At 44.8% G+C, this 142,105-nt stretch overlaps 4 protein-coding genes across 14 annotated transcripts in view; 2 read left to right on the top strand and 2 right to left on the bottom strand.

Moving 5' to 3' along the window:
- Positions 1 to 4,016, bottom strand: part of DOLK (dolichol kinase) — a 6,701-nt gene extending 2,685 nt beyond the window's left edge. The window contains exons 1-3 of one of the 6 annotated variants that reach the window (XM_088665255.1): positions 3,942 to 4,016; positions 2,015 to 2,170; positions 1,335 to 1,405 (exon numbers count right to left, since the gene is read on the bottom strand). The gene's annotated coding sequence lies outside the window, so the exon portion shown is untranslated. The remainder of the gene's footprint in view (positions 1 to 1,334; positions 1,406 to 2,014; positions 2,171 to 3,941) is intronic. The other 5 variants (XM_088665254.1, XM_088665257.1, XM_088665256.1 and 2 more) reach the window with 5 other exon arrangements.
- A 25-nt stretch (positions 4,017 to 4,041) lies between these two features.
- Positions 4,042 to 51,703, top strand: NUP188 (nucleoporin 188). The gene is made up of 44 exons (XM_035113024.3): positions 4,042 to 4,299; positions 10,028 to 10,082; positions 11,169 to 11,242; positions 12,206 to 12,290; positions 12,604 to 12,684; positions 13,565 to 13,609; positions 14,575 to 14,667; positions 14,764 to 14,883; positions 15,194 to 15,405; positions 17,453 to 17,567; positions 17,895 to 18,092; positions 19,243 to 19,332; positions 19,492 to 19,557; positions 20,284 to 20,403; positions 20,711 to 20,837; positions 22,756 to 22,911; positions 23,509 to 23,635; positions 23,793 to 23,880; positions 23,986 to 24,062; positions 24,861 to 24,975; positions 25,287 to 25,407; positions 25,843 to 25,909; positions 26,737 to 26,865; positions 27,667 to 27,800; positions 28,303 to 28,409; positions 29,703 to 29,909; positions 31,181 to 31,350; positions 31,526 to 31,595; positions 32,069 to 32,136; positions 33,002 to 33,197; positions 33,539 to 33,613; positions 35,167 to 35,252; positions 36,174 to 36,319; positions 36,933 to 37,114; positions 37,750 to 37,950; positions 39,062 to 39,154; positions 40,730 to 40,888; positions 42,080 to 42,217; positions 44,129 to 44,203; positions 45,393 to 45,602; positions 47,182 to 47,313; positions 48,066 to 48,139; positions 48,496 to 48,625; positions 49,131 to 51,703. The coding sequence occupies exons 1-44, from the start codon at positions 4,232 to 4,234 to the stop codon at positions 49,299 to 49,301; spliced, it is 5,253 nt and encodes a 1,750-aa protein (XP_034968915.2). The 5' UTR covers positions 4,042 to 4,231; the 3' UTR covers positions 49,302 to 51,703.
- Positions 51,704 to 57,682: 5,979 nt separating this feature from the next.
- On the bottom strand, positions 57,683 to 111,402 carry SH3GLB2 (SH3 domain containing GRB2 like, endophilin B2). 4 transcript variants are annotated; one of them, XM_035113033.3, is made up of 11 exons: positions 111,018 to 111,402; positions 87,075 to 87,216; positions 85,961 to 86,089; positions 83,164 to 83,297; positions 82,028 to 82,120; positions 74,615 to 74,677; positions 69,333 to 69,356; positions 64,896 to 64,985; positions 62,727 to 62,827; positions 60,105 to 60,378; positions 57,683 to 59,149 (listed from the first exon to the last, which is right to left on the bottom strand). In XM_035113033.3, the coding sequence occupies exons 1-11, from the start codon at positions 111,078 to 111,080 to the stop codon at positions 59,042 to 59,044; spliced, it is 1,221 nt and encodes a 406-aa protein (XP_034968924.1). In that variant the 5' UTR covers positions 111,081 to 111,402; the 3' UTR covers positions 57,683 to 59,041. The 4 variants fall into 4 exon arrangements, with proteins under 4 accessions (XP_034968924.1, XP_034968925.1, XP_034968928.1 ...); XM_035113034.3 differs by lacking the exon at positions 69,333 to 69,356 and having other exon boundaries at positions 111,018 to 111,315; XM_035113037.3 differs by lacking the exon at positions 74,615 to 74,677 and having other exon boundaries at positions 111,018 to 111,311.
- A 2,981-nt stretch (positions 111,403 to 114,383) lies between these two features.
- On the top strand, positions 114,384 to 136,153 carry MIGA2 (mitoguardin 2). 3 transcript variants are annotated; one of them, XM_088665252.1, is made up of 17 exons: positions 114,450 to 114,519; positions 115,627 to 115,702; positions 118,948 to 119,172; positions 120,274 to 120,484; positions 121,259 to 121,371; positions 121,822 to 121,939; positions 122,343 to 122,476; positions 123,235 to 123,349; positions 124,489 to 124,595; positions 125,608 to 125,723; positions 126,559 to 126,631; positions 127,415 to 127,501; positions 128,930 to 129,028; positions 129,391 to 129,525; positions 130,989 to 131,042; positions 131,899 to 132,015; positions 132,720 to 136,153. In XM_088665252.1, exons 3-17 carry the CDS (start codon positions 119,077 to 119,079, stop codon positions 132,918 to 132,920), a joined length of 1,776 nt encoding a protein of 591 aa, XP_088521378.1. In that variant the 5' UTR covers positions 114,450 to 114,519; positions 115,627 to 115,702; positions 118,948 to 119,076; the 3' UTR covers positions 132,921 to 136,153. The 3 variants fall into 3 exon arrangements, with proteins under 3 accessions (XP_034968932.1, XP_034968930.1, XP_088521378.1); XM_035113041.3 differs by lacking the exon at positions 115,627 to 115,702 and having other exon boundaries at positions 114,384 to 114,519; XM_035113039.3 differs by lacking the exon at positions 115,627 to 115,702 and having other exon boundaries at positions 114,384 to 114,519; positions 123,232 to 123,349.
- The last annotated feature ends 5,952 nt before the right edge of the window (positions 136,154 to 142,105 follow it).

Genomic DNA, 142,105 nt, shown 5'->3' with positions numbered 1-142,105 from the left:
GAAGGGACCCCAAGGGTCATCTAGTTCAAACCCCTGCAATGCAGGAATCACGGTGCAAGAACCCTTGACACATAGCCATCCAATTTCTGTTTAAAAACCTCAAATGAAGGAGAGCCCACCACCTTCCGAGGGAGTTTGTTCCAATATTGAACAGCTCCTATCAACAGAAAGTTCTTTCTAATGTTTAGTTCTTATAATTTGTATCCAACTGGTTCAGGCCCTACCCTCTGGAGCAGCAGAAAAGAAGTTTGCTCTATCTTCCATATAACAGCTCTTTGGATAACTTGAATATGGCTACCAAATCACCTCTCAGTCTTCTCTTAAGCAACCTAAATATACCCATCTCCCTCAACCGTTTCTCTTAAAGTTTGTGTGGAGGACAACAGGGAGGAGGAACAGGATCCTGGCAAGGTGTGACTGGGACCCACCAAGGCAAGCTGGGGATGGGAAAGGAGAGATTGGAGTTGCACAGGATGACGGGATGGCAAGGGGTCAGGGTGCAGGGACCAGAAGAGCTTCTGTCTCCATGAACAAGGCAGGCTCTGAAGCATAGTGAGCAATGGGAGGTATGCTCTGGGAGGCTGAGGCAGGCAAGGCTCCACAGCCCAGGTGGAGCTCTTTAGCCTCACAACCCAGGTGGGGTGGGGGAAGATGTGTGATTCCTCAGCTGAAGTAGGCTCAGAACAGGTGAGGGTCACATGGCTTGTCAAGCCTAGATGCTGCAATCAGGATTCAAGATATAAAAGGGAAGCAGAGATGAGGGGCTGCATATGCTCAACTGCCTATGTTGCTGGACCTTGGCTTAGATGCTCCAGGACTTCCAATGGACTGTGTTCCCTGACTGCTGGACTCTGGACTTAACATACTGTATATGACAGTGGGACTTGCTGCCAGATATGCTGGGGATTCAGGACAGCTTGGTTCCCAGACCCTTGATCATCTTGGTTGCATTCCGCTGCACATGTTCCAGTTTGTCAATATCATTCTTAAACTAGGGTGCCCAGAGTTGGCCACTGTACTCCAGATGGTGTTTGACTAAGGCAGAATAGAGAGGCCCTAGGACTTCCCTTGATCTGAATGGGTCTGCTCTGAGCTCTGAGTAGGAATACCACTGGATACAACCCACTGTGGTTTGGTTGTTTAAGATATAGAGAATTCTGCCTCAGTGTGAGGATGGAGTAAATCTTCCTTCTGTTTCTACTGAAATCCATCTCCCTGGTTTTTTTTTTTTTGGGGGGGAGCCTCTTATCTTGCTTAATTTCATTTATATGCAAACGACCTATATTCTGATGGTGTGGCTATTTAAAGCATAAACAATAAATTGATATACTTACATGAATCCATGGCACATCCACATCATAAATGTGTGTTGCATCCAACTAAGTTCTATTTAAGAGTACACCTACTGGAATTAAGGCACCTGATCAAGTCATGTCCAATCTTCTGCCCAAGCTGGTTTTGCATGGTGGCTCCATACTCTCTGCAGCAAATGCTATGATTATGTTTCCCACATAACACATGCAAGGAGTGTTGGCTACACCCACAAACCATCAAACACTTAAGCTAGAGTGGTCCAACTTTTCATGCCAAGTAGGCTGCAAGAGTACTTTGACACGGAACCCGTTGCGCAGAAGGGCAGGAAGTGAGTGAGGCAAAAATCTGACAATCCTCTAGCCCTCATGTTGCCTTCCCAAAGCAGGCTAGGTGAGGCACAGATGTAAGACTCTGGCAGGGTCCTGGAGCCCTCCCATCTTCCCAATGATGGGAAAGTGCAAACTAGGCTTTCGGGAAGAAGGCAGGAAGCTTCTAGGACCCTGTCAGAGCTGGGTAAGGAGGCGCCACGTAAGGCAGTGCAAGGGCTGTGGGGTGGGACGCCAAATGTTGTGGGCCACCAAAAAAGGGATCAAGGACCACATGTGGCCCTTGAGCCACATGTTGGACCACCCTGACTTAAGCACACGCATTTAGCAACCCTAGAACCATCAGTTGCATTTTCCAATACTATGTTTCTTACCTATCACATTCGGTCAGTGCGATATAATGGAGAAAGCTGTTGAGCTTGGGTGTTGGAGGACCAGCCTCAAATCCCTGCTCAGTCATAAAGGTCATGAAGCAGGGTACATGTACTTGGACAGGTCACTCACAGCTTAATCTACCTCACAGGGCAATTCTAACAATAAAATGAGATAAAGTTAGAGAATTACATATCCTGAGCACCTGAAATCTAAGCACACAACCACCCTACACTAGGCATGCAGAACTTTCTGCAAACAAGCTCTAATTTAGTTTTTGAAGGTTCCCCACCCCAAGCCATGGCTACTTGCCCCACAACAAATGTCTCACATGTAACCACAAAGGAACTTGTGTACTTGCACTCCTGCTCACTCCTTGGCAAGCAGGACTTGGTGCTAAATGATCCACTGTTTAGCACAGAAAATCCCCATTGGATCTTCCTTTGAAGGCCTGTCTCAAGTTCAAGCAGGACTGCAGAGTAAGAAAGGGAAGAATCAGGAGCACATACCTAGTTCTTTCCTTTGAAGTTGTGTCACCTGATGTCACAGTGGCATCAAATGGTTGACAGGTAGGCAGTTCTACCAACCTGAAAAGTGGCCCACCTGTAGGGTGGAATGAGGATCTAGCCCACCAGTCAAATCCTGTCCTCGAACCCTGCTCTCTACCATAGAATTACGGTAAGTAGTGTTCATTCCCAATAATTCACTCAAAAACAGTCATGCAATCCATTTAAATTAATCACAGACTTACACATATCTACCCCTCCTACAACCGTAATGAAGCAGCGGCCACAGTGAGATACAAAAGGCACCCACTATCTGCACTTTTCAGAAACAATTGCAGGCATGTTTGTTCTGGCAGGCTTTCCCAGCTGGAAAAATGGGTCTTTAGTGTGAGTGTCCGCTTGTTAGAAATTTAGTTTTGTTCTATAAGTATTTGCTGTTTTTAGTTACCTTATTGCCTTGAGATGGCGGTTTAGAATGAGATTAAAAAATCAGTGGCAATACTGGTACCTGTCATGACCCATTTTCACATTTCTACTTTCACACCCAAATGTCACCCTTATTTCCTATGCCTCCTCAATATGCAGTAAAATAACAAACAGCAGCAACAATAAGAATATACCTCTCTATCTATCCCCTTTCCCCACAAAGCCCCTTAAGAATATTATCCCATTTTAAAATTTGCACCAACATTCTTTATAGCGCCAGAGAAAACTACTCAGCCTACCTCACAAGGTTACTGTGAGGGCAGAACGACTCTAATTACTGGTGTGCTCCCAATTTACTGAGAGGGAGGAAGGCTACTTTGTTCTTCTTTTAATGATACATGAAAGGTGTTTGTATTTATGTTTCTAAAGATGCCATTAGGTGCTTGGAGACTTTTGCACAGCATGTAAGTAACACTTCTGATGGATTCTGTACTTGACCTCCTTTGTAGCCTATTGTTTTATTTTGAAATCTTTAAGATAATAGCTTGGTTTCCTGCTAATTATGTTGCTTTCAATGTATACTTTATATCTGACTTCCTTCAGTAATGTTTTATTCTAGATTGCTCTCTTCTATGTTTAATGTATTGTAAGTCACTTTGAGATCCCCCTTAAAAATATAAAGCGGAAATTAAATGAATATTAATAAAGAACAGTAATAAACGAATAGCAAATAACGAACGACCATGAACTCCAGGGTAGCGTCAGGTTGCCTCACTGCGCGATCGGTTACCTTTCTGCATTCAGCACCCTACGCTGTGCTAACTTGGCTCTGGCAAATACATTTAATTTATCAAATCTAAATATATAAATAATATTAATAAGCCAAGTAAAGAAATGCATTAAAATATTTATACCCAGCTGCTTTTTCTCCCGCACCCACCATAAATTTTAAAATATATATTTTTAATGAAAGCAACCTCAACAGGCCTCTACAAACCTTTCATTGCCTCACCCAGCAGATCCCTGTTCGGTAATAAACTCACCCTACTGGGCGCCGCCATCTTGTCGACGTGCTACGCACAACGCGTCACGTCGCCTCCCTCACCCTGCGCCCCACACGCTTCCTCCTCCCTCCCACCACTGTGGCAAGAAGATGCAAGAGAGATAGAGAGAACGGCCTTGTGTCACGTGACTCGCGGACAGCGGGAAAGAGGCGCTCTAGCCGTTCGCTCTACCCTCTTCTGTCTCCCTTCCTAGCTCAAGGATTGGCTGATTTTGGGAGGGAGAATGTCAAGTGGGAAAGGGGGTGGGGCACGGAAAAAAGGCAAGATGGCGACTGGAGGGCTGTGCGCGAGGTAAGGGAAGCCGCGCGTTGCGAGGAGCGACTGACCGCTTGGGTGAGGGCGAGGGGAGAAAAAGATCGCGCAGTTGCCTCGAAATGAAATAAAATGATTTTATTTTAAATTGTGGCTGAATCAGCCCGAGAAGGGAGATTGTTGGGCCAGAACTTAACCCTACTCCCTTTGAATGAATGCATGTGGTTGGTTTTAGTCGCAATTAGAAGCTAGTTGGATTCATGCTAAGAAAGTTGAGGTCATTTCAATCTGTTTACGTATTCTAACTTTTGTTTGTTTCAAAGCACAGTTGTTGATTTTTCTTGATTTTCTTGTTTTATCTTTTTGTAAACTGCTTTGAGGTTTTTTTCTTTTAAAGAACCAAGCAGTGTATAAATCTCGTGAAATTAAATCAGGCACCCCCAAACTTCGGTCCTCCAGATTTTTGGACTACAATTCCCATCATCCCTGACCCCTGTTCCTGTTAGCTAGGGATCATGGGAGTTGTAGGCCAAAACATCTGGAGGGCCGCAGTTTGGGGATGCCTGAATTAAATAAATGAATAGGAAGCTGTCTTCTCATGAGCCAGCCCATTGGCCTTGCTCGGTGTTGCTCACACTGACCAGAAGTAGTGGCTCTTTGGGGTTCTTTTCAGGGGATGTTGAAAGTGGTACATGGAGATGCTGTTTGGGACTGAACCTGGGAAACTTATGCATCCCAAGCAGATGCTCCAGTCAGTGAGCTATGGCCTTTCCTTGGAAGACACACCACTTCCTTTTACTGAGTTGCACCTTTGGTCCATCTAGCTCAGTTTTTTCCACACTGGCTGGCACCAGCCACTCTCCAGGTTTTCGGACAGGGTTTTCCCACCAACCTTACCTGGAAATGCTGCTGGGGATTGAACTTGGGACCTAAGATGCTCTGCCACTGAGCTATACGCATTCTCCTAAATGTAAAAGAAGGTTCTAGACCTCATGGTCTTGAATAAAGTGCTCAGTTAAACAGGGGGCAGGGGAAACTACCTTATACCAAGTCAGGCCATTGGCCCTTCTAGCTCAGTATTGCCTACACCAGGGGTCAGCAAACTTTTCCAGCAGGGGGTCAGTCCACTGTCCCTCAGACATTGTGGGGGGGCAGGACTATATCTTTTTCTTTTCTTTTTTTTTATAAAAAATGAACGAACCCAGAGATATAAAAGGACACATTCTACTCATGTAAAAACATGCTGATTCCTGGACCGTCCACGGGCCGGATTTAGAATGCGTTTGGGCCGCATCTGGCCCCTGGGCCTTAGTTTGGGGTCCCTGCCTACACAAACTGGCAGCCACTCTCCAGCGTATCAGGCAGGGGACCTTCCCAGCCCTACCTGGAGATGCTGCTAGGGATTAAACCTGGGCCTTTCTGTGTGCAGACAGAAACTGTAAGCACTGAGCTATGTCTCAATCTTTAAAATCTAAGTAAGGTACTGAGTTAAAGGCTGATTTAAATAGGATCTTAGGAAGCTGTTTCTTGGTCTCTCTGGGCTTCAACTGCAATACATTTTCTTCTCCGGGTGCACAGGAATGGGAAGTTCATATTGGCAATGTACATAGGTTCTGTGTTTGTAGAAATAACTGTACTTGGGGCAGTGTTAGAAACTCAATTTTTCCCAACATCAGGGTCTTTTCCAGGGAGTCTTCTCTTCTCATGAGGTGGCCAAAGTATTGGAGCCTCAGCTTCAGGATCTGTCCTTCCAGTGAGCACTCAGGGCTGATTTCTTTCAGAATGGATAGGTTTGATCTTCTTGCAGTCCATGGGACTCTCAAGAGCCTCCTCCAGCACCATAATTCAAAAGCATCAATTCTTCGGCGATCAGCCTTCTTGATGGTCCAGCTCTCACTTCCATACATCACTACTGTGCCTGTACAACTTACTTTATCCCTTATACACCTAGCAGATTGCTGCAGTCTGCGAGAGTTTCTCCTACAAGTTCTAAAGATCTGAGAAGCCCACTCTGCAGTAACTCATAGTGTGACACTTTTCCACTTTCCAAAACCAACTGGAGGCATTTTTCTGTTTCCACTTGCTTTCCTAGCTGTATAAATGGGTCTTCACTACTGGGAAAACCATAGCTTTAACTATACTATACTAAAGGTACTATACGGATCTTTGTCGGCAAGGTGATGTCTCTGCCTTTTAAGATGCTGTCTAGGTTTGTCATTGCTTTTCTCCCAAGAAGCAGGCGTCTTTTAATTTCGTGACTGCTGTCACCATCTGCAGTAATCAAGGAGCCCAAGAAAGTAAAATCTCTCACTGCCTCCATTTCTTCCCCTTCTATTTGGGACCAGTGGCCATGATCTTGGTTTTTTTGATGTTGAGCTTCAGACCATATTTTGCGCTCTCCTCTTTCACCCTCATTAAAAGGTTCTTTAATTCCTCCTCACTTTCTGCCATCAAGGTTGTGTCATCTGCATATCTGAGGTTGTTGATATTTCTTCCGGCAATCTTAATTCCGGCTTGGGATTCATCTAGTCCAGCCTTTCGCATGATGAATTCTGCATATAAGTTAAATAAGCAGGGAGACAATATACAACCTTGTCGTACTCCTTTCCCAATTTTGAACCAATCAGTTGTTCCATATCCAGTTCTAACTGTAGCTTCTTGTCCCACATAGAGATTTCTCAGGAGACAGATGAGGTGATCAGGCACTCCCATTTCTTTAAGAACTTGCCATAGTTTGCTGTGGTCGACACAGTCAAAGGCTTTTGCATAGTCAATGAAGCAGAAGTAGACATTTTTCTGGAACTCTCTAGCTTTCTCCATAATCCAGCGCATGTTTGCTATTTGGTCTCTGGTTCCTCTGCCCCTTCGAAATCCAGCTTGCACTTCTGGGAGTTCTCGGTCCACATACTGCCTAAGCCTGCCTTGTAGAATTTTAAGCATAACCTTGCTAGCGTGTGAAATGAGCGCAGTTGTGCGATAGTTGGAGCATTCTTCGGCACTGCCCTTCTTTGGGATTGGGATGTAGACTGATCTTCTCCAATCCTCTGGCCATTGCTGAGTTTTCCAAACTTGCTGGCATATTGGATGTAGAAAATATAGGCAGTGAAATATTTCTCTGAATTTAAGCTACAATGTAAATGGTAATAATATTCTAAGGTGCTCAGAATAAATTAATGTACCAGTATGCTTAAATAGAAGCCCTACCCCAACAATTGCAGATTTCTGCTGTAGCCTTGTAGTAGAGCTTTTAACATGTATCTCTTGCTTTGTAGGAGAGATAACAGGAAAAGAGAGTTGTCCTTTTGACTCATATGCATTTTCTGGCTGCTAAAGTGAAGCGAGTTAGAACTAAGTTCTACTTCTCCACTGGGCCTGCCTTTTTCCAGCAGAGTTGGGCTTGGTTGGAGCCAGACTTACGGTACTCATAAAAATGCATTAAGAGGCTGTTGCGGACTGCATAGCTTTTAATGATGCAGAATTGTATGGCATTGGTTTGATGTGCATAACAACAATTATATCCATGTATCCTTTTTAATTGTTGTTGGATCAAGGTGGGCAAAATGGTGTGTAGGTAGATATATGTGTTTTACTGAGAGTCGTGAAACTCCATTTATTTGCTGCTTGTTGTTGCATTTTTGTTATCATGATTTCCCTCCCTGGAGCTCCAATGCTCAATGGAAGGCTGTTGCTATGGGACATATTAGAAGACCAATTTGGTTTATGGATTTAGCACAAGTAATACATAGTATATTATTGTCATGTAAAGCAGTGTTGCATACAAATGTAGCACAATATTTTATTTAATACACACACATATATACTGATATTTAAAATTTTTTATTTATTCAAATGAATTCTGGTTGTCCACTATTGCTGAGGCTCAGCCCCATTTATGTTTGTGGTGTCCAGTTAACAGTTGATAATGTGATATTAAAATGTGTCACTGATGTGAATTGTGTTTCTAAGAAAACGGTTTCTAAGAAAAAGGATTACTGTAATTTGTAAAATGTGCGACTGAATTGTAAAATATATTACAATATACACAATTCATTTTTTGCTTCGCTGTCTTGAGGGGAAAATGGTGACTAGACATGTTGTTGTTGCACTTTTAGCCTAGGTTTAAGGGGCCATTTGGCTTACTTATCTGAGTATCTAACATTGATTCACACCTGGTTTTGAAATGGAATCAGCCTTGGTTGCCCTGATGGATGACCTTTATTGTGAGAGGGACAGGGAGAGTGTGATCCTGTTGCATCTTGATCTCTCAACAACTTTTGATATCATTGACCATGGTATCCTCCTCAACTGATTTAGTGAGATGGGCATTGTGGAGTCACTGCATTACAGTGGTTCTGTTTGTATCTTCAAGGTGATGACCAGAAAGTAGCACTGGGTTAGTGCTCCTTGGCCCATGGCACTTGTGCTATTGTGTTCCACATACTGCAGTGTGGTTTCACCAGTATGCAGGGATGATATGCAGCTCTACCTCTCCTTAACATCTGAATCAGGAAAGACTGTGAAAGCTTTGAACCTGTGTCTGGATGCAGTGGTGGACTGGATGAGGGCCAGTTAAACTGTGTTTGAATCCTGGGAAGACTCAGGCTCTTTGGGTGGCTGGTTCCCAAGTTCGGAAAGTTGGCAAGTTACCTGCTCTGGATAGGGTTGTACTCCCTCTGAAGGAGCAAGTGCGTAGTTTGGGAGTACAGTACTCCTGGTTGCATCTTTGCCACTTGAAGCCTTTTAAAACTTCAAAGCCAAGTTGAGTGTATCTGGGTCAAAATTAAGGGAGAGAAAAATAACAGTGATCTCATTGTGGGAGTTTACTATAGATCCCCAAGCCAAACTGAGGACACAGATGATGCCTTCCTGGAACTGATGGCCAAACATTCGAAAGGAAGTGAGATAGTAGTAATACTATATGTCAAGCCATATGTCAAGAATGCTTTGATGGTGTTTCCTGCTTGGCAGGGGGTTGGACTGGATGGCCCTTGTGGTCTCTTCCAACTCTATGATTCTAAGCCCAAGTATCCTTTGTGGCTAGGAGTGCCTTTTATCAGCTTCATCTGGTTTGCCAACCACAACCATTCCTGGACAGGGATAGCTTGGCCATGATAGCTCATGCATTGGTAACCTTGAGGTTGAATTACTGTAGGGCAGTGGTGTCTGAACTTTTTTCAAAGAGGGCCAGATTTGATGAAGTGAAGGGTCATGAGGGCTGACCAAAATTGTTGACATTTTTTTAGGGTTGAATTTGTTGAGGTGTTTTTTTTTAGGATTTTACCCCAGGAAATAAACTGCCACAGGGGCTGGATTAAACTGACCAGCAGGCTGGATTAGGCCCCCTAAACGGACTTTGGACGTGCCTGCTGTAGGGTGTTGTACAATTTGTGGGGCTGCCCTTTGGTCTGGTTTGGAAGCTCCAGTTGGAGAGTCCTGTGGAATACCTTGCCAATAGAGATTTAGCAGACACCTTCTGTGCCAGCTTTTAAATGCCTGCTGAAAGCTTTTCTACTCTACCAAGCCTATGCAGACAATAGCCTACAATGGTCTATTGATGTTTTTTAATTTCTTTTTGCTTTTAACTTGTTTTTAACTTTTTATGATGTTACTGTTGCTTTAATGATGTAAACAGCTGTAATATATGTTTATGATATGGCAGTATATAAATCTTGTATATATAAGTAAATGGGTACATTACAATAAAAAAGACATAAAAGAAGCAAAACAGATACAGTTCTTTCTCTTTCAAAATACATTATTTTTCTAGAAGCAGCAGAGAACTGTGGACCATTCTGTTGGGCAGATCAGCTCTGAGAGAACCAGTAAGTAGAGGATGGGTTTTCCACCTTTTTTTGTTGGGGATGCTTTTCTGGGATGTCTGCCATCATCATTGTGTAGCCTCTGACTATACCTTAAACATGTATACAGAGGTGATTTTTCCATATAATTCACTTCCCATGTAATATTTGTTCTTCCTAATGCTGCACGTTTGTGTAGAATGGTTTCTGGTGTAGACAGGCTATCTCGCCTGGAATAATAATAATAATAATAATAATAATATTTATACCCCGCCCACCTGGCTGGGTTTCCCCAGCCACTCTGGACGGCTCCCAACAGAATTAAAAGCACAATAAAATATCAAACATTAAAAACTTCCCTAAACAGGGCTGCCTTCAGATGTCTTTTAAAAATGGGATAGCTGCTTATTTCATTGACATCGGATGGGAGGGCGTTCCACAAGGAGAGCACCACTACCGAGAAGGCCCTCTGCCTGGTTCCCTGTAAGCTCACATCTCGCAGTGTGGGAACCGCCAGAAGGCCCTCGGAGCTGGACCTCAGTGTGGACAGTGTGAATGGTGGACATGCTCCTTCAGGTATACTGGGCTGAGGCCGTTTAGTAGAGTAGCCTGCTTCCCTTATTCCCCAACCCCTAAGGAAGGAGTCCCTGATTGTGAGCTGAACATGCCCAGATTCTGTCTTCTTCCACCTGAAGGCAAAACACAAACAAGTTCCTTTTCTTTTTATTATAATTTTATCTTTTTTAAAAAGAAGAATCCAAACTGTAAATCAGGGATCCCCTGCAGAAATTCTGGACTACAACCCATCAGTTTAGCCCAATGGTCAGGGATGATTCTGTTATGTATACACTAATTTGAATGCTAGGTTTGGGGGGGGGGGTGCCACCATGGTGCCTTCCAGATATTGTGGACTATAACTCACATAGTCCCACCCACCATGGCTGATAATCAGGAATGATTCTGTTCTGCTTATGCAGGAATCTAAACCGTAGGTGATTATGATTTGTTGCTCTTGTCAGGCTTTGTACATGATGGTGTAAATGAGCACGTTCCTTTTTAAGTTTCAAGCATGGAGAATGATGTATTTGCTATTATTTTGGTCTTTTCTAGGCTCAGATTGAGGAAGAGTTGAATAAACACTGGCGGAGGCTGCTCGAAGGACTTTCTTACTACAAGCCACCCAGGTACAGTAATTTATTCATTATTATTTATCAAGGCTTGTATCCAGCTCAGTTTCACCCAGAGTAGATCCACTAAAATGAAAACCCGAAATAAAAGCATATCTGACACATTTACAAGCTATTAAAAATGAGTCAAACCTACTAATTGGCTTTGTAGGTGCTATATTGTCAAAGATCTGCTATTGGAACAGATCATAGAAATGTAAAGTTGTAAGGGACCACGAGGGTCATCTAGTCCAACCCCCTGCAGTGCTGATGGCAGAATCAGACTCTTCTAAAATAAATCTTTAATTGAAAATTTTCAGCGGGAACAGAAAATAACTAAATCAAATAGGAGCGTCAAAGTTATGAAATAGAGCCATGTTCTTTACCACACACACTGGAGGCTTTTTGAGAATCCTTTTGGCTTTCATTTCATTCAGTGTGTGGAAAGATGGGGTGCTGGAAGATGATGTGCTGATTATTTTACAAAAATACTTGTGGAGGATTGGTGATGTGATAGCTTAAATGTCACCTATGGCAGCTAAATGGAACTTCCAAGTTCAGAGGCAGTCTAGCACAGAACTTCAGTTGCTAGGGAGGCAACAGCATGGAATAGCTCAGCTGTGACCACCAAAAGTCCATAGAAATTAGGGTTTCTGATTGGCTACAATTGGAAGTGGCATGCCGGGCTAAATGTGTGCTTGGCTAGAAGTGGTAGAACTTCTCTTATGGTCTTAATTTCAAATGAGTCAGATGAAGTTTCTATACCTTGTTTCAAGGGCTTGAGCTAGTAGGGTAACATTTCCACTGCCTAGTTGATGGAGCTTAGTCCCTGTAAGTCCTTCGGAGGGGAGAAAATAGTTTATAACAATACAGCTGTTATAAAGATGTCTAAATTACATGCTTGTTTTGCTTTATGAACAAAAAGCTTTTGTGACTTCTCTTTGCTACAAGTTAACTTTTTAATAATAATAAAATCTGCAGTGCAAGTTCAGCCGAGAAAGTGAAAGCTGACAAAAATGTGGCTGCTCCGCTGAAGGAGTTGGGTCTGAGAACCAGCAAGTTCTTGGTGAGTAGATGTAACAGGCAGCTCTGTTGCTTCCTTTGTTCTTCCCTGATAAACTTTCCTCTGGAGGGAGGAATGCAAGAGAGAGAGTTATCACCATCTAATTCCCTAATTGAATGGCAGTAGTTTCTGGCGGGGTTTGAGATTTGATCAGATGACTCAGCATAATTTGGAAGCACAATACTTCATAGAAGCCTTGAGAGCTAGCTGGGGCAAATTTAATTTGCTGTACTCCTTTAAAAACATTGTCCAAAGGAGGTGTATTGAATGCACCCACCCCTTACTGGAAAGTGGCTGAATATGTGTGTTACTCCAGGGTCTGGATGAAGAGCAAAGTGTGCAGCTGTTACAGTGTTTTCTTCAAGAAGATTATAGGGGGACCAGAGACTCCTTAAAGGTTGGTAATTTTCAACTGTGCGGGGATCTATCTTCAGTGTTTATGTTGACATATGTAGGTACAGATGGCTCTGTGTAGCTGGGAATCTGCTAATCCCTTTCTTTGATGCTGCAAAGTTAGGTAAGGCCTAACTTCTTGGCTACATTAGCCATGCTAGCAATCTCCTTAAAGTGAATTTCATTAAGTCTGCAATGCTTTCCCAACTTGAGGGCCCTCCAGACATTTTGGACTACAACTCCCATCAGCCTCTGCATCATATGGCTGTGGTGTTTGGGGCTGATGGGAGTTATAGTCCAAAACTCTTGGAGGGCCCTGGTCTGCTGTGCACACTGCCTTCAGGCAACAGTGATGGCCACCAACTTTAAAATAGGATTAGAAATAGCAATGAAGGAGATGTGGCAAGTTGCCATTGATGGCTTTGATGATGACTATGCCCTTGCTTCCATGGTCAGAGGCACTAATGCTTCTGTATACCAGTTGCTGAAAACTGCACGTTGGAAGAGTGCTCTTGCACTTGGGTCCTGCTTGTGGGTTTCCCATTGGGGCATCTGGTTGGCCACTGTGAATACAGGATGCTGTTGGGCCAAAGGCCTGATCCAGCAGGGCTCTTATTATATTCTTTTGTGTTCTGAAAATAGGTCCCACTGTAACAGTAAGCTAGTTCTTACGGTAGTAACATTTTAAAATCACTAATCAACATTTTTAAGTGAGCAAAGTTTGAAGCTTGAGATCTGGAGGATGGTGGGGTGGGGAATGATAACCAAAATCCCTTGCAGTGCTTCCAATATACATGAGATTTTGTTGCATGCCGCAAGCTATTTTATGATGCTTTTAATGGTTATCAGTTACTTTATGTTACTTTTATTATGTTTCTGCATAGGCTGTTCTGGACGACGAAAGGCAGAGTCAGGCTTTGATACTGAAGGTCAGTAACGACGCTGCAATCTTATTTTTGATGGCCATTTCTACACACTGCTTTTCTGCAGATACATGTGGAATCTGCTGGTGGTCCTTGCAACTTGAGGAGCTGTGGTGGTGATGACCACAATGGATGTGGATTTGCTGGCACTTGTGACAGTTGCAAAACTGCCTCCCTCCCACCTTATCATCCAGATGTGTAGCATGTTAATTGACTGTCTTTGGGGCAGTCATAAAGCCATTTCTCTTCAGAATAGGTATCAAAATAAGGGAGTCTTCTAAAAAAAATAAATCTCCCCACCAGCACTAAGTAAATATTTTAATGGATAAACATGTCGGGTGTGTGGGTGGGTGTGTGATTTTAAAATGCCACAGTCTTAAGGGACAAAATCAGAAGAAAGACCTTAAGATTTTCAGTGGAAGGTCCCTTTGAGTTGAAAAAATTGATGACATTCTGGGACCTTTAATAGAAAGGTTGGGGAATATTTTAGCGACAGCAACTCCTATCAGACCCAAGCAGGTTGGCCATACAGTCATGGATGATGGGAACTGGAGTCCAACAAATCTGGAAAGCCACAGCTTCCAGAGCCCTGCTTTATAACCTGGAACACCATAAAGTTTTGGGGTTAAGGGAAAGAATTTACTACAGTGGTACCTCTGGCTACGAACTTAATCATTCCAGAGGTCCGTTCTGAACTTGAAACCGTTCTTAACCTGAGGTACCACTTTAGCTAATGGGGCCTCCTGCTGCCGCCGCACGATTTCTGTTCTCATCCTGAGGTCAAGTTCTTAACCCAAGGTACTACTTCCAGGTTAGTGAAGTTTGTAACCTGAAGTGTATGTAAACTGAGGTGTCTGTAACCTGAGGTACCACTGTATTTAGTAGAAAATTAATAGAAGGATGTAGGGGAGGTCACCTAAAATCAAAATGCAGCTACTAGTGATAACGGGTGGTGACATATATTTCCACAGCTTGCTGACTATTACTATGAAGAGCGGATCTGTATCCTGCGCTGTGTCCTCCAGCTTCTCACATATTTCCAGGATGAGAGACACCCTTACATGGTATTGGGCTTTTATTTTTTGGTTTCCCCCACAATAGCATTAAATTAAATCTGTCCCTGGTGGTGATCTTAACCAAATTATTTTGCTTTATAAAAGGCCCAGTATTCTCATTGTGTGGAAAAACTGGATAAGGAGCTGGTTCCTAATTACCGGAAGCAGTTTGAGGAGCTGTACCAATCCGAAGCACCCACATGGGAGACCCATGGAAGCCTAATGGTATTTTGTTCGTTCCAGATTTTTGTATTTCTGACTTTCATTATTTGAATGTTTTAAAATAGTGGTTTATAACTTTTTTTGCTGATAATTGCATTATTTTGTAAATCATTTTAAAGGGTTGTTTTCTGGTTTTAGAACCAAGCAGTACTGTATAGAAATTTTCAGAAATAAATGAATAAATTAGCGCCAGTCAGCCTGACCAAAATCCACATGGAATTGAGTTGATTAAAAGCTATATTTTCTCTCTTTCCCCACTCTAACCCCCACATTGTGTTTGCATGTAATTGTAATACGTATCCTGCTTATTCAGACCGAGCGGCAGGTGTCTCGCTGGTTCATGCAGTGCCTCCGGGAGCAGTCAATGCTGCTGGAAGTCATTTTCCTCTACTATGCCTACTTCGAGATGGCAGCAGAAGAGCTGTTGACTTTCACCAAAATGTTCAAAGATCAGGGGTTTGGCTCCCGGCAGACCAACAGGCACCTAGTGGATGAAAGCATGGATCATCTCGTGGAGCGCATTGGGTGAGTGGGGGGGGGCTCTCAAAAAGGCTGTTGCAGCCCCAAGCGTGTTCCAAATTGTTGGAAGATTTAGGGTAGGCAAAAGAAAATTCTTCCTTACACAACACATTGTTTAACTATGGAACTTGCTTCCGCAGGAGGCAGGAATGGCCACCAACCTGGCTTTAAAAAGGGAATTGCACAAATTCATAGAGGAGGGGGATATCAATGGCTACTAGTCATGATGGCTATGCTTGCAGTTAGAGGCAGCAATGTTTCTGAATATCAGTTGCTGGAAGCCACAGGAGGGAAGAGTGCCATTGGGCTTAGATCTTGCTTGTGGCTTCCCTACAGGTTGGCTCCTGTAAGAACAGGATCCTGGACTAGATGGGGGCCATTAGCCTGATTCAGCATGCCCTTCTATTCTTATTTATTCATTGCATTTACCGGTATATACTGCCTTTCTGCCTAGGTACCCAAGCAGTTTAGTTTTAAAGCACTAAGACAAATGATATAATCTTGGGCAGGTGATATAGAAACATGGCACGCCACACCAACAGGTTGAAGAATAGTTTCTAACCATGGGCTGTGAGGCTGCTGAATGGAAGACAGCAACATTGCAGCTGACGTTAGGGGTTGGTAGTACGGCAACACAGAGAGTGACAAGGACTAAGAGATTGGGGGGGGGCCTCATTTAATCTCACTGTAAACAAGTGGTACAGTGACAATAAAGTATTTGTAAAACAATATGTAAAGGTTTTTTTGGGCGGGGGCAGTCCAACTGGAGCAGACCCTGATGTTGTCTGGGCCTGCCTCCCTCACACTCCTCTTCCTTTTTCTTAATATCTTCACAACCTGCTTCTCCGATGACATTGTTTTACGTCCAAAGGTGTATTAGGGTGGTGCGGTAGTACACAGATGTATGTGAAAAACATCCATGCATCTATTTTGCCACATCTGGGTAGATGTGTTGGGAACATGTAGGGAGAACGTGCAGGCAAAGCATATAATTCTTTGTGTTTTTACATGTCCTTTTTAAACCACTGTGGGCAAAAGGACCTGCTTTGCTCTTGGCATTACAGTGCCACATCTAGTTTGGCCATTCACCCCAGCCACTCTGGGCGGCTTCCAACAAAACATTAAAATACAGAAATCCATCAAACATTAAAAGCTTCCCTAAACAGGGCTGCCTTAAGATGTCTTCTAAAGGTCTGGTAATTGTTGTTCTCTTTGACATCTGGTGGGAGGGCGTTCCACAGGGCGGGTGCCACTACCGAGAAGGCCCTCTGCCTGGTACCCTGTAACTTGTCTTCTTGCAGCGAGGGAACCGCCAGAAAGCCCTCAGCACTGGACCTCAGTGTCCAGGCAGAATGGTGGGGGTGAAGATGCTCTTTCAGGTATACTGGACCGAGGCCGTTTAGGGCTTTAAAGGTCAGCACCAACACTTTGAATTGTGCTTGGAAACGTACTGGGAGCCAATGTAGGTCTTTCAGGACCGATGTTATGTGGTCTCGGCGCCCGCTCCAAGTCACCAGTCTAGCTGCCGCATTCTGGATTAATTGTAGGTCACCTTCAAAGGCAGCCCTACATAGAGCGCATTGCAGTAGTTCAAGCGAGAGATAACTAGAGCATGCACCACTCTGGCGAGACAGTCTGCAGGCAGGTAGGGTCTCAGCTTGCGTACCAGATGGAGCTGATAGACAGCTACCCTGGACACAGAATTGACCTGCGCCTCCATGGGCAGCTGTGAGTCCAAAATGACTCCCAGGCTGCGTACCTGGTCCTTCAGGGGCACAGTTGCCCCATTCAGGACCAGGGAGTCCTCCACACCTGCCCGCCTCCAGTCCCCGACAAACAGTAATGACTTTGCTGTCTGTTTTTGCTCGCCAGCCATCAAAGCTGCTCTGATTTTTTCTTTTTTACACCACATCTCTCAAAAAATATGGTTGAAAAAATAAAGAAATAATTGCACGTGATCTCCTGAATATTTCTTCTTCCAGTTCTAACTTCTTTGATCCACCCCATCCCTCACCTATATCTTTTTCTTGCCACCTTACTCCCTGTCTTCCAGGTACTTCAGTGCTCTCATTTTAGTGGAAGGCATGGAAATCGACTCTCTGCATGAGCGTGTGTTGGATGACAGGAAAGAGGAGCATAAATTCTCTGGCACCGGGCAGATCCGCCAAGTAAGCCCATTGCAAGTCCTGCGTGTTCAGTGGTGAAACCTACAAAAGAATAGTCAGGAGAGCCAGTGGGGTGTAGTAGTTAGGGTATTGGACTAGGACCTGGGAGAACAGAGTCCAAATCTCCACTAGGCTATGAAGGTCATCTTGGGCCAGTCACTGTCTCTCAGCCTAACCCATCTCACAGGAGGATAAAATGGGAAGAAAGATATCTATGTACACCACCTTGTGCTTCTTAGAGGAAAGGTGGGATATAAATGCAATAAAAAAATGAATGCTTATATGTCCAAGATTCCCTGAGTAAGAGCTTGATTCTTTTGTTCCGAGTAGGAGGTGGACTGTTTGCTGTTAACTCTGGGGGATGTCACACATCATGCCCCGGTTCTCTTGGCCTGGGCTTTGCTGCGCCACATGCTGAGCCCCGAAGAGTCTCCTAGCACGATCAGAAGGATGGGCAGCACAGCTATTCAGCTGAATGTATTTCAGTACCTCACCAAGCTTCTCCGATCGATAAGCAGCGAGGGAAATGTGAGTCCCATGTCTTTTGCAATCTCATGGAAGCCTCTTGAGCAGAGGTGGGTGGAACCTCCAGCCTCTGCGGGCCAATCGTGGCCCACCCAAGGGTCCAGTTTGACCCGAGACACTTTCCCCATAACTATGCCAGCAGTCAAACAGGTGACAAGCTGGAACTTGTGCATAGATGGGCAACAAAGATGATTAAGGGTTGGAAATCAAGCCTGATAAGGAACGGTTGAGGGAGCTGGGTATTTTTAGCCTGGAAAAGAGGAGACTTGAAAGGAGAAATGATAGCCATCTTGGAAGGGCTATCACATGAAGGATGGAGCAAGCTTTTCTCATGCTCTGGAGGGTAGGATTCCAACCAATGGATTCAAGTTACAAGAAAGATTCCACCTAAATAAAAGGAAGAACTTTCTGACAATAAGAGCTGTTTGACAATGGAACGAATTCCCTCAGGAGTGTGGACTCTCCCTCATTGAAGGTTTTTAAGCAGAGGTTGGATGGTTGGATGCTGTAGTTGAGATTCCTGCATTGCAGGGGGTTATACTAGATGACCATTGTTGTGCCAGGCAACAACATTCCTTTTCAACCAGGCCTTTTGCTTTTAACTATGGCTTTTTAAAATATGGGTGGAATGTACTTATGTCATTCTCCACACCTTCCCCCCAGTTTTAATGTATGTACAGTGGAACCCTGGGTTCCGGACGTAATGCGTGAGTGAGGCACGGCCACCACCCACAGCGTTCATAACCTGAAGCACTGTGTCTGCGCACACGCGTGATGCAATTTGGTGTATCTGCGCATGCGCAAAGCGCAATTTAGCACTTCTGTGCATGTGTGAGTGGTGAAACCCAGAAGTAACCGTTTCCGGTACTTCTGGGTTTCCCGCTGTCCTTAACCTGAAAATGCATAACCAGAACCATCTGTAACCGGAGGTACCACTGTATTATTATTCTTTTTCGTTGTGGCAAAAAAGCAGCTAATAAATTAAATAACTAAATAAATGTATTCATTTTTATGCTTGCAGAGTTTGGGCTTGTTACTTTGGGTTGTGTGATCATAATAGATGTCTCATTAAATTCTGTACTCAACTTCTATAGCTTCTGAATGAGTCTTTGTTCACGCCATATCCTTTCCTCCCACTCTCTTTGCTCTGCAGTGCATCGCCAGCACAGCCTGCATGTGCATTTATGGCCTGCTCTCCTTTGTCCTGACCTCCTTGGAGTTGCACACATTGGGCAATCAGCAGGTAGGAGGCCAAAGGCTTAAGACGGAAGTTGATGGTTCCAAGTTTGGTGTAGTCTGGTTTAAACAGTCTTGAACCTGGTTTACGGTTCTTGAGGTTTATGGTGGAAGAACCAGAAACAAGTGATTTGTAATGTGGTGTGTGGTTTTCTCGTTTCTAAAGGACATAATAGATACAGCGTGTGAAGTTCTGGCTTCTTCTAGCATTCCTCCACTGTTCTGGAAAACAGTAAGTTAGCTGCATTTGGCCTGCATTTCCTTTCATTGTACTGTATTCCTTTGACCAAAGGAATATGGGGAAACCAGCTTTTGGGCTTTGGACCTCTGCTTGCTGTTTTGAGCAATAGGCTGCTTGTGTTGCTGTTCTTTGCATTGTGGCCTTCAGAAAACTATTGGTGATGGGCACTATTATAGTTGTGATGGGCAGATTGTGTTCTTTACTTCATTCTGATTAGCAGCAGTAGATTCCAAGGCTGGGGAGTAGGAAGGTGGCCAGTTGCAGTGCTGGCCAGCCTGGGGCTCTGCATCCATGTGGACACTGAGGCTGGCAGACAGAGAAACCAGCAGAGCTGGGGAGCTGCTGCTGCAGTCTGTTTGGTCTTTCCCTCCTTTGATGGCCTGGGTTGCCCATCCATTGCCTTTTGTCATGCTGTAGTTTGCACTGTGGCCAGGGGAACTGCCACATGGCAACACACTTTCATTTTTATTACATAGTCTGTTATAAACTTTTCTATCCCAACCTTCTATTGCTCATGCACCATCTCCAAACTTGTCCGCCATGTTCATCACCCCATCTCTAAACTTCCAGTGGCCAGGATGTGGAGCACGCTAGTGCTCTAAAGCTAGGAACTTCTAATGCCCAAGCTGATCTGATGTTACCATAGCAGCTCACGAAAATGCCTTTGATCAGCATCAGTTTGTAATGAACATTCTGTGCATGTCTTTCTCACACCAGGAGCCAAGTGCAGGTCTGGGCATTATTTTGGACAGTGTCTGCGGGATGTTCCCCCACCTTCTCTCTCCTCTTCTGCAGTTACTCACAGCCCTTGTGTCTGATAAATCTACAGCAAAAAAGGTACATTTGGAGGCCAATAAATCCTAGAGTGCTTTTAATTACCACTGTCTGGAACCAGTGCAGTTGCTAGAATGTGGAAATTATACTGGAGAGACTGGTTTAAAAATCTATATACAGTCACAGGGTGGAGCTTGGGCTTTTTAAGTCAATCTTTCAAGAGGTAGTTGTGATGATAAAAATAAGATGGGGCATGCACGCTACCTTAGATAAAAGAGTGGGGTGATTATGTGAAAGATATATCAGGCTTCCAACTCCTTCCCACAATGAAGGAGTCTCTGCCTTTGTCCCCCCACCTCTCTGCTTAAAGGTCTATAGCTTCTTGGATAAGATGTCCTTCTACATAGAGGTCTACAAGCACAAGCCTCCCGATGTAGTCTCTCATGAAGATGGTACCCTGTGGCGAAGGCAGGCGCCGAAGCTGCTCTATCCCCTTGGTAAGAAAGAAGGCAGGGCTCTTTGCCCCAAGGTTGTCCCAACTCCTTGTTTGTCCTCTCTAATTATTACTATTCTTAGACTCATATCCCACCTTTCTTCCAAGGAGCTCAAGGTGGTGTACGTAGTTCTCCCTGCTCCATTTTATCCTCACAAGAGCCCTGTGAGTTAGGTTAGGCTGAGAGGCAATGATTGGCCCAAGGTCACCCAGTGAGCTTCATGGCTGAGCAAGGGGATTTGAACACTTGTCTCCCAGTACCTGTCAAGCACCATGGGAAGCAGAAGTTGGGACCATTTGGGATCCTACAGTTTTATGTTCTGCTAGGGCGGCCGGCAGCAAATGCCAAAGGCCACCTTCTGGACCCTAATTGCCAGGTTGAAACTGTAACACTATCTAATAGCCCAAAAGACTTCCATGATAACTAAATGCTACTGCAAAGATCCAAAACAATGGAGGGGCATATGTGTGGCCAAAAAAGTGAAAACTTTAGGAGAGTAATGGGACAATAAAGAGGCAGGGCAGGAGTGGGGAAATGTTTTCAGACTGAGGGCCACATTCTTTTCCAGGAGCCACATGCCAGTGGTGGTGGGGCAAAGGCAGAAGTTGGCAGAGCAGAGAATGTGCATCTTACCAGTAGGCTAGTTTCTACACAGTCGGGTGGGAAGCAGGAACAGGAGTGGCCTGGTGAGCTTGAGGTAGAGGATGGAATATGAATGATAGCTGTGAGAGATGATGGTATTAATGTGTCAAAACTTTGCTTCCTTAACAATAGAGCCAATAACAAGAAGCTTCTGTGACATTTTCTGGTGATTGTGTTTTGATTGACTTGGTGGTGGTGGGACATAATAAATATTATTATATATATTATATAATAAATATTTCCACTATCATCATTCCCTTGGCACATAAGTTTGGTGCCAAGTTTGGTAGTTTCTATTTTACACCTATCAAAAGAATGTGTAAGTTAAATGTTGGTTTGTTAGTTGTTCTGTATATACTACTTGCACTTACCCTGTTTCTCATATTTTAAGACATACCCATAAAATAAGCCATAGCAGGATTTTTAAGCATTCAAGGAATATAAGCCATACCCCGAAAATAAGACATAGTGATAGGTGCAGCAGCAATGCCGGCCGCGGCAGGAGGAGAAGGAAAAAAATAAGACATCCCTTGAAAATAAGCCATATTGTGTTTTTTTGAGGAAAAAATAAATATAAGACATGTCTTATAATATGAGAAACACGGTAGCTTGGGTGAAACCAAATGATCCTGTGATATTTTTCCTTGTATCTGGCTTATTTTTGTCGTCTTTTGTTCTAATGTAATGCCACAGATAATGAAATTATTAACCAGGCAGGTGTCTTCACTTTGTTCTTTTTGGCACCTGCTAACCCCCCCCTTTTTTTAGACAAGCCTAACCAGATATCTAGAAAGTCAATGCAAGTATTAATCTATTGTTAACCTATTGCCTAGTTTAACTTAATGGAAGTTCTAAAGTGAGAGAGTGGATTGGTTGTCTTATTCTGCAGCTGATTCATGCTATCCTGTATATGTGCCCTGAGATGGATCCTCACAGCAGGTAAAGTTTTTAAGCAACGGCTGGATGGCTGTCTTATCCTGGATGCTTTAGTTGAGATTCCTGCATTTCAGGAATGACCCTGAAGGTCCCCTCCAACTCTATCCAATTTTATGATTATTGTTGATTCTTCTTATTGATAACTTTTTATCTTTTGTAAACTGCTTTTAGAGCTTTTTTATACAATCAAGCCGTGTATGAATTTTATGAAACAAATAATTCTGGAATGTTTTTTTTGTTCATGCATAATTGCTAAATACAAATGTCTGTAATTTAAAAAAAATCAACTTGCACGAAGGTTTTGACTTTGTTTTCCTCCCTGTCCCCTTTCCCCGCTTTTTAGGGCTGGGCCAGACAAACCTACGGATACCTCAAGGAACAGTGGGCCAGGTGATGCTGGATGACCAGGCCTATTTGGTACGATGGGAGTACTCCTACAGCAGCTGGACGCTGTTCACTTGTGAGATTGAGATGCTGTTGCATGTAGTGTCGACTGCTGGTGAGTCTCTCCCAGAAATTTGGAAAAGCAGCGTGGGGACTCTGTAAAATATGTTGTGAGGTGTACTGCTAACTCAGTGGCAGAGCAGCAGCCTTGCATGCAGAAGGTCCCAGGCTCAATCCCCAATGGCATCTCCAGGTAGGACTAGAGCAGGTAGTGCTGGGAGACACTCCCTGCCTGAAACTCTGAAATGCTGCTGCCCGTTAGTGTCTACAGTACTAAGCAAAATAGAACCCAATGGTCTGACTCAGTAGAAGGCAGCTTTCTATGCTCCGGTTTAATTCAGTCCTTTATTCAGAACTATGAGGACCAGAGCTCGGTGACATTTGTCTGAAGAAGGTCCCAAGTTCAATCCCTGATGTCTCCATGTAGGCGTGCCTGAAACCACTACTGAGAGCCACTGCTGCCAGTCAGTGTAAACAATAGTAAGCTAGATGGACACTGGTCTCACACAGTATTAGGCGTCTTTCTTTCTGTGTTCCTATGATGAGTAAAACAAAAACCTATCAGCTCACTAGTAGCCCCTGCTTCTTAATGTTCCTTGCTTTTTTACCTTGTTTGGGTGTCTCACACTAAATGCATTCCCTTTTTTTCCAGATGTCATTCAGCACTGCCAGAGGGTTAAGCCGATCATTGATCTAGTTCACAAAGTCATTAGCACTGATGTGTCAATCGCCGATTGTCTCCTGCCCATTACTTCACGGATCTACATGCTGTTACAAAGGTAAAGGCAGCCTGCGTGGTCATTCTGCTTAAGCCTCTCCAAGCGAGATAGAGATAAAACTCCCAAGTACTTAAGCTGGTGATGGAACCACGAGATGGTATCATCCTTTTGAGTGTTTTAGAAAAGCTTTGTGTTTTTATTTTTGCCTCTTTTTCAGGCTGACTACTGTTATTTCTCCCCCGGTTGATGTTATTGCTTCCTGCGTCAACTGTTTGACCGTCCTAGCCTCTCGGATGCCTGCAAAGGTAAAGGGGCCCTCTCTGGCTTTGCTTCTGTTGGAGTTGTCCCCAACAGGTGTAATGAACAGATGTAATGAACAGATAAATATACTTTTTGCTCTCCCTTTTCAGGTTTGGATGGATCTTCATCACACAGGCTTTTTACCATTTGTTGCCAATCCGGTCTCTAGTATGAGTCACATGATCAGGTAATTTGACTGACACCCATGGAACATTGAATCCACTGACTTCATTGTACAAAACCCAGGATGGCCATCGTATTTATTGTTACTTAAACACTTACAAACCATTTATTTTTAAACATTTTCTAAGCAACGTACAACATCATAAACTGTAGCATTATAACAATAAACATATGGCATTATAACAAAAACACAACATAAAGCCAGTGAAACAGTAGTAGAATCATAGAATCTTAGAAATGGAAGGGACCCATCTAGTCCAATGAAAACAGATATGGCCAAGTGGCATAATTTTATTGACTGTGGTTGATAATGTGGTTTATTACCAAATATGATTTATGGTTTGACAGTGTTTGAATGTGTAGTAATAAGCATTTAAGTGATTGAAGTTTATGTTACTTTCTTTCTGCTCCCTAATTGGATCCCTGACATTTCCAGGTAAGGCTGGGGGAGAGACCCTGCCTGAAACCTCAAGAGAGCTGCTGCCAGTCAGTGTTGATAATGCTGACCTAGATGGATCAGTGGTCTGATTCTGTCGAATGCAGTTTCCTATGTTCCTGACTGGCAGTGACTCTTCAGGGTTTTAGAAAGTTTTGCCCACTTTTACCCTTCACCATACAAATGAAAGTGCTTTGCCAACAAGAGTACCCTCTCCATCTTGGTATAAGGCAGCTGCCTATATTCTTACGTGTCGTCGACAATTGCACACTCCTGCAGTTTCCTCAGTCACGGATTGGAGTGCACAGTGTCTCACACTTCCCTCACTTTCTTCCCCTGTTGCTTGTTTGCCCTCTTTTCTCACAGTGCAGAAGGAATGAATGCTGGAGGCTATGGCAGTCTGCTGATGAGTATTGAGCAGCCGCAGGGCGAATACGGTGTGACGACCTCCTTCCTGAATTTAGTCATGACACTCGTACGGGTAAGTGCTTTTGGGGAGAAGGAATGCTTCCTGCATCATGCAGTGGGAAACATTTATTACTTTTTTAGACTGGTGTTTTATTGGTTTAAGGTTGTTTCTTTTTACTGTATGCTGCTTAGTGTTTGTAAAAAAAAATTGCAAGCTGTTTCTGAATGCTTTTGAATAAATAAATAAAAACAGCAAGGAATGTTCAGGCTTTTCTGCTTTTTTATTTTGGGGTTTTTTTTTGGAATCGGGTAATAACAAAGAAAGCTTACGGTCTATTCGTTCCTTTGATTTTGGTATTGGGTTTCTTGACTGCTTTTCCTTAGGGGCAGCTTGGCAACACCCAAAGCCAAGGTCTGGTGCCGTGCATCGTGTTTGTCCTGAAGGAGATGCTCCCCAACTACCACAAATGGCGCTACAACTCCCATGGAGTGAGAGAGAAAATTGGTAAGCACAATGTCTGTGGGTGGATGGAGCTAAGGATTTGGGGTATCCCCCTCCCAACTTACAGCATTTGTGACCTGCTTTTCAGCCAAAAAGGCTCCCAGAAGTGGATTACAATTGATTGAAACAAGACACCACCTGCCCTCAATCTTGCCATACAAAGGATTTGCATTTTTATAAAGAGAAACGAAAAGACATAGAGCCAACAAGTGTAACAACTGTTCAGAACAAGTTACCTTGGACCTTACAATAACTGAAAAAGGGGAAGGGTTGGCGTCGGGATACAGGTGGAGACCATTTTAAGCACAGCCAACTGACATGCAATCTGGCGTGCAGGTCGTTTTGGATGCAGAAGAGAGGTGGGGCAGAACTGACAGTTTAAGTCCACTCCCCACCCCAGTCCTGACAATGGTTTCCCTCTCCGTCTTGGTTTTTCAGGTTGCCTTATCCTGCAGCTGATCCATGCTATCTTAAATCTGTCCCCTGAGATGGAAACTCAGAGCAGGTAAATTTAAGGTTTTTAAGCAGAGGTTATATGACCATCTGCCATGGATGCTTTAGTTGAGATGACCCTTAGGGTCCCTTCCAACTCTGTATTTCCAGCATCTCTGGTGGAGAGAGGGGTCTTTCCCATCACTTGCTAACTCCAGTGAAGCCAGCATGGTGTTCTCCAGCTGTTGTTAGACTCCAGCTCCCATCAGCACTAGCCAGCATGGCCAGTCATCAGGGATGGTGTTATTTGTAGTCCAGCAACATCTGGAGGGCCCCATGTTGGCTGTTGGCTAGGACCTTCTGTATGCAAAGCATGTTTTCTCCCTACAGATTCTGTTTCCCCAACCCTAATAATAATAATAATTCACAGCCCAATGCACACTTAATTTTCAGAATGGGAGTACTTGTTGTTGCTCCTTACAACATTTTCATAATAAATATATCTTAAACTTACGATAAAAGCGGAACAAATGAAACCTAGGAAACTGCCTTATACTGAGTTGGTTCATCTAATTCAATATTGTCTACATTGACCTGCAGCGGCTCTCCAGGCCTACCTGGAGATACCAGGGATTGAACTTGGGACCTTTTGAATGCCAAGCGGATGCTCTACCACTCAGCTACTGCCCTATCCCTCAGAATGGGATGAGTTTTAAAATTCCTTCCTCCCAAAGGAGCCCAGCACATGACAACCCGGCATAAGAGTTGAGCTGCTAGTACTCATGGCTATGGAGACGTCAGCTTTCTGTTTGCTTTTTTTTAAATAGTGCTGGTTGTATTAGGGGTTGAGTGTGAGGACTTTCACATTGATTTGAGATCCGTGTTCTTGCCTTTTTCCAGCGGTGCCCCTAGCCTGCAGTCCCTCTGCATCTTCAGCCTGGCCAACACGGAAGCAGGACAGGCTGTCATAAATATCATGGGCATTGGTGTGGACACCATTGATATGGTGATGGCGACACAGTCCAGCAGGTGAGTACTTTGTCGCCCGCCCCCCTCTCAGCTCCCCAGCGGCATTCTTTTGTAAGGAATAGCAGACAAAATATTGACATGTTGCGTTGTGGTAAATAAAACAATATGAATAAATGCAGTGGTTCAATAATTCCAGCAGCCAGTAAGCCAACGGAAGTAAACATGGCAAAGTAGAAGTTAAAAATAGTACAGTAAATAAACCACCAAATCCCAGGTGAATAGGTTACCCTGTTGGAGGCAGGGTATACCAATTGCTGGGAATCACAAGTGGGGAGAATGTTGCTGTTGTGCTCAGGTTCTGTTTGCAAGCTTCCAATTGAGACCTCTGGGTGGCCACTGTGAGAACAGGATGCTGGAGTAAATGGGCCACTGGCCTGAACCAGCAGGACTCCTCTTACGTTCTCTTTCTCCCCGGTCAGAGGTTGTTTGCGTCTGAATACTGGTTGGTGGGAATCACAAGTGAAGAAAGTTGCAGTTACCCTTGGTTCCTGCTCATGGCTTCCAAAGAGACATCTTGTTGGCTTCTGTGCAAACAGGGTGCTGAGCTAGATAGACCATAGGTCTGATCTAGCAGACTCTACAACCTTAGTTAGGCACCAGGAACACAAGGGATGCATGGGGTGGTGTAGGTCTTGAACAAAGGCCCTGATGGGAACTCTGCCAGTTGTGTGTGTCTACTTGCACTGTGATCTTACAACCCTAAAAGGAGTGTGGGGGCAGCGGTTATTAATGTGACCAGAGTGCTCTGAAAAAGTGCTGTGGAAATGATGGGTTCTAATGCAATTCTCGCTGACAATGCAGTGATGAGTCTCATGGCCAGGGCCAGCTGCTCATCCAGACAGTGAAACTGGCGTTCTCTGTCACCAATAACGTCATCCGGTTGAAGCCGCCGTCCAATGTGGTGTCTCCTCTGGAACATTCCCTTACGCAGCACGGTGGGTACCTCCTTTTATATGTTCTGCAGCCAGGAATGTGGCACACTAGTTTTATGCCTAGACAACCTGTGTGTAGTTTTCTTGTTTCCTTTTAATTACATGTTTACGTGAGGGGAGGGGGAGGGAGGAAAAAGGAAAATAAAACCACCTCATCAGCTTACATTAACAATTGTTATAGCCCTTGAATTTTTAACATTTAACAATTACAATTTCTAATCTACTGTATTTTTTCTTCGCATTTTTGTTTTAAAAATAGCACCTTTTAAGAAAAAAATTCAGTGGCTATCAGTACATCCATCTTAATTTAAACATATTAATTGATATGTGTCATTCAAATAGGTACCTACAACCTGTGTGTGGTTTACAAAATTTGCATTTTGAGAAAGGGATGTGGGTTTTTGACTGAAGCTGCTTTTTCCTTACACTTCCTTTGTAAGGAAATATTTTCCTAAGAGATTCATGAATCTTCTTTGTGATTTTTTAAAAACTCTGCTCTTGCCAGGTGCCCACAGGAACAACCTGATTGCTATCTTGGCCAAATATATCTACCACAAACACGACCCTGCCTTGCCACGCCTCGCCATCCAGCTTCTGAAGCGGCTTGCCACAGTAAGTCTTTTACTGTTTTCTACCCATTAGAGGGCTTTTGTGGTTTTCCGATGATGATGATATTTGTTAGTCGCATTTCTTACAAGGTCATTTAAAGCAACTTCATTTCCCCATCCTTAAAAATAGGACCTGTGTGGTTGGGGGAGACCAGTAGTCACTAATTGTTCTGTCTCCAGTGTCAGAGGCAGCAATGCTTCTGAACACTGGTTGCTGGGAACCACAGGAAGGGAGTATGTTGCTGTTGTGATCAGGTCCTGATTGCAAGCTTCTCATCTGGTTGGCCTGACCTATCAGCTCTTACGTTCTTATGCCCACCCCCTACAGTAAGCAGGACTTCCCAGGATTTCTGAAACGTCCCAAAGGGGTCACCACTGCTTAGTACACAGAAAGAGCCCTGCTGAATTAGGCCAGTGACCCCTCACTGCTCTCACAGTGGCCAACAAGAGGCCTCCATGGGAAGCCCTTAAGCAGGAACCAAGCACAAGAGCAACATTCTCCCCTCCTGTGGTTTCCAGTGATGGGTATTCAGAAGTAATGATGCTTCCGACTGTGGTGGCTGAGCATAGCTGTTGTGGCTAGTAACATGTTATAAAGCTTCAATGGATTGGGTTTGGCAAATCTGAGACATTCTTCCTCTCTATCCTGTTACAGCATCCAAAGTCAATCTCTCTTGAACAAGCTAAAGAATAGTGAATGCCTAAGCATTTTTTAATAGGGATGCGGGTGGCGCTGTGGGTTAAACCAATGAGCTTGCTAATTGGCTTGCTGATCAGAAGGTCGGCGGTTCGAATCCCCGCAGCGGGGTGAGCTCCCGTTGCTTGCTCCCAGCTCCTACCAACCTAGCAGTTTGAAAGCACATCAAAGTGCAAGTAATAAATAGGTATCGCTACAGTGGGAAGGTAAATGGCATTTCTGTGTGCTGCTCTGGTTCGCCAGAAGCGGCTTTGCATTGCTGGCCACATGACCTGGAAACTGTATGCCTGCTCCCTAGCGCAAGATGAGCGCCACAACCCCAGAGTCGGTCATGACTGGACCTAATGGTCTAGGGCAGTCATAGGCAACCTTGGCTCTCCAGATGTTTTGGAACTACAACTCCCATGATCCCTGCCCACTGGCCCTGTTAGCTAGGGATCATGGGACTTATAGTTCCAAAACATCTGGAGAGCCAAGGTTGCCTATGCCTGGTCTAGGGGAACCTTTACCTTTAAGCATTTTTGAAAAGCATTGCAATACTTTTTAAAAATTGGATTGGATTTTGACAACTTTAGTAGAGTTTTATTTCATTTATTTCAGGTTGCTCCAATGTCTGTCTATGCCTGCCTTGGGAATGACGCTGCTGCCATCCGTGATGCCTTCCTGACACGCCTGCAGAGCAGAATTGAGGACATGCGAATCAAAGTCATGATTCTCGAGTTCCTCACCGTTGCTGTGGAAACGCAGCCTGGCCTCATTGAGCTGTTCCTCAATCTGGAAGTAAAGGATGGGACTGATGGATCAAAGGTAGACTGTGCATTTGTGTGTGTGTATGAGAGAGAGAGAGAGAGAGAGAGAGAGAGAGAGAGAGAGAGAGAGAGAGAGAGAGAGAAGGCAAGAGAGAGCACACAATAATTTTCCATTTTTGTGACCTAGAACCGTCACCTTAGTCATCTTCCTTTTGCTTGAATGATAAAGCCCACATATTTTGATCTGCTTTAATATTTGCATGCTGCTTTCCCATTCACAGCATTGAGTTCAAAGAAGCTCGAGAGAATAGCAGAGCATTAAAAATTAGAACCTCCATACAGTTCAGTGTGCAAACTCACAATAATTCAAAGAGTATTGTGATAATTCAAAGATCAGAAGTTGCAGGTGAGCATCAGCCCTGAAGCCAGTTGACATAACCTCTCTGTGAAAGGGACGTTCTTCACTCACCACAGCAGCCACAATCCTAGGCTTTCCACAAAAGAGATCTGGCTTCACTCAGCACTCGATAGAACACCTGCACACAAAACCTTTACAAAAACTTCCACAGTTGCTGGCTACTAGTTTGTTTATAGGTTAAGGCACAAGGTGAGAAAGGTTGCAGTGTTTGGGACTTTTTAGTTTAGAGGCGATATTATGTAAGCTTATAGACGGAGAAAGTGGATAGAGAGAGGTTTTCCTCCCTTTCTCATAATGCTAGAATGTGTAGTCTTGCATTGAAGCTGGAGTTCTTCATGCAGCACATAGTTAACAATGGAACTCGCTCCCACAGAATGGTCACCAACCTAAATGACTTTGGGTTGGACAAATTCATAGAGGAGGATAGGGCTGTCAATGGCTACTAGCCATGATGGCTATGCTCTGCCTCCACATTCTGAAGCAGCTATGCTTCTGAATATCAGTTGTTGGAAAGCACAGGAGGATCTTGCAGGTTCCCCATAATGACCATCTGGTTGGCCACTGTGAGAAGAGGATGTTGGGCCAGATGGGGTCATAGCCTGATACAGCAGACTCTTATAGATTTCCTCTCTGCTGCAGAAGGGGCAGAATTCAGTATTCTCTTTTCTCTCCCAGTGACCTGACCACAATTTATGGTCGCCACGCAGATCACCACACTCCTGCCACCCTGCTGTTGTAGCTTCTGTGAACTAAAGCATGTCCTTAAAAGTTTTTCCAAGACAGGAGTGCCTGGCGTGCTATGGTCCATGGGGTCACGAAGAGTCGGACACGACTAAACGACTAAACAACAACAAAAGTTTTTCTCCTCTCCCACTGCCACTCTTTTTGCATTTTGTTTTTCTCTGGTATAGGAATTCAACTTAGGAGAGTGGAGCTGCCTTCACGTAGTTCTGGAGCTGATAGACACCAAACAGCAGGAGCGATACTGGTGTCCCCCGCTTCTCCAGCGAGCTGCCATTGCCTTCCTTCATGCCCTCTGGCAGGACCGCCGGGATAGTGCTATGTTAGTCCTCCGCACCAAGTAAGTGATACATTTTCTAGTCTCATGTTGCAACCCGTCTGGGAGCGGGCACAAAGTAGAGCACTTTAATCACAAACACAAACACAGCTATCCTTCTATCCTTGGGAATGTTTTGAAGTAGGCAAAAAAATGTGAACAATGCCTGATTTTGTCTTTTTTTCTGCAATTTTTTTAGGCCAAAGTTTTGGGGAAATTTAACTAACCCACTCTTTGGAACCCTTCCTCCGCCCTCCGAAACGTCTGAGGTGAGTTGCTTCCATAGTAAGTAGCACTAGTTTGTGTACCTGGATGTTTCCTGCTACCATATTTTGGGAGTTACAGCCTTTAATTGCTGTTCCCTCTAGGTAAGATATGCAGGATAGATAACATTTTTAAAAGAGTAAAGTAAAATTTGATAGATTTCCAAGTTCCAACATCCCCTGTTTACGTTATCCACCCCATCAGTGTCCTTGATGGGACAGAAGACATGAAATACTCCTAGGTAAATTTGTTTCTGTCCTTTTGTTTCTGTATGAGCCATCAGCCTGATAGGTCTCAAATCAAAGCAAAACAAATCAAAATTTATTGGTCAACCAAATACAGAATATAGAAATGAAGAAAAAGAACAAGCAAACAGATTTTAGCAAGCAAGCAAAGTTAATAACAGCATAATAAAATACATATGATACATAAAACATGCATGCATACATTCCACATAACTCCCTTTCCCTCTCTGTAGCTCAGCATCTTGGACACCTGTGCCTTGATCATGAAAATCATTTGTCTGGAGATCTACTATGTAGTCAAGTAAGTATCATTCAGAGCATTTCCTAAAAGCCGGCGACCTGCCTCTGCCAGCTCAGTACAGATGTAATAGGAAATTATGGGTTGTATCCAGTGCAGCACTAAGTTGAAATCACTTAGTGGTGCATACTTATTCCACTGGTGAAAAACATTTTGCATCAGCAGAATGTTGTGCAAGAGAGTTGTAAAGCGTTTGTTGCACAATAGATGGCACAATCTGTTGTAGAGCATGTTACTGCCAGCACAGTTGACTTTTTGGCGCAGTGTTCCCAAGTGGCGTTGCCAGTCCTGTGCTTTGCAACGCACTCTGTGCTCCTCCTTTCCACCAAAATTCAAGGTTGAAAGGAACAAGGCAGGGAGGCTTGCAAAGAAATTGAATGGAAACTGCTCCTCTCCTTGAACAAGGCTTGCTCTGACCACCCATCAGAGGATGGGCAGTTGGGAGAAATCCTTGCTCCACCAAAGGAACAGCCTGGTGAGCTGTGTTTGGCCCATGGGCCATAGGTTCCCCATCCCTTACTTACAGCTTCTTGTAGAATGGCACATGTTTATTTTTGTATACCTTGCTTTTCGTTATCTGATATATCTGCTGTAGCTTTGATGCGAATTCATCGAGGTGACCTATTCCAGCCTGGTGCTGTCGAATTGTTTTGGATTGCATCTCCCTTCAGCCCCATCCAGCTCGGCTCTATGATGTTGGGGCTAATGGGAATTGTAGTCCAAAACATTTGAGGTCAAAGCTGCTTTAGCAGGAGGGGACACACTTCTACTTTTCTGCAAAACCAAGAATAACCAGGAGCAAGAATCACAGCTCTCAATTTCTCATTTGCCCAAGAATCACAGCTCTCAATTTCTCATTTGCCCCCAGGGGTTCTTTGGACCAATCGCTGAAAGACACACTGAAAAAGTTTTCCACGGAGAAGCGCTTTGCTTACTGGTCAGGCTATGTGCAGTCCCTGGCGTTCCACATGGCAGAGACGAAGGACAGCGGCTGCACCTCTATGTCAGAGTATCAGATGCTGATCTCCGCATGGCGGATGATGCTGATTGTTTCTTCTAGCCACGTAAGGAGGTTTTGTCTCTTTGCCTGTCCATAAAATGTTACAGTATAGAGGGGAGGTAGGACTGAATCACATTGCATCCCACATAGGTTAGTTGGGCCAGTTAACAGATTTGTAAAAAAAACAACAACAACTATTACTTGAGAGAAAGAAGGAAGTTGCATCAGATTCTGCTCTAGTAATCTCAGATTTTACAGTTCTCTGGTACTGCAGCTGCTGATTGCTCAACAAACATGCATCTTGCACATAAAGGGACTTTTTTGATGTTGTTGTTTGCGGAGAAGAAATGGGGGCGGGGAATGATTCTGTTGCAAATTTTTAATGATGGGCTTTGATCCTCTCAGGCCGACATCATGCACTTGACTGACTCCGAAGTCCAGCAGCTGTTCCTGGAGGTCCTGAGTGGGACTGAGGCTTTGGTGAGTGTTGTTATCATCGTTGTGTTTATTATCAATTTATTAATTGCCTTCTGAACCACTGTCTCAAGGCGATTTATGCATAAGATAAAACAGTTAAAACCACCAAAGCAGCAAATGCATTTTAAAACAAGACTAAAGCACTAACAAATGGGCACTTGTGGTGAAGACCCATTTATACAGCTAGGAAAGCAAGTGGAAACAGAAAAAATGCCTCCAGTTGGTTTTGCAAAGTGGAAAAGTGTCACACTATGAGTTACTGCAGAGTGGGCTTCTCAGATCTTTAGAACTTGTAGGAGAAACTCTCGCAGACTGCAGCAATCTGCTAGGTGTATAAGGGATAAAGTAAGTTGTACAGGCACAGTAGTGATGTATGGAAGTGAGAGCTGGACCATAAAGAAGGCTGATTGCCAAAGAATTGATGCTTTTGAATTATGGTGCTGGAGGAGACTCTTGAGAGTCCCATGGACTGCAAGAAGATCAAACCTATCCATTCTGAAGGAAATCAGCCCTGAGTGCTCACTGGAAGGACAGATCGTGAAGCTGAGGCTCCAATACTTTGGCCACCTCATGAGAAGAGAAGACTCCCTAGAAAAGACCCTAATGTTGGGAAAGATTGAGGGCACAAGGAGAAGGGGACGACAGATGACAAGATGGTTGGACAGTGTTCTCGAAGCTACGAACATGAGTTTGACCAAGCTGTGGGAGGCAGTGCAAGACAGGAGTGCCTGGCGTGCTCTGGTCCATGGGGTCACGAAGAGTCGGACACGACTAAACAACTAAACAACAACAACAGCAGGCACTTACATGTTAGTATTAACATGTTAAACATGATCCTTGGTAGCAGATTGGCAGGCAGTGATGGGTTCTAAGGGTGCCATTGAACTAGATCTTACTTGGAGTAGGCCTATTTCAGTTAATGAACATGATCCTTTTAACAGGTCTACTCTGAGTAATAGTTGAATAGCATCCTTGGTCTTCTACAGCTTGAAGTCATAGAGTTTGTTCAGCTGCTTTAAGTGAAGAAGAATGTATAAAAACAATATTCTGTATCTGTGAAGGGAAAACTATAGTTCCCAGGGTTCTTTCACAGAGGGAGCCATGTGGATGAAACACACTTCAAATTTATGGTGTGTCTGTAGCCTGTGTTTCTTCATTTCACTAGAGCATGATCAATGAGAAAAGTTTGTCCTGGTGAGCATTGCAGGATGCAAGAACAGTTGTCCTGCCAACTTAAAGGTGCCCACAAAACGTAGGACCATTTATGTAGCAGTCTGGATCTTGGATCACGCTCCTTTGAGATGTCCACCTGGCTTTCCCTCTGCCCTGAAGCAACTTAAAACATTTCCCTTTCTGTTTTTGGAAATAGAATCAAACATGCTTTTTTTCCTTCCCCCCTCCCCCTGTGCTGTCGGTTTATTGACTTGTATCACATTTTTATTTTGTGGTTTTGGGGCTTGATGGTTGTCTATTCATGTTGCTTTCTCCTTTGGAAATGTTGTTTAGGGAGGTGATGTTAAAATCTTGTTACTCAGAATAAATAAATATTTCTGCAGTTGCTGGTTCCCACCTCGGTGTGTTGTCTACAGCTGGGGTCCATGCTGTGCACCCTCCTCTTAATCCTGCTGAGACAGTGGAAGAGGTAGGTCTCTTGGGGGAAAGGATGCAGTAGCTTAGTGGCAGAACACCTTCTTCTCATTCAGGAGGTCCTAGGTTCAGTTCCAAGCATATCCAGGTGGTGGGTTAAGAAGGACTCCTTGCTGGTACTCTGGAGAGTTACTGTTAAGAAATTGATCCATAATTGTAAGAGTTCGACTTTTAGTGTGGCAGTACCTACACTTTTGAACTCCCTATTGACCCCAGGAAGGCACATTCCCTGTACTCTTTTCAGCCTCTATTTAAAACAAGCCTATCCAGGTGTGCTTTAATTTCGGGTTTTCTACTACTATTTTAAAATAATTTTACGTTTTTACTTTCCTATTTGGTATTTTTTTTATTGATCATTTAGTATTTCTTGTAAACTGCTTAGAGGTTTTACTGCAGTCAAGCAGTATATTTATTATTTTTATTATTATTTCATTCAATCAAATAATTCTTAAAATCTCTGAAGGGAGTGGAAATGTAATAAGCAATCCCAACCCTGTCTACTCAACCCTATTTTATTCAGGGGACTTTGCTCTCAGTTAAGGGGCACCATAAACTTTTTTCCTGTGCTTTATGGTCTCTAAAAGTCCTAACCCAGTTTTGAAGATGGCCAACACAAAAAGCAGGTGTGAACTATAGTGAACCACTGTTTAATGCAGAATTGTTCGTTGATGGGGGACACTGGAAAGCGAAGTGGTTTTACCCTGCTCTCCGTGGTCTGCTGCTGGCAGATGATTAAGAGCAGGCAAGTGCTGGGTGCTCTATGCTGAGGATTGTTGCTCTCTTCTAAAACAAACTCACCCAGTGAGGTTGTGAATCATGCAGAGCAGACGACAGGCTGACATGTGTATAATTTTATGCATCTTAATAGCTTTTCTTCCATTTCGCGCCCCTCCCCCCCCCCAATCCCTGTTGTCAGCGAGTTGGGCTCTGTGGATAAAATCGTCAATTCCTTGACGAAGATTCTGGATGGAGTGCTGCAGGCAGACCAGCAGATGATGGAAAAGACAAAGGCCAAAGTGTTCTCTGCTCTCATCACAGTCCTGCAAATGAAGCAGATGAATGGTGGGGAGCTTTATATGGACAACTTACGCGGGCATCACTCTTGCTGCTTAGCGTAATGCCTTGAGCAGAGTTGCTTGTGTTGTGTTATGTTGTTGTTTGTTTATATGCCGCTTATCTCCCCAAAGAGCCCACCTTCCCACCCCCTCGGCAAATCGCACAGAACAATACACAGATGCAAAATTCACATGCCATACAACTTATTTAGGCAGCAGTTCCTCCTTGTAAGGGTCCCAAGTAGGGATGTAGGGCAAGGCAGGTAGAAAATCTGGTGCCCTTTGACGGTTCCAGTGTTTGCATGGGAAAGAATGTGGTTCCTGAACCCAAGCATTCCTGAAGTGGTTTGGGAACAAACCATGGGACTGTAGCTTTGGACGCAGTGCCAGCCCAATACATTATCACAGTTGAGGGGCAGATTCCAGCTAGGCACATGCATTTGAGGAAGGAATAGAGCAGAGCTGGTGAGGGGGTATGGTCTAGGGAGAATCCTGAGGGCCACATTCATCCCCTGGGAGTGATTTCCCACCTCAAAGTAAGGTTTTTGTCCAACATTAGGCTGCTCTATATGTTTTTCCTTGTGCTCCATATCAAATTCCTGTGTGCATGTGTGTTATAGTGAGTGAGATTCCTGAGTATTCCCAGCTGGTGTTGAGCGTGTGTGAAACACTCCAGGAGGAATCCATTGCCCTTTTTGACCAGACTCGGCATTGCCTGACTTCTGGGGACTCAACAGATGACAAAGACAGCATGGAGACAGACGATGCCTCCCGGCATAAGCAGAAAGACCAGCGAGATGGGGCAAGTGGCTTCTAATATCTTTTATTAGTCTTGGGGAAAGACTGATAGGGGATGGCATCTCCAAGTGGGGCTTAGCTGCCCCTTTTTGCTCGAAGGCAGGAAATCCTGAAACTTCAAATAAAGTTGTTAATCCTCTCTCCCTTGAGGCCTCAGTTCATTTCCTGCCTTCATTCGGAGTGGACCACTTGATTCAGCTGTCCTGCATAGCAAGAAGACAGTGATTTAAACCAAAGTTGCTTGGAGCCAAGCTGAATACATAATTTCATGGCAGAATGGGTCTACTATGATTAAAACTTGGTTGGATTCAACCCTTGGTCTTCCAGGTCTAGCCTGATGCTAACCACTGCATGCCACACTGATGTGTAAAAGACGTAAATCCTTTTTAAAAATATATTTTTCATAAAAGTATTTATACACTGCATTAATTTGTATATGATGTACAGTATGTATATATGAGGTGCACTAATATGTATATGATTAAAACAACATATAAAACAATCACAAACTTAAAAACAACTGTTTGCTACGGTAGTAGCAGTTATCCTAAGTGGCTTGTTTTCTAACAGTCAGTATCCTTCCTTCCCCACCTGGGTGCCCATGTGTTCTTCGCTCCCTGCTCTGCCTCCTCCCAGCAGGTGTGTGTGCTGGGGCTTCACCTGGCGAAGGAGCTTTGTGAAGTGGATGAGGATGGGGATTGTTGGCTGCAAGTTACCCGGAAGATCCCACTGCTCCCAACTCTCTTCACCACCCTGGAGATAAGCTTAAGAGTGAAGCAGAACCTGCACTTCACAGAAGCCTCGTTGCACCTGCTTTTGACCTTGGCCAGGACCCAGCAGGTGAGAAGAGGCAAAAGCTTTATGTTCCTTCCACACAGTTTTAGCTAGCTAGTATTCAGCTATATGGCTGAGCCCCCTTTCCCCCAAATGCTTGTGGCTGTATGATCCCTGGGGCACAGGTGGGGAACATGTGCCCCCCAGCTGTTGCTGGGCACCATCATAACTAATAGTTATGAGGTGATGGGAGTTGTGGCCCAAGCAACAGGTTCTGTCACTCCTGCTGCTGCGGAAGGTGTTGGTCTGGTTTTGCCGTTCGCCCCCAGCATCTAATATTCAGTGGCATGCTGCCTCTAAGCATGGAGATTCTGAGGATTCTCTGAATCAGCAAACACGTTGCATAGTTTAAAGTACTGGGAAGAATGACTCAAAGTGGCAAAGGTAGGTCTCAAATGACATGTGGAGGAGAATGTGCATGTAACACAATCACATGGTTAGATTTCAGGGAAGATTGGCACAGTGGGGATTTGTATCAGGTGGGCTTGCCAGAGTGAAAGAAATATACAGACATACTGTTGTAGGAAGTAACCCCAAGGGTAAAACCCTCTGCAGTGCAGGAGTCACAGCTAAAGAACCCCTGACACTAGCCATTCAACCGCTGTTCAAACTTCTCCAGATACTTAATTTTCATTACAACCCCCTAAGCTGCATACCAGCTCAGAGCTGAGCTCATTGTTTCATCCTCTGCTTGTCTTGTGGGTGGGCTGTTGGATACTGATACTGGAGGGCCTGAAAGATGAGCAGGTAGAATGTTTTCCATTGTAAACACCAGAAGAAATCTCAGGGTCTTGTCAGAGAGAGATCTGTGGTGGCTTCAGTTTAGCTCCACCACCTGGAGAGAGAGGCTGGCGATACCACTTCTCAAGAATACAAATTCATGGAGAAGGGGAGCGCAATCAATGGCTACTAGCCACGATGCCTATGCCTTGCCTTCACAATTGGAGGCAGCAGTACTTCTGATCACCAGTTGCTGGAATCTGCCATGTTAGGTGGGAAATGCTATTGTGCTTGGGTCCTGTGAGAACAGGATGCCACTGTGAGAACAGGATGCTGGACTAGATGACCCCCCCCCTTTGGCCTCATCCAGCAAGGCTCTTCTTATGTTCTCTTGCAGGGGGCAGCAGCTGTGGCTGGAGCTGGTGTCATGCAGAGCATTTGCTTGCCTCTTTTGAGTGTGTACCATTTGAGCAGTGATGGAGCTGGTCAGGTGAGTGACTTCTCCTCCTTCCTTTTCCATTGTGGGTGACCCACTTTGTCAGAACTTTGCTTTGCTGCCATGGTGAAGCAAGGGTTTACTTTAAGTATATCACTGTAATTATCTGCTGCCGTTACTTATGTAACTCCATTGGTGCATGTGGCACTTTATAAAGGTGTTTTTAATATAGGTAAAGCTAAAGGGACCACTGTCCATTAGGTCCAGTCATGGCTGACTCTGGGGTTGCCGCGCTCATCTCGCATTATTGGCTTCCAGGTCATGAAGCCAGCATGACAAAGCCACTTCTGGCGAACCAGAGCAGCGCACGGAAATGCCGTTTACCTTTCCGCTTGGAGTCTTACCTATTTATCTACTTGCACTTTGACGTGCTTTCGAACTGCTAGGTTGGCAGGAGCTGGGACCGAGCAACGGGAGTTCATCCCATCGCAGGGATTCGAACCGTTGACCTTCTGATCAGCATGCCCTAGGCTCTGTGGTTTAACCCATACATACCACCAATTTACATAATATAGTGTGGTGTACAGCAGCATATATAGTAAAGTATAAAAGGGAGGTGGGGGTTGTCAGGGAGGTTTAGAGGGTGGTGACAAGGGAAAAGGCCTCTTCCATTGTGGCTCCCTGTCTCTTTCCAATAAGACCCTCCTGGCTCCTTCACTGACATCTTTTTGATGACACATTAAGACTTATCTCCCCACCCCCCCGGGCTTTTGATAGACTTATAAGATGTTGCTTTGTTCTGTCAAAGCTTCCTTTGGTTGTTAGGGGGTTATTTGCAGTTTTATGTGGCATAATGTTTTTATATTGTTTTTAAATGTGTTGTATGTTGCTTGGAGACATTCTGGTAACGAACAACTTGAGAAGTATAATAAATCATATTGTCACTATTAAAATGACTGGCTGATCAGAAAATGCAAGCATTTGTATAGGCTTGCCTTCATAAAAAGGGCTTTCAAGAGACACCTGTAAGTCAGAAGCAAGGTGCCCGCTGAATCTACCCTGGAAGAGCATTCTGCAGCAGGGGACTGACCACAATAAATGCCTAGTGGAGGCCAGTTAGGCCTCTGTAACATGAGAGACAACTAACAGCACTCCTCTGGATGATCTCAGTGATCAGACTGAGATACATGGGCTTGAGCATTTTTTAGTATAAGAGCACTGGTCTCTGACCTGAGGAGCTTTCAATCTAAATTTTACCATAAGGATAGAGGAGAGAAGTTGGGAGGGGGGAGGCGGAATATCCAGCTGTAAACAGGATCTATCCATGTTGACATCCCTGGAGAAACCCAATTCTATCAGAAAGCAACTGGCACATTCTCAGAGACATCTGTATAGCAATGATTTGTCTACAGTGGTACCTTGGTTTACAAACACAATTGGTTCCGGAAGTCTGTACTTAACCTGCAGCATACTTAACCTGAAGCGAACTTTCCCATTGAAAGTAATGGAAAGTGGATTAATCCGTTCCAGACAGGTCCATGGAGTACTTAAACTGAAAATACTCAAACCGAGGCGTACTTAAACCGAGGTATGACTGTATTTGAGTGGTGTGGTCCTTGTGTGATGCAGGTGCCGGCATCATTGCGGAAATCTCTGGATGCCCCTTCCTGGCCAGGAGTCTATCGCCTTTCCATCTCCTTGATGGAGCGCCTTCTGAAGACGTTGCGGTACAACTTCCTGACTGAAGCTTTGGACTTTGTGGGCGTCCATCAAGAGAGGATCCTTCAGGTTTGTTGGGAAAGTGTGTTTGTCATTAAGTTCAACTCTTCCATATGTGTCTTAATTGTTTCCCTCACTAATGATTGGTGGGTTTTTTTTCCCATACAGGTATATTTCTATCAAGCTTAGAATCCAATATTTCATTAAAATCTCCTATCACCACTTCATCATAAATACACTCATTAAGGCGTCAGAAACATTTGTAAATCATAGTGGGGGGAATCTGAATTAGGTCCATAAACATTAAGCATGGCTATTAAAGTCTTTGCTATTTTAGCACATAAAATTAAATAACACCCATTTACATCATCTGTTTTAAGTCATTTTTACGCTCTGCCAGATCTTGTTGAATCGGCTTTAAGACTTGTCTCTTTCAACAAATTAGTATGAGGATCCTCCTCTGCCATTTCCCCTGGCTCAGCAGATAGTGGCGCAGTTAGAATTAAGTCCAGCGTTGATCGTTTAGACCTAGTTGTCATCGCAACAGGTCATTAAAAGCAAAGTAATATGTAATGAGAACTTTTCTTCAGCTGATAATCAAAGTATTTGTCAACACAGTCTGATAATTCAGAAGTTTGAAAGCATTTTTATCAGGAAAGAGCTGAGAGCCTTGTCTCACAGCATCATCCTACACCAGAAGTCATCATCATTTCATTTTTGATGATGGCTTCCCATGGTCCATCGTGAAGCTACTTACAGTATATTGTAATAAGAACATATTTAAAACAATATATGAAATAGATTTTTAAAGCTGCATATATAAAAATTGTGTGAGTGTATGATACACACCAAGAGTTTAAAATCACAACAGCATTTGATTTTTCTTTCTTTCAGCATTTGAAAGATCAATTCAGATGCAATTCACATACCAACTTCAATAAAAATCTCCACCTAGAAGTCTTGTTGAAAGATGGGCATCTTTAGCAGGTGCCAAAATGACAATAGAGAAGGTCCCGGTCTGTTATTAGGTGCTGCCACACTGACATGCAGAACAGACATCTTGGCCAGCTTTTCCCTTTTCAGAAAGAAAGTGGGGTGGGAGATGGCCAGGATGTCTTGGTAGATTGATGAGAGATGGTAGGGATGCTTCAGTATTCTTGTAGCCATGGCACACTGATTATCAGAGTGCACTGAAAGACAGAGAGAAAAAGAGGAAATTTCTGCTCTTTAAGGTCTTGTCCCCCCCACCCCCTTTTCCAGTGCCTGACTGCAGTCCGGACTGTACAGAATTTGGCCTGCCTTGAAGAAGCAGATCATACGGTTGGGTTCATTCTTCAGCTCTCTAACTTCCTGAAGGAGTGGCACTTCCACCTGCCCCAGCTTCTAAGAGACGTGCAGGTAGGGAGAACTAGTTGTCTGCATGTCCCTGTCCTATTAAATTCTGCTTGCATATTGGCTTTACTGTGTTTACACATGATTAAACACTTTTGCAGAACTTTGTCCTTGTGCTTAAAGCAGTATGAATCTTCAAATGTCACCCTTACCCCATGTCACCTTCACACCTATTGTTGATCAGAGCAAAATTCATTACCCTTAAGCATGAAACCGAAGCCTAAAGCCAAATTGATTTCTCTTAATGAGAGAGCCCTACTAGGAAATGGCTATTGGGCCCAGATAGTAAAGAGGAGGTTTTAGAGGATGGGCAGAATTCACTTTTAAGTTGTTGTTGTTAAATTGCCAGCCCCCTTCACCATGAAGTGCATTTTATTGTTCTCTTTTGGTGATATTTAGTAGTATTTAGCTCTCTGCAATGCACCGTGATCGCTCCTAGCAAACCTCTGTAGAAAAGGAGGGATCTGTTCTCTGTCTGTGTTTATAGTAAAGTTTGCTGCCTTTACAGTAATTTTGGTGATGAACGTTCCTGAGCAGGAGGGATATTTTTGTAGTGTACATTCTACAACGTCCCAAGAGGTGGGCGCTTAGTGACACCCCTCTTTCTCTGTCCTGTAAAGGGGCTTGGGTCTCATGACACTCTTGTCATGGTGGAGTCTCCTGTCAGAGGATAGTATCTTTTTGCTTCCCATAGTGGTTTGGTTGGGGATTTTGCGAGCAAAAGAGCTCATGCTCTTTTGGAAGTCCCCAGACACCACAAACAATCCATCTTGCTTTCCCCGAGTGTCATGAGTGCTGTCTTCAGCAATGCACAGTCAGTGTGCCATGACTGTTATGGCATTGCCTGCAGATTCAGCCACCTCCGGACAAGATGCTCGCCGAGGAGGGGTCTGGTAAAACTCCAATGGCCCCTCCTCTGATTGTGCCTAGCACTTTGAGTCAGGAGCTCCCCATTCACACACCCATTCTGCAGGTGGGGTGAGCAGTACTACTTCCTTTGTCAGATTGGGGTCCCCCCCTCTCATTGGTACACTTGCATTTACAAAGAGGTAAAGAACTCCCTCCGTCATAGTAAACACAGAAAGGAGAGCTCCTATTCATAGGAAGCCTGTAAGGGAAAGAGTTGGCATCATCCAGGATGCATAAAAGAGGATCTCACAGAGCTCCATCAAATAGCAGTTCTGTGAGGTCTCCTTATCTCCCTGTTTTAGGGGCTCTTCTCCAGTCATCATGGAGCCAGCTAAGGGGGCAGGTGGTCCTGCTAATGCTTTAGCCCATGGACAGTGGTCCTCTGTAGGGAAGACCTGTTGGGGTGGAGGGTGAACTTTCTGAGGAAGAAATGTTGGTGGTTCAGTCTTAACCCAGATTGTTGGCTTCTGAGGTTTTTAGCCTTTCCTGGCAAAAGGGCCAAGGTTGTTAATAGCTTACTGAGAATGAAGTCCCATTTTGTGTTGCATCACACCAAGCCCACACCATTCAAGTCATGGTTGGATAGAAGGCCTTGTCCTCTGCTTATTGTGGGGGGGGGGGAGATAAATAAAAAAGCATTATACTTTTCCTACCTTGGTCCTGAATCGGTTGAAGTATCATTGGTATGGAAGGGTGTTTAATCCTGCCTTTCCTGCTCTTTCCCTGCACAAGGGTTTCTGCTCCATTTTCTATCCTGGTTAAAGGCTGTTTACACCCAGGAGTTTAGGTGGTCTTCCCCCTTCTAATTTGGTCTGCTTTGGCAAGGGAAGATATTCTACATCCAGATGAAAAATAGAGGTTAAGAGGTGACTCCTTCAAGATAGCAGGCTGAAATTTGAACTTGGGCTCTTTGAGGTGGTCCATCCTCTATCCTCCTGATGGGACACTGGCTTTATTTTCCATTTATCAGGAGATTTGTTATAAGAGACATTTTCTTGAACATTTCAGGTGAACCTGTGTTACCTGTGCCAGGCCTGCACTTCACTTCTGCACAGTCGGAAAATGCTGCAACACTACATACAGGTAAGGGGCCGAGGTGGCTGGTTCTCACTAGGCTTGGCCTGTGCCGCTTCAGACAGCAAGTGGAGACTCCCAGGATTGAACAAGAGGCCAATGTTCTGATCTGGACCTGGAAATAATTTGAATTGCTCTTGAATGACCACATGTGGGCAACCATTGTTGTTCCATGACTGCCTATTACTACAGTGGTACCTCTGATTACAAACTTAATTTGTTCCAGAGGCCCGTTCTTAACCTGAAACTGCAGAGTCTGTAATCCAAAGTGTTTGTAACCCAAGGTACCACTGTATTGTTACTGATGTGTGTGTGTTGGGCGGGCAGTAATTTTACAGAAAGTGGAAGATAAGTTCCAGGAATAGGAAACCTTTGGTCCAGGGGCAAAAACGGCCCAGCAGGCTGCCTCATTTAGCCCCTGAGGTCATTTCCCATAAACCATGACCACCTGCCTTGCTAGTGGATGTCATAGAATCATAGTTGGACCCTGTGTGAGAGGCAGAGAAGGGAAGATCTCCCAGGGTGGGAGGCGAATGGAAATATCTCAGGTGTGAGCTGGAAGGGTCCACCACTTTTTGTGTGAGACTAGGGTTGAAAGCTTTAATTTAGATTAGTTTCTTTTATCTTATTGGATTATGATAAAGCTTCAATAACCTTATTAAAAAAGAAGAAAAAACTCCCCCCCCCCCGCCCCAAGACTACAACTCCCATAAACCCCAGCAAGCATAGTCAATAGCCAGGGATTATGGGAAGTGTGGTGCAAAAAGCCTGGAGTGCACCAGATTGTGAAAGACAGCTTTAAATAGTAGTTTTTCAACTTTTTAAAAAAGCCCATAATTTCATTCTTTTTTTGTAAACTGCATTGAGGTGTGCTCCCCCCCTTTTACAATCGAACAATATACAAATTTTATGAAATGGAAGTAAATGAGTGAAATTTCAGTGCTTCCAGTTCTTTTCATACTTTGTGTGAGGGGCTAGTAATTCAAAGGGGGGCAAGTACACATACCAGGATTCCAACTAGCTGCCAGATAGACCTGAATATGAGCAAAGCAAAAGTTCCTTTTGGAAAAGCCTCCCCAGTAGTGGTGATAGTTTTCCTGGTGTGTGCGTGTGTGCGCGCGCCTGTGTATGTGTATGTATATGTAGTCTGCGCTCTTGTCCCATGTCCCTCCCTTCACTTGCTTGGACTTCTTTTCAGACCAAGAATGGAGAGCCCCTCCCGTCTGCCATCCTGCCTCATGTCCAGCGCCCCCCACAGACCTCTGCCAAACCTCCCAGTCCGGAGACAGAGGCTGCTGAGCAGAAGGCTCTGCGTGCTGTGCAGTACAGCCTCCTTAAAATCCTCAGCAAGTCCCTCGCTGCCCTGCGCCACTTCACTCCGGATGTCTGCCAAATCCTTCTTGATCAGGTATAATAAGCCAGGCTCTCAAGGGGAAGAGTCCAGAATTCTGCGGTGGTGCCCCTGGCATGGACCTCCCCTAGCACCCAGGAAGTGCGCCCATTCCCTGCCCTCTTGGTGCTGGCAATGATTACCTTTTATATCCCTTGAAAAGTGTGTAAAGCTGAAGGAGGAAATTGGAAGAGCGACACTCTGTCCAATTTCCTCTTTCAAGCTCTATGGTGCCACAATTGCAGATAAGTGCCACTTAGACCCAGATTTGTTGGGAAAATGAAATGTGTGTCTAGATCAGGCATCCCCAAACTTCTGCCCTCCAGATGTTTTGGACTACAATTCCCTTCTTCCCCGACCACTGGTCCTGTTACCTAGGGATCATGGGAGTGGTAGGCTAAAACATCTGGAGGGCCGCAGTTTGGGGATGCCTGGTCTAGATGTTCTTTATTTCTCTCTGGGGTGGGGGTTGCTAATAAGGGGAAGGGGAGAGGAGAAGTGATTAGGGTGTGTGTGTGTGGCACTCACTTATAAATCCAAATACATGCCCATGGGTGAGAACTAAGCCTCTGTCATAAGTGAGACTTCAGATGTGACCAATGAATGTTTCCCTCTAGTTTCTGCATAATGGCTTGGGACCCAAGTGGCTTGAAGTGCACCTTCATTATCAACCATCTCATGGCCTACAATTGGGTCCCTTTTGGTGGTGCTGCCACTGGAGGTTGTCCAGTTGGCTTTGAGCTGTGACAGGGCCTTCTTGAGAGTGGTTCCCTGTGTGTGGAATGCCCTCCCTAGGGAGGTGTGTCTCTCTACCTCTGTATTAACTATTAGGGGGGATTTACCAGATGCGGGTGGCGCTGTGGGTTAAACCACTGAGCCTAGGGCTCGCCGATCAGAAGATTGGCGGTTCGAATCCCTGCAATGGGGTGAGCTCCCGTTGCTCGGTCCCAGCTCCTGCCAACCTAGCAGTTTGAAAGCACCTCAAAGTGCAAGTAGATAAATAGGTACCGCTACAGCGGGAAGGTAAATGGCATTTCCGTGCGCTGCTCTGTTCGCCAGAAGCGGCGACCTCGGCCAATAACGCGAGATGAGCGCCGCAACCCCAGAGCCGGTCACGACTGGACCTAATGGTCAGGGTTCTCTTTACCTTTACCTTTACCAGACATTAGGTGGCCATGAAATTATTATAACCTGGAATTATTAGCTGTGAGAGTAGGTGATAGTTTGTTTTTCTGAAATTTTAAAAACTGCTTTTAAAAGTTTCATTTTCATTTTGTTATTATTGACATATTTACTAACCTGGGCTTCTTTGGGAGAAAGGTCTGGATATAAAATGATCAATAAATAGATAGATCAAGTGACTCCTGATGGTATTGGTGAAATCTAGATTTAGCTGGTCTTTGCATCTGGCTTGCAGTCCTCTGACTGTTGCTGAACTAAAACTTCCGTCAGCCTCAGCAAGCAATGCCTGAGATGGTGGGAGTTGTAGTTCAGCCACACCCGGAGGGACAGAGGTTCAATCACACCTGCTATACAGCCTCAATAAAAGACTGATTTTGACTTCCATTTGGTTTTGACCCTGCTTCTTCTGTTGTAGTCACTGGACCTCGCCGAGTACGACATCCTTTTCATGCTGAGCTTCACCACTCCAGCTTTTGATTCTGAAGTGCCCCCCTCCTTTGGGACCCTCCTGGCCACAGTCAATGTGGCCCTGAACATGCTGGGAGAAGTAAGGATCAGGGGAGCGCACAGCTGTTTTTTTTCTAAAAGGGAACTGGGACGGGATGTGCTTGAGTTTAGGATGTCCTAGGATGTCCTAGGAGTTTAAAAAAGTTGTGTGTGAATCATAGAATTGTAGAGTTGGAAGAGACCCCTAAGGGGGCATCTAGTCCAATCCCCTGCAGTGCAGAAATCCTGCCCACAGCTGTCCCTGGGTGGGATCAAACCACCATCCTTCTGGTTAACAGCCAGATGCACTGACCCATTGCGTCACAGAGACCAATAGTGAGAGGTGAGAGATTGTGGTCAAGGGATGTCTCAGTGGATGTTTTGAGGTGGCTGGTGGGGATTGAACTTGGGACCTCGCACATGCAAAGCAATCTCTTAAGCTACATCCCTTCCCCGGGAGGCTATCCTGAGACACATGGCTCTGCCCAGGCAAATCAGAGCAAAATTATCCCTTCCTTGGGGACAGTCCCTTGCTTTGTGGCAGCAGGGATTTTCCGGAGTTGCTCCTCCATTCACTGTCCGATCAGCAATTTTGTCTATACATTGTGTGCTGTTCCTTCCTCAGGGTGGAAAGGAATCAAAGCTACATTTCCTTTATTGGGAAGAGGCTCCCTAAAAATTGCTCTAAAAAAATGAAAGCTGAATTCTGCATTCAGTGCTGAATTCTGTGCTTGCATGGGGTTGCAGAATACACTGGGCCTGGCTGAATGTCTAGCTTTTGAATATAACACAGCTTTTCCCTTCTCCCCAAAGCTGGATAAGATGAAGGAGCCTTTCACTATGGCTGCAGGGCTGGCCACCCAGCAGGAGGGGAACAAGACCCTCAAGTAAGTACCTAAGTTCCTTTTACTGCCCTATGGAACAGGAAACAGGGTGGCTCTCCTCCCTCCCAGCAATACCGTACACTTTAAGCTTGATTTGCTCTGTAGATCCTAGGTTCATGTTTTAACTTTTTGCAATTGTCAGTTAACCAGTGGGACACGAGAGGAGATACCTACTTTTGCAGCTGTTGTTGGACAGGCCCAGTCAGTGAAAATGTCCCTTGCCCTACCCGAGTGTTGAATCTGTGCTCAGGTTTACCTAGGGTTGAAACGGTACCTCTAGCTTCCAGGCTTACCACTGAGTTCCATCTGGTCTTTTATTTGTCAGCTGGCTTGACACTACCTCTTCCCTCCTCCTCCAGGTCTCTTCTGATGTTTACAATGGAAAACTGTTTCTACCTGCTCATCTCTCAGGCTCTCCGGTACCTGAAGGATCCAGCAGTCCACCCACGAGACAAGCAGCGGATGAAACAGGAGCTCAGCTCTGAGCTGGTAAGTAGTTTAGATGCTTGTATTATACCCCAAGAGTTACAATTAAATAACATTGGATATGTTTGAACAGAGGTTTGAATGGCCAGCTGTTGGGGATTCTTTATCTGTGACTCCTGCATTGCAGGGGGTTGGACTAGATGACTCTTGTGGTTTGTTTTGTATGATTATGTAAAAAGCCAAAACACTACCAATGTGTCAATGTCTGCGGTTGTTAATGTCCATGCATAGAGTGAATTAATGCACATCTTTGAAATTCCATGTGGGTTGCCTCCCGTGCTAGAGTAGATCTGCTTAAATTAATGGCTAATACATTAGTCCAGTTTACCCATTTCAATTTTACTTTGCATAAAACGTAAGTTCTACAACCCTGTACACCTGTCCCAACTGATCTCCAGGTAAATGTCAGTCTTTGAAATAGTAGAAGAAAGTAGAAGGTAGGGTTGTGTCCTGGATTGAAATAAAGTCTGAAGGAAGGACTCTAACTCTCCCTATCTCTTATTTCCAGAGCACGCTTCTTTCCAGCTTGTCCCGTTATTTCCGCCGGGGTGGCCCCAGTTCTGCTTCTGTGAATATTCTCCCCTCTTCACAAGGGAAGTCTTCCTCAAAGCTAGGCCCCGAGGGGCAGGAGCCGCTCTTCCAGCTCGTCCAGGCCTTTGTTAGGCACATGCAGAGATAAGACCCCGTGTGCCATTTTGAAATCCCCTGTGAGTTCATTTCCATCAGCTTTTGGATGTAGCCCCCCCCCCATCTGCCTTGCCTCAGCCAGGCAAAGGAAACTGAGATGCCTTCACCAGAAGAGCACAACATCTAGAGGATGTGGAGTGGTCTGCAAACAGTGCCTCGTTCATACAAAACGAGCCTTGTGTGTCAGGTAAACCTGATGTGACTTTATAAGTATTGTTGAACTGATTCCTTTTCATAGCGCTTCTACAACTTGGGGAAGAAAAGCGGATGGAGAGAAAAAGGTGGCTTGGAATCTCTCCCCCCCCCCACCGCTACCCTGGATTGGACATTAATTAAATGTTGCCTCTTCTCTGGTGATGCACAGGCCAAATGATTGATTTTTGCCTAGAGATCATCTTTCAAGTGCTTTTTTTTTAAACTTACTGGACTAGTCAGAAAGCAAAGACAAGATGTTTTTAAAGGTGACCACCTTCTCCTCCTGTACCAGTATGAATATTGAAGTTAGAATTCCACTGCTTTGTTATCTCACATTTTTGTACCGCCTATTTCCTGTTTATACTGATTAAAAAGTGTATTTCTAAGTGGTTGTGAAATTCTAAATTTCTCGAGTCCACTTGGTGTCAGGCTGCTGGTTATTATTATTATTATTATTATTATTATTATTATTATTATTATTTCAACCCTGCAGGGCAAAGTAATTCATAGTAAAAACAGAAGATTCATCAAGCAGTGTGGGGTTAAGCCTGCTACAGAGCACTTCATACCCTGCATCCTTAAATGTCACAGCTGGGAGCGAGCTGATGCATTAAATTTGCATGACAAATGAGTAGAGTAGGTAGCTCTGGTTTCTGCAGGGTTTTGCAGTGGCCATATTCACATATAACTCTGAGATATGCTTCCATTTTCCAGCTGACTTTCCTCATAACCCTGGGACTTGGTGGGTATCTGGCACGGATCTGTGGCTTGAGTAGTAACAACAAACCATGGTTACTTTGTGCTGGGTTTGTAGCTCAGTATTTTGTGTGAAGCAAGCCCTTGACTGCATGCTGTATAACATTTAAGGAACACCCCACTTATGCACTGGGCAGATTATAGTGAAGGAGGGGGCTGTATATTTTTTTTAAATAAGGGTGGTCAGGAGACATTTGTTTTCCTTCTACCAGCCCCAAGTGAAAACAGAGGCTTTATTTAGTCCAGCGGACTTAAGACTTAAGAACATAAGAAGAGTCCTGCTGGATCAGGCCAACAGGTGGCCCATTCAGTCCCACATCCTGTCCTCAGTGGTCAGCCAGATGCCCCAACGAGAAACCCACTAATACAGTTTGAGCACAAAAGCAGTCTTCCCTCTTCTGGCTCCCAGCAACTGATATTCAAAAGCATTTACTGCCTCTAATAATGGAGGCAGAGCTCAGCTGTCATGGTTAAAAAGATAAAGGGACCCCTGGCCGTTAGGTCCAGTCGCGGACGACTCTAGGGTTGCGGCACTCATTTCACTTTATTGGCCGAGGGAGCCGGTGTACAGCTTCCAGGTCATGTGGCCAGCATGACTAAGCTGCTTCTGGCGAACCAGAGCAGCGCATTGGAAACGCCGTTTACCTTCCCACCAGAGTGGTACCTATTTATCTACTTGCACTTTGATGTGCTTTCAAACTGCTAGGTTGGCAGGAGCTGGGACTGAGCAACGGGAGCTCACCCCATTGCGGGGATTCGAAGCGGCGACCTTCCGATCGGCAAGCCCTAGGCTCAGTGGTTTAGACCACAGCGCCACCCGCCATCGTGGTTAGTAGCTTTCAATAGCCCTCACCTCTATGAATTTGTGATGGAGAAAAACCTCATGTTTTGATGATTCCATTTTCTTTTGAGCCTATGGCTAAACTGAAAAGGGGCTGTGCCTACATTTTACAGTACAGAACGAGTTGCTTTCAGGTACAGTATATAGCGAATGTTCGTTCCAGAACACTGAAAACAAGAAACACTTAGAATCTGTGGTGACCGCTGAATGCATGAAAAGAAAATCAGCCAGGTATGGCAGTTGTGCTCAATCTTGAAATGTTTTGTAGATAGATGAAAGAGGATATTGGGAGACATTTAATGAATAGGGAAACCCGCAAAATCTTAATAAAGAAAAACGCTGAAAAATGATTACAGTATATGTTATCACATGATACAGTGAGGTCTGATCTGAGAAGCAAAACTATTTTGATTGGTTCAGGATGATGACACTAGGTTGCAACTGCAAAGAGTGTTGTGATTTTTTGGTGAATTGAAATCACTTGTGTAATCTGGAAGTGTGTATGAAACATTGCTTTGGATGTGTTTTTTGGCAGTAGCAGCCTTATTTTTGAGGCTGTCCCTATATGCATTTGTATTTCAATAAAGGACTATTCACTTGGAGCCAGCATCCTTGTCTTTCGGGTTTCTGCAAGGGATACCTTGCAGTCTTTTGTTTAGTCGTTTAGTCCTGTCCGACTCTTCGTGACCCCATGGACCATAGCACGCCAGGCACTCCTGTCTTCCACTGCCTCCCGCAGTTTGGTCAAACTCATGTTCGTAGCTTCGAGAACACTGTCCAACCATCTCATCCTCTGTCGTCCCCTTCTCCTAGTGCCCTCCATCTTTCCCAACATCAAGGTCTTTTCCAAGGATTCTTCTCTTCTCATGAGGTGGCCAAAGTATTGGAGCCTCAGCTTCACGATCTGTCCTTCCAGTGAGCACTCAGGGCTGATTTCCTTCAGAATGGATAGGTTTGATCTTCTTGCAGTCCATGGGACTCTCAAGAGTCTCCTCCAGCACCATAATTCAAAAGCATCAATTCTTTGGCAATCAGCCTTCTTTATGGTCCAGCTCTCACTTCCATACATCACTACTGGGAAAACCATAGCTTTAACTATAAGGACCTTTGTAGGCAAGGTGATGTCTCTGCTTTTTAAGATGCTGTCTAGATTTGTCATTGCTTTTCTCCCAAGAATCAGGCGTCTTTTAATTTCGTGACTGCTGTCACCATCTGCAGTGATCAAGGAGCCCAAGAAAGTAAAATCTCTCACTGCCTCCATTTCTTCCCCTTCTATTTGCCAGGAGGTGATGGGACCAGTGGCCATGATCTTGGTTTTTTTTTATGTTGAGCTTCAGACCATATCTTGCGCTCTCCTCTTTCACCCTCATTAAAAGGTTCTTTAATTCCTCCTCACTTTCTGCCATCAAGGTTGTGTCATCTGCATATCTGAGGTTGTTGATATTTCTTCCGGCAATCTTAATTCCGGTTTGGGATTCATCTAGTCCAGCCTTTCGCATGATGAATTCTGCATATAAGTTAAATAAGCAGGGAGACAATATACAACCTTGTCGTACTCCTTTCCCAATTTTGAACCAATCAGTTGTTCCATATCTAGTTCTAACTGTAGCTTCTTGTCCCACATAGAGATTTCTCAGGAGACAGATGAGGTGATCAGGCACTCCCATTTCTTTAAGAACTTGCCATAGTTTGCTGTGGTCGACACAGTCAAAGGCTTTTGCATAGTCAATGAAGCAGAAGTAGACGTTTTTCTGGAACTCTCTAGCTTTCTCCATAATCCAGCGCATGTTTGCTATTTGGTCTCTGGTTCCTCTGCCCCTTCGAAATCCAGCTTGCACTTCTGGGAGTTCTCGGTCCACATACTGCCTGAGCCTGCTTTGAAGAGTTTTAAGCATAACCTTGCTAGCGTGTGAAATGAGGGCAATTGTGCGGTAGTTGGAGCATTCTTTGGCACTGCCCTTCTTTGGAATTGGGATGTAGACTGATCTTCTCCAATCCTCTGGCCATTGCTGAGTTTTCCAAACTTGCTGGCATATTGGGTGTAGCACCTTAACAGCATCATCTTTTAAAATTTATAAATAGTTCAGCTGGAATATCATCACTTCCACTGGCCTTGTTATTAGCAATGCTTTCTAAGGCCCATTTGACTTCACTCTCCAAGATGTCTGGCTCAAGGTCAGCAACCACACTACCTGAGGTGTACGAGACCTCCATATCTTTCTGGTATCATTCCTCTGTGTATTCTTGCTACCTCTTCTTGATGTCTTCTGCTTCTGTTAGGTCCTTACCACTTTTGTCCTTGATTATGGTAATCTTTGTACGAAATGTTCCTTTCATATCTCCAATTTTCTTGAACAGATCTCTGGTTTTCCCCATTCTATTGTTTTCCTCTATTTCTTTGCATTGCTCATTTAAGAAGACCCTCTTGTCTCTCCTTGCTATTTTTTGGAAATCTGCATTCAGTTTCCTGTATCTTTCCCTATCTCCCTTGCATTTTGCTTGCCTCCTCTCCTCCGCTATTTGTAAGGCCTCGTTGGACAGCCATTTTGCTTTCTTGCATTTCCTTTTCCTTGGGATGGTTTTCGTTGCTGCCTCCTGTATAATGTTACGAGCCTCCATCCATAGTTCTTCAGGCATTCTGTCCACCAAATCTAAATCCTTAAACCTGTTCCTCACTTCCACTGTGTATTCATAAGGGATTTGATTTAGATTGTATCTTACTGGCCCAGTGGTTTTTCCTACTTTCTTCAGTTTAAGCTGGAATTTTGCTATAAGAAGCTGATGATCTGAGTTACAGTCAGCTCCAGGTCTTGTTTTTGCTGACTGTATAGAGCTTCTCCATCTTTGGCTGCAGAGAATATAATCAATCTGATTTCGATGCTGCCCATTTGGTGATATCCATGTGTAGAGTCGTCTCTTGTGTTGTTGGAAAAGATTGTTTGTGATGACCAGCTTGTTCTCTTGACAGAACTCTATTAGCCTTTGCCCTGCTTCATTTTGAACTCCAAGGCCAAACTTGCCAGTTGTTCCTTTTATCTCTTGATTCCCTACTTTAGCATTCCAATCCCCTGTAATGAGAAGAACATCCTTCTTTGGTGTCATTTCTAGAAGGTGTTGTAAGTCTTCATAGAACTGGTCAATTTCACTTTCTTCAGCACCGGTAGTTGGTGCATAAACTTGGATTACTGTGATGTTAAAAGGTCTTGCAGTCTAGGAACCCCTTTTAAATTTCTCCAATAGTTTGGTCATTGGGATAGGGAATGAATGAATTTACTTTATTCGGTCACAGACCAGCATAAGCAAAACATTTAAATAAATGGCATAACAATGTGAATCTAAGCAAATAATAATTAAAAGGGAGCAAAAACCAACCGTAGATTAAAACATATACATAAAATACTTGATTAAGCATAAATAATGGGTGAATAAAAACTAATAAGGCAGATTAAAAAAGACTCGTTAGAACAGCTATATGGGGTGGGGCTTCAATGATACCACTGCTCATCCTGGTCCTAATGACTGTCCTTTCTTTAACCCTGATTTGATTCTGTATTCTGATGGCTCGTGTAAAATAGATAACCAGGCATGAATTTATAATGGTCATGCTGTGGTGTCTGATAATGATTTTTTTTTTGAAGTTTATTTCCTTTCAGGTATTGAAAGGTGCCCAATTTGCTGAGCAAATTGCTCCAGTCTGTGCCTATACCCTGGCTGGAGAATTGTTTGTCCTTGTTTATAACCTGCGATACTGTACCATTCTGTGTGCCAAAATATAAAAAATAATGAATTTTCTTATTTCTGTGAATTTTTTAATGCTTATTGGTTCCTCACTGATGCCCTTTTTCCATACTGTAAAAGAAAAATTGATACTATCCTTTTGCTTTAGGAAAGCTGAACATGCTGCTCTTGGTTTTCTCACTATTCCTGGTTGTTGCAAAGAATTTTCTTTTATACCTTCTAAAAAGTTCTTCAGTGATTCCAGTTTGCTCTTCCAAAAAGGAAAGAATAAAGAAAAAGCTGAGTAACAATATTTCAGTATTTCCCCCCTTTATGCTCACACATCAAGCTGCTTGTTGCTTTATGAACATGAGAAGGGGGACGGTCAGCTTAATCTTGATAATAGTGTTTATCATAAAGTAAAATCACCTTTGGTTAAGTGAATGTATATGATCTCATGGTTTTTGCAAATTAATTTGTTGGTAATTGCAAATTAATTAGACTTGTGGGTTTAAATGTTTTCTCTACCAACCATCAGGATGCCAGTACCCTGAACATAAAGAAAAGTTTCTAATATTTTGTGCATAGAGCTGATCAAATGTTGCTGTTAGTTTTCTCTTTTTTCTTTTCCAGAGACAAGCTGTCCCATTGGCCCTTCCAGCCTAACAAAAAGAGCCCTACTGGGTGTGGTTGGCAACCAATATTACAGGCGAAGGAAAGATCCTCCTGGTTCCACAGTGGCCACATACCCTGGATGGCAAATCCCACCAAATAAGAGGATTCGATTGTAGAGCTACATCAGGAGGAAACTGATCCTTTGGCCAGAAGCTGACAAACTTGACGAAAGAACAAGGGAAACAGATCTCTTGAGATTCTGAATGAAGACTTTGCTGCAGAGCTCACTATAGAAGAAAGCTTAAAGCTGATGCTGCTTGCCCAAGCAAGGGAAATGGACGAGATCCCAAGCTTCCCAGAACAGGATGGTCCTGAACCCTGGTGATTGGCAACACAGGAGGCCAAATCATTTGCGAATAGCTGTTTGGCAGTGGGTACCACAGTGCAAAAGGGACGCGGGTGGCTCTGTGGTTAGACCACAGAGCTTGCCGATCAGAAGGTTGGCGGTTCGAATCCCTGCGATGGGGTGAGCTTCTGTTGCTCGGTCCCAGCTCCTGCCCACCTAGCAGTTCGAAAGCACGTCAAAATGCAAGTAGATAAATGGGTACCGCTCTGGGGGGAAGGTAAACGGCGTTTCCATGCGCTGCTCTGGTTTCTCCAGAAGCGGCGTAGTCATGCTGGCCACATGACCCAGAGGCTGTCTGCGGACAAACGTCGGCTCCCTCGCCCAGTAAAGCAAGATGAGTGCCGCAACCCCAGAGACCGTGACTGGACCTAATGGTCAGGGGTCCCTTTACCTTTTTACCACAGTGCAAATACTAGTAACCTCTGCACTTCTGGCCTTCCATACCCACGAGAACTTGAGATAAACAACTACCTGACATTTAGAAAACGTCTGAAGGCAGCCCTGTTTAGGGAAGTTTTTAATGTGTGACATTTTAATGTATTTTAATCTATGTTGGAAGCCGCCCAGAGTCGCTGGGGAAACCCAACCGGATGGGCATGGTACAAATATGTTGTTGTTGTTGTTTGTTGTTGTTGTTGTTAATATTTGTGAAAGACCAGAAATTGTAGAACCCCCCCCCCCAGGGCCATGTAGCCCAACCCCCCACAATGCAGGAATCTCGACAAAAATATCCATGATGGATGGCTAGCCAACCTCTGCTTAAAAATCTCCAGTGAAGGAGAGTCCACTGCCTTCTGAGGGTGTCCTTTCCATGGTCAAACAGCTCTCACCACCAGATGGATATTTCTTCCCACCAATATCACTTTTGTAACTGTTGAACTGAGAACTTTGCTGTTCTGTCTTCTTTAAGAATCAGCGACAGCAAGCTACAAAATCAGAAGGGGGGTCAGAGGTGACCAGCCACAAAAATTTGAAGCAATATTGCCAAGGCGATGAAACTCTTGAGAATCAGCCCTGTGTAAAACATCTATGGAGGCCCATGTTGCTTTTTGATTGGGTTTGCTCTCATACCAAATTACAGATTTCCTCTTGATTTTAGAGCGATTATTGTAAGAAGCCCATGATGAAGGGTCAAACTAATACCGGTACCTTCAGACCCTTTCAGCAGTTACTTCAGCTTTAAATAAAGGCAACTGTTGGGTTTGTGAACAGATAACAGCAGAACACAATGTATTGGTTTTGCTAATTAAAGTACAGTATTTTAAGTTTAAAGACTTTATTAAGACTTTAATAAAATCTTAATATGTGAATAATAGACAGTGAGAAATGATTATGTTATTACTTGATACTACAATGAAGGTTGATCTGAAGAGCTAAATGATTTTGATTGGTTCAGGATGGTGACACTGGGTGCAACTGCTAAGAGTGCTGTGCTCCTCTGGTGAGTGAATATCACGTGTGTAATCTGGAAGTGTATACAAAACATTGCTTTGGCAGCCACTGCCTTATTTCTGAGGCTTGTCCCTACGGATATTCGTATTCCTGTAAAGGCCTATCTTTTCACTTGGAGCTATCCAAGTTGGTGGCCATCACTACGTCCTGTGGGAGTGAGTTCCACGGTCTAACTACACAATGTGTGAAGAAGTACTTCCTTTATCTGCCCTGAATCTTCCAATTAAGACTCCAATGTTGAAAGGCAGGGCTTTTCCTGTCTTACAAATCTGTAAGCTCTTAGCTTGATAACATTACTTTCTATGGAATTTGGGTATTGGGGAATGGCGCACGCACGCACGCACTCACACACACACACACACTGCCCCAAAGAGAGCCAAGACAGAAGGAGTGCAGGCTAGGTGTTTTATTGGCAAAAGTCAACCATATGGAAGTGCTCTGAAATCTGTTACATCAGGATAATCCACAAAAGGCTCAAGATGAAAAAATAAAAGTTCAAAACACAAAATAAGCCAGCCAGGTTGTGTCAGCCCAGGAGCAGCAGGATGGAAGGTTTAATCTGCACTAAGACCTGTCCTACAAAAGAAAGTACTATTTTTTCCCCTCAGACAGGTACTTGTCCCCAGCAAAAGATTTATGGCTTTCTTGATACCTGGGCCAGGTGAGAACTGGAGGAGGCCCATAGGTAAGGATGGGCTGTTTCAGAATGTATCTCGTATTACTCCCCCAAGAGTCTCCTGTCCTCATGGCTAGGGATATGCAAGCTGAACCAATGTGGGGCAGAATCAAAGGGCATGCCAAGAAATTGAGCAGTGAACTTTGGTTATGAGCCTTGCCAGTTTCAACAGGGAGGAGGGGGAGAGGATAAAGGTAGCTTTTTGAAAGGTGGAATGTTATTTTGGGGCGGGAAAGACAGCTGGAAATGTAAACTCAGAAATAACACACAAACAAATCAGCCCCACATAAAATCATAGCAAGTATTTTAAGCAGCTAAACCAGGCCAAGACTTAACTATAACCCATTAATTTTTTCAGTGTTTTTCATCCTCCTTTCATTGCCACAGCAATTGTTGGCAGGAGTCAGGAATAATGGGAGAAAGTGAGGATTTTGCCTTCCAGGAGGCGCTACATATTCAGTTGGGTTGCTGACATTTACATCTCTTTACCCCCACCCTCATTTAAAACATTCTTCTTTGCAAGGGGACTCAAAAGGCTTGGCTTAAATCTGAAAATAAACCAGATTTTTGCTGCCACAGATGCCCAGCTCTCCCTACAACTGACTCCAGCAGAATACATAAAATAGCTAGAAGCAGGACCAGAGTGGGTTGTGGATGGGTCAAAGACAATTGCGGGAACAAAAAGGAACGGGAAGACACAGCCTATTACAGGTGACTTCCATTAATTCCATTTGGTTTGACCCAAATAATTGCAGCAGAAACGAGGAGGACGACAAAAGCAAGGGGCTAGTCCTCATTTCACCTGTCAGCCATCCTCAAAAGGGCTTATGGGGTCCCACCAACTCTAGAAGCCAATTGTGGGAATGGTTGACAAGAGTCAATCTTAAGAGCCTTGGAAAGCTCATTGGTCGCCTCTGTGCCTTAATCCAAACACAGAGTGAGGGGGGGGGGATTTGACCCGGAAGAGAGCAAATGGCCTTAGATGGAAGTACGTAGTCAGCAGCCTCTTTGAAAAACGATGTCAGGTCACGGGAAGGATGTGTGACTTGCTTGGAGGATCCTCGGCAGGCGTGCTTAACTGAGAAGTTCCAAGTAGGTAACGGGGACTTTGCCCTTTTGATTGCCCCTCTCTCCTATGAGCCAGTCTGGGTCCATCCCTGGGAGGCTGTACACAGTGATCATCTAAGAGAGAGTTGTAGGCAGTATGTTAGATGCAAACCACTAAAAAAGCAAAAGTCTTTTGACAAAATTTATTGTTGCATAAGTTTTTGTGGACTATAGTTCACAAAGTGTTATCTGGAGTTGCAGATCTCTTTGTAAAATATGTAAAATATATATGGGCAGGGGGTTATAAGAAGTGAGTATTTACATATTTAAGAATATGAGAACACCCTGTTAGGTCAGGCCAATTGACCATCTAGTCTAGCATCCTGTTCGCACAGTGGCCAACCAGTTGCCCACTGTGGGAATCCCACAAGCAGGATTCAAGCACAAGAGCACCCTCCCGTCCTGTGGTTTCCAGCAACACTGCTATTGGTGCTGCAGAATGTTTGCTGGCAGGAGTGAGACCTTGTCAGCATATCACACCTGCGCCCAGAGATCTGCACTGGTTGCCCATTTGCTACAGGGTCAAGTTCAAGGTGTTACTGTTAGCATATAAAAAGCCCTTAACAACTTGGGACCAGTTTACGCCTACCCTACATGTGCCTATTTGACCACTTCCATCGGCAGAATTGGCATTACCAAAGGCACCACAAAATATCCACTCTACATTTGTAAGAACTTGATCTCTTAGTATGGCAGCACATATACTTTGGAACTCCCTGCCTTTTGACACCAGCCAGGCGCCTTCGCCACACCCTTTTCGGTGCCTGCTTGGAAGGTTTTTATTTAGACAGCCCCACCCAGATGCTTAGAAAGCTAATGTGAGTTTCCATCCGTTTTTACTCTTTTGTTATTTTAACTTCAAACGTTAAAATGGTTAAGGGCAGTTTTATTGCTTTTATCTTTTTTTTTTGTAAACTGAGGTTCTCTTTACAATCAATCAATCAATCAATCAATCAATAACACAACAGCTTTTCCCCTAAACCACATTTTGTCTGTAGCATCACTTGGCAGAAAAGAGAGAACCACCAACCTCATCTGAGAGCAGAGACAGCTCAGTGCTGTCTGATGCTTCATAGTCATAGAGGACCCGGGCCTTCCGTGTCCCGCTAGCAGGGGGCTTCACATCACTGGGGTTCAGGGCTTCAACAGCAGGGGCTGAGTTGGGTGCTCCAATGACAGTGGGCACCACCGGAATGATGGGTACGGCTGGGCCTGTGGCAGCACCTGTAGCAATGGTGGTGGGTGAGGCAGTGGCTGGTGGAGGTGAGGTGGACTCTGAGTTGCCCACAAAAGTTCCAGGAAGCCTTTGCAAGACAGAGGAAAGAAAAGGGAGAGTAAGAGACAGAGGGTGTGTGTGTGTGTGTGTGTGATCAGGCCTTGGCCCATCACACAGCAGGTACCTCTGCTTCATTTATAAACAGGTTGGTCGGGCATTTCTCCCATGCGAAGCAGGATAAAATAAAAGACTAGCAGAAAACATCTGTCGTCTTTTTGGCACCTGCAGAAGAGCTTCAACTTTGAACAGTCCTTTTTAAAGCTGAGGCCTATCCCACTCTGCGTCTTTATTGGAATTGGTTTCCAATATGCTTTTTATCGCTTACTGTTTGCAGCCCTAGACTCCTTGGGGAGAAAGGCCACGGTGGAAGTGCCATTAATTTATTAATTTACAAACAAAAGATTTAAAATGCACATGTTAAGAAAAAAGATGCCCACACCCATAAACTGAACAGGAAACCTTTATCCATAGTTAAGGAAAACTCTTGGGAGTTGGGGGGGGGGGACAGCCCAGGGTCCCCCTAAGACGTCACTTCTGTAAAAGCAGGGATCACAGAAAATAAGCCTTCTCTAGTGGAGCTAAGCAGTGTGCCATGAATGCAAAAGGCAACACAATTAAGACTCTTTGCCAGGGGTTCTTCCCCCTCCATCTGCCCTACCTTAGCTCTCTATTACCCAGAATGCCTTTGGTCTTTTACTTACATTTCTCCTCTGGAACTGAAAGCATGGGAAGAGAACAGAGACAGAAGAAGACAGCCAATGAACAGCCCTCCTGCGTCAACAAAACGTCCCGGACCAACCCCAGAGAGCAAAAGCAGGGAAGCTTTCCCAGCCCAAGGCAGGTCTCTCTTTGGGGCAAACCTTTGAGGTGAACAGGGCCAGAGGCCTGGAGGAGGATGAGCTGCGGATGTGACTCTTGCCTCTGTGCAGTAGGGTAAATTTATTTATGTAAAATAATAATTCAGCCACGAAGAATTTGGTGGTCTGTGCATACCCATCTCTGTCCTCCATCCAGGCAGCCAAGAGGTATTACCAGAGTTCAAGGATGCATCCCAGGCAAGTAAAAACACTCAAGGGGGTGCAGAGTACTAGTTAGGGGGTGTGGCTTGCAGAGAGACCCAAGGACAAGACACAAGGCCTTGAGGGCTGCATTCGAATCCTGGCCTGAGTTCCGCTGCCTATGTCTCAAAGCCACCTGAGCATCAGAAGGGGGCTCCAATGAGGCTTGTCGTAAATACTTACTTCATGCACGCTGGTTTGGTCTGCACATTGCATTAAGCCCCAAATTAAAAAGAAACATGGTTTAATATGAATGGGCGGCCGGTGCTTGTTCATGGAGGAAAACAAACCACAAGACTTAGTTGGGGGCAGACAAGGACAGAGGCTAGCATACCTCTGCAGTAGGTAAAGCCACCACCCCCCGGGCATATTAAAAAGGAGGAGGGTGGAACAGTTAAGCGTCATGGAGCTAAGAACAACTACCCTGTCCCATCAGCTCACGGGTTTCCACTTGTGCAACGGGACTTTCCACTCTTCTCCCCCCCCCCTGAATAGGCCCCAGGCCCTGCCCAAATCCCCTCTGATTGGTTGAGAGAACCTCTGGAATAGATTTAGGGTGTGTGTGTGGGGGGGGAGAGAATGTTCTGTTGTGCAAGGAGAAATCCCTGCACTGACAAAAGGAGAGACTTAGCCCTATGTTGGATTAAATCCAAGGTTGCCATAAATTTAAAGAAGCTTAACTCCACTTGGGACGTGGGTGGCGCTGTGGGTTAAACCACAGAGCCTAGGGCTTGCAGATCAGAAGGTTGGCAGTTCGAATCCCCACGAGCTTCCATTGCTCGATCCCTGCTCCTGCCAACCTAGCAGTTCGAAAGCACATCAGAGTTCAAGTAGATAAATAGAATCCTCACGGTGGGGTGAGCTCCCGTTGCTTGGTCCCTGCTCCTGCCAACCTAGCAGTTCGAAAGCATGTTAAAGTGCAAGTAGATAAATAGGTACTGCTCCGGCAGGAAGGTAAACGGTGTTTCCGTGCGCTGCTCTGGTTCGCCAGAAGCAGCTTTGTCATGCTGGCCACATGACCTGGAAGCTGTATGCTGGCTCCATCGGCCAATAACACGAGATGAGCACCGCAACCCCAGAGTCGGTCACCACTGGACCTAATGGTCAAGGGTCCCTTTACCTTTTTAACTGCACTTTAAAAGCAATCATGGGAACTGTAGTTTACTATTTTCAGAGTTCCCAGCTCTCTTCACAAACTACAGTTTGCAGTATTCTCTTTTTCCTGGGGTGGGGAGGAGTATGAGAGGGCTTTAAATGTATGGTTGCAGTTGTGACCCAAGTTTCCAAATGGATGCATCTCATTGGGACAGCTTGTTACCTTCCCAGCTGCTTCTGCAGGTCCAACATGTACTGGTAGCATTGGGCATAGTATGTGGCCTGAGCTTCAGCAAACTCATGAAGACAGCGAAGGTGATTGACCTGAAGAAAGAAGGAGGAAAATGGTGAGGTCCTGGGATCCAGGGAGTGGGCTCTGCTGGCAGGCTTCCCATCGAGGCATTTGCAGGGCTTATCTGGTTTTCTTTTTCCTTTTGTAAAATGGTTTTTATTCATTTTCACCTGAAGAAGTGTGCATGCACACGAAAACTCATACCAATGAGAAACTTAGTTGGTCTCTAAGGTGCTGCTGGAAGGAATTTTTTTTATTTTGTTTCAACTGTTTGACATGGTTGCATTTACAGTGGTGCCTCGACTTACAAATTTAATCCGTTCTGCAGGCACCTTCATAGGTCGAAAAATTCGTAAGTCAAAAAACGCAATTGGAAACGCGATTTCCCATAGGAATGCATTGGAAACGGAAAAATTCGAAAGTCGAAGCAACCCTATCTGAAAATTCGTAAGTCGAAAAATCCCTATCTAAAACCGCCGCGGTTTCCCTTTGGATGTCGAGACATTCGTAAGCGTGCGGCCATTAGCCCCATTTGTAAGTCGAAAAATTCAGTTGTCGAGTTGTTTGTAAGTCGAGGTACCACTGAAGATATATCTTTGTCTGCGTTAGAACATATGGCATGCAACAATTACATAAAATAAAAATAAAACACTCAAACATTTCTGAATACATCAACAAAGTTGTGTCAAAGTATATAAGCCAAAATTATTAGTTTCTACAGATATGAAATGACATGAATTGCTTAGACTTGTAACCATTAGTAAAAATGTATTCTGCACCAACAACAATTATAATTTATAGGAATTTATAAGACGGGAGGATTTTTTTTTTAAAGGGTTTGTGCACACTAGACTGCTGTAAACTATGGGTACTATTCTACCATTTGCCTAATTGTTTGTGTAATCAATAAACGTTACAGTAGACTGCATAAAAAAGCTGTGTTTCTTTTGGCCTCCTGCTACTTTTAATATTTGTGTCAGTTTCCCCAATAATGTTGTTTGCCAAATTGCATTATGCCATTGCTCCATAGTTAATAATTATTCCGTGATAATGATTTCTGTGTCCTGGCAATAGTTGCTCTTGTAGTGGTTAACAGATAGATTATGAGTTCTTTGTTTCTAATTTGCAACATAATGTTACTGTACAAATTAAGTAATGCCAGTCCTGGGATCATGGGGACTGTCTGCCTTGTAATCAAAGATATTTCTGTAAATACAGTTACAGGTAGGTAGCCGTGTTGGTCTGAGTCAAAACAAAATTAAAAAATTCCTTCAGTAGCACCTTAAAGACCAACTAAGTTTTTATTTTGGTATGAGCTTTCGTGTGCATGCACACTTCGTCAGATACACTGAAACAGAATCAACCAGAATAATGAGGCACAAAAGAAAGCTAGATCATGCATAATGAGATAAGAATCCGATATCTCTGTTCATCCCATGTGGCTCCGTAGCTTTCTTTTGTGCCTCATTATGCATGATCTAGCTTTCTTTTGTGCCTTGCTCCCCCCACCACAGGACCAATTGCAGGCATCAGCAGTCGTTAACAGGCATCAACAGGTTTACCACTCCTAACAGCCCATCACCCATTCCCACCCCCCACCCTCTGAATATATATAAGGGTCTGGTTGATTCTGTTTCAGTGTATCTGACGAAGTGTGCATGCACATGAAAGCTCATACCAAAATAAAAACTTAGTTGGTCTTTAAGGTGCTACTGAAGGAATTTCTGTAAATACATTTCCCCATAACTTTTCTGTTTTTGGGACACTCCCACCACACGTGCTGATATATCCCTATAGTGGGACATCCTCTCTAACACATGGGAGAACTGTTTGGTTTTATATAGGCTAGGCATCTAGGTGTTTAAAACCAACATACATTATAGGCTCTATATTGATTTTTGAAAACCAGGTGGAACTGTATTGCAATAATGGGTGAGAGGCCTGGGACTATAACTTTTGCCCATTTTGTCCAGATCTTGAAAGTTGTTAAGTGTGAATGGATTTGTTTTAACAATGGAACAATGGAACTGTTTTAACAATGAAGTGCTGTGTGCCTCTTGGCATGAACAGCAATGCGATGTCTTTTCTAGCGAGACTCACGTGTGTGCTGCTTATCCCTTCCAGGAGGAGGCGGGTCACTTCTGCCTGCCGGTCAAACTCAGTCTGGGCCATCCGGAGCTCGTGTTCTGCCTACAGAGCAAGAGAGTGGGGTGTCATCGGAGAGCAGAGATGGGGAACAAGCCTGGGAATCAAATGTGGATCCCTAGACCTCTCAGTCTGGCCCTTGGACTCTTGCCCAATTAGACTCCCTTTCACCATCTGAACCCCCCTCACAGCCACTCCTTGAGAGTTTTTGCCTAGTTGGAACAAGTCGTTGAACTGTAGTAATGCTTCTTTTCTTGCCTGGAGGGGTGTGTGTATAAAACCTCTGACTTTTGCTGAAATGGCTAGAAAGTGGATGAGAGGAAAGGATACACGAAAGTGAGGGTTGCCTCTTCACTGTGCCAGCTTTCGGCTCTGGCCCCATTGGCCACTCCCATGCGGCCCTTGGAATGTTGCCTATTTGGGAATATGGCCCTCTGGCAGAGAAGGTTTCCCATCTCCTATCACAGAGGCTTCGGGGAGCAAGGGAAAGGAGTCAACAAGCTGGAAAAAGCTGAACACACAGCCTGATCTTTTTGCCGGTTCATTTCCAGGCCCAAGTGAAGGTGATCGGGCAATTGTTTGAAGCACAGAATGACTCAGGCCCCAAATATATAAGGGACTGCCTCCTTCCTTACAGACCTATAGGACATTTAACATCAGCAGATCTTGGTAGTTCTGCCACTCTCAGAAATGCTGGGGAGGCAGCCCCAGGGAGTGCCTTCCCCAAGTTGTGGGATTCCCTCCCCACAGAGATGCATCAGGAACTTTCACTGTAAAGTTTTTGTTGTATGCTGAAGATGCACCTCTTTGCCCTGACCTTTAACCCTTGAGATTTATTTATTTTTAGGACCCACCCTACTCTTGTGATTGTAATTCATTTGTTTTAAAATATTGCATTTGTAAATCGTTTTGACCTGCCCTGGTTGCTTAGGGCGAAGGGTGGATAATAAATAGCTTTGATCTGTGAAACTGGTGCTGTTACAGGTGCCACATAATACCAGTTTCACATGTGCAAGAACTTGATCTTTTAGTATGGCAGCACCTACAATTTGTGACTCCCTGCCTCTTGACACCAGGCAGGCACCTTCAGTTTTCAGTGCCTGCTAAAAGCATTTTGGGTTAGCCAAAGCCTGTCCAGATACAGTGGTGCATCGCTATACGAATTTAATTTGTTCCACGGGTCTTTTCTTATAATGAAAAGTTCGTCTAGTGAATCCCATAGGAATGCATTGAAAAAAAATTGAATTTTTTTTTTGCCCATAGGAACGCATTAATTGAATTTCAATGCATTCCTATGGGAAACCGTGATTCACCAGATGAATTTTTCGTAAAACGAATTCGTCTAGCGAGGCAACCTCCGCTTGAAAAATCCTTTTGTTAAGCGGAAATTTCGTTAAGCAGGGCATTCGTTAAGCAAGGCACCACTGTATGCAGAACATTGGCATGTGCCTTAATCTGGTTTTACTTTATTGCGGGTTTTAATTTTTAAAAAAATGTTTTTACCCATGATTTCCTTGTTTTATTCCTTTTGTAAATGCCTTCAATGGTATTCAAAGGGTGCATAATTTTCTTGAAATAAAATAGTTGTGAATGGGAGAATCACAGCGATGTCATCCCCCCCCCCCAACAACAACCCCTTTCTCCCCTCCAAATGTTTCATTCTGGGGAAAGTTCAGCCCTTACAAGAGTCAGAGAACATAAGCCAACCACCTTAAACTGCGGGACATCCACCCAATAAAGAATGCCAACAGTGGGGCTCCTTCATTAAAGAGGTTTAGACAGCATTAATATTCTATTGTTCAGAGGGCCCTGGGGAGAATGGATCGTTAGCGGTCCCTACGGTTGTGCTGCAGCTGTTTTAATTAAATTCAAGTTGTGAAAGTTTTCACATCTCGTTCTGCTGCCTTATGGAGCTTGATGGTAGGGGCATAAATGGGTATATTAAAAATGTGTGCTCAATGGTCCTGAGTAGGAATAAAGTGAATGAGCAGGATGCATCCAATGCCGCAGTAAGTTAAAGGCACTGAGCAATATATTTGTTCCCATGAGCAAAATGTTTTCTGCTTGCGGGATTCTGTTGTGAGCAAGAATACAGAAAACAAGTTCCTGGTCACTTTGCTGAGTGACAGAGAGCACAACCTGTTGTGCATTGACTTTTCCCTCTGGCGCAATTGCTGCATTGGAGTTCTCTGTTGTGCAATGCAGAAACTCTCCCCAGCTGCCATGGGAAGAGGAGACAGCAGGAATGCTTTAAGGGCAACCAGCCTTACTGCCCAGAACCGGCACCAGCAGGAGGCATCCTCCGCTGGGCCCACTTTCCTTTTAAAAGGACATTGGCCACAAGGGGGCAGCAACATGAGTTTTCCCACAGTGAGTTCCTCAAATGATGCTCTGTGGAGGGTCATTGTGGGTCCTGCAACTGCCAAAATAAGTGAGGGCACCCCACTCTGCAAAGCAGCTCCTAGAAGATGTGTTGTGTGATCAGCCACGGAGAGGAAAAAACAAAATACGTTTAGGGAGCCACCCTCTGACCAAGTCAATAAGCTTGTCCAGCCTCTCTGAGGATTTTGTGGCACTAAGATTCATGAGCAGAGTCACAATTTATTGGCCTTTTCAACCTTCATATCCAGTCGTTAGTGGGGGCAGGGGTTACGTGGTCAAAGTGCCAGCCTAACGGAGCAAAAAACGGAGGCGAAAGGATAGCCACAGCTCAGTGATTAAGCAGGCAGTGACTATGCAGAAGGTCCAAGGTTCAGTCCCCAATGACATCTCCAGGTAGGGCTGGGAAAGATTCCGTCTGAAACCCTGGAGAGTGATGCTGCCTGTTGGTGCGAGCAATACCGAGCTGTATGGACCAAAAGGTTCTCCTTCCCTGACAACTGCACTCACTTTCCTTTCATCTTATTCCTGTGATGTCACAGCAGTCACCTCTAGATCCACAGAAACACTTAGGGCAGACCTTGTGCTACTACTCCCCACCCCTTCCCTGACACCAGTGGGAGCATCTGCTTCCACCATCCTTCTCTGATGTCAGAGCATGCACACCACTCACCTCTGAGCAGAGCTCAGCCCACTTGGCAACAAGCACCCATCCCCTTTCACATGTTTAGGCTTCCGCACTCTGACGTCACAGAACATAAACCCTCCACACACCAGGCCTCCTCCTGTGACCTCACAGTGTCCACAAAGAGCCCTGACCACCCGCCTGCCTGCCAGTGGAGCACCCGCCCCTTTCATCAATGCATGAATTGCCTTGCTCTGACAGCCTAACACTACCCCTGACTGTGCTGGGCCTCTGCTTGTGGCTTTCCAGAATCCAACCTGCCTCCAAATGTCCCCTGGCCCACCTCATGTCAAAGCACACCCTCCTTTCATCCACATGCAGATTGACCTGCTCTGACATCACAGCAGCCTTGCCTCCAACCCGTAAGACCCCCTTTCTGTGATGCTGCAGTACCTGCACTCACACAGGGACCTTCTGTGGTGTCAACAGCACCCCCAACCCACAGGACCCACCTTTGTGAGACACCACAACACCCATGCTCACACAAGGGCCTTCCTCAATGGCCCAACATCCACCCTCGCACAAGGTCCTTCTGTGATGTCATGGCACACACACACACACACACACACACACACACACACACATGCACCTCCCTGTCCTGCTCCCTCCTTGCCAGTCTTCCCTAGAACAGGATCCCTCCACTGGGACTTCCACCATCTCTCAGCTACACTGACTGGCAGCAGTGGCTTTCCAGAGTTTCAGGCTGGTGTCTCTCTCAGCCCTCTGGGGATTGAACATGGGTCCTTCTCCATGCAGAGTATGTGCTCTGCTACTGAGTTACGGCCCTTGCCCTGAAAATAAAGTAAGATTCTAGTGCTCATAGTTCTGAAGAAAAGGTGGAATTAAATAGGAAACCGTTTTCAACTGAGTCCACCAATCATTGGTCCATCTAGCTCAGAACTGTTGACACTGAATGGCAGCAGCTCCCTGGGGGTTTCAAACAGGGGATTGAATGAAGCTCGGACCTTCTGTACAGAAAGCAGATGCTCCAACACGGAGCTACAGCTCTCCCTGCCACCGCCTAGATTCTAGCCCTCATAATTCTGGACCAAGGACTGAATTAAATAGCAGCACAGGTGCATGTAGCTCTTTAATGTTGACTATGGCTGGCAGCGGTTCTACGGAGTTTCAGGAAGGGGCTCTTTCCCAGCCTCCCCCCCCCCTTTTCCACCTCCAGAGATGCTGTGGATTGAACCTGGGACTGCCTGCAAGCAAAGCACATGCTCTACCATTTGAGCTACGGCCTTTCCCCCCGTGAAACTCATCCTCACCATGGACATTTCTAGCAAAGGAAAATTGGAGAGCTGGAAACATCGGCAAATACTTACTTTTTCCACCTCGTCACTCCAAAGCTGTTGGGGCCACAGAGCAAACAGGAAAAGGTCAGCGTTGGAAGACACCGTAAAGCAACATTCCACAGTGAAAACAACTGTTGGAAGAGGCAGCGACAGGGCACACCAGAGGAACAAAAAACAATGACAGCAACGACAACAACAGGGCCCTGCCACCAGCAATAATGAGAGCAGACAGCGATGCTTCTTCCCAGATGTGAGACCTCTGCTTTGGAAAGCTGCTACCCACCCACACCATTTCCAGATGGGCAACTCTTTGTATTTTGCACAAGCCAGGTTTTCAGCAGCTGTACCCGTACCCCTGACTGGTGGAGCACTGCCAAGTCAGATGTATTTAACAGTATCTGTAGTTCCAGGCTCAGGGACAGGGAGGAGGAGGAGGACATAGGAAACTGCCCAATTCAGAGACAGATCACTGGTCCATCGAGCTCAGTACTGTCTACTGGAGATGCCATCGAACACGGGACCTTCTGTGTGCAAAGCGGTTGCTAAAACACAGAGCTGTGGCCTTTCTCATTAAAAACAAGTAAGATTCTAGTCCTCATCGTTTTGAATAAAGGGCATAGCAGAATGCCTTATCCTGAGTCAGGCCATAGGTCCAGTTAGCTGAGTATTGTCTGCACTGACTGGCAGCAGCTCTCCCAGGTCCCAGGTAGCGGAGATGCTATTGGGGATTGAACCTGGGACGCCCTGTATGGAAAGCAGATGCTCTGCCACTGAGCCGATGGACTTTCCCCTAAAAATAAAGGTTCTAATTTTCAATAACAACCTCCCATGGAAGGCCAGCGTTACAGGGACCAATTTTAAGTACTAGATTCTAGTCTTGACTCTGGCATGTACAGTACATAACATTCTGTTTTCCAGTTGCCTCATACTGGTAATGAAAATGGCGCATTATAATTTTATGTTTTTGTTGTTAAAAACAGAAGGTGAGCATTACACAGAGGGGGGAGTGCAGAGGACAAGACACAAGGTAGCCAGAGACTGCTCACCCTTAAGTTAAGGCTTCTTACACAACCACATCATATCTCAACCCCCCCTCCCTTTTTTTTCTTTTAACTGTCTCAGAAGGACAGTTTGGGTCATAGCAAGACTGTCTGCTAACATCTACCGGCATTTGGGCTCAGGGTTATGGAACCAGACAACAGATGCAACACTCGGTTCACAAAATAAATAAATGCACGGACAGGTTAGGGGGCAGAGGAAAAGGGAGAAAAGGGTGCTGCTGACACCTTCCAGAGAGGAGACTTCAGCATTTCTTTACCACAGCAGACACCCACCCACCCCCCACTTAGTCAACAGAGGCTAGGTTCCATTAGCAGATATTGATCCTATGGGAATTAGAGGGCTGCAAGTTGGATATTCGGGGCAGGAACCAGGAATGACCAATGTAGCAATTTAAGTTTCCAAGAGGAGGGTTCCAGTTCGCAAGGACGTTTCAGCAGCAGTCGGTATTGCCTAGTGGTTAGAGTGTCGAGCTAGGACCCAGGGGAGAACAGGGTTCAACACCCACACCCACACACCCCACTCTGGCCACAAAGCTGCCCATGTTGTGACATCAGGCCACAGTCCCTGCCTCTCAGTCTCTCCTCCTACCAAGCGGGATTGTTGTGACGATTAAATTGAGGTGGGGGAAATGTGTACACTACCTTGGGCTCCTAAGAGAAAAAGTTTGGATACAAGCACTATTTATCATCTACATTTTGGCAAGAAAATAAAAAAGAGAGGTGCATCTGGGAGTGGGTCATTTGGTTTGCTCAATTCTAACCACCCCCTTTCCCCACATCCCTCTCCCCACCTTAGACTTGTGAAGAATCTGGAGGAGGAGGGAAGGGTGTGAAATTGTAAGGGTCCCTATTTCTTTAATCTGACCCCTGTGGCAGTATATTTCCTGGGGTAAAATTAAAAAAAAAACCTCAATAACTTCAATCCTAAAAAAAAGGTCAACAACTTTGGGAAAAGCTCAACACCTTTCACGGCCCTCACTTTATTAAATCTGGCCCTCTATGAAAAAAGTTTGGACACCACTGGGAGGTCTTGGTGCCTTGCAAGGGAATGTGTGTGCTTAACAAGAGAAAAAAAATACACCCGCCCTCCTGCCCCCCGCAAGGACCATCAGAATGCATCGTTCTTTCAAAATGGCTTTTGATCCAGACAACTGCTTAGTTGGAAAGAACCACAGCAATTTCCTCAGCGGTTAACACTCTTGAACACCACCCTGTTAAGCCTGATCCTTGAAGATAGTGGTGGTCCTCAGACCCATCCATACAATTAACAGGGTCAATTAACAGGGGTGGATGGTGGGGAGAATAATATATTATCCTGCCAGCCAATTCACTCGGACAACCCAACAGCAAAGCTCAGAGCAGGTAGCAAAAAGAAAAGTGGCTCTTTTGGGGAGAGAGGAGAGAAAGATGGCGAATTGCAGCCCAGAGACAGAATCCAGCCAAGTTATCAGCATGCAAAACCCCTCCCTCTTTTTGGCTGGGCTGTAGACAAAACACCTTGAGGCAGATGCTGTGATTATAACCATTGGGATGGGACAGGGTAGCCCCATTGTTATCTGGATGTTGTTGTGGTCCTGGTGCCACCCAAACACTGCTTGCTCAGGGAAATGGGGGCTCTGAGCCTTGGCTTTGCCTTAAAACAATAAGGCAAAATTCTAGTAACTCATGTTCCAAATAAAGGGCTGGATTTCTTTCTTCTTCTTTTTTTGGAAAAAAGGAACATATACTGAATCAGGTAGGTAGCAGTGTTGGTCTGATGTAGTCAAAAAAAAAAAATCCTTCCAGTGCACACGAAAGCTTGTACCTATGACAAACTTAGTTGGTCTCTAAGGTGCTACTGGAACGATTTTTTTATTTTGTTTTGATATACTGAATCAGATCACTGAGTACATCTAGCTCAGTATTGTCCACACAGACTGGCAGTGGCTCTCAGAGATTTCAGACCAGTCTTTCCCAGCCTTACCTGAGGACACTGCTGGGAATTGAACCTTTGACCTTCTGCATGTAGGGAGGCTCTTAACACTGAGCTATACAGCCTTTCCCCTCTTGAAGGGATGCCCACTTGTACTGTATGCTACTACCATCCCCCATACCCAGTTAGTAACCCAGAGTGCTGCCTGCTCAAGATAGTTGTTGCAGCCCATGGAAAAAGATCTAACCAATTTGCCTGAATCCCTCAAACTCCTGGTTTTCATATGCTTTTGTATGAATGTTTTATAGAAGGCATTCTTCCTTCTATAAATGCCTTTATAGAAGGCATTCTTCCTTCCTTCCAAACGCATTGTTATACTGCAAACACCGCTTATATATTTTCCCAAAGAAAACAAGTGGTTTATAAACACTCCTGAATTAATAAGCAAATAATAAATATTTTTAATCTTCCTCTGGATTCCTGGCCAGAATCCAGAAGTTTCCCACCCTTTTAAAATTGAGAAAGCAACTTCTTCTCTGCCTCATCACAAGTCTGAAGGCTGCCAGTTTGGCTGCAAATACCTCTCTGGAAAAAGACATGTGGAATTACTGGAGCGGGGGCCACAGTAATGCTTTAGAGTTTAGACATCTCCACCACCACATGCAAATACTAGCATTTGCTACCTGAGGAGGGTCCAGAGAGGATCCCTTGTAAAGCCAGCACTGATGCCGTCCCTCTTTGACTTCCAGCAGCTATTCTGTATGCTATACACAGAGAAGCTCCTTCCCAGCAGGAGAAGGCCCATTTTAACCTAATTCATAGAAATGTAGAGTTGGAAGACACCCAAAGGGTCAACTAGTCCAACCCCCTGCCGTGAGTCAGGGGTGGTGGTGGTGTTAAGCCATTTAAGTCTTCCATTTTTGGCTAGTCCCAAGCCTTAGGAGGGCATCAGTGTGGCTCTACCAGAGACCCTCCAAAGGTGACAGCGCAAGGCACACACAGAGTTTTCAACATTTTAACGAGACAGTGCAAAAAGATCGTGCAATAGGGAAGGAGGAACAACAGCTCGTGCAAATGCACTTGGTAACAAGACAATGGGATACAGGGGAGAGAGGGCGGGCTTTTGTTTGCCTGCTCTTGTCCAGCAGAAAGCAATATTTCCGCCCATTGAAGGGAATTTGAAGGAGGGGTGGTGAGCAGAGAAGTTGCCTTCATCAACCTGGTGGACCTCCTGGCAGATGTTTTGAACTACAGCTCCCATCAGATCCATCTGGCATATCCATGTGATGCTGGGGGCTGATGAGAGATGTAGCACAGTGTGCCTGGAACGGCTGAGCCCAAGACAAACCAGTGTTCGTTGCTGCCAATCTTGCCTCTGCTATTCCTGGAGAAGTGTGGCATAGTGGTTAGAGTGCCGGGCTGGGTGACCAGGGTTCAAGTACCCAACTTGGCCATGAAGTTCACTGATAGGGACCTCGGGACATTCACCCCCGCCCCCTTTTCTCAGCCAGGCCTACGCCATAGGGTTGTTGTGGAGATTAAATGAGGACTAGGACCTGGAGACCAGGGTTCAAATCCCCCACTTGGCTATGAAGCTGCCCAGAAAAAGCATCCCATGCTTGGCACTGGACTGGAAGGAAAATATATAGAGGAAGCACCTTGGCAGAGTCATGGCAATCACTAGTTTCCTAAGAATGCTTCTCTATCCTGCCACCCTGGATGTTGTTACCCCCTCCTCTGTTCCTAGTTCTGATCTGTGGAGGACTGCTCTTTATCTATAATGCCAATAATATCTCTATTAACTTTAAGAACTGTAACCTTATAGAGCTTCTGCTACAGTTTGCTTTTTCCTCCTCCCTCCAGTTCCTGTTTCCTTGTGTGTTGTGTCTCTTCTTAGCTTGTGAGCCTAAGAGGACAGGAACCATCTTAGAACGGTGGGTTGTTGTTGTTTTTGCAGGCTGCACGTGGTTTATTTAGCAACTCCTGACTTTAATGGTTTATCAATAACTTTTTCTTTGTAAACCGCTGGGAGATTTGTAAAAACAAAACAATCAAACGGTGTACGAATTTTGTTAAACAGAAAATAAACAATAAAGTATAAACTGCAAATAATAATGTAATAAGCTGCTCAGCCTATGGATCAACAGAACTCAAGTTCCTCTGCCTACAAAGCTCTGCACACAGTCCTGGAGAGCTACCATTATGTTAAAATGTTGAAAACCAGCAGTAAAAGGCTTGCTCCAGGATGATAAAGGGAAAGGAAAAGGGGAGGAGGGAGAGCAATAAAAAGAGGTTAAAGCACAAACTGTCTAAGAGATGAGGGAGAGAGTTGATCTTACCGCTGATGCGCTGGCGGAGAGAATGTAATTACGTGGTCTAGTCTCGTTAAAGTCAGGCACAGCCTACGGAGGGGGAATAGAATTTCACGTATAGATCATGCAGAAGGGTGAATGGAAGGCTTTCTTTTTTTCTGGGTGGGGAGGGGGGAACTAGAGGGACAGGTATTTCCTGTAAGAAGCATTAGAGGCTTCCTTGCAGCTTGTGTTGCGAGAGGGAGGGCCTCCAGGGGAACAGTTGGAAGCAGAAATACTTCTGAAAAATACGAGCTGCTGGAAACTACGGGGGGTGGGGGGTGGGAGTGCTCTTGTGCACTCTTGTCTTGCTTGTGGCTTTCCCTTGGGGGCACCTGGGTGGCCACTGTGAGAGCAGGATGCTGGACCAGATGGGACTCCTTCGGCCTCATCCAGATCCAGGGCTTTTCTTACGTTCTAGCAAGCTCCTCTAACTATAGCTGGACCAATGGGGACTCCACTCAATCAGGCCTACCTTTTGACTTGGTACCTCCTTCCCCAAAGATTCCAGCTGCTAGAGATTAATCCCACCCTCTGAAATTTGCTCAGTTCACACTTCAATGTGAACTTGCGTTTTTCCAAAATAAAATAAATGCGGCTGTCCTTAAAATTCTCTGCATTTCATGATGTAGTTCTCCAACCAAAGCAAGCAAACAAAAAACAAACGAACAAAAAAACCCAAAAATGTGCATATAAGGAAAAACAGCAATATACCCCTCCCCAAAAGTATTCTTTTTAGGGAAAATTCACAGAATCATACAGTTGGAAGGGAACCCCAAGGGTCATCTAGTCCAACCCCCCTCCTGCAATGCAAGAATCTAAAGAATCCCTGGCAGGTGGTCATCCAACCTCTGTTTAAAAGCCTCCAACAAAGGAGAGTCCATCACCTCCCCGTGGTGCCAGTTCCACTGCTGAATGGCTCTTACTCTCAGAAAGTCACTTGATTCCGTTGCTTTGGGGCCCACCCCCTGGAGCAGCAGAAAACAAGCTGCTATGTGACAGCACTTCAGATATCTGAAGATGGCTATCAAAATGATGCTTGCCAAATATTTTACATCAGGCAAAACTGCATACAAAATATGCAATTATTATTTTAATAATAATAATAATAATAATAATAATAATAACTGATGTGGAAATGAAGCAAACTGAATTTAAGATCAAGGGGGAAACAAGAAACTGAAACTGTCCAATTTATCCACCTGTCAATTACAGGTAGTATCTGGCTGCTGCACCCCCAACCTTCCAGAAAGTTCCCAGTGATGGCCTAAGATAGAAATTAGGTGTGAATTAATGGAGAATAGATCTGTCAGTGGATATTAGCTGCGATAGTACACCACTGAATTCAAGTGCTAGGGGCAGATAAGTTAGACCAGTTGCCTTCAACCCTGTGTTGGGTGGGCTCCTCAAAGGATTGGGCTGCCCTCTGTTGGAAACATGCTGCCCGTTTTTTGCCTGGTGAAAGTCCTTCTGAAAGGAACAGGGGCAGAGCAAGACCAGCTGGTGGGGTGAGCATAGGTGCAACATCTGTCCCAGGCACATCCAGGGCTTTTGTCATCCATCGGGGCAATCAGAGTCTGTTCTGCTCCCAAACTGGGCCAGAGCCAGGCAGAAAGGGGCAAGATAATTAGCTGAACCCCAAAGCGCCTGCAGCTGGACTAAGGAAAGGCATTTTGGTGACCAGGTGGCAGAAAGCATAAACCTCTAGACAGAAATGGTGTGGTGGTGGTGTTTCATTCTGGAGAGGCCTTCTCATGAGCTCCTTTAAAGCAGCAAGGGACCAACACCATCATCAGGACTGCAGTGGGCAAAGAGGAGAGGTTTAGCCCCTTGTCAGCTAACTGCTCCTATTTGCTGTGGGCCACAGCAGAGACATCTTAAAGGGTGTTTGAAGAGTAGCCTGCAACTTCAGAATAAGGAATCCTACTATCACAGTTCATGTGAATGAGCCTCTAGAAGCAAGGGTTGTTTTGTCCAGATCAAAAAACTCGGTGCTGGATGGAGAGTTTGTGAGAGAGCATTTGGAGTGTGGAAGGGGAGTGACAGACACACAAACACACAGAAAAGTATGTGTGAAATTGCTTTGCCCTTACTGTGTCATTAAACCTGACAGGGTATTTTGTGGGAGCACATTTGCCACTGCAAAGGCAGCATTCTGGACAGCCCCAAGTCTTGACTCCTCTGCTGCAGACGCTTCCTCATTTATTCAGTTGTATGGAATACAACCAGGTTCAGTTTAAAAGCCAGTGCAAACAGCTGGCAGCCCCTCACAAAGACTTCTGACCCAACTGCAGCCGTGAAGCACCCATTTACTTTTAAAACACTTAGCCAGGGAAGATGACAAAGCACAATGTAACCCCTATCCCAACCAATTCTTCCAACCACAAAAAGGCAACATATACTGTATTTAATTAAGCAGACACAACTAACTCAACCCTGATTTAAGAGTAACTTTTTAAATCAATGAGATATGCTTAATCTGCAGAGCAGAAATGTTTAGTGGGCAAGGCTGTGTACAAATAGCTATCATTTTATAAGTTTTGCATCAATATATACATAAATTTCTACAGCCAAGGGGAGTCAGTATACTGTGACTTGCATAAAATTATAAACTCATAGGAAACCCCCCAGCAATATTTATCAAATTTGCACAATATTTCCCCCGCTGATATAGGTGGATAAGCAAAGCAGTTCTTTTCTCCCAAAAAACCCTCCTTAGTTTTCACCAAACACTCTCAAACCAGTGCCTTCAAAGCAATAGTGACGAAAAACTTGCTTCTTGGGTGCCAAACCTAGCACTCAAGTTCTGACCTTTGCCCAGGAACACCCACACCCAAATCTGTGAATTGTATATATATACAATCCTCAGCAAGAATGCCAAAAATAAAATACCAGTTTTATAGGAAAAGGAAGGTGACCACCCTTAGGGCCCAAATTCAGGTAAGGTTTAGATGCAGCAATAATCAATCTAGCAAGATGTTCTTGAACAGGATGTCTGGAACACCTTAACCCTCATTTCTGAGACAGGGAAGTGGCAGAAGGAGAAAGGGAGCCCATTGTCAAAAGCAGGAATCTGAGGTCATGCCCATGCTTTTTCTTTTTTGACTGCACATTATATATATATATGTATATATTGATATTTGGTTCTGAGAGCCTCTCCAAGTCTTGTGGCTCAAGGATGCAGTCTAGCCGAGATACCCACAATGACCATTCTGGCAAAACAAACAAAAAAGGAAACCGCAGAAGAGGCAAGCCACTTCATGCCAGCAAAATAGGAGCTGTGGAAGAGGCAAGCCTCTTTGCATGCCAATAGCCACCATATGCAAGCAGTGATCAAGAGGCAGTGTGAGAAGCCTGAGAATGTATCCCCCTTAATACTGTGCTGCAAGGATTAGGGCAGGTGTCTTGAACCTGTGTCCCCCCCCCAGGTGTTGTGGAACTACAGTTCCCATCAGTCTCAGCAAGCAAGGCCAATGGCCTGGGATGATGGGAATTGTAGTTGGGTAACATCTGAGGGCCAAGGTTCCCCACACCTGGATTAGGAAGAAAAAGGCTGAGTTTGGTAGCTCAAAATGCAGTCAGACAGCGCAGCACTGCAGGCATTTTCCAAAATGGTCATACCCTTTTCAAGACTGAGCCCTGATCCTCCATTATCCAGCCCATTATTTATAGCTGGAGAACCATAATCTTGTAGTTCCCATGATAAATCATACATACAATCCACACATTCTTTAACCACACCAGGGTTGTGTGTACCTTTTTAATAATAAATAATAATAATAATAATAATAATAATAATAATAATAATAATTCTGCACTGAAGTTCTGTGATCTGCCCAGATTATGCAAACATGCATGATGCCTAATTTGTGCAAAGCAAGCAAAGTGGGAAGGTACTGAAACAGAAATATCAACCCAGGAAAAATGCATCCCCCCCCAAAGTATCTTTGCACCCATTAAGGACTAGTAACTTGACTTTAAAATGAAAGTCAAATTTTGCAGCTTAAAAAAACAAACCTGTATTGCAACAGGTACACACACCACCCTGACTACCATTCTCCTCTCCCCACCCCAAAACTCTGCCTCTTGAGCAAACACTTACAAAAAGGCTTTGGAAATGATTGTAGGCTCTGTGGATGAAATCAGCCAGTCGGCTGTTTCTGCCGCAGGCAGGTCTCTCTCTCTCTCTCTCTCTCTCTCTCTCTCTCTCTCTCTCTCTCTCTCTCTCACACACACACACACACACACACACACACACACACATTTCAAGTAGATTCTCCAGGGCGAATCCCCGCTGGGCAAAGGGGACTCTCTTAAAAAAAAAAGATTTCTGGATGGAAGTGGGACAATAAGAAGCATTTCAGGTCAAAACGTCACAGCACCATAAACACAATATAATACTCACATCTCCCTCACACTGAGCAAAATCACAGAATAAAAAAAAAAGACAGAACAGAGAGGTTAGTGGACAAAAACATCAGCAACACAAAAGGCAAGAGATTCAGAAGTTAGGAGGGGAAAGAAACTAACAGACAGGGAAAGAGTCAACTCAGGAGAACAGGAAAGAAATTTGCTTTGGATGGCAAAATCAGCTCTATGAGTGGATAAGGAAGTCAGAGATAGGGAGAAGGTTTGCAATTCTGCAGTGGGGAGGGATGGTGGGCTGTGGATCATAGCTGCCAAGTTATCCCTTTTTTTAAGGGAAATTCCCTTATGCTGAATAGGCTTCCTCGTGAGAAAAGGGAAAACTTGGCAGCTATGCTATGGATACAGATGGAGAGAAGGGAGATTCAGTTCACATTTTAAGGAGAATGTTACCAAATCTGCACTTTCCAAAACAGTGTGCAAACTGAAACACACCCAGCCTTAAAAAATTATCCAAATTTTGCAATTCAATTCTCCAGCCTAGTAACATGTACAAAAATCCATTTACTGAGGTCAAGAGTGTGCAGATAAATGCATGTATTAGTGAAATGCAGCATACAAAGGTGGTGTTATAAGAGGAGAAAATATGCAAAAGAGAAATTTGCATGAAAATTTCATGCTGCTGAATTTTCACGAAGACTTTAAAATATATACTGTATATATATTACCAAATTGATGTGGAAAAGTGGAGAACTGGATTTAAGACTGGAAATATCAGGAATCAGAGACAAGCAGAAACTGACAGCACCCCCCATTGAAAGATTCACTCCTCCCAGCTGAAATGGGTCAGATCCACCCTCCCCTGGCTGTGGGCGAATGGATTTAAGAGAAGGTGGGATGGAGGTGTGTTTCTTTCAGGCTTCTCCTATTGAAGGGCTGGGGACCGAGGAGGGATACAGGGGAGGGATAATGGCAGGCAAGCCCCAGAGAGAGGGTGGAGTGGGGTTGGAACGCAGGAGAAGCTGGTGCTTCAAACCAAACACTTTTCAGTTCCAGCAAAAAAGGCAAGTTCACACAATCGTTTTCCCTACTCAGGTGGCAGCTGCAACCACTTTATTATGCGCCATACTCAATTCAGTTTCAGTGTTAACCTCCCAATCCCTGGCAGCTTTTTAATTTTTTTAAGTTCCCTAGAAAAAACAGGACGAGGCTTTTGACAAAATGTGCTGTTATCAGAGAGGTTGGCTAGGATGTGGCCTCACCCTGTAACAGGCACTCAGTTAGCAGGAAGGTGGGGAGCAGGAAACCTTGGCCCTCCAGACATTGTTGTACTACAACTCCCACTGTTCCTGAGTATTGGCCATTCTGGCTAACCTGGTGGGAGTCAGGAGTCCCAACATCTGGAGAGCCAGAGGTGTGTGGGGGGAGGTATAAAAAGGAACCTGGGCGGGGGTTTTTTATTGCAAAAAACGGCTCGTGTCATCATGGTTTTTAGTAAGCAGGCAACCCTAAGAACCAGAAGCACTAGGGCCAACTTGTGTATTTGGCAACCTAGTAAGCTAATGTTTCTTGACAACCTATGTGGATTCAGACAGTCGGATATCTGAAGTTTGGTCATAACAGAATGGGCAGGGTGGAATAAAGAAGCAACATCACGTTAAACGCATTGTTGCATTTATAGATGTCTGGGTCGGTTTTGATTTTTGTTAAAACACCTGTGCCCCCGCCGCCCAATATTGTTGGACTACAACTCCCATCATCCCTGACTACTGGCTATGCTGGTTGGGCGCTGATGGGATTTGGAGTTCAGCCCACCAGGAGGGCCACAGGTCCCCACATTAGTTGAAGGTTTTCCTCTGTGCAACACACAGCCCTGGCTAAAATCTCCCCTCCCCTCCTCTCCAGCTTCTGACTCTTGCAGGAGAGAACTGGCGATTGGTACCACGGCCAACAGCTTCTTTCCTACAACCAGTAGGGGCTGGAAGAACTGAGCACAGCCTCCTTGTGATACTGCATCCCGACTGGGCCCTTTCCCCCGTCAGCTAATATGTAACATAAAACTCAGATGCATTAAAGGTGGTCAAGAGTTTAAGTCCTACGAATGAGCACTGCTTCCCCCAAAATTGGGGTCAAGCCTTTCCAACAATGACAGTGATCAATTAAGGGGCTGTATGTGACATTCAATCTCTCCGTTGCTTGCCTGGCCTGCTCTATGTACCAAAAAATGGCAGACTTGCCAATTTTTAATGCAGGGTGTGGAGATGAGGTGCAAACATCCCCCAACAACTCCATTCCAGCTGTTCTGCAGGAATCTGCCTCCTCCTGGAGGAAAGTAAGAGTTCAACTACCTTAATTCGCACCCCAGGCCACACTTGGTGCTGAAACCTAGATCCCATCACCTCCCACTTAAAGGACTGGGCTATCTGAAGGACTGCCTAGGCACGTATGACTTTAGATGCAGAATCCCATAGCAAATGCCAAATGCAGACACATTAGATAGGGCAGGGGTAATTGGTTGAGTTAAAAAGTGGCTGCCCTCTCACCAATGAGCCATGTTCAAGGACCTTGTATTAATGAACCACTTATGTCCAGGGTGCCTCAGGGGCCACTTCAGTTGGTGAGGCTCGTCTGACAACAATGAGAAACTGAGCCTTTAACGTCATCGACCCAGCCCTGTGGAACTCTCTGCCACTGGAGATTACCAACAGGCACCTTCTGTGTCAACCTGCTGAAAAATGTTCTATTACTCACTCCGGCTTGCAGGTAGGTGGTGGTGGTGGTGGTGGTGGGTCAGGGAAGGAGAGAGGAGAGTTCAGACATCCTAGCCCTTCCTCCCCTCCCTAGGCGATGCACTGCATGCAGTTCAGAAGAGATTCAGGCCCACCAGAGGGGGGTGGAGTAGCAGAGCACATGTTGGAATCTTGTCACATGCAGGCATGAGTAAAAAGGCTAAGTGGGAGGGTAAGAGGGAGGACAAAACACACAAGAGGATTGCCAACAAGGAAGTAAGTGGGGAGGAGAAGAGAGGAGCATTACCGCTGCTTTGGCCTCTGCAGCCTTTGCTTTCTTCAGCCTCGCTTTGCACGCATCCAGGTCTAGACGGCGGTTTTGCAGGATCCGTCTCTCCTTCTGGGAAGGTAGAAGGGAAGTGTCAGGGGTTGTTGAGACTACTCCAGAGTAACGGCGCTCCACATGCTTGTCTTTCAACAATGTTTTATTGGTGCACTCTATTTACAGTGAGACAGGTGTGGAAAACATGTCTGCTCATTCCGATGCAGAATCCGGCACTGCTCCTCCGCGTGACTTCCTCCAACATAAGAGTCTCGGGACAGTGAACCTCCTTCCCCTTTTTCTCCTGCGTAATTCCGGAACCGGAGGAAAGGGCCTACGCTCCATGCTTTCCTTCTCCCCCCTTTCCCCCTCTATCTCCTCCCTCCTGTGTAGCTCCCCCCCCCCCGAGAGCTACAATTCCCAGTTTTTTTTAAACTACAATTCCCAGGATTCTTTTTTTTGGGGGGGGGAGCATGTACGTGTTTTGAACTGACTGAGGTGGTATTTGGCCAAGTTTTACCCAGAGTAGAGCCAATGAAATGAATGAACATGACTAAGTTAGGGCCATTGATTTCCATCGGTGGACGGACTACCACCTGTGGCACAGATGCCAGTCTAACACTACTTATTTATTGGTCGGAAAGTATCAGAGCATTTATTTAATTCCTCCTAGACATTAATTAACCCCCTCTCATCTCTTTGAAAATGTCTCAGGAGTCAACTCCTCTCTCGCTCTGCCACAAAACTGGCCTTTTCATAGGAAGCTGTCTTCTACTGAGTCAGGACCTAGCTTAATATTGCCTTAACTTATTTGCAGAGGCTTTCCAGGATTTAGGCAGCCCTTCCCCTAAGTAAGAAGCTACAGACCTATGTCTGAGCATAAAAATTCTAGTCCTCAGAGTTCTGAAGAGCGGACTGAATTAAACAGGAACACAGGAGACTAATTTATACTGAACAAGACCATTGGTCCACCTAGCTCAGTATTGTCCACCCTGATTGGCAGTGGCCCTCCAGGGTGCCAGGCAGGGGACATTCCTCAGCCCTACTTGGAGATGCCCTTGGGGGCCGAACTTGGGACCTTCTCCATGCAAAACAGGTGCTCTGAGCCCCCCGCCACTTACCGAAATAGTTCTCCAGTCACCCTCCAGGAAATTGCGCAGAGGGCTGAGGAAGTTGATGGAGGCAGAGTGGATGAAGTCCCTCTCTACTCCGCCCAAGCGCCGCTCTGTTTCACCAACTTTGATGAGGGTCTTCCCTGCGAGAGAGAAGACAAAGGGACTTCAGGCAGCTGACCTGGGCAAGGTCTTCACCTGCGTCAGGCCAACTCCACCTCTACGCAGGCAAGAGGTGACAATGGTGGTTCAGGGCAATTTTATTAGCTCAAGGTAAAAAGTACAAAAAAAGGTTTGGTGTTGGGTACATTTGCAGAATTAGTAGATATTTACACCAGCTTTAGGGATTGCCAATCAGAAGGTCGGCGGTTCGAATCCCCGCGACGGGGTGAGCTCCTGTTGCTTGGTCCCAGCTCCTGCCAACCTAGCAGTTCGAAAGCACCTCAAAGTGCAAGTAGATAAATAGGTATCGCTCTGGCGGGAAGGTAAACGCCGTTTCCGTGCACTGCTCTGGTTTGCCAGAAGCAGCTTTGTCATGCTGGCCACATGACCTGGAAGCTGTACACCGGCTCCCTCGGCCAATCAAGCAAGATGAGCGCCGCAACCCTAGAGTCGGTTACGACTGGACCTAATGGTAAGGGGTCCCTTTACATGTGCAGAATTGGTAGATATTTACACCAGCTTTAAACTTACAGTATATGGAAGAAAGACCTGCAACATGCAAATAAAATATTCTTTAAAAAATAATAATAATATTTATTCATTTTATAAAAAACAACAAACAACAAAGGAACAAAATACAACAATACAAACTAATAACAAAAACCAAACTCAGAACAAAAACATATAAAAACATTTCTTATATAAACCTTATTTTCATTCACATCATCAACTGACTTCCCTCGTTCCCTTCTTTCTGAATTTCATTATAAAACATCTTTAGCAGTTTATTCCCCATCATCTAAAAACCCAATCTTAATTGAATTATTCCTTTATCTATTTACCAATTATTTAAATTATACATTTACTAACTCTACTCTAAAATCTTAATTTTAACGCTCATAGCCTATATTATCTTCACTAAGGAAATTTTTATCTAAATATTACAATATTTTTTCAAATATATTTAAATTTTTTCCCAATCCTCTTCCACCGTCTCTTCCTTCTGGTCATGTAGTCTCCCAGTCATTTAAATAAAATATTCTAAATGGTATACACGCTGTAGTAACCCAAACCATACAGGTCTGCCTGAGCTCATGTGAGAATATTCCATAAAAATCCTATGCGGGTGGCGCTACATACCAGCGCAAATTGCCTCTATGTCACAATGTCCTCATAGCTTTTGGAGAGATTGTGGGGGGAAAGGAACCTTTCTCCATCTATGATGAGGCTGCCCACAAGTATTCCAGTTCTAGACAATGGCTTGCCAAGAAATGACCAAAATACTCAAACATCCCATTCCAACTGCACCACAGCTTTGCTTACTAAATCTATGGGTTGATAAACTGAAAGGTTTCAACTCTCAGGAACTCTTGACATGGAAACTGGCAGTTGCCAGAAGCTCAATGGTCCCCATATGGAAAAACTTTGCAGGACTTACAACTTTCAGTTTGGAATAAAAAAAATGCAGAGTTTAATACTTGCTGGGGGGGGGGGAACACACTCGTAAATTATGTGTATAAAGGCATGGAGAATCCTGAAAAATATCCTATGCTGTTTGATGGGATTATATCTTATAAACAAGAAATGAGGATGCCCAGGATTCCATCGCCACAGTACAATGTAAATTTTGGCTTTCCTGGTGGTCTTAAGTACTTTACCAACCTAATGTTTTGTCGCTCCCAGATATAGTGCACTGCTTTTTTGCACTTCTGTTTGTTTTTATTGTATTGATTCGTTTGATTTACATCAATAATACATTTCTTAAAGAAGAAAAGGGCAGGAGTCAGGCAGGGAGTCACACCCCTGCTTTAGCCTGAGTAACAGGAAGACAGGAAACTAAGGCAAGGGTTAGTCAGGAGGAGACTGCAGAGTTATTTCAGTTAGACTGACTTTTGGCCGAGTCGCAATAATGTGAAGGGGGACCAGTGATTACAGGCCGAACAATGAGGTTACATCCCCAAGCAATATTGCAGCACTCCCAGATTACAGCCATTTTCATTTGGATGGGCTAAAGGGAGTTGCTTGGAGTCTCCTGTGTTTGGGTGTGGGTGTGATCACCATGCAATTACAGGAGACCGAGATCATTAACTTGAGCCTCGGGGCTGTAATGGATTTTGCAAGAACCCAACATAATCAAATTGAGGAGCACCAGAGCAGAGAGAACAGGCAAATTCGTGCCTGATCGTCCGAGAGTACAAATTTCAGGAGGTTCTGGCTGCGACGAAAGGATGTTTATTGATTTTTGTGGAAGCAGAACTCTTCAGATGAGCAAAAGGGATGTAGGGAACCCAAAACTTGCCTTCTCTGTCACAGGATGTGGCCCTTGACCAGGAAAAGGCCACCCACATTTGAGGAGTCTGCCACTCCTATTGTGCCTGACTTCTGGCCATTTTGGCTGACGGCCTGCTGGAGAGTTAGAGACTACCAACAATAGCTTTGCCTCATTTCCTTTATGGGCAGAAGTAGTGACAGTGCAAAGACTTAGTATGGGCTTGTTTAGCCAGCCATTTTTTCACAGCAACCACCAACCTCCACATGCAAGTCCTCTGCACATCCCTGAAGATACAATGGCGGTGAGGCTTGACGAGAGACTCACCAACCCTCATCTTCTCAAAAAAGCTATGTGTAGGTCCACAAAACTCACCATAAGGGGAATTGGGGCCAAAGTCATTGGCTGCCTCAATCATATACTGAGCCAGGAGCTCCCCATTGGTGACCCGAGAGGGCACCTTCCGGTCCAGCTTCTCATAAAGGAACTCTTCAACTCTGGCACCTGGTGGGTGGGGAAAAAAGAGATTGTGTTAGGTCCTGAAAGCATTTTGGGAAAAGATATTGTATCTCTGGGGAGAAGTCAAGCCTGCAGAGCCAGTGACACAGGCACTTCAATAGGGATGGCCAACGTTTTTAGATTGATTCTTTAATTGTACAGTGGTACCTCATGTTACGGACGAGATCCGTTCCGGAGCCCCGTCTGTAACATGAAATGTCCGCAACTGTTTCTGCACATGTACGAAGCGCGATTTAGCACTTCTGCGCATGCACAAGCGGCAAAACTTGGAAGTAACCTGTTCCGGTACTTCCAGGTTGCCACGGGACGTAGTGCGAAAAGACACAACATGAAGCGGACGCAACATGAGGTATGACTGTACAATGAAAAGTGTCTCTATGACAGTGTCCGACTTTGGAATGCCCCCCACCCTCGAAAGGCTGGCTTGTAGACTTTACAAGCTTTTTGGAAGTGGGTTGGAGACCCTCCTATTTGTTTAGCCAATTTGGATGATTTCTTGCTGTTTTTACTTTATGAAACAAAAAACAGAACCACAATGCAGTTTGTAAGCTTTCTGTGTTTTTAAATCTTGCCATCGTCCATTATGGTTCTGTGTTACTTGAAATGGCTTTTACATGCTGCACGGATTGCTGCCTTGCAATCTACTTGATGAGGTGTGGTTAAGAAATGCTTTAAGGAAAACACAACAATATTTGGGGCTAGCGGCAAATATGAAAGGGGCTCTGCACAGGGTGGTGGAGAGAGGTGGCAGAACTGCTTCCTCCTCTTTGACAACAAGGATTGCAAGGAGAGGACCTCCTCTCTCCATCCCTAGATGCCAACCTTCCAGGCCCCACATCGTGTGCTCCTTCTTCCTCCTCTTCTTATATCCGGGGCTGCCAAACCATGCCAGATCCTGACAGAGCCAAGGGGGCCCCCCACCCGTGACACCCAATAGATCAATTTCTCCAAAACCTAAAGAGGTGCTTACTAGGGTTTGGCTGCAAGAGGACTTCAGTTTGACGTAAGATTTTCTCTGTCCAGTTCTTGGTGCAGTCTGCTCGGGCCATGAGGTTTTCAAAGTGGGCATCCAACTCTGTCTTCTCGGCCTGGCCAAACTTCTCCTCTGTGAACTGCAGGGGGGGGTGAGAGAGACAAAAATTGAAATATTTTAATTTGCCCTAAATGATATTGGGGGGTGGGACGGGACTAATGTATCAGAGCTAGTATGGTGTAGGGGTTAGCGTGCCTTTAAGCACATTGAACATTGTGCAACACAGAATGCTTCTTCTTTTGCTTTAAAAAAAAGCCTGGATAGCTCAGTTAGTTAGAGTGTGGTGCTGAAAACAGCTGCATATTCCTGCATTGCAGGGGGTTGGACTAGATGACCCCCAAGGTCTGTTCCAACTCTTTGATTCTATGATTCTAAAGTCCACCCTTCTAGGAAGTGGTGCAGTCTAGAACCACAACTCAGAACTCTGCATGATGGGTGCAACAGAAATTCTAGGCTGCAACCTACGTGCCAAATATTTGCAGAAGAATACAGCCTGCTAGTTGCTTTGCTGAGGGGATGGAGAGGCAAAAATATTATAGGGCACATTGCCAGTTCTTTCTTGAGATCTCCAGCAGAGCTCATTGCTCAGCTTCATGATGCCTCATTATAATGGAACCAGAGAAGGTTTTTGAAAAGCCACAGATCGTAAATGGTGGGAGCTCTCAAGGTATTACTTAGACAGCAGCAACTGTTCCTACTTTGCCTTCCATATTTCAGGAACACAGGAAGCTGCCGTATATCAAACCAGACTACTGGTCCATCTAGCTCAGTATTGCCTACACTGACCAGCAGCTGTGCTTCAGGTTTTCCATTGTCAGCCCTAACTGGAAATGTCAGTAGCGATTGAACCTGGGACCTTCTGCATGCAAAGCATGTGCTCTGCCACTGAGCTGTAGCCCTTAAAAAGTTAAGTAAGATTCCAGTCCTCAATGTTCTGAAGAAATGACTGATTTGAAATAAGAACGTAAGAAGCTGCCTTATCCAGAGTCAGACCACTGGTCCATCTAGCTCAGTATTGTCTACACTGGCTGGCAGCAGCCCTCTAGGGTTTCAGGCAGGGGATCTGTCTTCCCAGTCCCACCTGGAGATGCTGCTGGGGATTGAACTTGGGACCTTCTACATGCAAAGCAGATGCTCTGTCACTGAACTACGGTATGGGTCTTCCCAGTTTTATTTTAAAACTCTGGCAACATACAGACTTTACTGGTATATATATTTTTGTGTGTGTGGCTCTTGCTGCAAAACTGGCCACATTTGCAGCAGTTGTACAAATCCTAGCAGAAGCAGGTCTGACTCAAATTATGACTCAGCCACAGTCTTCAGGCTACATATGCTAATTGTCTGTAGCCTGATAGATTTGGGTAGCAAAGCAATATGTTCCTTTTTATAGGAATAATGGGAAATAAATGCAGAGAGGGACAATGGAAGCTGCCTTCCACTGAATCAGAACACTTATCCATTTAGCTCCATATTGTCCACAATGATTGGCAGCTGTTCTTTTCAGGATTTCAGGCAATGGGTCTTTCCCTAAACCTATCACGAGATTCTAGCAACATCTGTGGGGCACAAGGTTCCCCACACCTGCTTTTCAGGACGACATATCAACACCCAAACCATTTTTTTAAATAGTAAATGGGTACACACAGGCTCAGCACATTCCAGGCAAGGATTTGCTTATGGAGAGAGAGTATTTTCAGCAAGTGCTACAAAGCCCTCTCAACTGCAGCAGCAGCAACAATTGCATTGTAAAGTCGACTGGGGGGGGGAGCAAACAATGCAGGAAAAGCCTCCCAAACAAAAGTGGGTATTTTTTTCTTGGGGGGTGGGGAGAAAGTATGTTTCAGCACTTTCAGCTCAAAAACAGGGAAGTGTAATAAGCAAAATGGAACCAAAACACCCAAGGCAGACCCACTGAAATTGATGGGCATCACTCACTTAGATGCATGAATTTCAATGGGTTTTCTCTGAGTAGAACTGATTTAGTTGCAATACACCGACTGTATAGCATCAGGGGTGTGCAGCAATGGGTGGTTTACAGAAGATTTTGAGCTGGAAAATTTCCCATTCCATACCATGAGTAGGCAGGGGCTTTTGAATGAAAAACAGCAAAAAATAAATAAATGCTAATGCCATTCTTGGCATATTCAATAGATGTTTGGTGTTCTGGTCAAGGGAAGTTATTATTTCCTTTTCTTCCTTGGTCAGACCACGCCTAGATAACTGTGTCCAGTTGGGGTGACCTCAGTTTAAGGATACTGACAAGCTGGAATGTGTGTACGTAGAGGAGGGTGACCAAATGATGAAGGGTCTAGAAACCAAACCTTATGAGGAACGGTTGAAGGAGCTGGGTCTGTTTAGCCTGGAAAAGAGAAGACTTGAGAGGAGATATGATAACCATTTTCAAGTATCTCAAAGGCTGTCACATATGAAGAGGGAACAAGTTTGTTTTCTCCTGCTCTGGAGGGTAGGACTCAAAGCAATTCAAGTTACAAGAAAGGAGATTCTGATTAAACATCAGGAAGAACTATCTGGCAGTAAGAGCTGTTCAACAGTGGAATGGTCTCCTCGGGAGGCGGTGAACTCTCCCTTGGAGGATTTTAATCGATGGCCATCTGGGATTCTTTAGCTGTGAGTTCCACATGGCAGGAAATTGTACTAAATGACCCTTTGGGTCCCTTCCAATCCTATGATTCTATGACCTTAATTTCCTGCTCTAAGACACACATTCCTTCCTGGGATCCAACACATAGGAGTAAGTGCAAAGTTGGCAGCAACTAAGCCTCCCTACCCCCCATCTTCCTCTTTCAGTCTTTGGGCCAAGAGGAGTAAAAGTAACTGGCCTTGTTTTCAGTCCCAGGAAGGCAGGGTCGCATTTATGCCGGCAATGAATAATGTAGGCTGGCGTTTTTGCAGGGAGCCTCTCGCCCACATTGGCGAGGGGAGTCGAGCTGCAGCCCAGGAAATCAATATTTCATGTTGGAGTAGAGTTTCCTCAGCCTGGAGATGGGGAGGAGAATCGGCCGCTCAACAAGAAATGCGTGCATTGTTTCATTCCCTGGCCAACTGGCACAGAAGGGGAGCAACAATGGAGAGTGGTCCATTGCCTCTGGCACAAAGACTTACTGTTACGGTAACCTCAAAGTTAAACCCTTTTTTTTTTTTTGCAGACTGGGGGGTTCCCTCCAGCAACTTATTTATTCAACATGCGTCCTGATTTGTCTGCAGAAAGCTTGATTGAAATTTAGATTATATGTCTGGTTTTGAATCCATTCCAGTTTGTTTGCAGGGTGGTGATATGACTATTGTTATTACATCCCACCTTTTCCTGCTGGAAAGGTACTCAAGGCAGCTTACAGATAAAATAGAAAAAACTAAACACATAGGAAACAATCATTAAAAAGCAATTAAACACTAATTTGAATTTTACACACACACACACACACACACACACACCTCTATTAAAATATACAGATAATTACAATAAATACATAACAGCACTGGCCCTTTCCAAAAAGCCAGTTAATTCCCCAAAGCCTGTTGGAACGAGGAGGTCTTCACCTGCTAACAGAAGGACAGCAAGGAAGGAGCTTGTTTAGCTTCTCCAGGGAAGGAGCCTTCTCCTGTGTGCCCACCATGTGTGCCTGGGAGGGTAGTGGGTTCAAGAGCAGGGCGTCCCTTGAAGATCTCGGAACCCAGGCAGGTTTGTATGATGGACTAGGGTCTTTCCAAGTGTAGATTAGAGCAGTACTATGACTTTCTTTGATTTGCTGATGCAGCCTAGAATGGCATTAGCTTTTTTTTCTTCTTCCCCTAATACATCACACTGTTGACTCATGTGAAGCTTGTGGTCTACTAAGACCCCTTGATCTCTTTCACCCGTACTACTGGCAATCCAGGCATCCCACATCTTAAACTGCTGCAGCTGGTCCCTATTGAAATTCATTTTGTTAGGCTGGATCTGGACACATCAAAGAAGCATTTCAGGTTTAAGCAGTGTAAATTTAAACAGGGAAAATAGGTAGAGAAAAACGGGACTCCGTGTCACCATCTGGTGGCACAATGTTATATTGCACATACAACGCATATAAATCACTTTTTCTTTGCCAGCCTAGCTGAGTCCTCAGTTTGGTCCCAGTTTTCCAATCTGTTAAGGTCATCCTGAATCCCGATTCTGTCTTCTGTGACAATAACTACCCCTCCCAGTGTGGTGTCATCTGCAAATTTGATGAACATCCCCTCAATTCTTTCATCCAAGTCATTTATAAAGACGTGGAAGAACAACAACTCCCATCCATCTTTGATTCCATTCTCTTTGAATATTTCTGACCATGGGACTACACCCAGTAGTTCCTTAAGCTTCTGGAAACCAGCCTTCTTCAAGGCCAGAGTTCATGTCCAATTACAGGACATTGTTTCCCCTTGCCAGTAGATAATGAAAGACATGATCACTTCCTCCCAAGCTTCCTAGTACTTCCACTTTGTTGATCAATTTCTCTCTCTTGGTGAGGACCAGGTCCAATACAGATGGCCCCCTTGTTGCTTCTTTGACCTTCCAGGAAATGAAATTGTCAGTGGGGCAATGAAGGAATTGGTTGGCCCTTACATTCTTGGCAGTTTAAGTCCCAGCTGATATCAGGACAATTGAAGTCTCCGACCATGACTACTATATTTCTCCTTTGTGAATGTTTGGTAATCTGCTCTAGGAAGCCATCATCCAAGTCTTCAATCTGGCTTGGTGGTCTATAGCAGACATCCGCAGTCACGGTTGTTTCCCTCTCCTACACCCACATTCAGTCTGCCTTCCATGCTCCAGATCATGGATCTCTTCACAAGTGTACACATCCTTTACAAAAAATGCTACTTCTCTTCCCTTCCTGCTTGATCTATTTCTTTTGAGCAAGTTGTACCTCTCAGTTTCTACATTCCAGTCATGAGTTGCTGTTATTTTTCCATTTAATGTCTTTATTATTTTAAAATAAATACATTTAAGTATAGAAAGAAAGAAAAAACAATAATAGTATAACAAACATCGTTTATACACCTGACAACACAAATAATTATAAATCTTGTTTGGGGGCGGGGGGAGTTAAAAAGGACTTCCAATTAGTCTCACTGTACTTTATCTATTAATTCCCTTATACCACACAGTTGCATATTTCTTGTATAGTCTCTTTTTACATCCCTGTGAATTGGTCAGTTACTTTTTATACAATACAAGGGTCAGTCTAGTTCCACCAGGAGGTTTCCTTTTATACCATGGTTTTTAAAGTATTCTTTAAAAATTCTCCATTCCTTATAGACTATTTGTTTTGTTTGGCCTCTGATCCTTCCTGTCGTCTTTGCTAGCTGCAGATATTCTACGGCACCATTAGGGTTTGCCAATCTGCCATATTAGATATTGTTGTATTTTTCCAGTTTCTTGCTACTAAAATTCTGGCCGCTGTTATCCCGTACATGAACAATGTTCCTTTCGATTTCCCTATTTCTTTTGGCAGTATACTTAATAGGAATATTTCTGGCCTTTTTAAATGTAAATTTAAATAGTTTTTTTTAAGTTCCTCATATACATTATTCCAAAATACACAGATGTCTGTACAATTCCACACATATGCAGATAAGACCCAATTTCTCTGTTATATCTCCAACATTGTTGTTGTTATTTAGTCGTTTAGTCGTGCCCGACTCTTCGTGACCCCATGGACCATAGCACGCCAGGCACTCCTGTCTTGCACTGCCTCCTGCAGTTTGGTCAAGCTCATGTTTCAAGAACACTGTCCAACCATCTCGTCCTCTGTCATCCCCTTCTCCTAGTGCCCTCAATCTTCCCCAACATCAGGGTCTTTTCCAAGGATTCTTCTCTTCTCATGAGGTGGCCAAAGTATTGGAGCCTCAGCTTCAGGATCTGTCCTTCCAGTGAGCACTCAGGGCTGATTTCCTTCAGAATGGATAGGTTTGATCTTCTTGCAGTCCATGGGACTCTCAAGAGTCTCCTCCAGCACCATAATTCAAAAGCATCAATTCTTCGGCGATCAGCCTTCTTTATGGTCCAGCTCTCACTTCCATACATCACTACTGGGAAAACCATAGCTTTAACTATACGGACCTTTGTAGGCAAGGTGATGTCTCTGCTTTTTAAGATGCTGTCTAGGTTTGTCATTGCTTTTCTCCCAAGAAGCAGGCGTCTTTTAATTTCGTGACTGCTGTCACCATCTGCAGTGATCAAGGAGCCCAAGAAAGTAAAATCTCTCACTGCCTCCATTTCTTCCCCTTCTATTTGCCAGGAGGTGATGGGACCAGTGGCCATGATCTTGGTTTTTTTGATGTTGAGCTTCAGACCATATTTTGCGCTCTCCTCTTTCACCCTCATTAAAAGGTTCTTTAATTCTTCCTCACTTTCTGCCATCAAGGTTGTGTCATCTGCATATCTGAGGTTGTTGATATTTCTTCCGGCAATCTTAATTCCTGCTTGGGATTCATCTAGTCCAGCCTTTCGCATGATGAATTCTGCATATAAGTTAAATAAGCAGGGAGACAATATACAACCTTGTCATACTCCTTTCCCAATTTTGAACCAATCAGTTGTTCCATATCCAGTTCTAACTGTAGCTTCTTGTCCCACATAGAGATTTCTCAGGAGACAGATGAGGTGATCAGGCACTCCCATTTCTTTAAGAACTTGCCATAGTTTTCTGTGGTCGACACAGTCAAAGGCTTTTGCATAGTCAATGAAGCAGAAGTGGACGTTTTTCTGGAACTCTCTAGCTTTCTCCATAATCCAGCGCATGTTTGCTATTTGGTCTCTGGTTCCTCTGCCCCTTCGAAATCCAGCTTGCACTTCTGGGAGTTTTCGGTTCACATACTGCCTAAGCCTGCCTTGTAGAATTTTAAGCATAACCTTGCTAGCGTGTGAAATGAGCGCAATTGTGCGGTAGTTGGAGCATTCTTTGGCCCTTCTTTGGAATTGGGATGTAGACTGATCTTCTCCAATCCTCTGGCCATTGCTGAGTTTTCCACACTTGCTGGCATATTGGGTGTAGCACCGTAACAGCATCATCTTTAAAATTTTAAATAGTTCAGCTGGAATATCATCACTTCCACTGGCCTTGTTATTAGCAATGCTTTCTAAGGCCTATTTGACTTCACTCTCCAAGATGTCTGGCTCAAGGTCAGCAACCACACTACCTGAGGTGTACGAGACCTCCATATAATAATAATAATAATAATAATAATAATAATAATAATAATAATAATTTTTATTTATACCCCGCCCTTCCCAGTCAAGACCGGGCTCAGGGCGGCTAACAACAAATAATATCAACACAAATATAAAAGAAACAATTCAGTTAAAACAACAGAATAATACAATGTTAAAATTCAATTTTAAAATTAAAAATCTACGAATAAAATAAAACCATTATAAATAAAACCTTAGGGGAGGGTAACCGTGGGGTCAGACTGCGTCAGTCCGAAGGCCAAACGAAACAGCTCTGTCTTGCAGGCCCTACGAAAAGATGACAAATCCCGCAGGGCCCTAGTCTCCTGGGACAGAGCGTTCCACCAGGTCGGGGCCAGTACTGAGAAGGCCCTGGTCCTGGTCGAGGCCAGCCTAGCCACCTTGTGACTCGGGATCTCCAATATGTTATTATTTGTGGACCGTAATGTCCTCTGTGGATCATACCGGGAGAGGCGGTCCCGTAGGTACGAGGGTCCTAAGCCGCATAAGGCTTTAAAGGTCAAAACCAGCACCTTGAACCTGATCCTGTACTCCACCGGGAGCCAGTGCAGTTGGTAAAGCACTGGATGAATATGATCCCGCAGCCGGGACCCCGTAAGGAGCCTCGCCGCGGCATTCTGCACCCGCTGGAGTTTCTGGGTCAGTTTCAAGGGCAGCCCCGCGTAGAGCGAATTACAATAATCAAGCCTAGAGGTGACCATCGCATGGATCACTGTGGTATCTTTCTGGTATAATTCCTCTGTGTATTCTTGCCACCTCTTCTTGATGTCTTCTGCTTCTGTTAGGTCCTTACCACTTTTGTCCTTTATTATGGTAATCTTTGTACGAAATGTTCCTTTCATATCTCCAATTTTCTTGAACAGATCTCTGGTTTTCCCCATTCTATTGTTTTCCTCTATTTCTTTGCATTGCTCATTTAAGAAGACCCTCTTGTCTCTCCTTGCTATTTTTTTGGAAATCTGCATTCAGTTTCCTGTATCTTTCCCTATCTCCCTTGCATTTTGCTTGCCTCCTCTCCTCCGCTATTTGTAAGGCCTCGTTGGACAGCCATTTTGCTTTCTTGCATTTCCTTTTCCTTGGGATGGTTTTCGTTGCTGCCTCCTGTATAATGTTACGAGCCTCCATCCATAGTTCTTCAGGCATTCTGTCCACCAAATCTAAATCCTTAAACCTGTTCCTCACTTCCACTGTGTATTCATAAGGGATTTGATTTAGATTGTATCTTACTGGCCCAGTGGTTTTTCCTACTTTCTTCAGTTTAAGCTGGAATTTTGCTATAAGAAGCTGATGATCTGAGTTACAGTCAGCTCCAGGTCTTGTTTTTGCTGACTGTATAGAGCTTCTCCATCTTTGGCTGCAGAGAATATAATCAATCTGATTTCGATGCTGCCCATTTGGTGATATCCATGTGTAGAGTCGTCTCTTGTGTTGTTGGAAAAGATTGTTTGTGATGACCAGCTTGTTCTCTTGACAGAACTCTATTAGCCTTTGCCCTGCTTCATTTTGAACTCCAAGGCCAAACTTGCCAGTTGTTCCTTTTATCTCTTTATTCCCTACTTTAGCATTCCAATCCCCTGTAATGAGAAGAACATCCTTCTTTGGTGTCATTTCTAGAAGGTGTTGTAAGTCTTCATAGAACTGGTCAATTTCACTTTCTTCAGCACCGGTAGTTGGTGCATGAACTTGGATTACTGTGATGTTAAAAGGTCTGCCTTGGATTCGTATCGAGATCATTCTGTCATTTTTGAGATTGCATCCCATTACAGCTTTTGCCACTCTTTTGTTGACTATGAGGGCCACTCCATTTCTTTTACGGGATTCTTGCCCACAGTAGTAGATATGATAGTCACCCGAGCTGAATTCACCCATTCCCTTCCATTTTAGTTCACTGATGCCCAGGATGTCAATATTTATTCTTGCCATCTCATTTTTCACCACATCCAGCTTACCATTGTTCATGGTTCTTACATTCCAGGTTCCTATTGAATATTTTTCTTTACAGCATCGGACTTTCCTTTCGCTTCCAGGCATATCCGCAACTGAGCGACCTTTCGGCTTTGGCCCAGCCGCTTCATCAGCTCTGAATCTACTTGTACTTGTCCTCCGCTCTTCCTCAGTAGCATGTTGGACGCCTTCCGACCTGAGGGGCTCATCTTCCAGCGTCATAACTTTTATATGCCTGTTGTCTTTGTCCATAGAGTTTTCTTGGCAGGGATACTGGAGTGGCTTGCCAATTCCTTCTCCAGGTGGATCACGTTTGGTCAAAACATAACTTCTCTAAGTTATTTAAGCCCCTTCGCCACGACAAGGCAGTGATCCATGAAGGGGATCTCCAACATATAGATGGAAGGTATAGATGATCTATTTTTATACATTTTAGCAAGTATTTCTTGAGTTGGGTCATGAGTTTCATCCCACCCGGTTCCAGTAATGCCTACTGGGTCATATTTGACATCCTGTATTTGAGTTCAAGTTCTTCTTGCTTGCTTCCCATTCTCTGTGCATTTGTGTAGAGACAACTGAAACCATGAGCCATTCCTCCCCACACTGCTGCCTCTGTCCCCCTCCGTAGGGAGTCACTTGCCACCACCAGACGTCTCTTCCTTCTCTGGGGAGTGTGAGGAATCGTTATGTGCGCTGTACCTTCCACTGCCACCTTGGTGTGGTCTGAGGTCTGCAGCTGCTGTTCTTGCTCCTCCGGCTGAGAATCAGTGTCCAAGGTGAGGGCATGGAATTGATTTTGCCGCTCCAGAGCCAAAGCACGGATCCAGGAAGCCTTGTTTTGTTGTGTCACATTCCTCCAGGGGTTTGTCTCCTGCATTGTTTTCCCTCCTACCACTAGAAGGTGCTGCTCCTCTGTTCTCACTGTCTCTCTGTGTTTTCATTTTTAAAATCGCCTACCATTGGCAGCTTTCCCCCGCTCTTGGCAAATTTTCCTCTAGCACCATAAATTACTTAGGATTTGCTATTCAGGATTTCAAAGTAGAGCGGATAAATTAAACTCTTTGACAATGCAATGCCCAGGGATGGAGGACTAACTTGGCTTTTTAACCTTAGTACCTTATTTACTTCAATGTCAGAAAAACTCACTCATTCTTTACGAGTTTCCAGAGGTAAAGCCAAACCTATAGACCAGGCATGTCCAATGGGTAGATTGTGATCTACCGGTAGATCACTGGACATCTGTGGTAGATCACCGGTAGATCAGTGGCTCCCCCCAAGAAGCTAAAAAACTTTGGCTTCCCTTAAAAAAAAGCTCAACATCTTTGCCCTGCACCCCTAAAATGACCTGAACCACCCAAAACAGGGCTTTCCTTCCTATTAAAAAAAAGCTCAATGTCGCTTTTCTCTTCCCTAAAGAAGTTCAACAACTTTTACGTGAACCCCCCCAAAACAGGGCTTTCCTTCCTAAAAACACTCAACAACTTTGACCTGAACCCACAAAAAGCGGGTAGATCACTGCCAGTTTTTATCTCTGTGAGTAGATCACAGTCTCTTGGAAGTTGGCCACCCCTGCTATAGACTATGCAGCTAAATGGTGGTAATTCATTCAAGTATGATTTTATCCGGATTCGATTCCTGCATTGCAGTGGGTTGGACGAGATGACCCTCAGGGTCCTTTCCAACTTAATTTTTCTGTGATTCTATGTTGTCCAGGACTTATCACTGACTGCTCTGCTGTGCTTCTGTGGGATCATTATCTTATTACTTGTGGCATTGTTTTTATCTCCCTGCAATAACCATTTCTCTACTCTGCATAATCTTCTTTCTTAAGTTGGGGCCATATGATATCAAACAGGAAAGTCATTGTTCATTTCTGTATCTCCCACTGTTTGTATCATTGTACGTAACAAAATAAAATAATTCAAAATAATAGTAATACTCTACAGTATTATTAAAGTAGTAATATACAGTATTATTATTATTAAAGCAGTATCCTACCAACAGCCTTGGCTTCCCCCAAAGCCCCCTGCAAACCATAGCTGAAGGGGTGTAAAGTGTTCTTTGCTGATCCCTATACAGTGGTACCTCGGGTTACAGACACTTCAGGTTACAGACACTTCAGGTTACAGACTCCGCTGACCCAGAAATAGTACCTCAGGTTAAGAACTTTGCTTCAGGATGAGAACAGAAATCGCGCCATGGCGGCAGCAGGAGGCTCCATTAGCTAAAGAGGTACCTCAGGTTAAGAACAGTTTCAGCTTAAGAACGGACCTCCAGAACGAATTACAGTGGAACCTTGGTTTACGAACACCTCGGTTTACAAATTTTCAGTTTACGAACTATCCTAACCCGGAAGTTAGTAAAGCGAGGTGCCGGAGGCCTACTGAGCGTCTGATGCCTTCGGGGAGGCCGGGCCTTCACTCTGATGCCTCCTGGAGGCCCGGAGCGAAGGCCCAGCCTCCCCGAAGGCACTGGAGCGAAGGCCAAACCTCCCCGAAGACACTGGAGCGTCCGATACCTTTGGGGAGGCTGGGCCTTCGTTCCGATGCCTCCCAGAGGCTGGGGAGCGCTTCCGCGGCTGCAGCCCAGTCGCGGAAGCGCTCCCCAGCCTCCGCATAGGCATAGGAGCAAAGCGGATTAATCCATTCTAGACGAGGAAAAACACTCCCTAAAGCAGCAGGGCCTTCGCTCCGATGCCTTTGCGGAGGCCAGGGTCCCTGGCCTCTGCGAAGGCATCGGAGCGAAGGCCCTGCTGATTTAGGGGGTGTTTTTCCTCATCTAGAATGGATTAATCAACTTTCCATTACTTTCAATGGGAAAGTTCGCTTCGGTTTATGAACACTTCGGTTTATGAACAGACTTCTGGAACCAATTGTGTTCGTAAACCGAGGTTCCACTGTATCCTTCACAGAGCTACAGTTCCCTGGGGAAGAGAGGCTGGTTTTTAAACCACATATCCAGGTAGAAGACCTTGAAGAGCTACTCCCGGTCAGTGAAGACAATACTAAGTTCAATGGGCCTTTGGTCTGGCTCTGTATTAGGCAGCTTATGATGTTCTACCTCCACTTTCAGAGGTATAAAGCCTCTGAATACGAGTTTGCTGGGAATCCTAAGTGAGGAGAGTGCTACTGTTGCCTTTGGTCATAGGCTTCTCATTGAGGCATCTGGTGGCCGCTGTGAGAACAATGTGCTGGACAAGATGAGCAACTGCTCCGATCTATGTGGTCTTTTGTGGGAATATAACCTCCGTGCCCAGGGTCAGTCTACCTCTGAATACCAGAGAGTGGAGAAAACAACTGGAGTTAGGCTCAGGTCCTGCACGCAGGCTCTCCATTCAGGCATTTGCTGGGCCACTCCGAGAAGGCCAATTTCACGCAAGCCCATTTCAGAACTTTTTGCTGCATCACCCCCACCAAGACATAGACTCACTCCTATGAGCACAGCCTGACTTCTTGGCTCCCCAGACAGATGCAATATGGCCAACTCTTTTCAGCTACAGCAAAGGTCTCCCACTAGTTGATTCCATTTGACCAATGCAATTACAGCGAGAACATTAATTTTGTTAAGATCGATCGGTGCTGGAAGAGGGATTCTCTGGTGCCATATAAAACTGGTATTATGGACTGGACCATTTGATTGCAATGTAATGGAGCTGAGCAAAGAGCACGCAAAAACCAGCCTCTAACCAGCTCCCCCTTAACGCAACGGGAAGCCACCTTTACGCTGCTGTTTGGGAGTGAAAATTGCTTTGAGGAAAAAGAAGAGGAAGTTCCCTAACAGGTGGAGGAAGGAGACTTCTCTTTCTTTTTAAAGAAATCATAGTGAATCATAGAACCACAAGAGCTGGAAGGGACCCTAAGGAACATCTACCACTCCAATCCCCTGCAATGCAGGAAAATGCAGCTGTCCCATGCGGGGATCAAACCTGCAACCCTAGCATTATCAAGCCTCACACTCTAACCAACAGTGCCCTCCCCACTTTACTACACGATTTCACATATACACAGAAACGTAACCCTGGCATAAGTGGTGGGATCACTGTATTGTTGCAGTGCTTGCATTTCTTTTTCCTTTTGGTAGCAGGGGGATTATACAAGTGATTCTGAAATTGCCAGGTACATTTCAAGGGGTCTTAATTCTTACTGTCAGCTGCCTGCACTCTCACAGAAACCTTAAAGATAAGGTTCCACAATGCCCATATGATATTTGTGATTCCCCCTTTTTATTTTTTATTTCAAAAAAGCCTCGAAGTTAGCAGTGTGGAACGTTTCATCTGCAAAACAATATGAAGTGGGTGCAATGATATGAAATGCTATTTATAAACACGCCTCTCTCCCTTCTGATATCTGGTGCTGACTCCAACCTACGCCTTAAAAAAGAAAAGAAAAAAGTCTTCAGAAACCCTTACAGATCCGAATCAGGGTATCCCACCCCACCCCCCGGCCCCCCAGCAAAGAAGACTCTTCTTTCCTTTTCCTTTCTGAAGTCATTTGTATGAGAATTGAGAAACTGTTTCAAGTAGAATAAAGAGGAATACTTAGAGAGCTTTAAAGACCTTATTCTCATTTCCATTACAATGGCAATAATCAGAGCACCTGACCTAGGGAGCAATAGCACAGGAGTGTAGAATGCTTTCATTTAAAAAATAAAAACCAAGTTTCTAGTCTTGATGTGGGTGGAAAATGACTGCTGGAATCTAGGAAGCCAGAAAGGCGGCTTAAACATGTCTCAGCCCTCCAGTGACCCTGCCCTTCTCCCACAGCCTAGAAAACTTGAATTAGGCAAAAACGATTTGAGGAATTGTGCACATTTACTGGGAACATATTGCTGTTCTATGTCTAATTAAATAACCATGATAATGCCAGGTATTTATATAACATCTTCAAGGTAAAACTCCTTTGGTTAAGCAGCTAACAAAACCCACCAAAAATGAACAATCAAAGGCGACTGTAAGTCAATTCGAACATGGAAAATCATAGAAACATAGAAAAATGTATAAAGAACATAAAAATATGAAGCAAGTGTCAAATGGCTTCCAAGCCCATCCAAAACCAGAAGGAGAGGTAGCTGGGCCATTTTCTTGGAGGGTGTGAGTTTGACAGCCACAGGGCTCCCACTGAAAAGACTAAATGCCATTGACAAAATGGGAACTCAGACCAGCCTGCACTTTAGCCTTCATAGGAAGCTGGCCTTGTCAATATGCAGTGCCAACCAAGTTGAGTCTCACCCTGAACTTGCTTTGGAGGAGGCAGAGTGGGAAACGGCCATGCAGTTCAGCAGAGCATCTACACGTAGAACACCCCAGGTTCAATCCCTGAGGGCAGCTCCACATGGGGCTGAGAACAACCCCTGCCTGAAACCTTTGCCCATCGATGTAGTAGAGTAGACCAGGGGTGGCCAGCTTCCAAGAGACTGTGATCTACTCACAGAGTTAAAAAACTGGCAGTGATCTACCCCCTGAGGGTCATCTCGTCCAACCCACTGCAATGCAGGAATCGAATCTGGATAAAATCATATTGAATGAATTACCACCATTTAGCTGCATAGTCAGCAGGGGTGGCCAACTTCCAAGAGAATGTGATCTACTCACAGAGATAAAAACTGGCAGTGATCTACCCCCTTTTTGTGGGTTCAGGTCAAAGTTGTTGAGCTTTTTTTACGAAGGAAGGCCCTGTTTTTTTGGGTTCATGTAAAAGTTGTTGAGCTTCTTTAGTTAGGAAGGAAGCGATATTGAGCTTTTTTTAGGAAGGAAAGCCCTGTTATTGGTGGTTCAGGTCATTTTAGGGGTGCAGGGCAAAGGTGTTAAGGTTTTTTTAGGGGAGCCAAAGTTTTTTAGCTTCTTTGGGTGGGGGGGAGCCACTGATCTACCGGTGATCTACCACAGACATCCAGTGATCTACCTGTTGGACATGCCTGGAGTAGACCATTGGTCTTCAATTGGTAGGTGTGGACCCACTATTGAGTTGTGTCCTGATCCATATCACAACAGGAGCACTGCCAACATGCAAATATATAGGAAGAGACTAATAAATGTGCCCCCAAATGCATGTTTTGGATTAAAAGTGGGACCTGGGTCTGAGAATATAAGAACATAAGAAGAGCCAGCTTGATCAGACCAATGGTCCATCTACTCCAGCATCCTGTTCTCACAGTGGCAAACCCAGATGTCCATGATGGGAAGCAGGACCCAAGCACAAGAGCCATCTTCCCTCCTGGGGCTTCTGGCAAACGGTATTCAGAAACATTTACTGCCTCCAACCATGGAAAAGCAGAGCATGGCCGTCATGGCTAGTAGCTGTTGATAGCCCTTTCCTCCATGAAGATATATTTCCTCCTTGAAGATATATGGGTGCACTCAGTACTGATCTAGATGGACCATTGGTCTGGCTCAATATAAGCGCTCCTCCTGAAACTTTGGAGAGGCACAGCCAGCCTGTGTGTCAGACAGTGTATGCTAGATGGACCAATGTTCTGTCTAAACAGACTGGGAGGGTTTCAAGAGGCAGGGCACTCTTGAGCAGGTCGGCCGCCCTGGCGCTGAGGCGCGGAGATTGCTCCGGCGCCTCCGCCCTCGCAACACGCAGCACGGCTTGGCACCCTGCGCCACCGGGACTCTACCTAGAGCCGGCCCTGTCAAGAGGAGCCTTTGTTAAAATACTAGTCCTCATTATTCTGAATAAAGGGCTAGATTAAATAGGAAGCTGCATTATTCAGAGACAGATTAATACCCCTATATAAAACTGGAAACTCCAACCTGCTCCATTTTTTGGGGGGGGGAGGCTTTTGTAAGACTCCTTCCATTGCCCCCTTCTGTCCGTGAGTCTACCTTCTCATATCAACAGGCAGTGATGAGGGGTGGGAAATATTTCAGCACCTTAATTTTTTCTGTGGAAATCCTCCAAGTTCATCAGCTACAATGAATGGATGCTGATCACTAATGGCCACATTCAGGCAAACTTGGCAGTATCAAAGCCTTTCCCTTTGTTTACTAAACGCAAGTAAAACAACATAGTAAATCAGATCATTCTCGGGGGAGTGGGGAAGCAGCGGAGTCAGGAACACACAAGGAAACATCCAATATAATCTAAAATATTCCTGATGACAATTACCTGAACTTGCCTAGAAAGATTTCCAGGGATACGTTTTTAAAGCTCCTTTGCGTGCAAAGACTCCCAGCAAGTAGAAAGCTATTTCAGCCTCCTCCCTGCTCTATTCAGGCCTCCATCACTGATATATTTGTCTCATCTTGCAGGGGGTCTCACCACCACCACCTCAATACTGGGGCGTATTGAACAGTAGTGACTGGGAGTGGCCGTCGAGCCCATATAATGTAATAATGAGATCTGCATTGGCTCCCAGTACGTTTCTGAGCGGACGTGGGTGGCGCTGTGGTCTAAGCCACAGAGCCTAGGGCTTGCCAATCAGAAGGTCGGCAGTTCGAATCCCCACGAGCTTCCATTGCTCGATCCCTGCTCCTGCCAACCTAGCAGTTCGAAAGCACATCAGAGTTCAAGTAGATAAATAGGTACCGCTCCGGTGGGAAGGTAAATGGCGTTTCCATGCGCTGCTCTGGTTCACCGGAAGTGTCTTAGTCATGCTGGCCACATGACCTGGAAGCTGTACACTGGCTCCCTTGGCCAGTAAAGAGATGAGCGCTGCAACCCCTGAGTCATCCACGACTAGACCTAACAGTCAGGGGTCCCTTTACCTTTTACGTTTCTGAGCACAATTCAAAGTGTTGGTGCTGACCTTTAAAGCCCTAAGCGGCTTCAGCCCAGTATATCCGAAGGAGTGTCTCCAGCCCCATCGTTCTGCCTGGACACTGAGGTCCAGCGCCGAGGGAACCAGGCAGAGGGCCTTCTCGGTAGTGGCGCCCACCCCACTCTGTGGAAAGCCCTCCCAGCAGATGTGAAGGCAACAAGCAACTATCTTACTTTTAAAATACATCTGAAGGCAGCCCTGTTCAGGGAAGTTTTTAATGTTTAATGCTGTATTGTGTTTTTAATATTCGGTTGGGAGCCACCCAGAATGGCTGGGAAGGCCCAGCCAGATGGTCAGGGTATAAATAATAAAATTGTTGTTGTTGTTGTTGTTGTTGTTGTTGTTGTTGTTGTTGTTATCATCATTACTTCCCTCACTTGCGATCTGCAAGTGCTCGTTCTACCACTTCAGGGCTCCACCACCTCATTCCAGTTCATAGGCAGGCCAAGCCTGAGGTTTATAGCATCAAGCAGATGCTCCACTTATGAGTGTAATGTAAATTTCAAGTACCATGACTACCATGGTCAAATCTACACCATGCCTTCAAAGCATATGACTTTCCCCCAGAGAATCCTGGGAACTGTACTCCACAAAGCACCACAATTCCAGCACCTTTAACAAATTACAGTCTCCAGGATTATTTGAGGTGTGCTTTAAATATATGGGTGTCGACATGGCAGATAATTCCAAGGGTTGTATCTAAGTAAGAGCAGACCTACAGGGATGGAGCCAAGTTCTCCATGCCCATTATTTTAAATGAGAGAGGGTTGTAACTTAGCGGTAGAGCACCTGCTTGGCATGTAGAAGGTCCCAGGTTCAATCCCAGACGGGATCTTCAGGCAAGGGCTGGGATTGTCTCCTGCCTGAAACCCGGGGGAGCCCCTGCCTGTCAGGGTAGGGACTCAGCTAGACTGCTAAAGAAAAAGCTATTTACAGTACAGTATATGCGTTGTACATGCAATATAACATTGTGCCACCAGGTGGCGATGTGGAGTCCCATTTTTCTCTACCTGTTTTTCCTGTTTAGTTTTACAACGCTTTAAACTGAAACGCTTCTCTGAAGTGTCTAGATCAGGCATTCCCAAACTTCGGCCCTCCAGATGTTTTGGACTACAATTCCCATCTTCCCCGACCACTGGTCCTGTTAGCTAGGGATCATGGGAGTTGTAGGCCAAAACATCTGGAGGGCCGCAGTTTGGGGATGCCTGGTCTAGATGCAGCCTAGATGATACTGAGCTAGATTCCTGTTGTCAATTAACTCTTTATTTAAAACTATGAGAACTAGCATTTTACTTTTCAGGGAAATGGCTGTAGCTCAGTGACAAAGCATCTGCTTCGGATGCAGGAGGTTCCAGGTTGAAAAATAGGGTGGGGAAGGTCTGCTGCCAGTCAGTTTAGACGAAACAGTGCAGGGTGGACCCAACACACTAACACACTAATGTTCCTAAAGACAAGACGTTGCTAGCCCTCCTAAAAAGCACATTTTCCACTAGGCACAAAACACGGAGCTTTTAAAGTGTCCAGAAAATAAAAACATCACCACAAAAGTAAAGCCCTGAAGGATGGCACAAAGGTTCTGGATAGGCCAAATGAAAGTGTATCAGGAGGAGAACCTTCCGCAATCCGCATCTCTGAGATGGCAGGTTGAAAACATCATTTCTTGCACACCAGGAGTTGCACTCTCCTCCCTGCTTTTACACTGCTGGAAAGTCAGACTCCATCTGCTCCTTTTCATAACTATGAGACAAACCATCCTCTCCACAGACTCTGAAGCAAGAGACGGTGCTTGTCCTTTCAATTAAAAACAACAACAGCAATAACAACTTGCTCAAAAGCAAGTCATCCCACAAACAAACAGCTCAGACTGGTGCGCTACACAACACTTTTATTTTGAACAGGACTAGATCACCCTCGGAGGCCCTTCCAGTTCTACAATTCTGTGGTTCTACTATTCTATGGTCTGGCTATTTCAGAGACTACTGGAGTTGGGTTGCAACGAAGTGTAGCAGTTCAGACCTTTGGCCCTCCAGTTGTTACTCACCTCCCATCATCCCCAACTGCTGGCTGTGCTATCTGGGGCTGGTGAAATAGGTTAGGTCTGAGGCAGTGACTAGCTCAGGTCCAGCCAGTGAGCTTTATGGCCGAGTGGGGGATTTGAACCAGGGTCTCCCAGGTTTTACTCTGACCCTCTAACCACTGCACCACACTGGCATGTTGGCAAGCTTGGAAGCTTCACCTGGTAACACTGCCAAGTTCAATAGGCAGTGGCGTAGCTAGCCGCCTGGCTGCCCAGGGCAGCAAATGCGAAGGCACCCCGCCGGCGCGAAGGCACCCCGTCACGGTGCGCGGCACATGCGCGCACAGGAGGCATGCGATGCGGCAACGCGGCAAACCCTGCGAGCAAGCCGTGGAGTGAGGCAGTCTCGCTTGCATTGGGGCTTCTCCTCCATGGCGGCAGCGGCGGCAGCCCCGTCCAGCATGCTGCCCCGGGCAGCGCGCCCCTCCGCCCCCTCTATTACTACGCCACTGTCAATAGGTGACATTGAAATGGTGCTGGGGTGTGCATGTGTGTGCTGAATCATATACAACTTAGATGTTTAAACTTAAAACACTTAAAACATCTTTATACCAGCCTCTTCTTCTCTTTATATGAACTGCTCCATAGGCAGCCCATCAGCCATGAGCACCTGTACAGAGAAACTTTAAGCGACAGGCAGCCATGTATTACCGCATTGGCCCGAATATAAGCTGCACCCGAATATAAGCCACACCTTTAAAATTGGAGGGAGAAAAAGAAATAAATATCCGAATATAAGCTACTCCATTCCTTGCTGCTCCTACTGGGGGTGGGGGTTTGGAGCCGCATTGCGTTGCCGACGGCCTTGCCCCTTCCTCACTCTCTCTCTTCCCAGCCTTGCGTGAGAGGATGGGGGACTATGCATGGGGCAGGCGCTGCTTTGCCGTGCTCCTGGCGCTGTTTGCCCCGTGCTCCTGGCTGCATACCGTAAGGTCGTGAATATAAGCTGCACTTTTCACGGTCGGAATTTGGGGAAGAAGTGGGGCTAATATTCAGGCCAATACGCTATGTTTTTTATTCCATTCTTTCTGCAAAGAGCTCATGGCGGAGTACATGGTCCCACACCCTCTTATCCTCGTAACAATTCTGCAGGGACAAAACAAGCCCTTCTGTCCCCTCCTCTCCACCCTCGGGTGAGTCAGACCATTGGTCTATCTAGCTCAACATTGTCCACACTGGCCAGCAACAGCTCTCCAAGGAACATTTCCGACCCTGTCTGGAGAGGTCAGGGATTGAACCTGGGACCAGCTGCGTGCAAGGCAAATGCTCTGCTTCTGATCTACAACCTTTGCCTTAAAAATAAAGTAAGATTATACTCTTCATGGTTACAAACAGAAGGGCTGAATTGGATGCTGCCTTTTACCAAGTCAGACGACTGGTCCATCCAACTAAGTACAGTAACGCCTACATTGACGGGCAGTAGCTTTCCAGGTTTTTTTTTACACAAGGGATGTTCCCTACCCTACCTGGTGATAAAAATAGGGCAGAGCTGGATGGGACCGATGGCTTGACTCAAGACCTTCTGCATGCAAAGCTCCACCATTGAGCTTGACCATTTCTGTACATGGTCAAGGATCAGGAACAATGTTGGGGAGCTGGCAACATCTGGAAGGCCAGAGCCTGAGGTTTCCCATTCTCTCACAAGACACCTGATGCACCCACCACACCCAACTTGGATTTCATTTTTATGGATTTGGGAGAACAACTCTAGCTGCTCAGACTAACTGAAGAAGGGAACCAGAAAACATCCTGGTGAATAAATGCCAAGTCTCAGAAGGCCTTTTCATCTCTAGTACACAACAGAAGCAAACGTGGCAAGATTAGATTAGATCACAGTACAGCTCCAGCCTGCACTTTAAAAACAAAACGAAACAGGACATTCTTTCAACCTTGACACCACTGACTTGCCAGCTCAAACAGAGCCTGTCAACCAGTTAACCTTCTAATCACATATGTGCCATTGTCCAAGATGGCCCAACACCATGAACTCAGTACTGGTCCTAGTCCATGAAAAGCCTCCCTCCTGAGAAGAGATTGATTTAGAAGCCAGCTGCAAGGCTTCAAAACTGGGGCTCATTGTGAGGCACTGCGTTTTCTCATCATTTAAGTGAGAATTGCAGGTAGATCTGGGGTGGTTCAGCAATAGAGCATCTGCTTTGCATGCAGGTGGTCCCAGGTTCAATCCCCAATGGCATGTCCAGGTAGGGCTGCCTGAAACCCTGAAGAGCTGCTGTAGACAATGCAGAGCTGGATGGGAGCAATGGCTTGAGTTGACTGTGTAAGACAAGCTTCTTACGTGCTTTTCAACCCAGTTGGAGGTTCTTCCACTAGTTTCCATACTTCAAGGCATCAAATTTATCTGCTCACGTGATTTTAAGGGCCAAAGGATTCAGCAACAGACAACCCTAAAGCCCTGGAAGACCATAAGACAGGACCCAGGGTGTGGTGCTGACTACCAGCTACTGTTCAACATCAGTATCAGTGGTATCCAACAGGATTCCATGAACATAGAAAGAGCCCGACTGCTTGGGGCAACCAGATGTCCCAAAGGGAAGCCTCCAAGCAGGAACCAAGTGCAACAGCAACTCTCCCCACTGCAGGGATTTCAAATAGTCCCCACAGAGAGGTCTCAGCCAAGAAAGTGAAATAAGGAGCGCAAACCCTGCAGTACAATTATTTATGGCTGCACACATACCATACATTTAAAGCACATTTCCTCCCCACCAGAATCCTGGGAATTGTAGTTTTCTAGGGGTGCTGGGAAGTGCAGCCCTGTGGGGGGTAAACTACAGTTCCTTGGACAACTGGGTGGGGGGTAATCATTGTTTAAAGTGGTACGATACTGCTGCAAATTACGAGTACAGACAAGGCTTAACGCTGTACACACTCCATACATTTAAAGCACGTGGCTTTCCCACAATAGTTTACTCCTGCCCCTAGAGCTACAATCCCCAGCACCCTTAGTAAACTACAACTTGCAGGATTGTTTGGGGGAAGTCCAGCAGTTTAAACATATGGCGTGCGCATAGCCCATGTAGCTCCATGTGCATACTGGACTACAAGACCAGACCAGCAGCTGCCTTATGGAGGTTACACATCTACATTTCAGAGGCGAGGAAGAGGAGGGACCTCTCAAGAAATGGAGACGGGCAAGTAGAGTTACAACAGTTTGGTTTCATCACATTACATGTTTAGCACAGGCGAATTACCGTAAGTGCGTATCTTCAAAGGGTTCCAGCCAAAGAGGCCATGAAATACGCGTCACACTTTTTGACAGAGCAGCAGCAGACACACCTGTCTTTTGCACCTAAGTAAGACACAAATTACAGGCCTCCCCGATCTTGGGCATGTTTATTTAGACAAAGCAAATGTCAAGTTCAATGGGGCTTACACTCAAGCAAGGCTGCAATCCCAGAAGCAAAGGCTCAGGCCCTGCCCTTAGCAGGCCTGTGCTTTACTCCTGAGTAAGAAGGCAATCCTAGGTACATGCTAAAGGGCCCGTGTTTACATAGGAAGTTGTCTAATACAGAGCCAGACCATTGGTCCATCCAGTTCAATACTGTCCACTCTCCCAACCTTAGTTGGGGTTGCTGCTGAGGATTGAATCTGGGACCTTCTACACACAAAGCAGTTGCTCAGCAGTCACTGAGTTATGGCCCTTCTTAGGAAGACAGTCAAACCCCTGGCCTACCTAGCTCAGTATCGTCTAACTGACTTGCAGCAGTTTTCCTGGGATTCAGACAGTGAGTTTCTTTCCCAGCCCTAGAGATGCCTTTGGGGATTGGACCTGCGGCCTTCTGCATACCAAGCAGCTGCTCTACCACCGATCTATTGTAGAGTTGATTTACCCTCAAAGCTGCAATACAGTCTGCTGCATGGTAGGTTCCTTTCACATTTATACCGCAAAGATAGTGGGTCAACTGTGGAGATGAGAAGCCCACTCAGGCGGTTTCTAGCCAGCTTTAAAATCAAGCCCTCTCCACTGCTGCATGTCATCAGATGGGCCAACCTCACTTCTAACCATCTGTCTCTTTGCAGGAACAGCGTACAAGCCAGGCACTGTATAAAATGTCACACTTGCTATTATCAAGGGACTGCAGCTAGATAAATCAAGGTGTGGGTTTGGGGGGTGTGTGTGGAGGGGAGAATACTGCCAGACTCAACCCTCTACCAGGGAACTTTACTCTCCCCTACCCACAAAACCATAGCTGCCAAGTTTTCCCTTTTCTCGCGAGGAAGCCTATTCAGCATAATGGAATTTCCCTTAAAAAAAGGGAGAACTTGGCAGCTATGCACAAAACACTCAGCCATTAGTTAAATAAGCCCCCAATATCAGAAATTCTAGGTGATAGAGGTAAAAAAATTTGTTTGCAGAGATTATGGAGTAAAGCCCACCCACAAAGGCAGGAAACAGGCTGCATTTACTCATAGAAGAAAAACTACAAAAATTATATTAAAAGGAAGGCGATCTGATCCATCTGCAGGAAACCGTGGCTGGATATATAGATACGATTTTTCAAATGCCAGTTTTTAAGTGCTTTGGCCAATGCAGTTATATGTAGGAGACAGGCTGGGAAAACCTGCTCATTAAAAACAGCAGTTGGGAATATCTATATTTGTACCCATATGGGGCATTGTATTTTATATGCAAACACAGTTTTAAGCGCAAGGTCAGAAACTGAAGTGGCATTTGTTCTATTAAACCCCTTAACGCTGGAAGCGGAGTGGGGGGGGGGAGACATAAGCAAGTAAACATCTTTTCCTCAATGCAACAGTCGGAAGGAACCCCACCCCCCGCGCGCAATTAAGTTCCTGGTAACAATGCCCTGGGATCGCTTTTTATTTATCTCCTCCTCTATCTTACCTGAACAGCCCTGGTGAAGAAAACGCCCGCGTCGGAGGCTAGCTTCTTCATGTTGAAATCCATGCCCAAGCACCCACAAAAAAATGGGACCGCGGAGAGAGGAGGCCGAGCTAGCGAGGCTGCCGGGGCATCCGTCTCAGCCGCTCCCTGCTTGGATGCTCAGCTCCTGCGCCCTCCTTTCCGCCCACCTGCCCAGCTCCAGGGAAGATGGAAATAAATAAATATCAAGCGAACGAGGCAGATCCTCGAGTGCACGCAACGCTTTTTCTCCTCCTCCTCCCACCCCCCAGGAGGACCCATCAGCGCCCTCTGGCATCCTCTGGGCGGCCTCTTAAAGCGCAGGGCGCACGGTGGCCCGGCCAGGAATTTCCATATGGACAGCCTGGCTACTGGATCAGGCCAAAAAGGGCCCAGCATACTGTTCCCATGATGGCCAACCGGATTCCACCAAGGGAAAACCCCCGAAGCAGGAAATCAGTGCAGTAGCTGCTGCTCCCAACAGAGAATGAGATAGACTGCATTTGAGAATGAAAGTCGTACTCTTATCTGCCATGGATAAGAAGAGTGCTGTGAAATCAGGCCAGTGGCCCAAATTGCCTGGCATCCTATTCTCATACTGGCCAACCAAAAACGTCAATGGTAAGGGGACCTGAGCACAAGAGCCCTCTCCCCTCTTGTGGTTTCGAGCAAGCATTCAGAAGCATTACAGTGGTACCTCTGGTTAAGAACTTTATTCGTTCCAGAGGTCCGTTCTTAACCTGAAACTTCTCAACCTGAGACACCACTTTAGCAGCTCCTGCTGCTGCCGTGCCGCCGGAGCACAATTTCTGTTCTCATCCTGAAGCAAAGTTCTTAACCCAAGGTACTATTTCTGGGTTAGCGGAGTCTGTAACCTGAAGCGTTTGTAACCCGAGGTACCACTGTACTGCCTCCAACCCAGTAGGCAGAGTATGGCCACTGCCAATAACCTTATTCTTCTCAATTAATTTGTCTGATCCTCTTTTGAAGCTACCCCATTCGGGAACCATTGCTGCCTCCTGCAAGAGTAAGTTCCATAGTTTAACTATGTGTTGTGTGAAGGACTTTCCTCCATGAGCACTTGTCTCCTTCATAGGGGCGATTGGTTAAGGCATTGAAGAAGAGGGGCATTGGGGATCCTAAGGATGCAGCCTCCACAATCTGTTGGCTGTGTGCAATCCTGGCCCTACTTAGAGTAGGACTATTGAAATTAATGGACACACAATTACCTTATCTGTGTGGCTACCATGAGAACAGGAGGCTGGGCTAGATGAGTCAATGACCTGTTCCAGCAGACACTTTTTATGTTCATTATTTTCAATGGTTCTACTCTGAGTACCACAAGCATTGGAGACATCCCATAATCATAGAATTGTAGCGTTGGAAGAGACCTCAAGGGTCATCTAGTTCACCCCCTGCACTGCAGGGATCTCAAAACATACAGGAAGTAGAGTCCATCACCTTCTGAGCGAGTCTGTTCTACTGTCAAACAGCTCCTACCACCTGAAAGTTCTTCAGAATATAATCAGAATCTCATTTCTTGTAACTTGAAGCCATTGGTTTGAGTCATCTTGGTCACCCTCCTCTGCATATTGTTTCAGCTTGTAAATATCCTTCTTAAATTGTGGTGCTCAGAACTGGACACAGTATTCCAGGTGAGGACAGACCAAGGCAGAATAGAGTGGGACTATGACTTCCTTTGACTGGGACACTAGACTTCTATTGATGCAGTGTAGAACAACATTCGCTTTTTTGCATCTATGTCACACTGTTGACTCATGTTAAACTTGTGGTCTACTAAGACCTCTACATGCTCAGTGTACACAGGGCCCCGGCCTCAACCTAGGTATGTTGGGTTAGACAAAGAAGCAAACCATTGAGTTCAATAGGGCTTGCTCTCAAGTAAAGCTGTGATCCTGGGGGTTGTATCCAATGTTAGTTCTACTCACAGTAGACTGTGAGTGGACTAACATTAAAAAGAATGACCATGACTAAATTAGGTCCACTGGATCAGAATATACTCTGAGCAGGACTTAGTTATATACAGCCCTTGGGCACAGTGGAGTGGCCTTGAACAAAACTTGTCAGTCTGCTGCTCTTAAATAAGACCCATTGAAATTAATGGAGCTTAGTCAACAGATCCACTCTGTGTATGTCTAATGATGTCTACAACCTTTTACACACACACACACACACACACACACACACAAAGTATCCGAAACCAAGTTGGCTTCTCATTTCAGAAATACTGTTTTTAGCCACGTGCAAACTTTAATCAATAAATTAATGAGCAACCCAATTCTAGAAAGCCAGAAAAAGGCTCCCAGACCTGTTCATTGTGGCAGCTAAAATCCAATAATAATAATAATAATAATAATAATAATAATAATAATAATAATAATAGCAATAGAATATTATTGTGGATTGGGGAAAGGAGGATTCTATTATTATAATAATAACAGTAAGTAGGGTTGCCATATTTTGAAGAGCAAAAAAGAGGATGCTACGATGACTCTCATTTTAAATACCCCTACTATATGTAGGGACACGGGTGGCGCTGTGAGTTAAACCACAGAGCCTAGGGCTTGCCAATCAGAAGGTCGACAGTTCGAATCCCCGCGATGGGGTGAGCTCCCATCACTCGGTCCCAGCTCCTGCCAACCTAGCAGTTCAAAAACACTTCAAAGTGCAAGTAGATAAATAGGTACCGCTCCGGCGGGAAGGTAAACGGCATTTCCATGTGCTGCTCTGGTTCACCAGAAGTGGCTTAGTCATGCTGGCCACATGACCCGGAATCTGTACACTGGGCTCCCTTGGCCAGTAAAGCGAGATGAGCGCCGCAACCCCTGAGTCATCCGCGACTGGACCTAATGGTCAGGGGTCCCTTTAACTTTACTATATGTAGGCTATAGAGAAGCTGGGATATATTGCTGAGGGGGACAGGGGAAGAGAAGAGGAAAGCAAGTCTTCAGCATGTCTATGTCTCATCCAGAAAGTATAGCCAGAAACATTTTGGCAAATTTAGAAAAGCCGCCCAGACAGAAATTTTACGTGTTCTGGAAAGAGGACACATGGCAACCCTAATTTTCAGGTTATTTATCTCAAGATTCCTTACTGTACATGAGACGTTGCCCCTTTAAGAGGAGTCCCGCCCCTTGAGCTTCACGTCAATCAGCCGTGAAGCGCACGCCCCCTTTCCCACGGGGCGGGGGCAGGGGAGGAAGAGGGAAACTCCATTGCCGCTCAACCGCTCTCGATTTTGCTGCGGTGAGTTAAACCGGCGACGCGGTGGAGGGGCGAAGAGCGCCCATTGGCTCTCTCACGGGGTTAAGGGGGCCGCTTTCATTGGCCGAGGAGGCTGCCAATTGGAGGTCTCCCCACGGCGCCCTGCCCCTTGCTGACAACAGGCGCGTTAGGCTGTGAAGCTGAGTCGTAGCCGGGAAGGAGACGCTGCCCTTTTGAAGCCATGGAACGCCGATGCACGGTGAGGGCTTCTCAATCCCCCCATCAGGAAGGTGGTATTGTCCGACCCGCTTAGGGCAGGTGCACGGTGGTGTGTTCCATTATGCGGAAAGGGGTGAGGGGGAGTGAGGGAAATCTGTTATTACCTTTCATTCCAAAGAGCCCTGCGCGAGCGAAAGGAGCTCTTAGGCAAGTACTTTGCTGGAAAATGATAACGTCTCAGTTTACGTTGCTGCTGCCGTTTCCCCCATTTGCCATCACTCCATTTGTCGTAGGGTCCTCAGCCCATTTGTGGCTTGGCATCCTTTGGCCAAGCCTTTTCCTACCTTCCTAGTTTCCGTTTGTGCTTCCAACTTCGTAAAATTTGGCAACCGTTACTTAGGCTTGCTGCCTTAATGGGTCTCCCTGGTTCAGGTGCAGTTTACCTTAACAAAATAAAACGCTAGTTCGTTGCTGGGGGTGGTGGAACTTGAGACATTGCTTAGGGTTGGACTCGTCTGTGACTTAGGATGGCTTTAAAACAGGGTCGGGAATTGATGGAGGACTGAGCTGCTGGTAAGCTAAGGACAACCTCCATGGCCCGGGGCAGCCTGCCTCCAAAATGCCAGCCCCAGAGAGTAGCATACAGGAGTACAGTACTGTAGTCTCTTTCTTTGCATGCTGTTGCTTTGGGGTTTCCCGGCATTTACACTTGGTGAAATGGGACTCTTGGCTTTTGTTCTGATTGAGAAAGTCTTTTAAAAGTAAAAGTAAACTGAACGTAGTATGTCACTTTGCTAGTGGTGTTTATGAAATAAGAACTTAGTGTCCAGGGGCTCTAATCATGTGGTGGGGGGTGAGGATGGGATGGCTGTTGCCTTCAAGAGGGCTTTTCAGATGCCTTATTCTGGCCGCAGGCTGCTGAAAGATGCTTTGCATGAAGAGGGTCCCAGGTTCAATCCCCAATGGCACCTCCAGGTAGGGATGGGAATGTCCCTTCCTGAAACCCTGGAGAGCCATTGCTGCCAGTCAGTGTAGACAATATTGAGCTAAATGGACCAGTCGTCTGACTTAACATAAGGCAGCTTCCAATGTTCCTATACAATACAGCCCACTTACATCAGGACTGGAATATTACTCTGTGTTTCAGGGAAGGTCCATAGCTCCATGACAGAGAATCTGTTTTATGTGCAGAAGGTCCCAGGTCCTATCACCAACATTTCCAGGTAGGCCCTAGAAGAGACACCCCCCTGCTTGAAACTCTGCAATGACATTGCCTGTCTGTGTAGATTATACTGAGCTGGATGAACCAATGGTCTGACTTTAGACTATTCCATTTTAATTTAGCCATTTCTTCACAACTCTGAGGCTTGGTAAAAAGGTAAAGGGACCCCTGACCATTAGGTCCAGTCGCGGATGACTCCGGGGTTACGGCGCTCATCTTGCTTTACTGGCCGAGGGAGCTGGCATACAGTTTCTGGGTCATGTGGCCAGCATGATGACTAAGCCGCTTCTGGCAAACCAGAGCAGCACACGGAAACGCATTTTACCTTCCCACCGGAGCAGTACCTATTTATCTATTTGCACTTTGACATGCTAGGATGGCAGGAGCAGAGACCAAACAATGGGATCTCACCCTGTTGTGGGGATTCGAACCGCCAACCTTTCTGATCGGCAAGCCCTAGGCCAGGCATCCCCAAACTTCTGCCCTCCAGATGTTTTGGACTACAATTCCCATCTTCCCCAACCACTGGTCCTGTTAGCTAGGGATCATGGGAGTTGTAGGCCAAAACATCTGGAGGGCCGCAGTTTGGGGTACCTGCCCTAGGCTTTGTGGTTTAGACCACAGTGCCACCCGCGTCCCGTGTGAAGCCTGGTATCTTACTTTATTTTTAGAGGAAGGCCCATAGTTCAGTGGCAGGGCACATGCCTTAGACAATGAAGGCCCAGATTCAATCCCTGGCATCTCTAGGTCTGCCTCGGTATGTCCTGTTGCTGAAATCCTGGAGAGCCATTGCTGGCAGTCAGTGCAGGCAATACTAAGCTAGATGGCCCAATAGTTTGACTCGATATAAGGCAGCTTCCTATGACGGCAATGATAGAGTCACTTAAAAGTTCTATGCCAAGGATTACAACAGAGACGTGATTGAAAATGAAGGAGGGATGAATGCCAGGGAGGAGTAGGTGTCCATCAAATTGTAACAAATGTAGCTGGTGTTCTGCCCTCCTGCAAACAAGAGAGTGATGAGTTGGGTTGGGACAACTGATAACCTGGGTGCCTGGTGGTAAGTAATTTGTGTTTATGCCTGCTCCATTGAGCAAAGGTTGCTGTAAGGTGGAGTTTTTTTGTCTGCACAGCAATTTGGAAAAGGCGCTACGGATTCAGGTTTATACCTGAGCATTTTGTGAAGGAAAAGAGGCAGTGGGAAAGAGGGGGTGGGGGACTTCACAAAAAGCCATAAGTAATTCCAAAAGCAATTTGGCCTGAGACAGGAGTTCCCATGCATTTTTATTTTCCCCATGGACTGCTTCAAAATCGCTGAGGGTCTTCCTAACACTCTGATGACCCAAGAGCAGATTTTCAGATCTGCATACATTTAAAGTTTTCCACCCTCTTGTTGTAGTTGTCCAGTTGGCATCACTGTTCATAAGCACTGCTTGAGAAAACCCCCATTGCTTTGCAAATACTCTGACGATTACCGTATTTTTCCGGCTGAAAGAGGCCCCCTATTTTTGGGGACTCAGATTTAAGAAAATGGAGAGAGATGTATCAGTGTATAAGACGCCACCTAATTTTTTGACATTATTTTTTAGGGGGGGGAAACCTAGTCTTATACAGTACACGGAAAAATACGGTACATAGAGCAACTTCTATTCATTTATTTTGAATTAATTGCATGTAGAAGAGTAGCATGTGAAAGAGAAAACCAGATTAGAGTCCTTCCCCTTACAAGCTCCTTTTCTATGTGCGGGGACTTCTTTAAACAAACAAAAAACCATGGAGGAACTAATCAGTCACGTGAACAGCTTAGTGTGCTACAGCCCAGAGACATGCAGCTGAGAAGCGACCCTGGCGTGTTTCTCTTTGTATCTCTTGGTGTTCTGATTGTCCTTGATTATCCTCTCCTACAATTTTCAGGTCAAGCCACAAAAAGTCCAGCTGTATCGCCTTAAGGGAAAAAAAAAGTCAGCATAACAAGCTATCCTTCAACTCCCACTCTTTCTCAGTGGTTCCCAGAGTGAGCGGATTACCAGGTTTGGGGGGCGGGGAAGAACAACCAAGAGGTATGGGAGGGGCTCTAGAGGTTTAAATTACCACCAGACTTTGAAAAGCTGGCATCACTGTATCAAGTTCCTTAATTTCATTGAATGATTTAAACTAAATAGCGTTAGAGTTGAATTATGAATAAAGGTACATTTAATTTTTAGTGTTTTGAATTTCATTGTGTTGTTATCTTCCTTAGTGGGTCACGCAAACTGCTATTCTGAATCATGCTCTTTATTGGGTACGGTACGGTATGGGGCACTGGGATGAGTTGATGGAAGCAAGGGGCAGTGGCCCCCAAAAGTTTGGGAACAGGAACAGGCTGTCCTGTGTTGCAATTATTATAGCACAGATGTATTCTAGGAAGATGGCAGCTGTTGATGATCTGGCTACAGCAAAACAATTTTGTTTGAAAAGATGTCCCATAAACTGAAAGTATCTAAAGGGTAGAAATCGAGTGACCCTTTTTTTTAAAAAAAAAATACAAATCGTGATATTCAGGCACATGGTCACTCGGTGCTACCAGGATATGCAAATGTCTGGCTCATTCAAGACTATATATAACCTTTATCCTAAATAACGATGGAACTCACAAGTGGATAATGTTTTTATTTTTATAAATAGTTATTATTTGTGAAGGGAACCTTTGTATGAGTCAATACTTGATTTTCGTTTTGGAACTGCATGGTGCCCTTGTGCTTTGCTTTTCCTGGCTGTGACGCTGTAGGATTTGGTTTTTTTTAAATTCTTTTCTTTCTTTTTGTTATGTTTGTGCATTTATTTTTGTTAACAAAGTTTTTTTTAAAAAAAATCCTCATGTTTGCTTTCTTTCATTTTTCTTTCCCTTGACTTCAGTCACATTGCATACAGTAGTTTAGTATGGTCTGATATTCCTCGTAGAGGAAGCCCTTAGTGGAACTTCATGTTCAGGTGCAGTCTACCTGTGTATATTGTTTGTTTGCTGCTTTTTTTATCCATGGAGCACAAGGTGGCTTAAGTGGTTCTTTCCCCTCCTAGTGTAATCCCCAGAACAGCCCTGCAAGGGTAGATTAGGCTGAGAGGCTGTAACTGGCCCAGTGACTGTTTATTACCCCATGATTGTGCCTTTCTGTGTGTGCTCTGTGAAAGGGCCCCTCCGTTAGTTGTGTCTGACTGCCTTCCATTTATTTTTAATTATTTAATTATTGTTTCGTATCTCTGCAACAGGGAGCCAATCTTCCCGATAAGACTGACTGTAGGAGACTGCCAAAGGACAGCTGGGTCTCTTGGTGAACTTCTTGGCCGAGGTTGTTCCTCACAGCAACTTCCAGCACATGTCTAGAACCTCCGTCAAAAATGGCATTTCAGAGAACTGAGGGGATGTCTATTATTCAGGCTCTGGCGATGACTGTCGCAGAGATACCGGTATTCCTTTACACAACGTTTGGTCAGGTGAATATGCACATTTAATTCATCCCTATGTTTAGAACTTTGAAGACTGAAATCTTAATTGTGTTTTTTTTTTGGAGAAGGCCCTAGCTCAGTGTTTAGAGCACCAGCTCTGCATGCAGAAGGGCCCAGGATCAGCCCTCAGCAGCATCTCCAGGCAGGGCTGCAGAATGCCCCCTGCCAACCCATGGATGATGGAACAAGCTTGTTTTCTGCTGCTCCAGAGGGCAGGACTTGAACTAATGGATTCAAATGACAAGAAAGGAGATTCCAACTAAACCGTAGAAGGTGGTGTACTCTCCTTCATTGTAGATTCCTAAACAGAGGTTGGATGGCCATCTGTCAGGGATCCTTTAGGTGCGATTCCTGCACTGCAGGGGATTGAACTAGATGAGCCTCGGGGTCCCTTACCACTTTTTAATTTTGTGAAGCCCTGGGGGACCAGCTGCCAGGCAGTGTGGGCAGTATTTAGCTAGGTGGTCTGAAATTGCAGAGAGCAACTGCCAGACAGTGCAGGCAACACTGGGCTAGATAGATCAATGGTCTGGTTTAGAACTACACAGCTTCTTATATGAGAAAGATTTAACTGTGCTGGATAAAAGTGCCTCTGCAAAAGAATTTTTTAAATGAAGATAGTGCCTGTGGGATAGCTCAGTCAGTAGAGCATGAGACTCTCAATCCCAGGGTTGTGGATTCGAGCCACATGTTAGGTAAAAAGATTCTGGCATTGCTGGGGATTGGACTAGATGACCCTCTTGGTCCCTTCCAACTGACCCATTTTATGATTCTATGATCACCCGCCATGTCACCCTGTGAAGCACCCACCCTGTGGAACCCCCTCTCATCAGATGTCAAACAGACAAACAGATACATGACTTTAAGAAGACATCTGAAGGCACTCCTGTATAGGGAAGTTTTTAATGTTTGATGTTTTGTTGTGTTTTTATATTTTGCTGTTTTACTGTGTTGAATGTTTTAATTTGTTGGAAGCAACCCAGAGTCAGATGGGCAGCATATAAAGAACAAAATTATTGCTATTGCTATTACTACTACTACTACAGTACTACTACTATTATTATTATTATTTCCCCTCCCCTTTTAAAGTCTGCCTTTTCTCAGCTGAGGCTCACTCCAGGCCTGCGTAAGGTACTGTTCGCCACAGCACTTGGGACTGTTGCCTTGGCTCTTGCAGCACACCAGCTGAAGCGCCGTCGTCGTCGTAAGAAGCAGATTGCCCCAGAGAAGGCGGGGGTGAAGTCCACAGGTGTCCCCGTTCCCATCTTGCCAACGAGGCGGGTCCCCTCCGTCAAGAAAGGTGGCTATGATGTCAGAGGGAAGCCAACAGAGAAGCCGGCTACCTGATATTTAGCGAGGGTGGGGGTTGGAGAGGGAGTACCAAGGGGTACAAGGTGCCACCACACTTAATCCCAACATTGTGCAGAACGGACCTCTTGGTGGGATGGTGTCACATCCTGCAGGACACAGTGATAGGTTGAGGGTTTAAAGGACAAGCCAGCCTGGTCCCAAGCTGCTTTAGGTGGCGAGGCGGAGATTGCAGGGCACCTGCAGGCCCCGAGTTATGTTAACATTACTGCTTGCTTATATATCGCCTTTCAGCCAAAAAGGCAGCTCCCATGAATAATCATAAAAATACAATAATGCAAATCCAAACAGTATGGATACTTAGTCAAAACATTTCAACAGGACTAAATGCCAAACACATCCTCATTTCTGCCCCAAAGGCAAATAATGTCTCCTGCAAAAATATTAAGGGTGCTTAAGCAGCACCTTCGCTTTTAAGGGTCAAGGCAGGGCTGGAACTGGGGCAAGGCAGGGGGGAAAGTTGGTGTCCTTTGATGGTTCCAGCAGACTCCCCCTGTAACAATGCCTAGCAGGCAGCTGGTCCTTCTTATAAGGGTCCCAAACAAACCCACAGCAATCGGCTAGTCAGAGATTTCTGATGGCTGCCTTTGAAAACAGATGTACTGCAGCTGGCGTTGTCCTCATTTCGTCGTAGCAATTAAGACTCCTTATCACGAAGCCCCCTTTTTTATTATTTTTTGCTTGAACCGCATGTGGTGTTTTGCAGGTTACTCCAATAAGCGAGTGCAGAGCCCAAGCAGCAAAAGCAACGACACGCTCAGTGGGATCTCCTCCATCGAGCCCAGCAAGCACTCCAGCTCTTCCCACAGCCTCGCTTCAGTATGAGTTTCTCTTTGCCTTTTGTCTTCTATCCATGGCTACTAGCCACGGTGCTGGGCACAGCCTCGTGGCCCTCTCTGTCTCGCCCTCAGGACTCTCTCCCAGGTCATACTCCCCCTCCAGCCCTGCCCTGTACTCTCCCTGCAGTGCCTCTGTGTTGCTGAAAGGTGTTCTTGAACCAGGAGCTTGCCTGTTGTTTGTCTAGAAGGAGATAGAGGGGTGCAGGTGGCAGGGTGTAGAAACCACTGGTTTCACAGGGCCAGAACGTAGCAAATGTCACAGTTGCAGTGTTTGGGATTTTTTGAGATAACATGAGTAAGAGGTTACATAAAAGAAGTTTTAAAAGTGTATGCACCTTTTTTTTAAAAAAAAAAGTTAGCACGCTTAATGGGGTGGGAACACTTGAGGCTGCTAACGGTTCTTTTTCTTCCTTCTCTTCTCACATGGTAGATAGTGGTGGCCAACTCTTCCAGCCCGACTCCAGCGTCAGCAGGACCCTGGGAAACACAACCCATAGAAGATCCTGGAGCTGCAGGAGACTGTAGTGCAGAAAACCTCTACTTCCAAGGTCAGGACCTGGCTATTTGCTGCTGTGTGCTGCATGAAATGAAATGGTTATCCCAGGGAAGCTGGAGCAATCTTGTTTTCTGTTGCTCCTATGGATTCAAATTGCAAGGAAGGAGATTCCAAGTAATTACAGAAAGTAGGACTAGACAACCCTTGGGGGTCTCTTCCAACTCTACAATTTTATGATTCTGTGAAAGCAATTGCTAAGTTAAAAAAAATGTGGCAGGGGGTGGTTTGTGTTGCCAATGGAGAGTTTTCCAATGCTGGCCAGAAAAGAGGGAGAAAAAAGATGAACCTTTTTGACTGCTATACTTTCCCTATCTACTGTAAGAAAACCAGCTGATATATATATATATATAATGTGTGATTCTTTGGCTTCTTTTCTGCCTACCTTGCCTTGACAGGGGTGGAGCTGTTTGAAGAGGCCCTGCAGAAGTGGGAACAGGCTCTGACTGCCAGGCAGAGGGACCACACCAGCCCCTCCATCACCTGGGACAGCCGTAAAGAGCAGGAGCTACCGCCAGAGGATCTCCTGGAGGTATGGACCCGTTAGCTCAGGTGTGGGGAAACCTTTGAGCCTCCAGTTGATGCTGAACTACAGCTCCTGGGGCCATTGACCATGCTTCCTGGGGCTGATGGGAGTTGCAGTTCAGCAGCATCCAACCAGGAAGGGGGGGGGTCCCATACCTGAGCTCAGTGACAGGTGTGGGGAATCTTTGGCCAGAGCACAGAGTTCTAAAGATGCAGGAGCACCGGCTGCACCCTCTGTTTTACACACACACACACACACCCTGCTACACCTCTCCACAGAGTTCATTTATTGGTTGCATCCATATCCCACCTTTTTCTCTAAGGTGTTCAATGTGGCATACATGGTTCTCCTCCTCATTTAATCCCCACAACTCTGTAAGGTACGTTATAGGCTGAGAGTAAGTGAGTGGCCCCAAAGTCACCCATAAAGCTTCATGGTCAGATGGTGATTTGAACCCTGGTCTCCTAGGTCCTAGTCCAACGCTAAACACTATACTGCACTGGCAGTCATGGTGGTTGCCATGGCTAGGCTGCCTGAATGTAGCTCATGGATCACTGATGGTCTGCAGACCTCACTTTTGGGTACCTCTGGCCTATCTTGCTGCCTGTTGGGGATTTCATTGCATGTTACAGCATGCTTGCTGTAAATCATGCCTTCTAGCTTCAGGGGCTAGATGGGTGTGAGCCCTGCAAGGTTTAATAAATGCTATATATATATATATATATATATATATATATATATATATATATATTTCTATTAAGCAGGAATCCCAGAAAATAGAGTTTGCAGAGAAGCTGGAATCCCTCTTGCACCGGGCGTATAACCTCCAGGAAGAATTTGGTTCCACCCTCCCTGCTGACAGCATGCTGCTAGACCTGGGTGAGTGGGGCTAGGATCCAGCTGTGGGCCAAGTTCTGGGTATTACTATTAGTATATATAGCCCTTAACAAACTTGGGACCAGTTTACCTATCAGATTCCCAACTCCACTTGTGCCTACTTGACCGCTTTGATAGGCAAAACTGGCACTGCTACAGGTCCCGCATAATGCCCGTTTCACACTTGTTAGACCTCAATTTTTTTAGTGTGGCAGCACCTACACTTGGGAACCCTCTTCCTTTTGATACCAAGCAGCCATAGAATCATAGACCTTGGTGCGGTCTGACCAAGGCCGAATAGCGTGGGACTATTACTTTTCTTAATCTGGACACAATACTTCTGCTGATGCAGTCCAGAATAGCATTAGCTTTTTTTGCTGCTGCATCACCCTGTTGACTCATGTTAAACTTTTGGTATACTTAGACCCTTAAATTCTTTTTACATGTACTACTGGCAAGCCAGGTGTCCCCCATCTTATGCAAATGGGATGAGCATCCCCTCAGTTCCTTTATCCAAGTTGTTAATTAAGATGTTGAACGACAACAGGCCCAGGCCAGGACAGAACCCTGTGGCATCCCACTTGTTACTTTTCTCCAGGATGATGAAGAACCATAAGTGAGCACTCTTTGGGTTCAATTAGTCAACTAGCTACAAATCCACCTAGCAGTAACCTCCTCCAGTCACCTTCAATGTACTCTTTTTGGAATGTACTAAAAACCTTTTTGTTTAGACAAACCTACTGAGATGTTTAGAAAGTTGATGCATTATTAATCTGTTTTTAGGCTTTGGTTATTTAAACTTTTTTGAAAGTCTTCAATCATGGTTATTTATTTTTCTTAGTGATCATTCTATTGTTGCTTTTTTTGTAACCTTCTTTGAGTTCTTGGGGATTTTCTATGAAAAATCAGGCAGTGCATAAATTGAATGAAATAGGTAAACAAACAAACAAACAGAGGCAGGACAGACTTCCCCTTGACTTAGCAGGAATGTTCTTTGATATTATACAGGTAAAATTGGGGATGAGGGTGGTGACCTCAGAAATGTGCTTTTTTCTCTGGCCCTCCAGGATGCTGTGTTGAGCATCATCCTAGCATGCTTATTATTTTGATGTCTGAGTCTTCCCACTCCCCATCTTCCCCAGAGAGAACACTCATGTTCCCGTTGACAGAGGAGTCTCTAAGACTCCGGGCTGACGACGATGAAGAAAACAGCTTGACCTCTGAGGATTCCTTCTTCTCTGCTGCTGAGGTAATTTGTACTGTGTGCTGTGGTTTTCCAAACTTGCTGCCTTTGTGGTGGTGGGGAATCCCTTCCATGTTTGCTTGTCCATTGTAGTAAATTTGCTTTGAGCATGTTGCAGAGGATTGAGCTGTCTTCAAGGCAGTATTGCACACAAACCATTCCTATTTTGGTGGAAAGACCTATAAATAACTAACCAGATTACAAAGCAAACTATTCCTATGGACCCAGAGGTGATACAGTCATACCTTGGTTGCCGAATGCCTTAGAACTTGTATGCTTTGGCTCCTGAATGATCGAAAACCGGAGGTGAGTGTTGTGGTTTTTGAACAATTTTCGGAATCCAAATGTCCGGCGTGGCTTCCGCGGCTTCCGATTGGCTGCATTCTGTTCGAGAACCAAGGTATGACTGTACTATCAGTTTCCAGAATTTCGTAGCTTAATGAGTAAAGATTTTCTCATGCATCTGTTAACAGCTGTAATCACTCTACACTGGAGATCTCTCAGATCTTTTTGGAGCTTGGATCTCACAGGTCTGGGGCTTGACGGTTATAGACAAATTAACTGCTTTAAAGCTTGACCATTGTACAGGAAAGAGGAGTATTACCTTCTATGCAACATGGTTTGGTTTTATTCAGCATGCACAATCTTTTGCCCACGAAGAAGAACACATGAAATGCTCTGGAATGACACTTGTACAGTAATTAATTATATTACTGATGCTGTGAAAACAGAAGCTGTGTCCTACTTAGAGACAAATCTGCACTCTGGGAGGGAGTTTTGTTTGTTGATGTTATTATGTAATTCTGTTTAAGTTTGTAATCAATAAAATATGTTTTTTAAAAAACAGAAAAAGAAGGGCGGTCCTGGGTACAGTGTCATTGCAGTAGTCAAGTCTGGAACTCAGAGAAGCATGGATCAGCTTGGCACAATCCAACCCAACATTGCCTTAGGGCAGCTTGGTATTTAGGAATCCGTAGCCTTCGGGTGACATCAGTTTTATTCTGTTATATTTTTGCAGCTCTTTGACTCTTTTCAAATCGGGGAGGCTCCCTTCCAGCTCTCCAAGCCAGTCGCTGCTTATGAAGATGCTTTGCAGTTGGTGAAGGATGGACAGGTGTCATGCAGGACTTTCCGGTGAGCTAGCGAGCTGATCCGTACCAGAAAGCTCCGTATAGTCTGTGTATTGTGTGCTACTACCCCTGGGAGGTGGTGGGATGACCTAGAGCAGGGGTTGGCAACGTGTGGCCCATGGGCTGGATGTGGCCCATGAAGACCGTTTTACCGGCCCCTGAACCGAGCCACCTGCTTGGCGAGTCCCCTGTGTGCTGCGCTAAACCGGCACAGTGCAGTGCAGGGACTCATCGAGCGGCGACAAAAATCTCGTGAAATTGCGTCTGCGCATGTCCAGGCGACGAAAATTGCTTCTGCGCAAGTGCGGTTTTTGGCATCTGGGCATGCACAGAAGTGATTGCCGGCACCACGGACATGCGCAGATGCGATTTCTGGCATTGCGCTGCGCCAGTCCGGCCTACGGACAATCTCCATGGGAGTGATCCAGCCCATGGCCAGTAAACCTTGCTGACCCCTGACCTAGAGGGATGCTAGGAGGCAAGGTGGCGGTGGCACTGGAGGAGTTAACAAGTGTAAAACATTCCTGTTTGGAGAAGCCTACCCAGATGCTTAGAAATTTGAAGTAATTTTAATCTGTTTTAGTATTTTTTAATCTGTTTTAGTATTTTAATCTGTTTTAGTATTTACTATGGTGTGATTGTGGCCAGCAATACATTGTCCTGTCTCTCTTTTGGAGATGCCAGTTAGTATGTGCCCTGCCTTGCCCCTTGTAGCAGCCATTTTGTCACTGGAACCCATAGGCACTCTCTCACTGACCCTTTCCTCAAGGGATATGTGCCTAAGGAGTGTCCTGAATGTTTACAGGTACCTCCATTTTCACCCCTCTCTTCTCTTCTAGGACAGAGCTTTTGGGCTGCTATAATAACCATGACTTCCTGGCAAAGCTCCACTGTGTCAGACAAGCCTTTCAGGTAGGGGAATGCCAAGTCTCCTCCAGACCCCTATTCCACCTGTGTGCGAAGGTGGGAATGTGGTTCTGTTTTGAGAGGTCAGTGGCTGGCTGGGCCCATGATTGGCATGCAAGACGTCCCATGTTCAACTTCTGGTCTTCTCCAGTTATACAAATAAGTTGCCAGATAAGAGGAACAGAAGAAGTTGCTTTATATTACCGGGTATGGGTGAGGCCATTGGTCCATCTAGTTCAGTATTGTCTAAATTGACTGGCAGAGGCTCTCCAGGGTTTCAGACAGGGTTTCTTCTCCAGCTCTACATGGAGACGCAATTGGGGATTGAACCTGGGACCTTCTGCATGCAAAGTAGATGCTCTACCGCTGAGCATTTTACCTAAAAAAAGTAAGGTTCTAGTCTCATGGTTCTAAATAATGAGCTAATTTAAATAGGAAGCTGCCTTCTACTGAATCAGGCCCATTGGTTTATCTAGCCCACTACTGCCCACACTGACAGGCAGCAGCTCTCCAGAGTTTCAAGAGGGAGACATTCCCAGCCGTACTTGGAGATGCCACTAAGAGGGTTGAACCTGGGACCTTCTCTATGCACAACAGATGTTCTAACCAGTGAGCTACAGCCTCTTCTTTTCCTGAGAGCTGCTCCCAACCACAGAGAAAATAACAGACAAACAATCATTGTCTCCTGACCAAGGGCTACTTAGAATCCTTTACGTCAATTACACTGCTGTTTTCCTCCCTCTTTCCATGGAAAGGATTGTCATCTCTGAACAGGACTCTCTTTTGCAGGAACTTCTTCGGGATGACAGAAACCAGTCCTTTTTTGGGGAGGTGGGGAAGCGGATGGTGATGGGGTTGATGGTCAAGGCTGAAAAGGTAAGGGGGCCAGTTGAGGGAGAGAGATGGCTTCAGCCCTCACCTTGGTTGCAGGGCAGTTTTTACTCCTCGTCTATTCCAGTGTTTCCCAAAGTGGGTGGTGGCGCCCTCTGGAGGGGGATTCCCCAGGAGTCTCTAAGAAGCAAGGGACCGGCAGGAATGCCAGAGGTGTAAAGGACTATCACATTTTTAAATGCTGGGATCACTGGGTCAAGTTCTTCAGTTTGTTGAATTAAATAAGTTTAAAAGTTTTAATGGGGTTGTGGACAACTTAATTAATTAAGTGAAATTAATTGCTACTGTTTTGAAATTGATAGTTATATATTATCTTCTTTAGCGGGTCATGCAAACCGCCATTCTGAATAATGCTTTCTGTAGAGTAGCACCATGAGTCTATGGAACCCCAAGGGGTCAGTGGCCCAGAAAAGTTTGGGAACCACTGATCTATTCTCTCTATAGCAAAGTCATGGGCAACTCGTGGGAACCAGAATTGGTATGGAAAGATGAGGAAGGAAGACTTGTAATAGTAAAAACAATAGTAGAAGGAGAACAATGAATCTGGGCTGGAGTATACGTGCCAAATGGGAGTAAGGTAGAATTTTTTAGAAGGCTGGAAAGCCAATTAATGGAGTTTTTGGATGCAAAGATAATTGTTATGGGTGATTTGAATGGAGTAATAGACCCAGAATTGGATAAAACAAAAGGTAATAAAAAGAAAAAGGAGAATAAATTGCCAAAAATATTTCTAGAAATGATGGAAAATTTTGAATTGATAGATTCTTGGAGATTCAAACACCCCATACACAAAGAATATACATATTTCTCATCTATACATCAATCGGCAAGTAGAATAGATAGCATATGGATCCCCAAAGAAATGGGTAGTCTCAGCTCCACCAACTGGAGGCTGATTAGAGCTATGAGCCCAGCCATGTCTACCCACCCAGTTCTCCCACCCCACCTTTAGCAGGGTGACCCAATTTGAACAAGACTGACCTGAAACCACAACCACTTCACTCCACTTTTTCTTTATTTCTTTATGTGTATATCCCACAGCTACAATTTCTAGAGTTCCCTGTGAAGAGGGATTGATTATTAAGCCACCCTGGGAAGGGTAGCTCTGGGAGAGCAGTGGGAGCGGTTTCCAACTCTCAGCAACCTGAACAAATGGCAGCTCCCAGAATTCTTTGTGGGGGGAGAAGCCATGACTGTTTAACGTGGCAATATATTGCTTTCAATGTGTCGTGAAGGTGGGGCTTACTTTCTGCTTAGAGTGGACCTGATGAAATGAACACACATAAGTTTAATCATGCCCATTTTCAGTGGGTCTGCTCTTAGTTAGACTAATGTGATTCAGTCTGCTGTGGTGCTGAGTTGTGGCATAGATTTAGCAACTGAGCTGTCTCTCTGTTCCTCCCAACATCCCAGAACACCAAGGGCTTCCTAGAAAGCTATGACGAGATGCTTCAATATACGCTGAAGCAGGAGACCTGGCCCACAACTCAGAAGGAGTTGGAAGGACGAGGGGTTTGTGTCGTTTTCTCCTTTTTGAAATAAAATAAAATAAAAAGTAGTCAGTGAAAGCTGTTGTTATTATTGATTCATACAATTTATATGCCACTTGATTGTAAAAAGAACAAACTCTAACAACCCTCAAAGCAGTTTACAAAGAATAAAACAATGGAATTATCAGCAAAAAGTTTTTTTAAAGATTCAAGCATTAATTAAAATAATTAAATGGTACTAAATTGTTTTTAACGGTGTGTTTTAATGCTGTAACCCATGCTGGGACGTTATGGTGAAGTGCAGGCAATAAATAAATAAACTATTATTGTTGTTGTTATTGTTATATTCAGGTCTGTCAATTTACCTGTATTTCTTCTTCCCAGGTGGTCTGCATGAGCTTCTTCGATATTGTGTTGGATTTCATCCTTATGGATGCCTTTGAGGACCTGGAGAACCCCCCTTCCTCGGTGCTGGCTGTCCTGCGGAACCGCTGGCTCTCAGACAGCTTCAAGGAGACGGTGCGTCAGCTGGACATACCCCTCACTGGGAAGGAGAAATATTTGTTTTTATTTATTTGCACTTACACCTCATATTCTTCTCTAAGGAGCTCAAGATGGCGTACATGGTTCTCCTGCTTCTCAGGAGGTAGCCTAGGCTGAGAGAGGCAGTGACTGGCCCAAGGTCACACCCTGTGGGCTTCATGGCCAAGGGGGGATTTGAACCCACCTTGGTATCCCATGTCCTAGTCCAGCCACTCACTACACCACCTCATGATTGTTTTGAAATTTGATACAGTGGTGCCTCGACTTACGAATTTAATCCGTTCCGAAGGCACCTTCGTAGGTTGAAAAATTCGTAAGTCGAAAAGCGCCATTGGAAACGCGATTCCCCATAGGAATGCATTGGAAACGAAAAAATTTGAAAGTCGAAGCAACCCTATCTAATAATTTGTAAGTCGAAAAATCCCTATCTAAAATTGCCGTGGTTTCCTTTCGGATGTCGAGACATTCGTAAGCGTGCGGCCATTTGCCCCATTCGTAAGTCGAAAAATTCAGTTGTCGAGTCGTTCGTAAGTTGAGGTACCACTGCATTTCAAATTTGATACGTCAAATTATTTAGAAATAAATACATTCTGTTTTCTTTTGCTTTGCTATTGCCCAAAGCACATTTGGATTGTCCAGCAGTTCCCAATCCACACACAAAAATGGGAGGACCTGCTTGACAGGTTTAGGGTAGAGGTGGGTTCTTAGTCTGAGAAGATGGAAGGCTGTGAATTTTAAGGGCTGTTGTTCCAGGAGGTGTCTGGATGATGGTTGAGTCAGGCGGAGAGGAGACTAGCCTTGGCACTCACTGAAGAACAGTTTTCTCCTTTCTCTTGCAACACTAGAATTCATGAACATCCATTGAAACTGAATGTTGGAAGACTCAGGACAGATAAAATAAGGTCCATGTTCATGGAGAGCGTAGTTAAACTGTGGAATTCGCTCTCACTGGAGGCAGTGATGGCCACCAACCCTAATGGCTTTTTTAAAGGATAGGACAAATTCATGGAAGCTGGCTATGCATTGCCTCCATAGTTTGAGGCGGCAATGCTTCTGAATACCAGTTGCTAGAAACCACAAGAGGAGAGAATACTCTTGTGTTCAAATCCTGCTTGTGGGTTTCCCATTACTAGAAGCTGGTTGGCCACTGTAAGAAGAGATTGGACTAAATAGGGCAATGGCCTGATCCAACAAGACTCTTTTGATGTTCTCAGGATTTTTACTTTTTTTACTGGTTTTGTTCTGAGTTTTTTGGAGTGCAACCCCCCCCCCCCGGCAAAGTGCTCATATATTTCTTAGATGCCAAAGCACCCTGTTCTTTTCAACCTGAACTTAGAAATCAGCTTTAGACAAACTGAAATAGCAACAGATTCCTTGCAGAAATAAAAGTTGGCAGCACGATGACAGTCTTGCTTTTTCCTATATGTATTTAATTTCAGGCTCTTGCCACTGCCTGCTGGTCGGTTCTGAAAGCTAAGAGGCGGCTTCTGTTGGTAAGTTTAATGGTATAGTTGACTTACATACAGTGGTTGGTTAGCAAGTTGATTTTTGGGGGGAGGAGGCTAATGGTCTAATTGATTCTCATTTGTAAAATTTTGCTTCCTGATCTCTAGAGGATATTTTGTTTAGTTGTTTACTATGTTCATTATGAATTTTCCTGGTTTTCTTTGTAGCTGATATTTTATGTGTGATGTTTATCTTGATACTAAAGAGGATGCTTTTAAGTCACAATGTGGCTGTATCAGTTTGTTTTGCAGTCCTTGTGGGTGGTGTAGTCACATTGCAATGTACAAAGAGTTGCTATCACATCATCATTTTTATTTGTTAAATTTATATACCATCCTTCATCACAGGGCAGTTCACAGTATAAAAACATAAAATACACAATGCTAGTCCTACTAGAAGTGGACCCAATAACATTTTTTGTTTTATTATTTATTTATTTATTGCCAGCCCCCTTACACCTTAAGGTACCAGGGCAGATTACAACATTAAAACATGGTATTAAAAACAGTTTAAAACAACTTGCAGTCATGAAAATAAGGTTTAATGGCCATGACCAAGTTAGACCCATCCATTACAGTTGGTCTACTCTCAGTATTCCTTAGTTGGCTACAACATCCCAAAGTATTTTAATAAATACTTGGGTTGTATCCAATGTCATTCCTGTTCAGAATGGACCTGTTGAAACAGATGGACAAACTCGGGTACATTTATTCCAATGGGTCTGCTCTGAGTAAAAGTTAAAAATATATCCCATTACAGTGTGTGTGTGTGTGTGTGTGTGTGTGTGTGTGTGTGTGTGTGTGTGAACCCCTGTTCAGTTTGTTTTTCTTTCTCCCACATCAGGTCCCAGACGGCTTCATATCCCATTTCTACTCCGTATCGGAGCATGTCAGCCCTGTTCTTGCCTTTGGTTTCTTGGGGCCAAAGGAGCAGCTCTCTGAGGTTTGCTGCTTCTTCAAGGTAAATAAAGTTAAAAATCATAGAATTGGAGAGTTGGAAGCCTCCCAAAGTCCAACCTCCTACAATGCAGGAAATACAGCTAATTTTAATTAATTTTTGTTAAATCTTGGATACTGCTTTACCTAAACTTTTCAATTCTAAAGATAAAGAAATAATACCAGTTGCACGGTAACTTTTTTTTTTAAAAAAAATGAAAATCCACTTTTGGTCATACGTTATTTATTTACAGTATTTCATAAAATTTATATACTGCTTGACTGTAGAAAAAACTTCAAAGTGGTTAATACTTGCTGATTGTTTCTTGCAACACTGCACCCCCCCCCAAAAAAATAGTGTTATGTATTTTGTCTTTAATATCTTTGGCGCCCTTTGTTATCTGAACATTGAAAAGGAGTCTGAGGACTGCATGAAGTTTTGAGTTCACAAGTTTCCCACCCGCAGCCTAAGACAATGTTCAGTTTTTATTACAAGCTAACTATCCTGGGGGTCACAAAGAGTCGGACACGACTAAACGACTAAACAACAACAACAAACTATCGTGCTGGTTCTTTCTCATCCCTTTCCCGAGCACCAGGGGGTGTTGGGGGCCACATGAAATGAGGCCAAGGACCACATGTGTTTCGCAAGCCACAAATTGCCCAGTCTTTCATTTTTTATTGCTAACTATGCTGCTGATTATCTTTCTCCCACTCTCTCCTCCCCAGCACCAGATCCTGCAATATTTGAAAGACATGTTTGACCTAGACATTGTGAGATACTCCACAGTCCCGTTGCTAGCAGAAGACATCCTCCAACTCTCTCGGCGCCGCAGCGAGATCCTGCTGGGTTACTTGGGGGTTGAGACCGTCCCGGAGGTGAACGGGACTCTGCCCAGTGACATTGTACCCTTTGAGGAATTCAACTGAAGCTCGTCCAAGCAACAAGCACCTTCTCTTCTAAGAGATTCTCCTACCCCCACACCCAGCTGTCCATCCCAACCAAGTGGCTTAATCATTGGCAGCAAAGACACTACTCCGTCCCAACAATGAGTCAGGGTATTAGCCACTGCCCCAGATGTTTCTTCTGGATCCAGAGGTTTGGCAAGGGGCATTCAAGGGCACTCAGTGAACCTGTTTCTGGTTCATCTGTTGGTCCTGTTTCTTGAAAATATTTTTTTTAGCTCTAGCATAAAATGTGAAACACATACCAGGGCCTGAGCCACCCCCCTCCAACCCCCCCTCCCAAGCCTGCAAGGTGTGTTGGGGGTGTGTGTAGTGCACAAGAACACTTTTCCTTCCTTTTAAAATGTGTGAATGGATTCCTAATGAAATTGGGGAAGAGAAAATAATTGATTTGTTTTGCTGTGTTTATATGTTTGTTAAGGCTTCTGACTTTGTAAAAACCTTAACAGTTCTGGTGTGAATTATGAGGATAGCAGATTGCTCTCTCTCTGTGCTGTGCTGTGCTGTCTTTGAAGCTGCATTTCACTACATCATGAATTTTAAAATGCCATCGTAGTATTTCCTGTGACAGTGTGCCCCATTCCATTTCCTCTTTCTCTCTGAGTGGGCAGTATCCTCTTGTTTATTTTTTACTGAGCACAATGGCAATGTAGGGGCGGAGGGAGTTATGTGTTGTAGCTGTGGGGAGCAAATAGCCTTGGGCATTTTAAACTGTGGGGAGGTGGTGTATCGATTTTGTTTGTTACCATGTTTGTTACCCATGATCCTCTGATGAAGGGTGTTAAAGAAATTGGATAATTAATAATGATACAGGAAGCTATTTGGAGCCATAAGTTGTATAAAAGAAGATTCAGTTCAGTTCAGAGAGCTTGGGTGCCTGGAAGGGAGAGGCTGATGGCAAATACTTTAATCCAGTCCCACCACGAGTCCACGTGTGGAAACCACCACATTTGCTCCGAGGGATTATCCTTTGACTAAGGTTATGGGACAGACTACATACAATGTATTGAAAAATCAGATTTGGGGTTTTTGGCGAAGAGATGGCTTCCCACTAGTGAAGGTTGGCAGTATTCTTTATGGAAGAATTAGAGATCAAGGGCCAATTCATTCTGTTATTTAAAACTGAGAATTTGTCTCCTCTTCTCCACCTCCTCCCCTGAGCACACAAGGAGCACTTTAACGTCAGGAGAAACCAAAGCTGTGTGTTACTTATGGACCCAAGGAACTATGATTTGTTCCACCCAAAAAGTTGGTTTAAAGAATTGAAGTGTGCTCTGTTATCTTGGTTTGTTAAGTATTGTGCCACATTCATACTGTACAAGTAAAGTACTATGATGCCACCCTTCAATTCTACAATCCTATTCTATGTCCGACCCCTTGCAATACAGGAATATGCAGCTATCATAGTGATTTAAATGTGCTGTGAATGAAGCATGCAGATGCCTTCCAGCTGTTCCTGAACATGGTGTCCTCAGACATAATCTCTGGCCCTTGATCATGTTAGCTGTGCCTGATGGGAGTCCTGCCAAGTCGGAATTGCATCCTGTTGGCTAAACCCCTAATTTGAGAATTTAGAATACTAGAAGGCTTGCAGATGCCTGGAAGGCAATAATGGTGCTTGAATGCCTGAAAATGATGGCTAAGAGGATGAGGGATATTGTAAGAGCTGGTTAAGATATTTCTCTTGTATATTTTCACGGTTTTGTCGTCTTGTGTAGCTAACCCATCTTGCAGCCACATTCTCTAGCAGTGATGGAGAGACTGAGGCACCATCCAGAAGTTGTTGGACTCTAATTCCCTTTAGCCAGCATGGCCACAGGTGATGGATGGTGGGAGTTGTAGTCCAGTATCAACTGGAGGGGGGCGCAGGTCCCACACCCCTGCAGTGTAGGAGTTTCTTTGTGGGAAATGGAAGGGGGAAACACCTACAGTGCACCTGGCACTGCATTGTGTTGCTAAACTTCAACTCCCACTATCCCTGGCTATTGGCCGTGCATGCTGATACTAATGGGAGTAGTAGTTCAGCAAATATCAGGGTGGGGGCAAGGGTTCCCCACACTTGTAATCAATGCTGGTGGCAAGTGCATGCAGGAGGATGTATTGCTAGTTGTCAAGGACCAAGGGCCCGATTCACCAGAGATGCTGTCATGCTTAGTCCCCATTGGTAAACAAACACTTGTGTTCATATTCACAGATAGTGTCAATAACCAGCAGTACTGTTGGAGTGCTTTTCACTGAGGCCTCTTAAGATGCTAAAACGTGTCCACAAAAAAATGGGTTTTGGTTCTCAGTCCAGTCCTAGGAGAAAATGAATGTGACTTGGAGTATTTTTTGGAGATTTCAGAGGTCTTTTTTTGCAACCTGTTCCATTAGGTTAAAATATGTGGGTTGTTTTTAAAGAAAGGAGATGCACACAGAGCATTTTCTATTTGCACGTTAGAATTACTTGCATAGGTATCTGATTTCTTTGCTAGAACTTGACTAGAGTTGCCAACTGACCAGAGAAGGAACCTTGCCAAGACTGTTCCTGCGCCTTTTTAACAGATGCTTGTGCAGAAATCAGCAGATACAAAGCTTACACATGATCATTTCCTTATGGCAGAACTCATGCATCATGGCAAACCGCAGTTTGCCATCATAACCTGATTGAGCCTGCTTCACTCCTCCCCACTAACGGGCAGAGCAGACCAGTCATGACCAGCAGCTTAGTGTTATGATCGAACCATGGATTGTAGCCAAGATTCGTTATTGGCTACAGGCTACTTCAGATGTACTTCAGATGTACTTCAGATGTAACACTAAGTGAGTGATTGTGGTTTGTTACTCTTAAGCATGAGAGTGGAGGGGCACAGCAGCCACTATCAGCTCATGAATTGTTTCGTTAACCATTGTTTTATAGCATATGGCATGTGTGCGAATACAAGCGGTGAGTCTCAGATCAAGAACGGTTTCCTTTATTTCTTTTTAAAGGACATTCCTGTGAAACCTGAAGCTAATGAATGTAACATTTGTGCCTAATCTGTTTCTTTTTTTAAAAAAAAATTCATTTTCCTTAATTGTAAAATATTTGTTGGGAGTTTCTTTGTTTTGTTGTGCTGCATATCTCACATCTTTTGCAATTTAAATTAAATCTTTTTTCCGTATCCCATTAAGGTTTTGGCATTCAAAGTCAAATAAATCTTTCCTTCACTATCAAACTCTTCACTGAGTCTTCTTTTGCTCATACACAAGTAGAACCTGTTCTTCAGATCATGGGTTGCAGAGGTGGGCAGACTCAGGCCTTGTGGGCCTAATGTGGCTTGCTAGACCTCTAAATCTGCCCCACAACATCATTATTCCTGAGAGCCTTCCCTTTAGAAGATGAGGTGGCAGAGGGTTTTCTCTGAGTGTGTGCGTTAAACATCAAAACATTTGCTGCTACTGCAATGTTATTATTTTATCCCCAAACAGCCCAATGGGTGTGATGATACTGCATCATTTGGGGTGGGGTGGGGTGTGGGGTGGGGAGATGGCTTCCTTGTTGGCTAACCTGTTGCTAGAAATGCCTCCGTGCTTTTCTTGTGGGAAGATAAATGGACCCCTCAAAAGGAAGACACAGGACTATTCAGTACTAGACTAATTCACAACTGGGTGAATGTGATTTAACTTATAATAGTTTGGGACATTCAAAGCATGTTGAACACACATGACCCCCCCCCAACCTAAAGTGTTGTGGGAAGTCTAGTCTGTTAAGAGTGCTGAGAAATGTTAACTCTGTGAACAGCAGTGTCCAATTGCCCTGGAAATGTTGGGGTTGTCATGAAAACCCTTAAGCCATCATGAATTCTTACTTTGTCATGCAGAGTCCCAAATTCCTAATGCAGCCCCCTTTTCCCCAAAGGGTCAATGGGAAACAGTGGCAGGTTGGGTTCCTGGGGCTCTCGCCCAGCTAGGAAGAAGAGGGAGCAGGGGGGTGCAGACAACAGCTGGATGAATCAGCTGTCCCAAGAGAATTCTGCTTGCTGATTGCTTACAGCAAAACAAGGACAACAAAACCAAGAGAGTTAAAAACCGAACAAACCAACCAAGAGAGTGTTGTGGCTCCTCACATGATCACACATTTGTTATTTTAGCCCAAGGTGTGCTGATGTAGAGTCTTACTTTGCCATATACATGGTGTGAGTGAGAGTGTGTATACACATGCCTGGCAATGGAAGGGGAGTTGTGTGCAGTAGGGTCAGAGGGAAGTGAAATGCCAGAAATGCAGATGGGGACCATTCAAATTAGAGCTATAATGTAGGCAGAATAAGCACAGGGACCCTCTAGAACAGCAGTACACTAGGACATAAAGTATTGGTAAAGGTGAGTGAATTTATGTCTGCAAACCATTGCCTCCATTCAGACCCAAATCATAGAATTGTAGAGTCGGAAGGGACCCCGAGAGTCATCTCGTCCAACCCCTTGCAATGCAGGAATCTCAACTAAAGCATCCATGGCCATCCAACCTCTGCTTTAAAATGGTACGCAAGTGGCTCTATGTGTATGTAAATGACCCAAAAACTGATACCATGAAATACTTAGACTAGACTTCCCTGTGCTTGGGTCCCCAGATACTGCTGGACTACTTCCCCCATCACCCCTGGGGATTGGAGATTAATATATTATTAATGATGATGATGTTGCCCCCAGGGATTGGATAGTAATGCAATATTGATTGATGATGATGATAATGATAATAATAACTGCAGTCCAACAGCATGTCTATCATGTTTTTTTTTTAATATTGTGCTTCTCCCAAGTATTTCAGGGCAGTGTAACATGCTCTCTTCATCACTCCTTTTATCCTGGCAACCTTCCTGTGAAGGCAGTGACAGATCTAAGGTCAACCGGTGAGCTTCATGGCAGGGGATCTGGACCTCTTGCCACCCCAGTATGACACTCTAGCCGTGGGGTTGGGAAACTTTCTTTCCTTTTTCTAGCCCTGAGGCAATATGCCCTGGTGAGGAACCTTCCAGAAGCCATATGCCAGTGACGGGCAGGGCCAGAGGCAGATCTGCAGCAGAGCAATGGGGGTTATGTTCCACCCATTCAAAACCAAGAGGATCGAGACTCACTACACATGAATTGTAGCGTCTGACTCTTCGTGACCCCATGGACCATAGCACGCCAGGCACTCCTGTCTTGCACTGCCAGTTTGGTCAAACTCATGTTTCGAGAACACTGTCCAACCATCTCGTCCTCTGTCATCCCCTTCTCCTAGTGCCCTCAATCTTCCCCAACATCAGGGTCTTTTCCAAGGATTCTTCTCTTCTCATGAGGTGGCCAAAGTATTGGAGCCTCAGCTTCAGGATCTGTCCTTCCAGTGAGCACTCAGGGCTGATTTCCTTCAGAATGGATAGGTTTGATCTTCTTGCAGTCCATGGGACTCTCAAGAGTCTCCTCCAGCACCATAATTCAAAAGCATCAATTCTTCGGGGATCAGCCTTCTTTATGGTCCAGTTCTCACTTCCATACATCACTACTGGGAAAACCATAGCTTTAACTATATGGACCTTTGTAGGCAAGGTGATGTCTCTGCTTTTTAAGATGCTGTCTTAAAAAGCATCTTTTTAAGATGCTGCATAACACAATTATGAACAGGGAATAACTGGAGCAGAATGGTAGAGCATTTGCCTTCCATTCGTTCAAGCTGCACGGAGAACTGGGAACAAACATCACTGAGCTCTGTGCACTGTTGGTCTGATTTAGAGTAAGGTGTGTACATGAGGGCATAAGAACATTACTAAATATGGCCAATGGCCCATCTAATTCAGCCTCCTGTTTTCAGTGTCCAACCAGATGGGAAACCCATAAGCAGGATGCAAGCACAAGAGCAACTCTCCTGCGGCTTCCAGTAACAGGTAATTCAGAAGTATTTCTCCATCTGACTGTGGAAGCGGAGCAGAGCTATTGTGGATGGTAGTTGCTTCTTTCATGTTATATCTTACAGATTAAATGCCCTCCAGTGCATCCAAATAAAATAAATTAGGCACCAGACACTTTGGGCAATTCCACTTTTCTGTCTTCTGCTTCCAAGGTTGAAACTAGATCTAACCACTACAACTCCTCTTTTGGATTCCTCCTCCTCATCTTGTTGTTGACTTTTTCTCTCCTCCTACCTGGTATCTGTTGCCTTGCCTGTAATTATAGTATGAGAGCATCCTGGGGGAATGGATCTGGTGCCTGAGGCCTTGCTGCCAGAGACCCTTGTGGGAGTCAGTCTGAGGATAGGGGAGAGAAGGAAAATGAACTAATTCCCTCTCACTATCATACAGTATATATTAAGGCTTAAGCACATAACAGAATATTTGGTGGAAGATTCCGGACACATAAAGTACTTAACACAGCACATAGGTAAACTATGGAACTCACTTCCACAGGAGGCAGTGATGGCCACCAACTCAGATGGCTTTGAAAGAAGATTGTGGAGGCAGTGCATAGCCATTATGGCTAGTAGCCTTCAATAGCCCTTTCTTCCATGAATTTGTCCAATCCACTTTTAAAGCCACCTTGGTTGGTGGCCACTATTGCCTCCAGTGGGAGTTCTAGGCCCATGTGTAAAAGCATGGAAATGCACAGCATGGCAATCCTGTAAAAAACAAACAAACACAGATCTCTGCATCAACTAGAAGTGTGTAGGGTCTTCGTGGGATGAACAAAGCCTGGAGGGTTATTTATTTGCCCTCCTGCTGCCTAATCCTTCCCAGTTCATTTGCGTTCTGACACAGCTGCCCAAATTGATACAAGCTGTCTTGTTAGCTGCCACTACTTCTGTATTTATAAATAGGCAGCTGGAAAGCACTCTTGTAAAAAGATCTTTTTTAAAAAAATTACTCTGGTAGCAACAGCCAACTTTGTAGTATGAGTGGGTGAAGAGTGAATCACCTACAAGGCACAAGGTTGTAATTACAAGGTAAAGCTGAATGGAAATCAGCGTTAGCATAGCATTATAAGGGAATAAAAAGGAAGAAAACTACAAAACATTAAACCCATATATACATGTGTATACATAGCATGCATATACCAGGGGCTGCCATCCCTACTTGCTACACACATCAACCTTCATTCTTCCATACCTAGGCAATCCCCCCTCCTTGTACAACCCCTCACTCACTGATCCTTTCGCTGCTCACCCTAACCTTCCTTTCAGAGACGGCTTTTCTGCAGCAAAGTTTAACATCACAGAGCAGTTTGACATACCGCTCTGTGAAGCACCCCCACATTAAACAGCTTGCCTGGGTTGCCCCCTGCCCCATGCTGCTTGATTGCCTCTCTGCCATCAAGCTGCAGTGGCCAGCTTCACGTTTGCAATAAGTCAGAAGGTTTGTGCCCCTCAGCAGCAGCCATGTATTGCATCAATGTTTTAATGAACTGCTACCGTACTAAAAGTTTATGTACAATACGTTTAAAAAAACAAAAAGAAGGGGGTTCCCAATACAAGTAACAAAATAAAGCCACAGGAACAAAATTAGGAAATATGCAAACAACAAAGTCACAGTATATAATTATATACCTGGGCGGTCCAACTTTTCATGCCAAGTGAACTGCAAAAGTACTTTGACATGGAACCTGTGGGCTGCACACTGCCTTGTCGCATGTGAGGGGTGGGGAGAGGCCAAAGTTTGACAATCCCCTAAGGCCTTGTGCTGCCTGTTGTCTGCAGTCATGGGATTGTTGTCTATCACATGACGGTATATGTTTTAATTCCAGAGTGGGAAGTGACGGAGACAGGATGTTTGTGTTACTGTGTTCTGTGAGGTGGGACTATTGTCCTTTGGTTTTTTTTTTTTTGCTGTCTAATGCTACAGAGGAAGCCATGTTGCAGTGCTCCGAGTGTATTATATGTAAATAAAGTAGATTAGCCAAAATGCTGTATTGCTGAGTTGCTAATAATAATAAGAATGACATCAGAGCATCCAATAGAACTCAGCAGGGTTTACAGTCTTGACATTCACCTGAAAGACAGGGAAAACACTAGAAAACTGAGGGAATCAGGAGTCTTTAGCTGTCATTCATACACATTTTCCATTGGTTGAAAAAATATGAAGAGTTTGAATGCTGGAGAATTTGTCTTATCATTTGGAGAATAGTTTTGTTTACTTGCCTTGCATTGTTTGGATCCTTTCAGTTTATTGTATACAGTGACCTTTTTTATCACATGGTGACCATGGCTGGTTTCTTTCTTTCTCTTTCTCTCTTTCTCTCTCTCTCTCTGCTACATTCATTGCATTATGTTTATGTATGGTGTACAGTACCTTGGGATTTTTCTAACCTGGGTTGTATCTTTATTTATGGGATATCCATCATTACAGGGGAACAGTCAATTGAGGGCCATCTTGAAGTTGGTGCAATGCATCTTTTGACAAGGCTGCTGACACCAATAGAACTTGCAGATCCTGGTTTATTTCTGGGCAGAACTATCAGTTTTCCCACAACAAACTGACCCTATGGGGAAATCCAACTTTAAAAACTGGGGGGAAATTGTATTATGGAAAAAATATTATCCTTAGATCAATTAGTAGATGAGCATGATTTTTATTTTTACATGTTATCTTAATATAAAAATATTGCTTAGCGGGAATGGCACAGTAGCAATGTTTACAATTGCAACACATGCAAACATCTTTATTGGGACCGGGCAGCTTTTACAGCATCCATGATGCCTGACATACTCGAACACTTGATTGAATTCTGAGGCTAAAAAACCAGCTATTACTTTTTAATAGATATTTGGTGTCTTTTCATCAATTTTTAATCAAATGCTTGCAGATAGGATTGCCAATGCTACATCCTGTATTGATAGTTATGTCCTGTATTTCAGGTTTTTTCTCTCTTTCTGACAAATTAGGGATCCTCTCCAAATGCATGTGTTTGAGAGGATGTGCGAAACATCATGTATTGAAGCTGTGAATAACCAAGCACCAATTGACAGATTTATGTATCTGTGTCCGTGTTCAAAACTCCAACTGTTTTAGGCACATTTTGCGATGGGCAATTTCATTAGTGTGAGCAGTTTCTGAGCTCTGGGCGCAGTACTGTGCCAAGATTTCAGATTAAAACTGCAGTGGAAGGGAAGAATGGCCTTGTTCTGCCTCCCCACTTCCCTCTACTCTCTGAAGACTGGAGAAGAG

The sequence above is a fragment of the Zootoca vivipara genome, chromosome Z2, assembly GCF_965207765.1.
Source record: "Zootoca vivipara chromosome Z2, rZooViv2.hap1.1, whole genome shotgun sequence".
NCBI lineage: Eukaryota > Metazoa > Chordata > Lepidosauria > Squamata > Lacertidae > Zootoca > Zootoca vivipara.
Note: the sequence above shows the minus strand (reverse complement) of the source record. Positions and strands in the feature narration are given on the sequence as shown.

What these genes read in the sequence shown, in the direction of transcription:
- NUP188 (XM_035113024.3), top strand. Translation starts at nt 4,232, where the DNA reads ATGTCAAGTGGGAAAGGGGGTGGGGCACGGAAAAAAGGCAAGATGGCG. An exon ending in ACACATTGGGCAATCAGCAG is followed by an intron (nt 19,333 to 19,491) that starts GTAGGAGGCCAA and finishes TCGTTTCTAAAG; the next exon opens with GACATAATAGATACAGCGTG. An exon ending in CCTTGGCCAGGACCCAGCAG is followed by an intron (nt 37,951 to 39,061) that starts GTGAGAAGAGGC and finishes GTTCTCTTGCAG; the next exon opens with GGGGCAGCAGCTGTGGCTGG.
- SH3GLB2 (XM_035113033.3), bottom strand. Translation starts at nt 111,080, where the DNA reads ATGGATTTCAACATGAAGAAGCTAGCCTCCGACGCGGGCGTTTTCTTC. An exon ending in CTGCAGAGGCCAAAGCAGCG is followed by an intron (nt 74,678 to 82,027) that starts GTAATGCTCCTC and finishes CCCCCTCCGTAG; the next exon opens with GCTGTGCCTGACTTTAACGA. An exon ending in TGTCTCTGCTCTCAGATGAG is followed by an intron (nt 59,150 to 60,104) that starts GTTGGTGGTTCT and finishes ACTCTCTCTTAG; the next exon opens with ATGATCACTGTGTACAGCCT.
- MIGA2 (XM_035113039.3), top strand. Translation starts at nt 119,077, where the DNA reads ATGGCATTTCAGAGAACTGAGGGGATGTCTATTATTCAGGCTCTGGCG. An exon ending in TTTACACAACGTTTGGTCAG is followed by an intron (nt 119,173 to 120,273) that starts GTGAATATGCAC and finishes CCCCTTTTAAAG; the next exon opens with TCTGCCTTTTCTCAGCTGAG. An exon ending in AGAAAACCTCTACTTCCAAG is followed by an intron (nt 121,940 to 122,342) that starts GTCAGGACCTGG and finishes TTGCCTTGACAG; the next exon opens with GGGTGGAGCTGTTTGAAGAG.